This window comes from Rattus norvegicus, chromosome X, assembly GCF_021556685.1.
Source record: "Rattus norvegicus strain SHRSP/BbbUtx chromosome X, alternate assembly SHRSP_T2T, whole genome shotgun sequence".
In the NCBI taxonomy this organism is placed as follows: domain Eukaryota; kingdom Metazoa; phylum Chordata; class Mammalia; order Rodentia; family Muridae; genus Rattus; species Rattus norvegicus.
The window spans coordinates 75,884,803-76,027,936 of NC_141554.1; the positions used below are offsets into that span (position 1 = coordinate 75,884,803).

The window sequence follows — 143,134 nt, forward strand, 5'->3', positions numbered from 1 at the left end:
CCTGCGGGATACAGGGATCAAACCAGTATCCTCCTACTTGTTGATCAAGCGCTTTAGCTAGGGAGCCCATCTCCAGCCAAGCTGGGACTCACTCAATTTGAGGAGACATCTCCAAGTGAGTGCATGTATTCTCAAGGGGAAAATGTATTTCAGGTGTACTTGACTTACGATTGCTTCCAAACCTGGGAAAACAGGAAAGGTTGTTCCAGACACAAATACCTGTACTTGTTAGAAACCTTCCTGGTTGGGGACTTGTCAAGGGTCCAGTAGTGTTGTAGGCAAAGCATCCTGTGGGTGTGGTTTTAAGTAAACATGTTTTGTTTTGGTTCCAACTTAGATGGCACGGATCTTATTAAAAGGGGATTTTTGACATGTTAGAAGGAGTTGGGGAGCTCTCACATCTTCCTCTACACCAGAGAGTTGATTTGAAGAAATTGAAACAAGCCACTACTGAAACACTTCCTAATTTGCCTGACTGGCACTGACGAATTGTGAGAGTAGCTGGAGTGAGCATCTAAGAATAAGTCATTATTTGATACCCAGGCTTTGATTTTTCTCAGCAGTAAAGTGAGACCTAATGGTAATAATGTCTCGGTCCAGAATTTAACTAATATAGTATCTTGCCTCTGCAGGATGTCAGGCACAAGGAGAGAGCATCAGGAGGCTCATCCCCCCAAAGGTAACTTGTCTCTAGACTCTGGGGTCTGTGAGGACGTCTGATCAATTTTGCTGTACCCACTTGCCTTAGCCTGCTGCCATACCACATAGAGGAACATAAAGTGATTGATGAAGAAAGCTACAGTTCCTGTGATTAGCTGAGGTTGTGAACTTGGTCTTTTAGGGTCAGATAAAGTTAGCATGGTAGAAAGAAATGTCATGTCAGGGGAACCCGTGAGGGAACGATATAAAAGAGCTGGGTGGGTGTCCAGTAGAACAAAGGTCCCGGTACTTAGAAATGATCTGCCACAACTAAGAAGAAATAGAGTCAAGAAATATTCCTGGCCAGGAGAACAAACCTCAATTCAGATTAGAATTCTGGAATAAAGGGGGAGTTGAGGAGGAGCTCTGTGTTGGTAACACTGCACTTGTTTCGATCTAGCACATAAATAGCATTGTATGCTTAATTTTAGAATACGCCTAAGTGCATGTTGTCCCCTGATGGCACACCCTTCAAGACAAAGTAAAAGTAAGCTTTGCTAGCCATGTTTGGAAGGGTCTCTAAATGCCAGGCCCTGTGTTCACAAAGGAGTGAATAGACCCATAAATATTTTTATGCAGGCACAGAGTATTTGTGATGTTTTTGAAATAGGTGTTTGAAATCTACAGAAGGGTTGTTGGTTAAACTTTTAATAAAATGGGCAAGGAAGGAATGAAGAAGAACAGAATAAAAGAAGGAGAGCTGGAAGCAAGAAAGAGAAGGAGACAGAGAGGAAAGGGAAAGAAGTAGGGAGACTGGGAGGATGAGGTGTGGAAGGAAAGACAAAGGGAGCCCAGAAAGGGAAAGCCAGAAAAGAGGATTTCATCTGAAAACGTTGGGGACACTTACCTAAAATCAGCAACAACTCAAAACAAGCCCCTCGACCCCTGTCCTTATTAGACTGCCTTCTAGGGAAGCAAGGTGACAGTGGAAAACCCAGCAAGGCAGAACTGGTTTTTTTTTTTCTTTTTTTCAGAGCTGGGGAACCGAACCCAGGGCCTTGCGCTACCTAGGCAAGCGCTCTACCACTGAGCTAAATCCCCAACCCCGGCAGAACTGTTTTTAATGAGCTCAGATTCAGAGAAAAGCCTCGAGACTTATGTGTGTACCTCCCGGTACAATGAGATTTACTATGGTGGCGGAGTTTAGGAACAGTGTAGCAGTTAAAGAGGCAAGTGCGTTTCTGTAAGTCAGATGAAAGTGAATCATCCACCCACCAGCTCACCACCCCCAAGCCGATATCAGACACAAGAGCAGCAAGACTCTAGGGTGCTCTGGGATAAAGACGACATAAGGTGCACCAGGTAGGAATGCACAAAAGGTACAACCAGAAGAAGCGTGGAAGAAACAAAACTATGGCAGCTCCACATAAAGGGAGAGCCATGCCAAGCTGAAGACTAGGAAGGCCGGGTGATAGCGGGGTCCATGTAAATCGATGCCCCCGAATCAAGGAGAATGCAGTGCAAACGCGTTGCAACCGTGTTTACTGGGAAACTGGCATGCAGATTCTCACATATACACGGAAGGACAAAAGACTAGGAACAGGGAACTTGCATGTGGTTGTGAGAAACAAGAATCAGGGGCATTTCCTAGCAGACACCACGTCATGCTTTAGAGTGACTAAAAGAGACACACAAAAAAATTGAAAAGTAATAAATAAATGAGTAATAAATAAATAAGGGCAGAAAGATAAAGAATTAAAATAAAGTAAAGGTGTGTAGAACTATCAGAGAAAGTGAGGGACTTATCCCTGGAATAGAAAAGAAAAGAAAGGTCAGAGACAGACTCCAACAAGATGGCACACAGTGTTCCCAGACATAGGCGAGTGTTCTCTGGGGTTTAAGATGGCTGCCGAATGAGAAAACACAATGTGAGGATGGAAGGTGGTCCATGCCAAACCCAGACGCTTGATTTTGTGAGGACACGTTAGAGCCTAGCCAAGTAGGCCTAGGTGAAAGTGTATGCACCCCCAGCCCACATTATTTGGCCTCCAAATGGAAGAGGTTTCCGGGAACCACCCCTGGAGGGTAGAAAGCTCAGTTTGTCCCTCCAGCGCAGGTAGGATTAGTTAAGTTAGCACCAGTAACCAGGAAAGGCTCCCAGGCGCCACATCAGAGAACAGGCGGAAGTGGGTGTCAGAGCCGCCACCAGGGGGCGCCCTTCTGAGGGACCGGTGAAGGAAGCTCATAGGCCTCTGAGGCAAAACAGGAAGTGGAGCCTGAGGCAAAGGCGCGAGCAGGAGCGAGGAGCGAAGAGCGAGGAACAGAACGGCCGCTTCTTTCGAGGCTCAGCCCCGCTGATTCTGAAGGGCTGGAGTCTCGGGTAACTAACCACGGGGGGCATGAGGAATATGATCTTCATATTCTTCTGTGCCTTTCTTCTTCCCTCCCTCTCTCCTGCTCAGGTGCCCATTTCCTTCATATTTTTAGGCCTCTTCAAGGCAAAGCCTGCTGGAGATGGGAAACGGCACAGAGGAGGCCCCCTCGACCCCACCCGGGCCTTCGGCCTCCTCCACAGGCTCTGTCCAGCCTCCGTGGGCCCTGCCCCAACCCCTTCAGAGAGCAACTATCTCCAGGTTGCCTGCCGGTCTGGGACTTGCCAGAGAGCAGATGAGGCAGGTAGAGGGTGAGAGGGAAGGGAGGGAGCCATTCTCCGCCCAGCCCCAACTGTCAAAAGGTTGAGAGGACTCTGGACGATTGTTGGATGACTGGGGAGCGAATGTGTGCGTTTGACTAAAGAAGAGGGTGTGCATTGAGGCCACGGACAGCGGAGTCTACCAGATAGTTTGTCTTTGGGCTAGGTCAGGGGCTGGGACTCCACATGGGCGTCAACAAAAACCTGTCAGGCATAGCGAACTGGGGACGAAGGAAATGGGAATTAATGATGACGATGGATATTATTTGTTTGTTTGTTTGTTTGTTTGTTTGTTTGTTTGAAAATGAGAAAAAAACATTGGGAAAATCTGGATGGATTTTGTGAGAAAACTGTTTGAAGGCCAGCATGACACTTATTAGCCCCGGTTGGCCTCAGTCATGATCCCGCCTACCGCAGGTATCTGGGTGAGAGGTTTTTAGGTACAGAGCCAGTGTCCACTGCCTTCAGAAGAACAATATGATTTCATGGGCGGGGAGGGGAGGCTCGCGGGGAGGGGGACAAAACGGTTATCGGTGGAAAGGGGGAGCAAAGGAGTAATGAAGACTGTGGTGTGAGGAAAACTTGAATGGAGGGTGAAAGGAAAAACTGAGTACTTGGTGCGGGTATCCGCGAGACCGCTGAGTACTTGGTGCATATTTTTACCATGTGGGGAGTGAACAAATGGGAGGCACCAGGAAGACGATTGCCTTCCAGTGTCCAGGATTTCTCGTGATTGCCGAGGCAGACCTGGGGCTGCTGGTGTAACCCTGGAAATGGGATGTGTGGAGTGAGTCTGAGCAGACCGACTGGGTAATGGAGCCAGTGCCAAGAGGTTGTTGGCGGGAGGTGCTGGTGAGGGAGACAACATGAGGAAGACTGAGACTGTGTGAGTATAAATGGGAGATGGAGGCCGAAGAAAACTGGCAGAGAATAAAGTGATGCTGGAGGTGACCGTGCTGGAGAAGGTGCTCGCCCCCAGAGCCAGTGTACTTCGCTTGTTTGGTTGCTTGTGTTGCCTTGTTTTTTGGTTTTGTGTCTGGGGAGTGGTTGTTTTTGCTTTTTTGTTTGTTTGTTTGTTTGTTTTGGTTGTTTGGTTTTTTCGTTTGTTCGTTCTTTGTTTTTGTTTTTTGTTTTTTGGTTGTTTGGTTTTTTGTTTGTTCGTTGTTTTTGTTTTTTGTTTTTTTGGTTGTTTGGGGTTTTTTTGTTTGCTCGTTCTTTGTTTTGTTTTTGTTTTGTTTTTTGTTCGTTCTTTGTTTTTGTTTTTTGTTTTTTGGTTGTTTGGTGTTTGTTTGTTTGTTTGCTTGTTTGTTCGTTCTTTGTTTTTGTTTTTGTTTTGTTTTTTGTTTTTTTGGTTCTTTGGTTTTTTTGTTTGTTCGTGCTTTGTTTTTGGTTTTTTGTTTTGTTTTGTTTTTGGTTCTGCTCAGGAAAGAACAGTTACTTTAGGGCCATGGGGATACAGTGGCCTTTCTGCTCTCAGCCTAAGAACCATGGAACCCAAAGACAAACCAGCTGTTCCCTGCCGGCCCTCCACTTCGGAATATAACATGGGGAACAGGACTGCAGCAGCACTGCCTGTAATGGAACCTAGGCTCAGAGGACATACAAGTCACGCTGGCAGAGGCCACAGCTGTGGCTCCAGGATCCAAGTCAGGTGGGAAACCCATTCTTCCCAGTCTCGGGTCTGCTGGTGTCCCAGTTGGGCTGCATCCTTTCCAGTATGTTGTTCGAGATGGTGAGGGGGTCAGGTTCCCTTTGCACGTGACTAGCAGGAGTCCTTCAAACCCCTATTGTAGGGAACAAGGAGAGGCCCTGCTGGCTGTGGGTTCTGAGAAGAAGGGGCATAGTGCACCAATAAAGAGACGCCAGATTCGACTACCAAGAACGACTGTGCCCCGCAAACCCCTCAAACAGGCCAAGAAGACTTCTACCAAAGGAAGAGGTCGCAGTGAGTGTCATTGCCTGTGGAGGGAGCCTGAGTTTGGTTGGAGAGAAGCAGGGCATGAGTAACCCTGTGACCAGCCCTGCCACAGAATTGCAGTGGGGAGTTGGGGTAGGGTACCCTGAATCTCAGTGGGCCCAAGTAGGAAAAAGACACCCAGATGTCATATGAATGGAGGGTAGCACTTGTTTGCAGGAAGCAGAGATCTGGGGCATGGGGTGGAGGTGCGGTGGGTTGTGTTCAAAAAGTTTTATGGTGGGAAGTCCTCAGAATGGTGTTGAATGTCTTCGGATGAGGCTGGTGGGCAGCCGGTGGGGAAGAATTCTTGGTCTTTTACAGCTGCAAAGGAGAACCCTGTGTCCCAGCCTGAAGACTTGCTCCCCAAAAGTCCCCAGGAGGTAAGGAGACCCTGTCGCTAGAGTGGGAGGCTCCAACCAGTTACTGCCAAGAGCCCTTTCGACTTTGCCTTTAAAGTCAGGGTTCTGGCCTCTAACCTGTTGGCCAGCATGTTGCCTTGTGCTGACATGGAGAAATGTCACTTCTTCAGGGGCCTCAGTGTTCTCAGAGGCAGTTGAGCATAAGACTGGAGGGGAGGGGTTCTGCAGAGGTCTTCAGAGTCCTGACATTCTAGATTCCTGCCATTGGCCTAACAGTTGCCACTCCCTCCTCCTCTCTGGAAGCAATCCCTACCTTTGATCTCTGTCTCTACAGGAGAGCGCCCACGGATCTCAAGTACATTGCTGGCCCTCAGCACTTCCACCTCTCTCGGAACAGCAGTTGATGGGTCCTCCTCCTTCTGTGGACCTTCATGGGGCTTTCACCTTGTCCAACCCGTGAGTAGAAAGGGACCGTGCAGCTGGCTGTGTCTTGTGTCTGTGTGTGTCCAGTCCTGGGCTTGGTGCCACAGCAGCAGCAGGAGGGGGAGGAAGATGTTGGGAGAGAGGAGGACGAGGGGAGGTGGGGGGAGAAGGCTGCAGATCAGACCGAAGGGTAAGGACAGGGCTCCTCTCCAGCTTTGGGAGTCCCTCCTCCGGAGACTTGGTACAAGTGACTTAATTTTTTTCAAGCATCCATTTCCTAGAGGTCATTTTGGCGAGAGTATTCTGTATCTGTCACATAGAAAAAAGCACCACCAGCCCAAAGCCTGCTGCCACCCAGTGGGCCTTTAACACATGGGCACTGTTTCTCTACACACAGCAGATGAGTGAGATGGGAGGGTCCTGAAGAAACCTAGGGACATGGTGGAGAGGGCCATGGAGGCCCAGGGCAAAGTCCAGAGGCCAACAGAGAAATCCCCCTGGCTGTGCTCCGGGCTTGTCCCTCATGATCTGTGGTGGTCTGGCAAAGTGCTGGCAAGGAACAGTCCCTGACAATGGAAGGTCTCCATATCTCTTTAGGGACTTTGCAGTATATTAAAAGGCAGACACTTGCGGTTCCCTGATGTCTTCTTCACTGCATATCTGGGAGAGATTTAAAAAAAAAACTTGTACGGATTAATTTCTTAGGAAAAAATGTGTTAGGGGGTTGTGGAAGGGAAAACAGACTGTGCAGGACAAAGGGCATATCCATGCCACAAGGCCTAAGGTCTCCACAGACCTTTGAATTCCCACCCTCTGGTATTGCAATACCCTGCCAGTCTCTCTCTACAGGTGCTGCCTACCCAGCTAGGTGTTTAATTCCCTTACCTCTTGTTTCCAGATACTCAAATATGATCCCCGTGCCATGTACTTCCACTGATCACCACTGTCCACTGGAGCCACAGGTACCTGCAGGGAAGCAGGAGAGTTCTGGAAACCTGGGTGGGAGGAGCTAAGTTGCTGTGCAGGCCAGACCTTCTGAGCTCTGGGAGTGGGCACTGGAGGCAGCTGGCCACGGAGAAGTCTTTTGTGCTTCTGAGAAGAGGTGTTGGATGCACAGCTCCTGTTCTCTTCACACCTGTTTCTCTGCAGGGCTCCGGTGCCTCTGACCAGGCCACCATAGAGTGTCAGGAAACACTGGAGGCTGCCGAGGCCCTCATGACTCTGAAGAACTCTTCATGGAACTGGCACCAGAGCCACAGATAAACAGGTAGCTGGCTTCTTGGAAAGGAGCATGGGGTGGAGATAGTTGGGAGATGGGAGCTCTGTGGTAAGGTGGTCATGGCTGGGTACATGGGGTTAGTTTGTGGTTGGAATGACTTTGGGCTGGGTACCCCAGTCTTATGAGGCTGACTTCAGAGAGGGCACTTGGAGGATAATTCAGAGAACGCTCAAATATGAATCTCAAGTTTTGTGCCTAGCAGTAATTGGCTGGTGCCCTGCTGTCGAAAGAGAAGGAGTCTGAGGCCCTCGGGGAGTTGCAGGGACTTGCCCTAGAGCAGGCAGCATATCCACTGCAAGAAATAGAACCAGGCTCCCAGATTCCCCACCCAGCCCCAAGTCCCCAGTCTATTGTTCACTGTTGTGGTGGAAATTTTTATTCCAAACCCCGAGTTTCTACCCTGCCTTTGACCATTTAGGTCCTACACACAAACTTTATATTTACAATAAGCCTTAAACAGCACTAGAGCTGGGCAGGCATCCACCCTCTACGCTATTAGAATCCACGTTCCTGTAGATAAGCCCCAGTTATTACTGTTTCATCTGGGCTGCTCTTAACTCTAATTGGCCAGCCCCGATTTCGTGACTCTCCCATCCCATGATGGCTTCTCCCTCCTCCTTTGCCTTCTTCTCCCGTCATGGTTCTCCTCAAACCCACATGCCCGGGAATCTTCCTAAAAGCCCGCCTATGTCCCTTCTGCCCGGCTACTGGCTGTCGGCATCTTCGTTTGTCAATCAGAAATAACTTGGAGGGCTGGTGGAGGAGGCGAGCAGTGTCATACGGTGTCACTTGGTTCTACATGCAGAGTCTCTCCTCTCTGGGACAGCCAGGTCTTGGGGGCCCAATACTAGCATTACACTACAGGCAGCATCAGGCCAACCCACGACACACTGTGATGGTCTGACGGAGACATAGAGATGGAACGAGATTTAGACCCCATTCTCAGGGGGATTTCAGTTCAGATGTGCAGCCTGGATTCTTTCTTGCGATATATTTTGCAAGCAGATCTCAAATGACCCATCCAGAGGGCAAGTGCTTTATGAGCTGAGAAGGGAACTAAACTTCTAGTGTGTCTGGGCAGCAAGGCTGGACCTTATTGTGCACAGAGACAGATAGGGTCTAGGGAATCTAGGAGGAAGTCACCCTGGACAGAACTGCTGGAACACACGGGGCAGAATGAAGCTGGGGAGGTGGCTGATCACAGGGGTCTGGCAAGGGAGGGAGACGAGACCTAGGCCAGGGCTTCTTAAAGTTTCCTGTCTCACAACCCCTATCCACCTGAGAGACGTTTACAGGACCCCAGTATATAGGCACATAGGCAATAGGCAGGCATAAGAGCAAAACATGTAAACATAATAAACTATGAAGAAATTTGCTTTAATACAAGTCCTTGGTATACATGTAATTTTGCCATTTATTAAAGATTTAAAAGGTGCATGCCAAGGAGATGGGTGTGCTCGTTTGTTTTTACTCAAAGAGTTATATCTTGACTAAAAGTTTGACACTGAGGAGCATAAAGCATCTTCCTTGTTTCTCAGAGTTGATCAGTACCTTTAGTTTACACTTGTCAGTGCCGAGGATGCTGTTCCAGGTAAATACGTAGTACAGAATTGTACAAGTGTGTTTAGGGTCGTTTCAGAAATTGTTAGAAACACTGTCCTAATCCCAAGCCAAAACCCATCTGACAATTTTACACAAGCCTCGACTCAGCAGCTCAAACAACAGTTTTTAAAGTCAAACATTTTAAAACATGGGTAGGAACGACAGACAGAAAATATTAAAAGGTTTTGTTTTCCACCGTTAAACCATCATGTTTCTGTTAGAGCCCTCAAACAGGGCTCAAAACAACCCTCAAACAGGAAAGGAAACACTGATGCCTGAGATTGTCCTATGACCATCACATACCTGCACACGCTCACAAACATGAGAATGTGTACACACACACACACACACACACACACACACACACACACACACACACACACCCCACAGCATGGGAGTAGGCCAGGAGGAGTGGGTAGTGGAAAGTCAAGGAACTTTCCTGACATCAGGAAAGTTATATTTAGAGACCATGAGCTTCACCACAGTAGGTTTGTGGCCATGGTGGAAGAATGAGGGAAGGTGAGGCTGGAGGTGAGGAATTCAGGCAGGAATAGGTCTGCCCTGTGTTCTCAGTGACAAATGTTCACTTGTGGGAGATGAAGAAATGCGGGAGGGTCGGGAAAGGGATTGCTGATCATTAGGTGGTCCTCATACCATCCTTTCTGCCTTCAGGTCTTGCTTGAAGTCGGAGCAGTGAAGCCTCCCAGCCCATCCGTGTTATTCAGACCCACCGGCTGGCTCCACTTCACCTCCTGTTGAGCATCTGGAGTGCACCTCCCTCTTGAACTTAAGGGACCTGGGAAGGGGTGCAGGCTCCTTCAAGCACCAAGTAGTTGATATTCTGTGTGGCTCATGTCTGAAATGCTTAAACGTGCTTTGTAAGCCTTCGGGCATTTAATAAGCATCCAGACTCTTCATAATGTAGATCAGTTCCTTAGCTTGCATAGTATGTTCTTGGACCCCTATCCCTTGTCCCTTTGTGAGCTGGTGCTTTTTAATGTACCTTCTGTAGATAGCATTGTGCAATTTAATATGACCAGTCTGTTGGTGGGGTTCTGAGTGGGTTAGTATACCATTTTCTGCATTTGTCTTGTGATTGCATATGTACCTGAGCACTCCCGTATTTGTATGTGGACACATGAGAAGTTTCAACTTGTGTATTTGAACAAATAATAAAGCATTGGTAGGAGGCATTGTCCAGGTCTTCAATGTAACGGGCTACACCTTCCCCAGTGGTCTCTCTTCTGGGACTCTGACGCCGCCACAAGTTCCAAGCCTTAGCAGTGCTACCCAACTCCTTCATGCCTTCAAAACATGTACTACAATTGAGACTCTCACACCTTACCAAGATGGGCTGTCAGCATGGAATTTAGCCTTGGCATCCTCTGAACCACAGCTTAGGTTTCTGGCCCTGAGGAAAAAATGCCAGAAGATTTTTGCCCCCCCATGATCACTAGTCCCCTCGGTCCCAGATGCTCTTTCAGCCCTATCTGACCAGCATCAATTATCCTTGTAAAGCAAAATTTTCACTTTAGTGGTGCTCTTATCTTGTTAAGTACGATTCATTCTTCAGCTCCAAAGGACTATATTAAGCACATCTTCTCAACTCAACATATCACACATGCAGCCCCAATGAAGGATTTTGAAGAATCATGTTTGTTTAAGAGGACCTTGTTTTCTTGGTGTCCTCGGTACCTCTGGCTCTCATGTTCTTTCTGCCTCCTTTGTCCACAGGGTTTCCTGAGCTCTAAAGGGAGGTAATAGATAACGACAGACCATTTAGGTCTGAGTGTCCCAGGCTCTCTTATTCTCTGGATTATGTCTGGATGTGGGTGTCTGTATTTGTTCCCTTCTGCTGTAGGAGGAAGCTTTTCTGATGATGGCCGAGGAAGGCACTGACCTATGAGTATAGCCAAATGACACTAGGAGTCATTTTATTGCTACACGAAACAAAACAAAACAAAACAAAACAAAACAAAACAAAAACAATGGTATTTGCTTTTCCCCTTGGTCACTAGGTGATCTAATCTCAGGTTATTGTTATCCAAGCAGTGTCCAGTATGGATTCCATCTCAAGGAGTCAATCTTAAGTCAAATCAGATATTGGTTGGTTACTTCCACAAGATTTGTGCCTGCAAATTGCACTAGTGTTATCTTGGAGGCAAGACAACCTTATGAATGAAAGGTTCTGTGGCTGGCTTGGTGTTTACATTTCTCCTTTGGTATCGTGCAAAGTACCTTCTTGTACCAGAGACACTAGAACGTATGGGTGAAGGCCCTATGTGTGCTGTTTCTCTGATTTCATTCTCAATCCACTTGTCACTTGTATATAGGAGGGTTACTAATTTTGTGAGTTGATTTTTTATCCAGCTACTTTGCTGAAAGTGTTTATCAGCCATGGGAGTTTTCTGGTGGAATTTAGGGTCACTTGCACACACTATCATATCATCTGCAAATAAAGATACTTTGACTTCACCCTTTCCCAGTTTTATACTCTTGATCTCCTATGCCTGTCTAATTGCTCTAGCTAACACTTCAAGTACTGTATTGAATAGGGATGGAGACAAATGGACAACCTGTTCTTATTCCTGATTTTAGTGGAATTGCTTGGGGCTTCTCTCCATTGATGTTGGCTATGGGTTTGATGTAGGCTGCCTTTATTATGTTTAAGGATGCTCCTTATATTCCTTATCCCTTCAAGACTTTTATCATAAACGGGTGTTTGATTTTGTCAAATGCTTTTTCAGAATCCAATGAGATAATACGTGTCTTTTTTTTTCCTTTCAGTTTCTTTATATGGTGTATTACATTGACATATTTTTGTATGTTGAACTACATACAAAAATCAAGTAGGAGGAAAGCTACTTGACATTGATGGATGGTAGTTTTGATTAGTTCTTGAATTAAGGTTGTGAGAAATTTATTGAGTACTTTTGTGTCAATATTCATCACTGAAATTGGTCTGAAGTTCTCTTTCTTTGTTGGGTCGTTGTGTGGTTTAGGTATAAGCATGATTGTGGCTTCATAGACCGAATTGGGTAGTGCTCCTTCTGATTCTATGTTGTGGAATAGGTTGGACAATATTGGTATGAGGTCTTCTGTGAAAGTCTGATAGTCCCATAGCTCCCTACTCCCAAACCCCGGGGGAGAGAGAGCTCATCGCCCAGACAGGTGGGCACTCCTGAGACTGCAGGGCAGGAGAGACCACCAATGCTGCCCACCCCTGCCCACATCCCTGGCCCAAGAGGAAACTGTATAGGGCCTGTGGAAACAGGAAGATAGGGGTACGCAAGCTGCAGGTGCCCTGTGGTCCAGATGGCGCCGGACCTGAAGGGGCCCAGTCAAACAGATCTCTGCACCCAAATCTCATGGGAGGGAGAGCTAGACCTTCAGAGGGGCAGATACACTTGAGAAGGCAGAGGAGACTACTCTCTGCCCACATTTCTGACTCTAGAGGAAAACGCCTAGCGCCATCTGGGCCCCTGTGCACAGGGACCCGAGAGAAGGCGGGGCAGGCCCTTCTGGTTGCTGCCCTCAGGGAGAGCTGAGCTTTACCATTTAGGGCTGGATTTGTAGAAAGATATTGTGTACGTTTGGTTTTGTCATGGAATATCTTGGTTTCTCCATCTATGTTAATTGAGGGTTTTGCTGGATACATTAACCTAGGCTGGCATTTGTGTTCTCTTAGGGTCTATATGACATCTGTCCAGGATCTTCTGGCTTTCATAGTCTCTGGTGAGAAGTCTGGTGTAATTCTTATAGGTCTGCCTTTATATGTTACTTGACCTTTTCCCCTTACTGCTTTTAATATTCTTTCTTTGTTTTGTGCATTTGGTGTTTTGACTATTATGTGACAGGAGGACTTTCTTTTCTGGTCCAATCTATTTGGAGTTCTGTAGGCTTCTGTATGTTTATGGGCATCTCTTTCTTTAGGTTAGAGAAGTTTTCTTCTATGATTTTGTTGGAGATGTTTACTAGTCCTTTGAGCTGGGAGTCTTCACTCTCTTCTATACCTATTATCCTTATGTTTGATCTTCTCATTGAGTCCCGGATTTCCTGTATGTTTTGGACCAATAGCTTTTTCCATTTTACATTATCTTTGACCGTTGTATCGATGATTTCTATGGAATCTTCTGCTCCTGAGATTCTCTCTTCTATCTCTTGTATTCTGTTGGTGATGCTTGTATCTACGGCTCCTATCTTTTCCTTTGATTTTCTATATCCAGGGTTGTCTCCCTTTGTGCTTTATTTATTGCTTCTATTTCCATTTTTAATTCCTTCACCTGTTTGATTGTGTTTTCCGGTAATTCTTTCAGGGATTTTTGTGTTTCCTCTCTATAGAGTTCTACTTGTTTATTTGTGTTTTCCTGGATTTCTCTAAGGGAGTTCTTTATGTCTTTCTTGAAGTCCTCCATCATCATGATCAAATGTGATTTTGAATCTAGATCTCGCTTTTCTGGTGTATTTGAATATTCAGTGTTTGCTTTGGTCGGAGAACTGGGCTCCAATGATGCCATGTAGCTTTGGTTTCTGTTGCTTGAGTTCCTGCGCTTGCCTCTCGCCATCAGGTTGTCTCTGGTGTTACTTTGTTCTGCTATTTCTGACAGTGGCTAGACTGTCCTATAGGCCTGTGTGTCAGGAGTGCTGTAGACCTGTTTTCCTGTTTTCTTTCAACCAGTTATGGGAACACAGTGTTCTGCCTTCAGGTGTGTAGTCTTTCCTGTCTACTGGTCTTCAGCTGTTCCTGTGGGCCTGTGTCCTGGGTCCACAAGGCAGGCCACTTGGAGCAGGAAAGTTGGTCTTACCTCTGGTCTCGGGCCTGAAGTCGCTCCTCGGGGCTGGATTTCAGCTCTCCATGGAAGCAGCAACCAGAGGGCCAGCCCTGCCTTCTCTTGGGTCTCTGTGCACAGGGGTCCAGATGGTGTTAGATGTTTTCTTGTAGAGTCAGAAATGTGGGCAGAGAGTAGTCTCCTCTGTCTTCTCAAGTGTGTCTGCCCCTCTGAAGGTCTCGCTCTCCCTCCCACGGGATTTTGGTGCAGAGAGCTGTTTGACCGGGTCCCTTCAGATCTGGGCGCAGTATGAACCGCAGGGCTTCTGCAGGTTGAGTGCCCCTATCTTCCTGTTCCCAGAGGCCCCATACAATTTCCTCTTGGGCCAGGGATGTGAGCAAGGGTGTGCAGTACTGGAAGTCTCTCCTGCCCTGCTGCCTCAGGAGCGCGTACCTATCTGGGTGATGGTCTTTCTCTCCCATGGGGTTGGGGAGCAGGGAGCTGTGGGCCAGGATTAGTGAGGTTCAGGCACCAGCTAGCAACCGGAAGTGACTGGTCCCGGAGGAACTTAGCCTTTATGTGTCCTGAGTCCAACAGGCAGTCACTTGGAGCAGAAAAATTGGTCTTACCTCTGGTCTCAGGCATGAAGTCGCTCCTCGGGGCTGGATTTCAGCTCTCCATGAGGGCAGCAACCAGAAGGGCCTGCCCCGCCTTCTCTCGGGTCCCTGTGCACAGGGGCCCAGATGGCGCTAGGCGTTTTCCTCTAGAGTCAGAAATGTGGGCAGAGAGTAGTCTCCTCTGCCTTCTCAAGTGTATCTGCCCCTCTGAAGGTCTAGCTCTCCCTCCCACGAGATTTGGGTGCAGAGATCTGTTTGACTGGGCCCCTTCAGGTCCGGCGCCATCTGGACCACAGGGCACCTGCAGCTTGCGTACCCCTATCTTCCTGTTTCCACAGGCCCTATACAGTTTCCTCTTGGGCCAGGGATGTGGGCAGGGGTGGGCAGCATTGGTGGTCTCTCCTGCCCTGCAGTCTCAGGAGTGCCCACCTGTCTGGGCGATGAGCTCTCTCTCCCCCGGGGTTTGGGAGTAGGGAGCTATGGGACTATCAGACTTTCACAGAAGACCTCATACCAATATTGTCCAACCTATTCCACAACATAGAATCAGAAGGAGCACTACCCAATTCGGTCTATGAAGCCACAATCATGCTTATACCTAAACCACACAACGACCCAACAAAGAAAGAGAACTTCAGACCAATTTCAGTGATGAATATTGACACAAAAGTACTCAATAAATTTCTCACAACCTTAATTCAAGAACTAATCAAAACTACCATCCATCAATGTCAAGTAGCTTTCCTCCTACTTGATTTTTGTATGTAGTTCAACATACAAAAATATGTCAATGTAATACACCATATAAAGAAACTGAAAGGAAAAAAAAAAGACACGTATTATCTCATTGGATTCTGAAAAAGCATTTGACAAAATCAAACACCCGTTTATGATAAAAGTCTTGAAGGGATAAGGAATATAAGGAGCATCCTTAAACATAATAAAGGCAGCCTACATCAAACCCATAGCCAACATCAATGGAGAGAAGCCCCAAGCAATTCCACTAAAATCAGGAATAAGAACAGGTTGTCCATTTGTCTCCATCCCTATTCAATACAGTACTTGAAGTGTTAGCTAGAGCAATTAGACAGGCATAGGAGATCAAGAGTATAAAACTGGGAAAGGGTGAAGTCAAAGTATCTTTATTTGCAGATGATATGATAGTGTGTGCAAGTGACCCTAAATTCCACCAGAAAACTCCCATGGCTGATAAACACTTTCAGCAAAGTAGCTGGATAAAAAATCAACTCACAAAATTAGTAACCCTCCTATATACAAGTGACAAGTGGATTGAGAATGAAATCAGAGAAACAGCACACATAGGGCCTTCACCCATACGTTCTAGTGTCTCTGGTACAAGAAGGTACTTTGCACGATACCAAAGGAGAAATGTAAACACCAAGCCAGCCACAGAACCTTTCATTCATAAGGTTGTCTTGCCTCCAAGATAACACTAGTGCAATTTGCAGGCACAAATCTTGTGGAAGTAACCAACCAATATCTGATTTGACTTAAGATTGACTCCTTGAGATGGAATCCATACTGGACACTGCTTGGATAACAATAACCTGAGATTAGATCACCTAGTGACCAAGGGGAAAAGCAAATACCATTGTTTTTGTTTTGTTTTGTTTTGTTTTGTTTTGTTTCGTGTAGCAATAAAATGACTCCTATTGTCATTTGGCTATACTCATAGGTCAGTGCCTTCCTCGGCCATCATCAGAAAAGCTTCCTCCTACAGCAGAAGGGAACAAATACAGACACCCACATCCAGACATAATCCAGAGAATAAGAGAGCCTGGGACACTCAGACCTAAATGGTCTGTCGTTATCTATTACCTCCCTTTAGAGCTCAGGAAACCCTGTGGACAAAGGAGGCAGAAAGAACATGAGAGCCAGAGGTACCGAGGACACCAAGAAAACAAGGTCCTCTTAAACAAACATGATTCTTCAAAATCCTTCATTGGGGCTGCATGTGTGATATGTTGAGTTGAGAAGATGTGCTTAATATAGTCCTTTGGAGCTGAAGAATGAATCGTACTTAACAAGATAAGAGCACCACTAAAGTGAAAATTTTGCTTTACAAGGATAATTGATGCTGGTCAGATAGGGCTGAAAGAGCATCTGGGACCGAGGGGACTAGTGATCATGGGGGGGCAAAAATCTTCTGGCATTTTTTCCTCAGGGCCAGAAACCTAAGCTGTGGTTCAGAGGATGCCAAGGCTAAATTCCATGCTGACAGCCCATCTTGGTAAGGTGTGAGAGTCTCAATTGTAGTACATGTTTTGAAGGCATGAAGGAGTTGGGTAGCACTGCTAAGGCTTGGAACTTGTGGCGGCGTCAGAGTCCCAGAAGAGAGACCACTGGGGAAGGTGTAGCCCGTTACATTGAAGACCTGGACAATGCCTCCTACCAATGCTTTATTATTTGTTCAAATACACAAGTTGAAACTTCTCATGTGTCCACATACAAATACGGGAGTGCTCAGGTACATATGCAATCACAAGACAAATGCAGAAAATGGTATACTAACCCACTCAGAACCCCACCAACAGACTGGTCATATTAAATTGCACAATGCTATCTACAGAAGGTACATTAAAAAGCACCAGCTCACAAAGGGACAAGGGATAGGGGTCCAAGAACATACTATGCAAGCTAAGGAACTGATCTACATTATGAAGAGTCTGGATGCTTATTAAATGCCCGAAGGCTTACAAAGCACGTTTAAGCATTTCAGACATGAGCCACACAGAATATCAACTACTTGGTGCTTGAAGGAGCCTGCACCCCTTCCCAGGTCCCTTAAGTTCAAGAGGGAGGTGCACTCCAGATGCTCAACAGGAGGTGAAGTGGAGCCAGCCGGTGGGTCTGAATAACACGGATGGGCTGGGAGGCTTCACTGCTCCGACTTCAAGCAAGACCTGAAGGCAGAAAGGATGGTATGAGGACCACCTAATGATCAGCAATCCCTTTCCCGACCCTCCCGCATTTCTTCATCTCCCACAAGTGAACATTTGTCACTGAGAACACAGGGCAGACCTATTCCTGCCTGAATTCCTCACCTCCAGCCTCACCTTCCCTCATTCTTCCACCATGGCCACAAACCTACTGTGGTGAAGCTCATGGTCTCTAAATATAACTTTCCTGATGTCAGGAAAGTTCCTTGACTTTCCACTACCCACTCCTCCTGGCCTACTCCCATGCTGTGGGGTGTGTGTGTGTGTGTGTGTGTGTGTGTGTGTACACATTCTCATGTTTGTGAGCGTGTGCAGGTATGTGATGGTCATAGGACAATCTCAGGCATCAGTGTTTCCTTTCCTGTTTGAGGGTTGTTTTGAGCCCTGTTTGAGGGCTCTAACAGAAACATGATGGTTTAACGGTGGAAAACAAAACCTTTTAATATTTTCTGTCTGTCGTTCCTACCCATGTTTTAAAATGTTTGACTTTAAAAACTGTTGTTTGAGCTGCTTGTGTAAAATTGTCAGATGGGTTTTGGCTTGGGATTAGGACAGTGTTTCTAACAATTTCTGAAACGACCCTAAACACACTTGTACAATTCTGTACTACGTATTTACCTGGAACAGCATCCTCGGCACTGACAAGTGTAAACTAAAGGTACTGATCAACTCTGAGAAACAAGGAAGATGCTTTATGCTCCTCAGTGTCAAACTTTTAGTCAAGATATAACTCTTTGAGTAAAAACAAACGAGCACACCCATCTCCTTGGCATGCACCTTTTAAATCTTTAATAAATGGCAAAATTACATGTATACCAAGGACTTGTATTAAAGCAAATTTCTTCATAGTTTATTATGTTTACATGTTTTGCTCTTATGCCTGCCTATTGCCTATGTGCCTATATACTGGGGTCCTGTAAACGTCTCTCAGGTGGATAGGGGTTGTGAGACAGGAAACTTTAAGAAGCCCTGGCCTAGGTCTCGTCTCCCTCCCTTGCCAGACCCCTGTGATCAGCCACCTCCCCAGCTTCATTCTGCCCCGTGTGTTCCAGCAGTTCTGTCCAGGGTGACTTCCTCCTAGATTCCCTAGACCCTATCTGTCTCTGTGCACAATAAGGTCCAGCCTTGCTGCCCAGACACACTAGAAGTTTAGTTCCCTTCTCAGCTCATAAAGCACTTGCCCTCTGGATGGGTCATTTGAGATCTGCTTGCAAAATATATCGCAAGAAAGAATCCAGGCTGCACATCTGAACTGAAATCCCCCTGAGAATGGGGTCTAAATCTCGTTCCATCTCTATGTCTCCGTCAGACCATCACAGTGTGTCGTGGGTTGGCCTGATGCTGCCTGTAGTGTAATGCTAGTATTGGGCCCCCAAGACCTGGCTGTCCCAGAGAGGAGAGACTCTGCATGTAGAACCAAGTGACACCGTATGACACTGCTCGCCTCCTCCACCAGCCCTCCAAGTTATTTCTGATTGACAAACGAAGATGCCGACAGCCAGTAGCCGGGCAGAAGGGACATAGGCGGGCTTTTAGGAAGATTCCCGGGCATGTGGGTTTGAGGAGAACCATGACGGGAGAAGAAGGCAAAGGAGGAGGGAGAAGCCATCATGGGATGGGAGAGTCACGAAATCGGGGCTGGCCAATTAGAGTTAAGAGCAGCCCAGATGAAACAGTAATAACTGGGGCTTATCTACAGGAACGTGGATTCTAATAGCGTAGAGGGTGGATGCCTGCCCAGCTCTAGTGCTGTTTAAGGCTTATTGTAAATATAAAGTTTGTGTGTAGGACCTAAATGGTCAAAGGCAGGGTAGAAACTCGGGGTTTGGAATAAAAATTTCCACCACAACAGTGAACAATAGACTGGGGACTTGGGGCTGGGTGGGGAATCTGGGAGCCTGGTTCTATTTCTTGCAGTGGATATGCTGCCTGCTCTAGGGCAAGTCCCTGCAACTCCCCGAGGGCCTCAGACTCCTTCTCTTTCGACAGCAGGGCACCAGCCAATTACTGCTAGGCACAAAACTTGAGATTCATATTTGAGCGTTCTCTGAATTATCCTCCAAGTGCCCTCTCTGAAGTCAGCCTCATAAGACTGGGGTACCCAGCCCAAAGTCATTCCAACCACAAACTAACCCCATGTACCCAGCCATGACCACCTTACCACAGAGCTCCCATCTCCCAACTATCTCCACCCCATGCTCCTTTCCAAGAAGCCAGCTACCTGTTTATCTGTGGCTCTGGTGCCAGTTCCATGAAGAGTTCTTCAGAGTCATGAGGGCCTCGGCAGCCTCCAGTGTTTCCTGACACTCTATGGTGGCCTGGTCAGAGGCACCGGAGCCCTGCAGAGAAACAGGTGTGAAGAGAACAGGAGCTGTGCATCCAACACCTCTTCTCAGAAGCACAAAAGACTTCTCCGTGGCCAGCTGCCTCCAGTGCCCACTCCCAGAGCTCAGAAGGTCTGGCCTGCACAGCAACTTAGCTCCTCCCACCCAGGTTTCCAGAACTCTCCTGCTTCCCTGCAGGTACCTGTGGCTCCAGTGGACAGTGGTGATCAGTGGAAGTACATGGCACGGGGATCATATTTGAGTATCTGGAAACAAGAGGTAAGGGAATTAAACACCTAGCTGGGTAGGCAGCACCTGTAGAGAGAGACTGGCAGGGTATTGCAATACCAGAGGGTGGGAATTCAAAGGTCTGTGGAGACCTTAGGCCTTGTGGCATGGATATGCCCTTTGTCCTGCACAGTCTGTTTTCCCTTCCACAACCCCCTAACACATTTTTTCCTAAGAAATTAATCCGTACAAGTTTTTTTTTTAAATCTCTCCCAGATATGCAGTGAAGAAGACATCAGGGAACCGCAAGTGTCTGCCTTTTAATATACTGCAAAGTCCCTAAAGAGATATGGAGACCTTCCATTGTCAGGGACTGTTCCTTGCCAGCACTTTGCCAGACCACCACAGATCATGAGGGACAAGCCCGGAGCACAGCCAGGGGGATTTCTCTGTTGGCCTCTGGACTTTGCCCTGGGCCTCCATGGCCCTCTCCACCATGTCCCTAGGTTTCTTCAGGACCCTCCCATCTCACTCATCTGCTGTGTGTAGAGAAACAGTGCCCATGTGTTAAAGGCCCACTGGGTGGCAGCAGGCTTTGGGCTGGTGGTGCTTTTTTCTATGTGACAGATACAGAATACTCTCGCCAAAATGACCTCTAGGAAATGGATGCTTGAAAAAAATTAAGTCACTTGTACCAAGTCTCCGGAGGAGGGACTCCCAAAGCTGGAGAGGAGCCCTGTCCTTACCCTTCGGTCTGATCTGCAGCCTTCTCCCCCCACCTCCCCTCGTCCTCCTCTCTCCCAACATCTTCCTCCCCCTCCTGCTGCTGCTGTGGCACCAAGCCCAGGACTGGACACACACAGACACAAGACACAGCCAGCTGCACGGTCCCTTTCTACTCACGGGTTGGACAAGGTGAAAGCCCCATGAAGGTCCACAGAAGGAGGAGGACCCATCAACTGCTGTTCCGAGAGAGGTGGAAGTGCTGAGGGCCAGCAATGTACTTGAGATCCGTGGGCGCTCTCCTGTAGAGACAGAGATCAAAGGTAGGGATTGCTTCCAGAGAGGAGGAGGGAGTGGCAACTGTTAGGCCAATGGCAGGAATCTAGAATGTCAGGACTCTGAAGACCTCTGCAGAACCCCTCCCCTCCAGTCTTATGCTCAACTGCCTCTGAGAACACTGAGGCCCCTGAAGAAGTGACATTTCTCCATGTCAGCACAAGGCAACATGCTGGCCAACAGGTTAGAGGCCAGAACCCTGACTTTAAAGGCAAAGTCGAAAGGGCTCTTGGCAGTAACTGGTTGGAGCCTCCCACTCTAGCGACAGGGTCTCCTTACCTCCTGGGGACTTTTGGGGAGCAAGTCTTCAGGCTGGGACACAGGGTTCTCCTTTGCAGCTGTAAAAGACCAAGAATTCTTCCCCACCGGCTGCCCACCAGCCTCATCCGAAGACATTCAACACCATTCTGAGGACTTCCCACCATAAAACTTTTTGAACACAACCCACCGCACCTCCACCCCATGCCCCAGATCTCTGCTTCCTGCAAACAAGTGCTACCCTCCATTCATATGACATCTGGGTGTCTTTTTCCTACTTGGGCCCACTGAGATTCAGGGTACCCTACCCCAACTCCCCACTGCAATTCTGTGGCAGGGCTGGTCACAGGGTTACTCATGCCCTGCTTCTCTCCAACCAAACTCAGGCTCCCTCCACAGGCAATGACACTCACTGCGACCTCTTCCTTTGGTAGAAGTCTTCTTGGCCTGTTTGAGGGGTTTGCGGGGCACAGTCGTTCTTGGTAGTCGAATCTGGCGTCTCTTTATTGGTGCACTATGCCCCTTCTTCTCAGAACCCACAGCCAGCAGGGCCTCTCCTTGTTCCCTACAATAGGGGTTTGAAGGACTCCTGCTAGTCACGTGCAAAGGGAACCTGACCCCCTCACCATCTCGAACAACATACTGGAAAGGATGCAGCCCAACTGGGACACCAGCAGACCCGAGACTGGGAAGAATGGGTTTCCCACCTGACTTGGATCCTGGAGCCACAGCTGTGGCCTCTGCCAGCGTGACTTGTATGTCCTCTGAGCCTAGGTTCCATTACAGGCAGTGCTGCTGCAGTCCTGTTCCCCATGTTATATTCCGAAGTGGAGGGCCGGCAGGGAACAGCTGGTTTGTCTTTGGGTTCCATGGTTCTTAGGCTGAGAGCAGAAAGGCCACTGTATCCCCATGGCCCTAAAGTAACTGTTCTTTCCTGAGCAGAACCAAAAACAAAACAAAACAAAAAACCAAAAACAAAGCACGAACAAACAAAAAAACCAAAGAACCAAAAAAACAAAAAACAAAACAAAAACAAAAACAAAGAACGAACAAACAAGCAAACAAACAAACAAACACCAAACAACCAAAAAACAAAAAACAAAAACAAAGAACGAACAAAAAACAAAACAAAAACAAAACAAAGAACGAGCAAACAAAAAAACCCCAAACAACCAAAAAAACAAAAAACAAAAACAACGAACAAACAAAAAACCAAACAACCAAAAAACAAAAAACAAAAACAAAGAACGAACAAACGAAAAAACCAAACAACCAAAACAAACAAACAAACAAACAAAAAAGCAAAAACAACCACTCCCCAGACACAAAACCAAAAAACAAGGCAACACAAGCAACCAAACAAGCGAAGTACACTGGCTCTGGGGGCGAGCACCTTCTCCAGCACGGTCACCTCCAGCATCACTTTATTCTCTGCCAGTTTTCTTCGGCCTCCATCTCCCATTTATACTCACACAGTCTCAGTCTTCCTCATGTTGTCTCCCTCACCAGCACCTCCCGCCAACAACCTCTTGGCACTGGCTCCATTACCCAGTCGGTCTGCTCAGACTCACTCCACACATCCCATTTCCAGGGTTACACCAGCAGCCCCAGGTCTGCCTCGGCAATCACGAGAAATCCTGGACACTGGAAGGCAATCGTCTTCCTGGTGCCTCCCATTTGTTCACTCCCCACATGGTAAAAATATGCACCAAGTACTCAGCGGTCTCGCGGATACCCGCACCAAGTACTCAGTTTTTCCTTTCACCCTCCATTCAAGTTTTCCTCACACCACAGTCTTCATTACTCCTTTGCTCCCCCTTTCCACCGATAACCGTTTTGTCCCCCTCCCCGCGAGCCTCCCCTCCCCGCCCATGAAATCATATTGTTCTTCTGAAGGCAGTGGACACTGGCTCTGTACCTAAAAACCTCTCACCCAGATACCTGCGGTAGGCGGGATCATGACTGAGGCCAACCGGGGCTAATAAGTGTCATGCTGGCCTTCAAACAGTTTTCTCACAAAATCCATCCAGATTTTCCCAATGTTTTTTTCTCATTTTCAAACAAACAAACAAACAAACAAACAAACAAACAAATAATATCCATCGTCATCATTAATTCCCATTTCCTTCGTCCCCAGTTCGCTATGCCTGACAGGTTTTTGTTGACGCCCATGTGGAGTCCCAGCCCCTGACCTAGCCCAAAGACAAACTATCTGGTAGACTCCGCTGTCCGTGGCCTCAATGCACACCCTCTTCTTTAGTCAAACGCACACATTCGCTCCCCAGTCATCCAACAATCGTCCAGAGTCCTCTCAACCTTTTGACAGTTGGGGCTGGGCGGAGAATGGCTCCCTCCCTTCCCTCTCACCCTCTACCTGCCTCATCTGCTCTCTGGCAAGTCCCAGACCGGCAGGCAACCTGGAGATAGTTGCTCTCTGAAGGGGTTGGGGCAGGGCCCACGGAGGCTGGACAGAGCCTGTGGAGGAGGCCGAAGGCCCGGGTGGGGTCGAGGGGGCCTCCTCTGTGCCGTTTCCCATCTCCAGCAGGCTTTGCCTTGAAGAGGCCTAAAAATATGAAGGAAATGGGCACCTGAGCAGGAGAGAGGGAGGGAAGAAGAAAGGCACAGAAGAATATGAAGATCATATTCCTCATGCCCCCCGTGGTTAGTTACCCGAGACTCCAGCCCTTCAGAATCAGCGGGGCTGAGCCTCGAAAGAAGCGGCCGTTCTGTTCCTCGCTCTTCGCTCCTCGCTCCTGCTCGCGCCTTTGCCTCAGGCTCCACTTCCTGTTTTGCCTCAGAGGCCTATGAGCTTCCTTCACCGGTCCCTCAGAAGGGCGCCCCCTGGTGGCGGCTCTGACACCCACTTCCGCCTGTTCTCTGATGTGGCGCCTGGGAGCCTTTCCTGGTTACTGGTGCTAACTTAACTAATCCTACCTGCGCTGGAGGGACAAACTGAGCTTTCTACCCTCCAGGGGTGGTTCCCGGAAACCTCTTCCATTTGGAGGCCAAATAATGTGGGCTGGGGGTGCATACACTTTCACCTAGGCCTACTTGGCTAGGCTCTAACGTGTCCTCACAAAATCAAGCGTCTGGGTTTGGCATGGACCACCTTCCATCCTCACATTGTGTTTTCTCATTCGGCAGCCATCTTAAACCCCAGAGAACACTCGCCTATGTCTGGGAACACTGTGTGCCATCTTGTTGGAGTCTGTCTCTGACCTTTCTTTTCTTTTCTATTCCAGGGATAAGTCCCTCACTTTCTCTGATAGTTCTACACACCTTTACTTTATTTTAATTCTTTATCTTTCTGCCCTTATTTATTTATTACTCATTTATTTATTACTTTTCAATTTTTTTGTGTGTCTCTTTTAGTCACTCTAAAGCATGACGTGGTGTCTGCTAGGAAATGCCCCTGATTCTTGTTTCTCACAACCACATGCAAGTTCCCTGTTCCTAGTCTTTTGTCCTTCCGTGTATATGTGAGAATCTGCATGCCAGTTTCCCAGTAAACACGGTTGCAACGCGTTTGCACTGCATTCTCCTTGATTCGGGGGCATCGATTTACATGGACCCCGCTATCACCCGGCCTTCCTAGTCTTCAGCTTGGCATGGCTCTCCCTTTATGTGGAGCTGCCATAGTTTTGTTTCTTCCACGCTTCTTCTGGTTGTACCTTTTGTGCATTCCTACCTGGTGCACCTTATGTCGTCTTTATCCCAGAGCACCCTAGAGTCTTGCTGCTCTTGTGTCTGATATCGGCTTGGGGGTGGTGAGCTGGTGGGTGGATGATTCACTTTCATCTGACTTACAGAAACGCACTTGCCTCTTTAACTGCTACACTGTTCCTAAACTCCGCCACCATAGTAAATCTCATTGTACCGGGAGGTACACACATAAGTCTCGAGGCTTTTCTCTGAATCTGAGCTCATTAAAAACAGTTCTGCCGGGGTTGGGGATTTAGCTCAGTGGTAGAGCGCTTGCCTAGGTAGCGCAAGGCCCTGGGTTCGGTTCCCCAGCTCTGAAAAAAAGAAAAAAAAAAAACCAGTTCTGCCTTGCTGGGTTTTCCACTGTCACCTTGCTTCCCTAGAAGGCAGTCTAATAAGGACAGGGGTCGAGGGGCTTGTTTTGAGTTGTTGCTGATTTTAGGTAAGTGTCCCCAACGTTTTCAGATGAAATCCTCTTTTCTGGCTTTCCCTTTCTGGGCTCCCTTTGTCTTTCCTTCCACACCTCATCCTCCCAGTCTCCCTACTTCTTTCCCTTTCCTCTCTGTCTCCTTCTCTTTCTTGCTTCCAGCTCTCCTTCTTTTATTCTGTTCTTCTTCATTCCTTCCTTGCCCATTTTATTAAAAGTTTAACCAACAACCCTTCTGTAGATTTCAAACACCTATTTCAAAAACATCACAAATACTCTGTGCCTGCATAAAAATATTTATGGGTCTATTCACTCCTTTGTGAACACAGGGCCTGGCATTTAGAGACCCTTCCAAACATGGCTAGCAAAGCTTACTTTTACTTTGTCTTGAAGGGTGTGCCATCAGGGGACAACATGCACTTAGGCGTATTCTAAAATTAAGCATACAATGCTATTTATGTGCTAGATCGAAACAAGTGCAGTGTTACCAACACAGAGCTCCTCCTCAACTCCCCCTTTATTCCAGAATTCTAATCTGAATTGAGGTTTGTTCTCCTGGCCAGGAATATTTCTTGACTCTATTTCTTCTTAGTTGTGGCAGATCATTTCTAAGTACCGGGACCTTTGTTCTACTGGACACCCACCCAGCTCTTTTATATCGTTCCCTCACGGGTTCCCCTGACATGACATTTCTTTCTACCATGCTAACTTTATCTGACCCTAAAAGACCAAGTTCACAACCTCAGCTAATCACAGGAACTGTAGCTTTCTTCATCAATCACTTTATGTTCCTCTATGTGGTATGGCAGCAGGCTAAGGCAAGTGGGTACAGCAAAATTGATCAGACGTCCTCACAGACCCCAGAGTCTAGAGACAAGTTACCTTTGGGGGGATGAGCCTCCTGATGCTCTCTCCTTGTGCCTGACATCCTGCAGAGGCAAGATACTATATTAGTTAAATTCTGGACCGAGACATTATTACCATTAGGTCTCACTTTACTGCTGAGAAAAATCAAAGCCTGGGTATCAAATAATGACTTATTCTTAGATGCTCACTCCAGCTACTCTCACAATTCGTCAGTGCCAGTCAGGCAAATTAGGAAGTGTTTCAGTAGTGGCTTGTTTCAATTTCTTCAAATCAACTCTCTGGTGTAGAGGAAGATGTGAGAGCTCCCCAACTCCTTCTAACATGTCAAAAATCCCCTTTTAATAAGATCCGTGCCATCTAAGTTGGAACCAAAACAAAACATGTTTACTTAAAACCACACCCACAGGATGCTTTGCCTACAACACTACTGGACCCTTGACAAGTCCCCAACCAGGAAGGTTTCTAACAAGTACAGGTATTTGTGTCTGGAACAACCTTTCCTGTTTTCCCAGGTTTGGAAGCAATCGTAAGTCAAGTACACCTGAAATACATTTTCCCCTTGAGAATACATGCACTCACTTGGAGATGTCTCCTCAAATTGAGTGAGTCCCAGCTTGGCTGGAGATGGGCTCCCTAGCTAAAGCGCTTGATCAACAAGTAGGAGGATACTGGTTTGATCCCTGTATCCCGCAGGACAAACAGTGCCTGGTGGCACAAGCTTCTAACGGTGGAACAGCTAATCTGTATCCTCCTTTGCCTGATTTTGGTTCAGGGGGCTTGACGTTTGGGTTGTTAACTTATTTTCAGTGAACATTTCTAGAGGCTAGACAGTGAAGGTCCAGCTCCTTCCTGTGTGGGAAAATACAAACAGTCCCTCCAAATGTGCAGTGCTACATCTGGAACTTCAAATATGCACACATGCATGGTAGTAAGTACAAAATCCCATCAGCACAGGACACGTACAGACTCTCAGGGACCTATGTGCTTCACAGTTTCCTAACTCCTTTTCTGAAAGACCTTTCGTATTCTAAATTTTTTTTCTTAATCTTTAAAAGAACAGCACTCGGCATTCCCAGGCAGTCTCCCAAACAAGTAATAAGCAGGTCTTTCTCTAATCAGAGGAGATTGGGTACATCGTGCCTAGGACTGTAAGCACAGTTCTGCACATTGGTCATTTGTTTGTTTTCAAAACATGTATTCAGGGATTCTGTCTAATTTGGTTCTTCCTTTCTTTCTTTCCTTGTGCACATAAAGGGTTAATTTAGAATGTTTAAGGAAGGATAGAGTTACTTCATATTTATAAATGTTACTTAAAGAATTAACAGCATTGTACTGTGTATACTTCTAAATGCAGAGAACAGGGAACCGTCTACACGTGGTATGAAATAAAATTAAAATTAAAAATGAATTGAAGTTCAAAAAAATGAGGTCGTTTATCTAGCTTTAAATGTGAACACAAAGACCTCTGAACTCTACTCCTATGTTTGAACTGCACCAATGGTGGAGAAGACAGAGAGCACAGCATTCACAAGAATGCAGACATTTCGACCATGATTATTTTGAGTAAGTTTCCTGTGTTAACATTGGAGGACTTTCATCTCTCAGACAATCAGTGTTAACTGTTTTCAGGCACTACAGTTTGTGTTGATCAGAATAGCCTTCTTTCTAATGGATCTACAATGTTCAGAGATTCAGGACCAATGAACTTTGGGGTTTGGCACACGAAACAAGAATAGAAATGAAATCTGGCTTAGGAGCAACTGTAATTTTTAGAGTGTGCACAGTCCCTTCCAATGCTGCATGACATATACGACTGGAAGCACCTTCTGCCTGCGCTATGAATGCTTGACCAGTGAGTCTTTATGCTACAACCACTAGAACAGCGCAGTAAGCAATTATACAGAAAACCAAAATCAAATTGGAAGCAAGCAAGCAAGCGAGCGAGCTAACAAGCAAGCAAGCAAGCAACCAAGCAAGCAAGCAAGCAAGCAAGCAAGCAAGCAAGCAAGAAAGGACCTAGGACTCTTGCACATGTAGTTTGAGCTGGTTTACATCGAACATTCTACTCAGAAGAGAGCATGCCAAAATGGATGGTCTGCTTTAAGGCTCTTCTCTGAAGTTTACATGCAGCCTGACATCACATACGCACTGACACATGGTATGCTACTAGAGCAGGTAAGTGAGGAAGGCCAGTAAATTTTATACACAGATTCTCTGCTTTTGTTTGCACAAGTCCCGCGAAGTTTTTGGAAATTCATGTTCAACTCCTAAGTGAGGAGTCAACATTCAGATACCAGGACAATGCAAGCATTGCTTACAGATCTGAACTATGGCCCTAAGGGAAGCCCAATGTGGCAGGCTCAGGAGGAGTCCGTCACCATTAAGGGTGGTGGAAGCCACCAAAAGAAAAGAGTGGGAGGAAGGGTGAAACAATTAAAATACAAACAAACAAATACCAACCTCCCCTTCCCTCTGCCTTATGTAAAGGCAGCAATTAGAATAGTGAGCAAATTCATCCCCATCTTCATGCTGCAACCCCAGGCCAGAAGGTCACAGGCAACCAAAGCCAGCCTAGGCTGCTTGCAGAAAACCACAGTGCGAGGCATCGGATAATGGCAGACAGGTTGGAACTGATCCAGTCCACGGGACATTTCAAAAGGAGCTTTACTTGCCAGTCACCGTGCCACGTTCTGCACTGTTAGTACATGCAGGACGCACTCACCCACTTGCGCCATAGATTACCAGTATGGGCTGTAAGAGACAGACTCAGGTTGCAGATATACATGCAGGATGGCACCTGGTCACATATACTAGAGGCACGAAGAGTAGGGTATATCACGCGATATTGAGACGCTTGTCCCTGGTACCTACGAGAAACACTGAACACGTGGTGATTGCAGACAGAGAGAGAACTGAGGTACTACTGTGTTCACAGGGTGAGCAGTTGTGACCATCCTGCACTATAGGGCGGTCAGCCTCTGTGAAGACTAAATGGATATCAAATAGCCATGCGCCGTGAACCGTGACTGACTTCTTGCATCAGGAAGAACCCCAACTAGTTAAGCATACCTACACTTGGCCACGCCTCTGGTGTTGTCTTGACAGGATCCAAGACTGTGCAGCCACAGCTAGGATTTCCAACCTCCACGGGACTGGTTTTACTCACCATCTTTCTCCAGCTGTCAAGCTACCAGGCTTTTACAAAACAAATTGAGAGCAAGTGGAGGTTTGGCTAGTCAACTAAGCACATTTCAGTTCGATGTCGGGTTCAAACAACCTCACGGGAACAAAGCATGAATGTATTTGTTGGCGAAGAGCTGCGATCCACCCAAAACCAGCAAGGATGACCTTCCAGTAACACATCATAGACATGCAAAGCCCGGAGCCCACAGAGGGAATGAACCTGCATGAATAGCACACTTGGAGCAAGAACAGACACTGCCACAACAGGGGTCAGGGCAAGAAGTCATATTGGTCTAGCAGTCTCTGTGAGGGAAAGCCAGGAGGAGTGGCGGGGAGTAAGGAAGGGGAGAAGAGGCCTCCTGACCATAATTATATAGCAACAATAGTAGTAATAAAAATTAAAAAGTCCCAGAGAACTTGAGAGAAGCCAACAATGCCATACTTAAAACTGACATCTCTAATACAAATGCACTGTTCTTGCAGGGATTTACCACATATACAAACCGCTGACATAGTGTTGCCTTTTAAGTCCATGTAGTAAAATCCCGATGACAGGTGTGGACAAGTGGACTAATGTGCCGTCTAGAAGCACATCTATATTATTCCATGTGAACCAAGGACCCAGGCTCTATTGTCAAAGTAGTTGTGATTAAAGAGTAAACAACAACAATAACAGAAGCAAACAATAACAACAAAAGCACAAAAAACTACAGCTTAGAGTTGAAGGCAGCCTTTTACCCAGATTTCTCTACAGTTTACTAAAATTCTACTGTGGGGCATGGACTGTTTATGTCAATTTTATTCCTGGACTCAGCTAAAAGCCTCCAAATTGAAATGGCACTCAGAAATTCTGACTTTTGAAACAACCCAAATGTCTCTGTGTGTTTCCTGTGCCCAAATTTAATTTCAAACAAGGAACACCATATTATAAATATGACTGACTTGGGTCGAGCACTCCTGTTGAACTGGAGAAAACATATCCCCTCCGCCCCAGTACGGAAGGAAATGCGTGTCAGTGCTGAGTGCCTCTGTGTGCGTATAATATATACATAGGCACACAGACGCAGACCTACAAAGGTAGCTATATAGATGCATAATATCTCAAAAAGGCAGTAACAAAACTAAAAATCTAGGTTTGCATTGTGGCAGCAGAATAATACAGTGTCAGAGTGAAGGGAAAATGGGTACAACTTATCCAGGTATAAATGATTATGATGCTAGCTTAACTTTACCACCTTGCTTGTAACGTCCCACAGACAGCCTTCTTGTAAGAGGGACGACCCCTCACACAGACGCTCTGAAGAGGGAGGACTCCCGTCACAGACGTCTTCTGTTCAAATCAGTCTGCACTCTTCAGCACAACACCGGCTCTGCTGGTGGAGATTGTGGGTTCGCAGCGACTTCTAAGCTTTCCTTAAACTGGAAAGGAATCGAGTCTTTATGTCGACAAATCATACATTTAATAGTTCCACAAACTTGGCAGAGTTTGTGATGACATCTAGGCTGTTTTCACCAAATCACAGACATAAATATGGAAGTCGTCAGCAAACTTGCTGAAATAGACAGAGGGCTTGGCCTCTACTTGATGGATGACCATGAGAGTCTTTTCAAGCCTTCTTCTTTGGCATATTTCACTTGCTTGCCTACCAGGCTGTCCACAACTTCTCCTGACTCCCTTTCAGCTGGAGGCAAATCACTGGAATCGGGTATGATGCGGAGGTCGCCTTCTTTGTGATCATCTAGGAGCTGGTACAAGTACAAGACAGCGTCCTTCTCATAGGTGATGCAAAACCATGTGTTCATGACAGGTGCCCGTGCCCAGACCATCCCCCTCCACTCATCTTTAGAGCCATGCTCTGTTGCAAATATGTGCTCCGCTGCTTTCCAATCATTGTGTCCGCTAAGTGTGCATCGCTCATCGGACATGTTGCAACTCTACCAGGAAGGACTTCAAGTGCAGGAACTTGTTCATCTTTATTAAGTCCTAGTCCATCGATACAGAAAATTCCATCATCCTTTTTATAAGATACAGGGAAGGATTCATAGGCACTTGGTAAAGGACAGTCCCCTTCCAATGCATGACAGGGCCATTGCCCTCTCTCCACCCGTGCTGGATCCTTCCTCCTACAATGTTCCGCGGGGCAGGGGACACAGATTTCCCACACTGGTCCGATATGCTTTGTGAGATGTCCTCTTCTTCATCCTGTTTGCAGATACTCCAGTATGGCCTGTATCACCTCTGGACAGCGGGCCAGGTGTCTTCCCAAATGGGTCTTCATTCATCTGTATCCATGTGAGCAGCAGAGCCGCTGGACTCGGGTGAACATCCAATGTTCTCAGCTACGAGGCTGCCCACAGATGAGTCTTCTGGTTAATCCACCATCCAGGTGTCTGCTTTACAAGTCCAGCAAAAACAGGGCATCCCAAGCACTCTGTCGGCCACTGAGGCTGCCCTCGAGGCTGCCATGGCTCGCTCATGCTCCCAGCGGGCCCAGCCCGAGCCAGATGGTGCCTCCCCACCCTACCTCCTCACCGCAGCCTCTGCCCACCACTCCCCTACCCCCTAGTCTATTTTCAAATTAGGTGGTTTGTTGTCGTTTGTTGTGGTGTTTGTTGATGCTGCTGCTGTTGTTATGGTGTGACTCAGTTATATGCACATATTTTCTATTATCTCTCCCAGGATACAAGGTCTGGAAATAATACCCCTCCAGGGTAGACCTTGCCATGGCTCCCGGTCGATTATTCCTTTACTCACAATGGTACAGGGCTTCCAGCTTGAAAGTCAAAACTCTGCAGGCCTCTAACCATTGCTGGCATCCACACCCACCACTGTGTTTTCAAACACTGTTCCCGCTACAATGTCACCTGTCCATTTCTACCTTTGTCTGTTTTTTGATACCTGATACTGGGTAATCTGTGAATTAAAAGACATTGTTAGACACTGCTTGTCTGGTGACCCCTAGTTGGAGGCTGGTGCTGGTTTCCTCACAGTTTGAAGGATGCAAGCACAAATGGGCAGAGAAGGCACAAAGGCTCACTTCATAGCAACCCACTCTTGAGAAATTTCCCTATTTCTTTCTCGGATGGACATGCAGGCCTCCCTCCGTCCCAGACACTTAGGCCCCGTGCTTATCCACCCAAGCCTTCTCAGTCTGCTGCAGGCTGCCGCACTACTACGGGCTGGGAGTAATTTAACCAGTCCTAGTCCTTCCACTTCATGTGCAGTCAATCCTCCCACAAGACCTTGCCAAATTGAGAGCCTCGCAGTTTCCTGACTTCAGGGTCCTGGCCCTCTGCTGTTAAGCAACACATTTGAGAACTGAAGATTGGCTGAGCAGTCCCTGGTTGCCACTACTCAATCACAATGAACAACAGATGGAGACGCTGGCCTCCAAGTGCATGAAGCCACCAACTCCAGTCACTGCTCTGATCTCAGCATAACCAGGATATCCAGCCCAAATATCCGGCTTCCCCACCCTCTCCAGCCCAGGTTCCTCATTCAAGAAGCCAGGAACCTGGAGTGCTGCAAGTCTCTCGCAATGCCCGAGGGGAGTTATGCAGAATCAGGAGAGCCTCGGCAGCATACCTGACCTTCTGCCTGTCTTCCACAGCAGAACAGATGCCCTGGTTGCAGACGACTGGGTCCTGAATGTAGACTTCAGGGATCTGGTTGGACGTCCTGTTGCTCTGGTCACAGATGACAGAAGCCTCGGTAGCAGTACCAGGAGTCTGGGAAGAGATGTTGGAGACCCGCAAAGGCATAGAGCAAGAGAATGCATTCTGCCAAGGCAATCCCATCCCCCCAAGATAACAGACCCTTCGGCCTCCACTCCTTCCGAGCAAACCCCCGTCTCTAAGAGGTTCTTCTCTGTCCTTCCCTTCCCTTCTAGAGACCTTGTTACTACTCATTTACCAGCCAGGACTGGTGCTGGCTGAACAAGAGGAGCAGTCAGGGCGCTGGGTCACATCAGAGACCCTGAGAATGAGGAGAGGAGAAGCCAGGAGCTTAGACAATCCCCATGAACACAACTGCAAGTACTCACGTGGAGATGGGTTCCCTGCGAGACCGGGCTGCGGGGATGTGAATATCTGCAGACAGTGGGATATATGACAATGGTCTTTGGGGTCTGACTGGACCCTCTCCTTAATTCACCCCCTTTTCCTTCCAACCTCCTTCCACTCAAGACAATACTCTCAAGTGTGACCTCTTTTCCCTGGGTAAAACGAAGATCGCCGATTGCTGCTTGAGCGCGCAAAGCACCAGGAAAACGTGAGTATGGCCTTCTTAGAACATTGGCTCTTGCCTCTACTTTGCCCACTGCCCACGAGTCACAAAGGATATGCCGAGCACGGCTGGCAGCCACATTCTCTGCTGTCCTGGAACAGTTCCCTGGGTCTCTGTGGCACTCCCGAATGTGCCTCCAGGTTTCAACAGAACCTTCTCTCGTGCCCATTCACCTCTGCCTGAATCAACAGTCTCAACGCATTTGACAGGCAACCATGTGGTTTCAGCATTGTGCTTGTCCACTTTAGTGCTCCTGGACAGACTATTTTACAAATATGCCCACCGTGAGTGCACACCTTAGAGAGATTCTTCGCCAAGTGTGTCAATCAGGAAATAGCAAAACTCTGAGGATCTGGTCCTCAGTTAGCCTTGTTCGTTCTGCTTGCAAGTTAGGCTGCAATGCTACTCTGTTGTTCCCCTTTCGTTTTCATTTCCTTCAAAGCACCCCTCCTTCACCTCATCATTCCTTCCCCCATCCCTCACCCTGCTCTTTCCATGTGTCCCTCTCTACCTACTGTCCCTTCTTCTTTCTTTGGCTCCTAGTTCTATGGCACTAAGCATGAGGCTTGATGCACAGGGCAATAAGCCGCAGCAGGCTCCACGGTCTTATTTTGTACTCACAGGCAGGGTATAATCATAGGCTAGCTGAGATCCCTTGGGAAAGATCGGGTCATTTGTGGGTTCAAAGTCACCGGAGTACGGGTCATATTGATAAATATGGGCCACAACAGCATCAGAGGCACATGGAACATTTCCTGCAAGGGCAGACAACCCTGTTAAAGATAAGCTGTTGACCACCAAGACAGAAAGGATGGCAATGTTTTAAGATGGTGAAAGCTGTGGAGAAAGGCATAGCTCTCCAAACCTTGGGGACCACACAGCCTCATATTTTTGGCTTCTTTTTCCTTCCTGTAATTGGGACTATCGAGTCCCAAAGAGAACTGAAGCCTTTCCCCAGCCTGGATGCAGGTATTAGAGAGGATTGATGGTAGACTCAGAGTTCAGGGCACAGTTGAATCTGTCTGGACAGTGACTGCTGGCTTGGCGCCTCTCCAGGCAGCCACTTGGTTTCCTTACCTGTCGGGGACCTGTGGGAAGCAGGACTTCAGGCTGTTAAAGGAGATACAACTGCACATCTGGAAGACACCATGCAGAGCTTGTCAGAACCTCCTTTCCCACCATACTCTGCTGAAAGCACCCCTCCCTTCTGAGGACTGGTGTTCGTGTCAATCTTCTCAATACTTCACCCTCAAAGTTTCTGTTTTCTGTAAACAGGAGATCCTTCTCCTGATGGGGCACCCATGCCTTGGACAGGTTAAGGCCCGAGGAAGCTTTGCCTAAGGTCAGGTGGTGATTCTCTTCTCTTCATTGTGACAAGGAAGCCCTTGGGATTACTGTACCCAATTTGAGACCCCTTCCCACACCGTGCCTCTTGGCCAGAGACACTCACCCATGGCATCTGATCTGGTTGAACACTGCTCGGCACTCATAGGAGAGTTGGGGGCACCAGCCAGTATTCTCGGGCCTCAGGTCAGGAGACTCTTTCTCCATGTCCCCTGTTCTTCTTCCCAGAAATCAAAGTGGGCAAGGCTCTACCAGGTTACCTAATTTAGGAGTTGGAAGGACTCATGTTAGTCACACATACAGGAGGCCTGTCCCTTCCCCTACAGATAGTACACTCACGAGAAGGTGTGGAAGATACTCGCAGGCATGGAAGAGGCAGGAATGTGCTTCACCCCAATTACTTCTGACTCTCTCATGGGTGTGACACGTTCAGAGCAAACTACAGGTTCTCTGACACCTAGTTTGTCCTCCCACCCCTACTTTTGCTCAGCTGGTCCCATACCCTCTACCAGGTGGAGTCAGAATTCCAGGAGAAAATAGATCCTATCTGCCTTCAAGTTTCTTATTCCATGGTTGGAGTGTTGGAGGAGGCAACCAGAGTGGCCACAGGAATTTCTACCCCCAGTGTACTTACTCTACCGCCAGACAACTCTATCTCCAGAGACTAAAATCCTGCTCTCCTCCTTCCCGCTCACCGCGGGAAGCATTCCCTGCAACATCACCTTCTCCTAACCACTGCTCTCCCAAGCCCCATAACAGTGCACCCTGATCCTGGGGTCCCTGCTCACCGTCACCAGCTCACTCCCTCACTCACAGCAACCCCACTGTGAGGCACAGACAGGTGTCCCTGAATCTCCTTCATCAGCCACAACTCTCTGCTCTGTTGCACCATCCCCTGCCCTGGCAAAGCCAAACACTGTCCTGGTTCATGGGTGAACACTTGCCCACCTCCCTTAAGTCCTGTATTGATTCACTACCCACATGGAAGTGAATGAACTTAGTCACTAGCTCAGAGGAACCCATATATTCCCCATTCTCCGTCCATTAGGATTTACCCTCAAGCCCTGCTTTAATCTCAAGAATTCCGTTGATCCCCTTCAAAACCAATGACCACTTGCTCCTCATCAAACCACGATACCATCACCTCCCCAAGACAGCTTGACTGCTTCATGCCACAAATACCAGCCCATCAAGGCTGAGGCAGGAGAGCGTGAAGTGGCTAACCGGGCATATCTTGTCTCCAATAATAACTACACCAAAGACATAAATAATCATAAAAGACTCTACACTTCTCTAGAGTCGTGGACCACTTACATTTATGAATCTTCCTGCATCCTCCATTTTCCTCATCTCACCATTTTCCTCTCCAACTGAAAATGTACTTTTGACCCCGGGTGAACCCCTGTAAGAGCCATTGGTACATAGCTTGGAGCCAGCGCCTCCTCGGAGGGCTGTTTTTCTCAGGACAAATGCTATGTATGCCCTCCCTGTCCTACCAGCAGATAGGTAGGAGAAAGCTTGGCCTCAGCAAGCTGTTTTTCTCAGACAAAAGACCCTCTGGGAGCTGTAGAGGTGGCTCAACTGCTAAGAGCACTGGCTGATCTTCTAGAACACCGGGGTTCAGTTCCCAGCAACCATATGTTGGCTCACAACTGTCTACAACTGCAGTTCCTGGGTTTCTGATGCCCTCACACAAATACATGTAGGCAAAACACCAGTGAACGTAAAATGAAAATAAAACTTTAAGAAGTAGTGTCTTTTCTGTCAGGAAAACAGGTCCCATTACCTCTGGCCAACCTTCCAGATGCTTCTCCATGTTTCACCAATAGCACCTGAGCACAGCTTCTTTCCTTCCTTGGTAGTCACCTCCTTGTGTCTGTCATCCTGTGACAGTTCAAAGAGCACAGGTTCTCCTCAGTAAACCCAGTCATCCCTTTCTGCCCCACCTCAGTCAAAAGTATTAGTAGCCTCCCTCAAGTTCCCGCCACCTGCAACCCTTGGAGCCCGCGCTCCTCCGTGATGTGGCAGGGTAGGCTAGGCGCTTTCAGGTTAAGCAGCGCATCTGGCCTCACCCTCACCGCTATAGACTTACTTGAGGAGGCTAAAAGGTGAAGGAATTGGGCGCCAAGAGATTCGGTGTCGGGTGGGGGTAAGGCGGGAATCTGCAGATCTTATTCTTGATGCCAGCCTCTAGTTACCTCATTGTCCAGCGGGTCAGAATCAAGATGTTGAGTTCTGAGGGAAGATGACCTTCCTCCCCTCTGCCACCTCAGTTTCCTGACAATGAGTTGCCAGGGCTTCTTTTTCTCTCCAGAGCACCTGTTCCTAGACCAAGGAGCTTCCAGGCTTACTCCCTTCATACAGACTTCTTCGCCAACTTGTGGCTGCTCTGAGACCCATCCTGACTCCCCAGTGACCCCTGTTCTCCCCTGTAAGCACCCAGTGACTCCCTGGAGAAAAGATTGCGCTCTCTAGTGGTGTTTACCTGAGTTGCCTCCGGTTTCGTGGTGCCAGCATTTTCAGGTTAGCTGCTGACCAAGCCCCTGTTGACCGTTCCAGAGTACACCAGGTCAGGGCTAAGGCCAGCACCTTGGCATCATGTGCCTCTCATCCCAGCACTGGGGAGGCAGAGGCAGTTGGAGCCCCGAGGTTGGAATCAGCATGGTCCACAGAACGAGTTCCAGGATAGCCAGGGCTGCACAGAGAAACGCATGGGGACACACATACACACACAAAAAGGGCAGCAATAACTCGGTCTGTACATAATAACACTGAGGACCAGAGTCTGAACCCCAGAACACATGCAGAACTGCTGGTTGTGTAGGAAGGATCTCATTTTCTCAACACTGGGAAGGCAGGGACATGAGGACCCCTGGGGCTCGCCTGCCCATTTAACCAAATCAGAGACATCCAGGTTCAGTGAGATACTGTGCCTCAAGAAAGACGGTGCAGAGCGATTGAGCTAGACACTCGGACTCCACCTCTGGTTCCAACACGAATACGTGCACAGGGCAGTGTGCATCCACACCCACACAAACACCCCACCGTTCCCTGTGCTTGGGTTACTTTCACGCAAAGATGGAGATTTTGCTAACAGGTCCTATACAGAACCTGAACCTTCATTTCTTTAGAGCAGTGATCCTGGAACACTGACTAACTTCAGAGTGACCGATGCTTGTGGGTTCCTAGGTTTCTAATTTGTCCTTTTCTTTTGTTCTTGTTTTCAAATTTATTTAAAGATTTGCCGATTTATTTAATGTTTCTGGGTGGTTTGCATGCATGTGTGTCTGCGTACCACGTGTGTGCAGTGCCTTCAGTAGCTCAAAGAGCTTTTGGGACCCTCTGGAATTCACTTTGTTGTAGATGGTTAGTAGTTGCCATGTGGGTGCTGGGAATCAAGCCCACATCCTCCAGAACAGCAGCCTGGCTCTTAGCTTCCTAGCCGTCTCTCTAGCCACAAACATTGTGTTGAAAAACGGTCTTACTTTGTAACCCTGTGTGCTCTTCAATGCACAGTGTAGATCGGGCTGTCGTTTTACCCTCACTTGTCTTCATGCCTCAGCCTTCTGAGTGATCATAGGCATGAAGGAGCCCCATGGCAAGCTCACAGTGTCCTTTAATACACAGTGTTGAGCTCCATATTTGTCCGCTCAGGTTAGAAGGCCTGCGTGAGAAGCAGGATCTGGCATTGCACGACTCTGTTCTCTCTGCTGACGGTGGGGGTGTCTGCGGCTGTAGGCAACCTTAGTGATCCAGTGGAGGAGAAAGGACAGCAATTACCCACCTTCCACTGTCTTAATCCCTCAGTGCAAATCTCCTTTCATTTGTGCCTCTGTTCATCTTATCTCCCAGATAATTTTCAGGCACGTTTCATTAAGCAAGGTCATGTCCAGCTATACAATAAGAGGAACAATCGCTCCCTTTCATCTTCTTTAGCCTGAGAGGACACAGATGATGACAAATACAGTGACCACTCCTTTACCTGAACCATCCATAGAAGTGCATCGCTTCAACTCCCTTGGTTCTTGTAGGGGTTGAAGTTTCACCTTGCCTTTTCAGAGTTTCCAACACTTTCCCTTGCCTTCCCTTACTTTGCCACACAACTTCTATGGACCGTACCCTATTGTTAGGCAAACGCAGTCATTCATCTCACCAGAAAATCTGTTAAGGGCAAGTAGCATCCAGATCGCCAGACAGTTCTCTCACCTTCCAGACTACAGTTTAAACAGTCCGTTTTACCCTGCTCTCTCTGTGTTGGTTTTAAAGGTGATCTTTATATAATGTTGCAAAGGATTTTGCTTCTTTTGGAAGCGAACAGCAGGTCTTTGGTTATTTCCTAATCCTGTAGTTCTTTCATATAGTTATGAAAATCATCGATTCATTAAGCATCGATTTACTTCCAGAGAAGTCAGCTAAGATTTTCTGCATGACCTCGAGTCAAGTACGTCTAGTGGAAAGGGAGTTCAGACCATGAAGGTAAAGTGAGTCAAGGAGAAAAGTGAGCCAGGCCCACATATGGACCATGTTTCCTTGGGATGCATTAAAATTTAGCCTCTTAAAAGTATGGCAGGATATGACACAAGTACACTTTTTGTCTGGTACACTAAAATATTGAATGAGAGTAGATAATTTCTTATAACAACAACAACTACTACTACTACTACCACTACAAAAATATCACTTTGAAAACAGCTAGCAGGAGTATGCATAAGCTGGCCTAATGGTAAAAGTGTATAAGCTCATTTGCGCATAAGATGGCAAATTCAAGGTCTATTTGGGTTACATAGTGAGTTCGCTTACAAGGTCCTTTGAGAAACATTCTCTGTCACAATGAAATGAAAGAAGTGTGGGATTTGTTCTATGTAACAGTGCGCATCTTGCAGGAGGTACGTCTAATTCCAGCAAGGAGTACTGAAACAGTTAAATATGGTACACAGAAAAACATCCCTAAATACAGTTTGAACACCATTTCTGGATGACACAGACTACAACTCCGAAGGAAAGAGCACTGGACCATGGGTAGTGGGTAGTAGTAGTGGGTCTTAACTGGAAGGTACTCCTCCAATAGTCATGACAGAGAACCATGATAAAAATAAAACTGGGAGTATCTGTGGCAGGGAAGCAAATTTGAGACTGTCAATTTATTTTCTACAAAATCATGACAGACTATGGTCTCTGAAGCACGTACCTCCTAAGTACAAACACTTTTATTCTGTAAGGAGGTAGGTTTTATTCTGTTAAGGAGGTAGGTTTTATTCTGTTAAGGAAGTAGGTCTGGTTCAAATCCTGCCAAATCCACACATGTCTGCCTTATATTCACTTTGGCATATTCGTGCTTCTGCATATGGTTTCAGCTTAGGTTTTGGGTTAGGAGAAAGCTGTTTTATCAGCATAGAGGTATAGCCTGACAGCAACGTTAGTAGAAACGGGCCCAGTATTAGCAAGTGGTAAGCATAGGAACCCGTGATCTAAGTAAGGTTTATGGATCAATCCATGCCTTTGCAGCCTCTAGAAAGACGATGTAACTGATATGCCGGGTATGTCAGAGCAGCAGATGAAAGGGATCCAACCTGCAGATTGCAGAAAACCTCCAATTCTCTGTTTATCATCACTACAAGTACCTGAACATAGTTTTCTAGCCAGGTGATGAACTGTGAGGCAGGTCTGGCATTGAAATACACAATCTCTCATGTCCTTTAAAATTTGTTCATTCAAGGAACAGGTGACAGCAACTGCTGGTGTGTATACAGTCAACAGTACATTTTCCTGTAATGGTTTCTAGTATTTTATAAGTGGAAATCAATTATTTATTGCAGTCTCATTAGTCACATTTTCCCCAAGGGCCATTTGTGTTTTTCATGTAATTATGCACTTGAACGGCTCGACTCTCTCACACCTCTGTTTTCAGTCGTGAAAGTCCTTGAGGTCCAAGTGCCTATCATTCCTGCAGTTTTGCCCCCGATGTTCCTAGATTCAGCATGAGTAGCTTGGCTTTCTATTTTCTGTACAAAGCAGTGTGTAGTAAAGCACAAGGTGTGGCAGCTGTGCATGACGTGATACCAGAGTTAATTTGTACCATCCACTTGATTACGTTAAGAAGCACTTAAGATATCAACCATCACACACATCACCCACGAATGGGTCTCTGAGGCTGTTTCCAGAGACGTGTCACTGAGGTTGGACTATCCATCCAGAACGAGGGTGGTCCCACCTCATGGTCTGGGGTGACAGACTTAAAACAACAGGAATAGGGAGAAAGTCAGCTGGAAGGTATTCACTTTTCTCTACACCCTGGTCAGTGCCACAGACCAAGGTCAGGGCCAGTCCTGGTGCCAGGAATGCTGGAGTGTGTTTCTCTGAATTCTGACCCTAAATAAATGGTTACTCACTTAAGCTGTTTTTGTCAGGTATTTCAAAACAATTAACAATAAGATCTGCAACAGGTAAATCTCCCTCTTCCCATAAGAATGTGGGCTCTCCACATTTGAGGCAGAACACTGAGAGACCATGACTACCCAGCTCCCTTGCAGAGACTCTCGGATGCCTTGGTCTTTTCTCCTCAGAACTTCTGAAATCCAGCTCTAGCTGGATTTAAAACCCACCCTGAGGGAGGGACTAGCTAGCGATCCAGGAAAGACACACAAACACTCCTGTGAACTTGTGCCTTCAGTTGGGCGACATGTGCCAGGATCAATAGGAGGGCAGGAGCTGGTGTGGGTGGATTCTGTCACCAGACATTGGTTTTCTTCTATCCAGGTTCTAGCATCCTCTCACCTCCACAGCTGATTCTGCATCTTCCTCCCAGTTCTTGGAGGTTATCTCTTCTGGGACCTAACACCGAACCATGTACAGGTGCCGACATGTACACGTCATCCAGAACAATGCAGCACACAGTTCTGCCCAGAGGAACTTCTCAAAGACACCATCCTTTACAAGACTGGACTTTGATGTGCCACACACCTCCTCGAGCACTCCCAAGGTCTCATAATATATGTGAAAGATTATTTTAGGGGTCAGCAAAGTAATCAACATGCGTTTATAACATTATTTAAAAGTGATGTTGGGTTAAAGGTGATGCGTGATAAAAGAAAATTGGGGAAAGGTGTCCTTCGAAGAACTTCCCTACAAGAATACCAAAATGACTCTCAACAGGCAGTAGAATGGATAGAGAGACACCTTGGCAGTTAAGAGCACTAACTACTCTTCTAGAGGACCCAGGTTCGATTCCCAGCACACACACATGGTAGCTAGCGAATATCGCCAACTCTAGTTCAAGGAGACCTGGCAGCTTCTTTTCCCTTCTGTGGAAATACATGAAGGAAAAACAAGCCTACACATGAAACAAAACTGACAATAGTACTTCAAATCTCCATGAAACAATTAATTGGAGTACCACTGAAAGGAATCATTGCCATTAACAAAGGCTAAGGGAATACAGGACAATGATGAGTTTGACGTTGTGTGTGTGTGTGTGTGTGTATGTGTGTGTGTGTTTGTGTCTGTGTGTGTGTGTGTGTGTGTGTGTGTGTGTGTGAGAGAGAGAGAGAGAGAGAGAGAGAGAGAGAGAGAGAGAGAGGCAGGCAGGGGGAGGGGAGAGCCTAATATTCTGCCTGGAAAACCAGATATTTTCAATGTTCAGTCAGGAGGATCACAATTTTCAGACCCTTTTAGGACATATCACAATTTGTTGAGATCATTTCTTTAGAAAAAAAAATACCGTCACAGCAGAAAAAAACTTGAAAGAACAGTAATCTATTTCAACCAGAAACTGACTACTGATAGACTGTTCTAATCTGATGTAAGGAACAGGTTTCCTGCTGTCCCCTTCATGCCTATTTTGTGCTCTTGGATTCTTTCCACACACCTGTTCCTCCTCCTCAGCTCCTTGTCCCTGGCCCCACTTGTACACAGCTGGGCCTCAGAGTCCCCTTTCCACTTTCCTTTCACAGGTTTGCGACTACCTTCCTTATCTGCTTCCTTGAAGCTTCTTTCTTCCCCCTCTCACGGTCTCTGCCTAGTTTCCTGATTTCTGCCAAAACACGCGCACACGTGTGTGTGTGTGTGTGTGTGTGAGTGTGTGTGTGTGAGTGTGTGTGTGAGTGTGTGTGTGAGTGTGTGTGTGCGCGCGTGTGTGTGTGGGCGCGCGTGTGTGAGTGTGTAAGTGTGTGTGTGCGCGCGCGTGTGTGTGTGTGCGCGCGTGTGTGAGTGTGTGTGTGAGTGTGTGTGTGTGCGCGCGTGTGTGTGCGTGTGTGTGTGCGCGCGCGTGTGTGAGTGTGTATGTGTGTGTGTGTGCGCGCGTGTGTGTGAGTGTGTGTGTGAGTGTGTGTGTGTGCGCGCGTGTGTGTGAGTGTGTGTGTGTGAGTGTGTGTGTGTGTGCGCGCGCGCGCGTGTGTGTGTGAGTGTGTGTGTGTGCGCGCGTGTGTGAATGTGTGAGTGTGTGTGTGTGCACGCGTGTGTGAGTGTGTGTGTGTGTGAGTGTGTGTGTGTGAGTGAAAAGGATCCACATATGAGATTAACATAAAATACTGTATTTCTGAATTGGCTTTCCTCAACGTACTAAGTTTTCCAATACCTCCCATTGTCCTGTAAATTTCACTTTTCGTTATGGCTGATTAAAATCTAAATTTTGTGTATGTCCTATATTTGCACTATCAATTCATCAGTTGATGCCATCTACACTGATTTCATTTGCTCATTATTGTGGAACAGAGCAAGAGTGAGCATGCAAATACCACAGTGATAGGACTTAGAGGCTGCATACCTAGAAGTGATACCGCTTCTGGTTTTACAGTTTTAGCCTTCTGGGAACTTGCACGCTGATCCCCGCAGCGGCTGCATCAGCTTATACTTGCACTGACAGTCATGGTTTCCCTCTCCCCATGACCTCACCTCAACGCATCGTCATTTGTTTTCTCGTGATACCATTCTCACTGAGATGAAATGGAAGTTCAGTGTACTTTTGCTTTGCCTTTCTCTGATGGCTATGGATGTTGAACACTTTGAAGATACTTATCAGCCATATGCTTGTTTCCAGACTGTCTGTTCAGTTGTCTGGCCCATCATATTGATGGTCAGTGTTGAAAACAAGGTATGTTGAAATACAGGAATGATATATTTGTACACCACATGCACTAACCTAAGGCTGACATGTGGCTCAGAACATGTAGACCTTACTGCCGCAGTAGGAAGACCTGAGTTCAGAAACCCAGCACACAGAATAAACAGAAACCCCAGGGCTAGTAGTGGACACAGGTGAATATTGGGGTCTTCAGGTGGAGAGTGATAGAAGAAAACACTTAATTTTGTTCCCAGGCCTACACACACACACACACACACACACACACACACACACACACACACAGAGAGAGAGAGAGAGAGAGAGAGAGAGAGAGAGAGAGACACTCAAACTAAAGCAATATCTTCTTGGTGTAGAGTTGGAAGGACTGTGAAGGCTTACATCACTGAAAGAAATGGTTTGGAGACAGAAGTGTTTCAGGGTTTGGAGGAATTTCATGTTAAGGCATTAATCTGAATGAGACATTAAGCATCTTGGATGCATTCTCCTCATCAGAGTGATGTTCCCCACAATCACCTGCAGGATGACTGGAATAGGGAGTGAAGAATAGAATGACAGAGCAGGCCCAACAACGTCATCCTCACCAGAGACAAAAGCTCACACTTACTGTGTGTGCATACGAGACTCTCTGAGTATCAACCATGGGATTCCAGGTCTCCGATGCAGTGGGATTTGCTGACAAACAGAGTTTGAGACAACAGGGGAGACCAGGGAGACAAGAGATATGTCAGGATAAAAGACCACGACCGCACAGCTACAGAGCCTAGAGATGACCGTAAGGGAGGGAAGAAGGAAGCTATGTAAATTCAACTTCCCATCTCTACCCTGGAGTAGTTAGGTAATTCACTTAGACAGGAGTGTGAATTTTCAGTGATAGGAAATGAACTACCAGCCAGAGCTGAAGACATGATGGGTTTGCTTTTCACCCATTTGGAAGATACTCAGAACTGTATGCGTCACCTATTCATCATGAGCTCTTTAAACGTTTGGCCTAAAGGTATATCTTTATACATTTGAAAAATATAGCTGTTATTAAGCCTGGCTTTTCTCAACACAACATTACAGTATCAAGATTGCTTCAGACCTGGGCAAGTTCAAAGGTTTACAAATTGCATTTTGAATTTGCATTGGCAGTTTATGCTGTAGTTTTTGAAAGTGTTAACTGTAGAAGTTCTCAAATGAGGAGGAGCAGCAGAAAATACAGCTCGCTGTAAATGCTGTTAAAGTTGGGCTAACCCTTTTAACTCCTCCCAGAGGACCTGTTCAGCTGCTGCTTCTTGCAGACTTCAGGAACCAGGTCCCCACAATCGCCTTAATGTGACATCAGAACGTAAGTTTTTCAGATCCACTGACATTACTTGTACTGCTCCAGGATCAAATCAAATCCCTATTACGAGACTGACATCTGACTCTCTGTGCCTCTGCAAGAGGCAGCCGGGGTGTGATCACCATGTGCGTGCAATTCTGGAAATGTCAGTGTCTTCATATGTGGATGACGTCACAAGGAAAGATGACATGAATTACCTAATCTGCCGATTCTGGAGGAAGGAGACCAATTCAGAAGTCTTCTGTTGCCTGTTCTCTTGGGTCTTAGGGCTGGAGAATTGCATTGAAGCCAATCCTTGATTTGATCCAGTGTGTTCTGTATCTCTGCAAAGGGCTCTCCCTCTTGTTTCTCATCCATCCCCTTTCGGTCATGTTATCATCTCCTCACAATTGCACAAGTGTCTTGGGGATTTCCTGTCGGTGGTGCTACCCGTGCTCTTCTGAACCCTGTACTGCTGTGTGCAATCTAATTTTAACCCACATGTTTTGCTGCTGCATATCTCATTCTGTTTTATGCTCCTGACTTTCACTAGGTAAACACTTTCAGAACTTCTATTTATGGGATATTGATTTTGTCAAGTGGAGAACAGGCAGGGATTACTAGCAGATCTACTGAAAGTGCAAAATATATCAGTATCACTTCCAAACTGTGACACAAAATTGCAGTGTCTTGCCTCACAAGAATACGTACGGGGGTGGGGTGGGGGTCGGTGAGTTTCTGGGCTATGTATCCTTCTGTTCTGATGCAGTTCCAAACCAATCTAAAATGAAGATGTTCATCTCTAGTGTAGCTAATCACATAGCAATATGTGGCTAAGTACACAAATGTGCATTGAAACATCAAATACTTTAACTGTACACTCTGCTCAATATTTCCCAAAAATCTTTTTGTTATTAAAATACTATTTTCCCAGAGGCTATAATCTGTTCTTTGCCTTTTTGGCAGCAGAATGTTAATTGGATCTCCTTTGAGTTCACCTTGTGGGGAAAAGTGGGATAGGCTCTTCCTGGACCACAACAGTCAATTGATAACCTTTAAGTCGCTCGAGTGTCATTCCGACACGCAGGCAATCACTATAATCTAAATTATATAAGATCACCGCCGTGTCCGCTATACCGTAAATTAAGAAACGTGTAGTCAAAATTCATCAATCCCTATTTATTTTCAACCTCTCACTATTATTCATGTTTATATAGTAGTTACTCTGGCAGTCTGAATTTAAAAACATCTCTCAGCTTGGGAGTTCATTGGCTGGAACTGTAAATTCAGCAAGTGAGGGGCATAGAGAATTTACCGCCTTGAACTCCCTTTCCCCTAGAAAGCTTGTGTTCGGCCTGTATGACAGCAGAGATGGTTTTACCTCAACACTTACTGTTCAAATCAAAACACTCTAATGATGCTCTGAAATGATGGATATGGTCAGACCTAACCATGGACGCCATGTAACGTATGAGAGTCAAAAACGTATGAGGGTCAAAACAGAACAGACGTGAGGTTTTAAACCTGTGAACTCTGACCGGACACGACAAGGGGAGACATACCCAAAAGTTTAACACTGAAAATTTACACAGGGATGCAAAGAGAACTAAAATATTCCAGATAGAGACTCATTATGAAACCCTTGGACGGGAGATTGTCAGATCTGAAGACCTCTGATACAAGGACACCAGGCCTCGAAAAAATCAAAGGGTCCAGGGACATCAGTCTCTTACTTTCCCCAAATGTCTATTGTGTTACTCCTTCTGTCTTCCCTCCTCTTCTTATGCTATGTTCTTCTACCAAAATACATTTCCCCTTTCACTTAACTGTGGAAACAAGGCGTGGCTTTGACGTCATACCACTGCAGGCGCATGGGGACACATTCGTCTGTCACTGGAGGATCACAAACTTTGGAATGAAAGGAAGAAAGAAGGTATGTGATGGACGTCAGCCCAGCTTAATTCTCCAAATCCTCGGTTATTTCACAGGCTGGCTTCTCGGCCAGCAGACAGGGAATGTAAGAAGCCTGACTTCTCAGAGCCTCAGAAAATAAAGGAATTGTGGTGTTGGATAGCGTCACCTTCAAACACGTGTCATCACAAATACAAGCAGCAAGCCAGACAGGGTAAATCATGTCTGCAATCTTAGCCATGAGAGGCTGAGTCAGAAAGATCATGGTAAGATCCTTGGAGGTGAGCCTGAGGTACAGAGTGATCTCATGGTCAGCTGGAACTCCACAGTGAGATCCTGATTTTTTTAACGAGGCAGTGAAGAAAGGACAGAAGTAAAAGGACACTAAAATGTCTACATCGAGCTGTGGCCAGTTCGTTGGCTGTCTGCCTGGTGGGGCCCGCAGTTCACCTGCTTGGAACATTAACAGAAGACCTGGAATAGTCTGGCTTTAAAACGTTCCTGTCAATCTTTCTGTGCGTTACCCTGGGAAACAAATAAAGGGCGCTTTTGCGAAAGCCTTCTACCCGATGCCTGCTGCATGGACGTTGGAAGTTTCATTCAATAGTTAATTAAATAATAAATGACTTGTCTACTTGCATACTTGGTGGAGGTCACAACCCTCCTTGATATTTGTCTTATGGTGTTTTAAAAAACGACTCACATTGTTCAGAGCCTACAGCACATGTTTATTATTTGCCCCTCTACACATGCCTGGACACATTGGAAAGTCTTCGTGATTCCACATGAATGATTACATGGTGTGCCAGCGAGTGAACAATCACAGGACAAATGAAAATGCTGGCATCCGAGCCCACTCGGAATCCCAGTGATTGGTCACATTAGAGCACACAATACTGTTTTTTTTTCTCTACGAGCCACAGAATGCAATTATTCCAAAGGAATAACAGAGAGAGAGAGAGAGAGAGAGAGAGAGAGAGAGAGAGAGAGAGAGAGAGAGAGAGAGAGAGAGATGTGCAACCTCAAACCTTACTCAAGTAAATGCCCTATACCATAAAAGGGTCTGGAAGCTTACAAAACTCCTGAAAACTTAATGATAATTTTTAGAAAGCCAGGCATGGTAAAACATGCCTATAATCTGAGCACTTGGGAGGTGGAGAAAAAAATCAGGAGTTCAAAATCATCGTCAGCTGTGTACTGAATCCAAGTCCAGGCTCGCTGTGTGAGATCTCATTGCAAAAAATAAAAATATTTAAAAACACTTGTTCCTTTAGATGAAACAAGATACTAAATAGGCAGTGCTGTAGTGAGACCTCCCCCTCTGGTCTCTTAGGTGAAGAAGGACATGCACTCCAGACTTCCAGTAAGAGAGACGGAGTTGGCAGCCCTTGAGCGTGGTAGGTGGCGGCTACGAGGCTGCAGCCCCTTCTCTCCATCAGAACCTGAAAACACAAAAGGAGAGGCCAGAGCCAAATCACATATGTGTCGTCACCCGGCAGACCCTCCCACTTTGGTGACGCACCCAACCTAAGGTTTGTCCCTGCATCTGGGAACAGACACGTCCCCTTATCTCTGATCTGGGCTCCACCATTTTTCCGTCACAGTCACCAAAATACCACTTTGTCAAATCTGGGGTCTGTAGATAGGATCCTCACTGGGTAAGGGACGTTCTGCCCCTCCTCACACTCCTCCCCTAGATTTTCTGGCCTAGTGTCCATCACCATTTCTCCCAGACCTCTGTGAGAAGCAGAGAGTCAATTTTCCCTCATTGCTCTTCATTTTAGTGTTTCGACCACCCACAGTGGTCCCCACTAACGCCCTTCATCAGGTTGTTCTTCCTTGTTGTTTGGTTTGTTCTGCTTTGGTCTGGTTTGATCTGGTTTGCTTTGGTTTGGTTTGGTTTTGTCATCAGGGCTCGGCCTTCCTTCCCAGCCTCCACAGCTATGGAATTCTCTCTCCTCTGAGCTCATGACTGGAAGGCACGCAGCCTCCATATCTATACATCAAAATGCTCTGAGGTCATCCATCCCCACGCCCTCGTTCCCTTTCAGATCATTCCTTCCTGTGCATGACCTCCCAGGCCTCTTCAGTCTTTAGTGAACAGGGAATGCTGACCTGGGCTGGGAGTCACATGCCTAAGTCTATTCCCTCTATTTAATATGCTCTTGAACTCAGATAAGACCTGGCCACTTTGGGAGCCTTAGTCTACCTGGCTTCTTAGTTGTTGTTGTGATGGTGATGGTGGTAGGGTGTCAGTTTTGTTGTTTTTGGTTTTTTGTTTTGTTTTTTGTGTGTTTTTTGTTGAATTTAGGCACTGGCCATTTGCTGTTGAGCAACAGTTGCTAACTTAAGGTCCACTGAGCAGCCCCTGGAATACCATCTCCTAAGACAGACTGAGGAACTAAAGTGTCAGAGAGAAGACAGTTCAAACTCAAAGGTCCCAGGTCCAACTACATTACCACAACCCCTCCAACTTCCCAACTCTCTCCACCTTGTGGTCCATGTTCAGGAAGATAGCTATTTGGCATGTTGCCAAGCGGTTGTAGAGAGGCAAAGTTAGGAGGAGGCAGAGGAGTGTCCCTCAGAGCCAACAGAGCCTCAGCAGCCTCCAGCTTCCTCTGCCACTCTAAGGCAGCAGCAACAGAATCCTGCTTGTTGACATTAGGGACCTGCAAAGGAAATGACATTAGAGGATGACAGCTGGGCAACCACACCTCCTCCCACCAGCACAAGCGCCCCCTCTAAGTGCCCAGCTCCTCCCAGCGACACCCCCCATGGCTTCTACTCTTCCCATCCACTAAGCTCATTCCCTCCAGGGGACCTGGACCCCACTACTTTGCCAGGACCTGTGGCTGCAGTAGAAGAGGCCCAGAGATGGCACGGTTTTGCACGATCACACTTGAGTATCTGGAAACAAGGAGACGAGAGGCCAGGGGATTAAACCCTCTCTCTGGTGGACAGCTCCTACCAGAACACTTGGAGGACCAGGGGTTTGGAAATCTGGCTGGACACATCTGAATGGCTTTGAAAATGTTGGTGTTTTTCACCTTGGGACCCTCTTAGCCTGTTTCCTTTTAAAACTTTTCTATTTTTCTCGAGACACTAATTCATACCTCATCTTTCCTCCCAGAGCTACCTTGAAGAAGATGAAGGCTTCAAAGTGACTATGCTCTAATCTTCAAAGCATCTGGAAAGGTGTGAGTACCCTCCTTGTTCAGGGACTGACTCTTGCTTCCATTTTACCCAGTCTTCACTGGTCATGAAGGACAAGCCAGGAGTTTCTCTAGGAAGTTCTCTCTGCTGGCTTTCAGCCTTCCTCTGGGCCTCTATGGCCCATGTCCATCATGACCTCACCTCCCAATAGAATTGTCTCCCATATCCATCTATTGTACTACGGAGTAAGAGTCCAAGCCTAGTGGAGGTTTACTGTGTGGTAGGCCTTCTTCTAACCCTGTTGTCAGTGTCATAAATGTATACTGGTTGCCCAGAATGACTACTAGAGACCATATTCTTCAGTAAATGACATCAGTGACCCAAACTCTCAAGATTAGAACTTGTCAAGGCTGAGAGTGTCCCTCCCTTCACTTCTCCTTCCGAGGTGCTGCCTCCTTCACCCACTGCTTTTCTTCTTCCTTGTCCTCTTTCTTCTTTCGCCTTCCATGGCATCAACTGCAGTGTTGAGCATGGAATACTATGAGACCTTTCTGGCTCTTCATCCTCATTCAACTCACCTTTTGGGCCTGACAAAGGAATGGTGCTGCTCAGCAGGAAAAGAAATCACAGATTGCTGCTGCCAAGTCACTGGAGTATAGGACAGAATGGCATGTTCGCGTGGCTTGTTGCTCATCAGAGTGCCATGAGAACTTCCCTGCAGAAGTAGAGACAGCAGTAGAAATTTGGGTATCAGACCAAGCATGACCAGAGGAGAGATGGGCGTGTTGAAGGATGAGTACAGCAACCCAGGATGTCAGAACTTGAAGACCTTGAAGATCGGGGAGGCTTACCTTTCATACTGAAATGCAGGAAGATGTTACACCTAAGGTCGCATGGGAGGTCATGGTAGATTTAGTGATGGAATGCATGTTATTAGGACATAATGCAGGGGGACTGGCGAGTAGCTTCTGGAAGCACGCCCCGTAAGCAACAGAGTCTCCTTACCTCCCGTGGGGTTTTGTGGGGCCTGGCCTCATGCTTGCGCACACTGCTCTCCTTCCCATCTGCAAAACACCAGGTATAGCTTAGATGAACTTCATTGTCCCCACCATTCCAAATGTGAAGCATGAGTGTATCATAATGACGAACATCACTGTCCTCATCATTCCAACTATTCCAGTCACATCCTGGAGGCTTTGTCACATTATGTATCTTTCCCAGCTCTGAGATAACTTTCTTTTTCTAGTGAATGGCCACTAGGGAGTCTATGCAGAAGGATCACTTGTATGAGAACACTTTGGGTTAACTAGCAACATAGTGTCCCCAAAACAACAAACTTACTGACTCAGCAACAAAAATCTACCTCCGTGAAAACATAAGGAGTTAAACAGACATTTCTTCAAAGTGTCTAATTCCTAATATTAATAAGAGGCATGACTACCAACTGTCACACTACAATTTCAAAACAGGGTTGCTGACAGAATTACGCGTGCTGCCTCCTCCTAAACTTGTGTTCCTTCCCCAGTCAAAGACACTCACTGCGTTTTTCTGCTTCAACAGCCAACCTCTTGGCATGCTTGTGAAATTTAGGTGGAACGGCCATATTCTGTATCACTCCTTGATCCAGGGACCTCTTCAGTCGTGTACCCTGCTCCTTCTTTGGGGCACTCCCAGCAGGCAAGAGCCCATGCTGTTCCCTGAAGTGAAGGATTTAAGACTCAAGATGAGTCATGTGCCAGACATGATACTCACAAGAAGGTGCACCACTGACATTTGTGGGCCTGAAAGAGGCAGAGATGTTTTTGATCCCAGATTTGGATAGTGATGCAGTGGCTGTAGAAATAGTCAGAGTGACCTATATGTCTTCTCGAGCCAAATTCAAGCTCCCCCGGGAAGCTCTGACCTCATGCCTATGGTTGTACGTGGAGTCAGAATGGCAGCTGGGTACATCAGGTACGTCTGTGTTCCATGGCTTTGGGGTCTGGAGTGGAGGTCAAATAGCACCTGGACCCCCTATCCTCCAGATACTTACTCTGCCCATCGAAAACTACATTTTCAATGACTAGAATTGTTCTCTCCACTCTGCTCACTGTTGAAATAAGTTTTCACTCCCTTCTTTTTCTATTGCTTCCTCAACTTTGATCTAGATTTTCTTAATTACATAGTCTGCTTTCCAGAATTTCCAAGTGTGGAAAACTCTTCACAGACCCACCGAAGCCCAACATGATAATGAGTTTTCCTGCTTACCTTCATTCCTCACAATTCACTTTCATGCATAAATAGTCCTGAATCTTCAACAGTAACTATACTCCATTCTGTCACATTATTAATTGTCTTCCTTTGGGCCTGTATTCATTTACTTCCACCATGGGATATTATGACCCATGCTCTCAGTCTGTAGTTTCATAAATTCCATGTTTCTTTTAACTTTCCATTAAGGTTGCTCTCAGTCTTAATCTTAATCTTGATTGTTTCCTTGATTCCCCCTTTATACTGACTACTCTCTTCCTTCTCATAACAAAAACTCATATCATTCTTCTGAATCAGAGGTGATAACCGAAGCCATTGATCCCAGTACTCAAGAACTCAAGAAGCTGAGGCAAGAGGATTCAGAGTTTAAGATCACTTTGGATTCAGTATCTCAATATATGTAATATATATTGTATATTGTATATTATATACAATATATTGTGAATTATATAATTTAACAGTACAAAAACCTACATAAAATGTAAGCAAAGACAGAAATAGACATTTCTCCCAAGCATATAAATGACAAAGTGAAAAGATGCACAATCATCATCAGTGGTGAAATCAAAGCCATAATGAGGTTCTACTTCATTCCACTAAGGTAGCTCCTCTCTAAAAAGTTCTCAATAAGTCTTGAGCAACACAAGGAAAAACTGGAGCATTTGTACACTGTTGTGGGGACTATAAACTAATGAAATATGAAACTCTGTTTCAAAAACAATGTATTCTTCTCCCACATTTCCAGACATTGCTCAGTTATTACTGTCCCCACAACCCTTCTTTCATTTCAAGCCTTCTTCAGGCTAACAGATTTTGTTGTTGTTGAAACTCTATGAAATACTGGGCCTTGTTAGAAACAATAAACACTTCCTCAGTGGACTAATTTTTCTCTCCTTTGCCAGGAAGTAGCAGATATCACTTCCTCCAGTAGTGCACTACTTTTTTTCAGGAAATAAAACTTCTCAATTCATTTTATGGAATTAACATATTATGGAAAGGGAGGCCAGCAAGATAGCTCAATGGATAAAAGTGGTTGTTGAGTAAACCTGAATCCCAAGTTTAATAAAGAACTCACTCCTGAAAGTTGTCCATTGGCCTCCACATGCATGCTCTGGTGTATGTGCACCCTTGTATGTACACAACACACACACACACACACACACACACACACACACACACGCACACTACTTGCTGATGATACTACTAGTAGTAGTCAAAGAAATTTTAATATAGATTTAATTCTTTACATTTGGGCCCTGGAGATTGCTCATCAGATACAAATGCTTGCTGTACAAACCTGAGAACCTGAGTTTGATATCCACCTAAAGTCATGATGAGGATATAGAAAGCCCACAACACTCGTAGTGAGATAGGAAGCTGCCCTGGAAGCTTACTCTCTGCTAGTACTGAAAGGTACTAAGCAAGTTTCTGAAAGGAACATGTTGTCAACATTCTTACCCAGCTGTGTACCCTGTGAACTGCAATGATCACCATGGAAAGAGATGTCCCTGAGTACAATAGTGAAAAAATGGTATGGAAATAATTGCTTTCCAGTTGGATTTAAGGACTGAAAATGTCCAAGAACCTATGATTAGGGAGCTCAAAGGTCCCAGAGGTGAATCTACTATGATTATTTTACTAAATGGACATGGTACCACTTGCCCTTTAAATTTGCCCATGTCTGCTCTTTGTTTTTTGTCTTAGTCTCTGGGAGCTACTGGGGGTCCAGGTTAGCTGACACTGTTGGTCTTCCTATGGGGATGACATCTCCTTCACTTCCTTCAATCCTTTGCCTAACTCTTCCATAGAGATCCCTGACCTTTGTCCAATGCTTGAGGGTGTGACTACTCATAGGTTCACCATGATCCAGTAAATGGCCCTATACCCAGAAGTATATGGAGACCACAAATTGGAATCAACAGTATTTTTTTAAATAATACTAGAGATAAAAATCAGCAGTTAACAGCATGTGCTGCTTTTGCAGAGGACCCAAGTTCAAATCCCAGCATTCACAATAGGAAGTTCATAACCTGTAACTACAGTGCAGGAGATCCAACATACTTTTCTGGCCTTCATGGGCATCAGCACACACATGCATAAAGCTCCACATCCATGTACATAAATAGTAAATCTAACAACAACAAAAAAGACAAGAAGTTGGAAAGGTAGGAATGTTGGGAGATGGGGAGCTAGGGGTGGGTCTGAAGGAGTTAAGGATAAAAGTTGGGGGTAAATATGATCAACATATATTGGATGAAATTTTCAAATAATCAATAAAACATCAGGTATTTAAAAAGCACAAGAAATGTTATAAACCACCATTACTCATGAACATAACACAAACCTCCCTCATGAAATTTTAGCGGTTTGAATCAGTATGTGAAAAATATTCGTAACATAGTTTAGTCTAGGAGTGCAAGGCCATTTTACCTTTATATTTTTCTTAGATTTGTTTGTTTGTTTGTTTGTATATATGAGTGTATGCATGTGCAATAAGAATGTATGTATGTGTACCCCATGCCTGGAGCCTGCAGAGGTCAGAGGAAGGCATCATATTCCCTGGAACTGCAGTTGCAGGGAGTTAAGAGCCACCATGGGAGTTCTAGTTAATGAACTCTGATCCCCTGTAAGAGTTCATTACTTCTGAGCCATCACTCTAGCCCCTATTTTAACATTTGAATACCACAAATGAAGCTGGCCTGGTGGTACATTCCTGTAATATTAGCACTCAGGGAGCTGCAGCAAGAGGATCTGCATAGGTTGGAGGCCAGGCCAGACTGGGCTGTACTGTGAGCTCCAGGATAGCACACAGTAAGAACCTAGAGAGAGAGAGGGGGAGTGGGGGTACAGAGAGAGACAGAGAGACAGAGAGAGAGGAAAAAGAAGGAGGAAGATGGGCAGGGGAGGGGAGGGGAGAGGAAGGGAAAGGAAGGAAAGGAACAGGAGGGGAGGGGAGAGGAGGGGAAGGGGAGGGGAAAGGAAGGGGAGGGAGAGGGGAGGGGAAAGGAAGAGGAAGGGGAGGGGAAGGGACAGGAGAAGGAGAGGGGAGGGGAAGGAGAGGAGAGGGGGGAGGGGAGGGAGAGAAGGGAGGGAGGGGAGGGAGAGAGGGGAGGGAGGGGGGAGGAGAGGGAGGGGAGGGGAGAAGAAGCCCATGAATGAATTTTACTGTCCTAATGGGATAAAAGAAGAAGAGTAGTTAGTAAGATGTGAGACAGAAGGCAATTTAATAACATAAAAATTCCACAGACTATAAAAATCAAATACAAAAAAGTGTGATAATTTGGGAATATAAGGGAATATTCTCAATTCAATAATGTATACCTGCCAAAAAAGAAAGTCTGCTGCAAATGCTTGATACTGACAAGCTAATTCTTTTCAATTACTATGATTTCACTGCCAATTTATTTCTAGTTAACATATAAAATGATGAGTATTATGCCATTTTCACAAAGAAATACTATTTTACATTGCTCCTACTCATCCCTATTATGCTGTTGATCCCTCTCCATCCAGTCCTCTTTCTTCGAATAAAATGGTCCCCTTTGTACTTTCATGTCATATACACGCTTAAACACATTTACACTTGAAAGTTGATTCCACATGAACAAAACATATGAAATTTGTTGCTATTTTTCTGTTACCCTTCTTTTAAACAGTTTACATTCCCTTCTTCTCTGAAATACTCTCACTTTTTTTGATATATGATGTAGGTTGTATGTGTGACAGAAAACACATGATAATAGAAAGACAGGATGTTCCTGTCAATACCTTAGAAATGTGGCTAAATATATCTCCAGATTCTCGCCATATGTATACAGCACTATATTTTATACTGTAGCTGGATCAACAACACAAAATGTAAATAAAGGCATAGAGATTGAAAATGACAAATTAAAATACTATATTCGAGAAGGGGAATCTGGGGGGAATTGGAGTGGGAAATAATGTGATAAAATATATGCATGAAATTTGGAAAGATTAATTTTTAATAATGTTTTACATACTTTAGAAGAGTCATGTCCTGGTGGTCACAAATGATTTTAGCAAAGCTGGAAAATATGATAGTAGGACAAAACCAACTCTAGGTCAATAAAGTAGAAATGAACAAATGAAAACAGAATTTTTAACCACATGTTCCATAACAGTAAAATAGACGACGTATCTGATGGGAATGTTGGCCTAATCACTGAAAGACTCAATGAGAGAAAACTGTTAAAATCTGGCTGAGAAAAATTAAAATAAGAGAAAGTATGAAGCTCATCAAAAGGTCAGGACTGTCCCTCTCTGAAATCATTAACAAAATAAAAGTTATCGCTCAAAGTTCTATGGCAATGTGTAGGACCCAAAATGGCTGACGACATTTGGAGGAGGAACAAAGATGGAGGAGTGAACTCCAGAAATAAACAATTAGTATACAATATGGTGGTAAGCGCCACAGCATGGAGTCACCATGGGACTGAACATACACATCAGTGAATTCAAAGGAATACCACAAACAACACTGCAAAACCTCTGAGATAAGGAGATGCCCCCAAAGAAAATTTTTTTAAAAAGCAAATAGACCTCAATCGTTCCCATGGCTCAAAAGGAGGTAACTCAAATGGAGTCATAGATTTACGTTTAAACTGCTAACTTTAAAAACCTTTGTCTGGATCATGACGACTGCCCTGCCCATTGTAGAAACCTCTCAGGCCCCAAAATATATCCACCACCCCCACCTTCCACCAGAAGGAGTCACATGGGAGCAATTATGTACGCAACCTATAGGTTGCAATCCCCTCAGGGAGGAAGGCTAGAGACTAGTCCCTCAGGCCTCAGGGCGCCATGCCCAGCACAAACTCCAGGCTTTTAGAAAGCATTTGGACAAAGAACATCCTGAGAGCCATGAGAAACATCATAGTCCTAATTAGAGGAGGAGACCATAAACAGGCCTCAAGAGCACCCCACAGAAGGACCACTCACCGTGAACCCGAAGGCCTCTGCATTTTCAGTTCAGCCAGTGGAACGTGTGTTCAGGCTGCTGAGCTGACCAGAGTGAAGAAGGAAAGGCAGACAAGTAACAAGAAAGTTCGGAGGGGAGGGATTTAGGACACAGGCCACACACCAGAAATGTATCCACTGGTTGAGCACAGTGTTCTAGGCTGAAAGAGGGAGGAACCAGGCAATGAGAGGAGCTGAGAGCTATGAAGAAGGCGGGGTTTGGGCTATGAAGAGGGCGGGTTTGAGCTACACAGGGGGCAGGCCAGACATTCCACACCCAGCGTAGAGGGTAGCTCAGCAGATCCCTGAGGAGAAATCCTGCAGTGAGGTGTCCCTGGAGCCATCAGACAGGCTGTTGAAAGCATGATCTTCGGCCCCTTCTTTCCACCTCCTGAGTCGGTACATCTCATAGTATGTGGGCTGGAAGACCCTCAATGGGGGCTGGGGTCTGAACAGGACAGGTAGCCCCACTTCCCCTTCCTCCACATCTCCAACAGCTGTGCGGAAGCACAACACAGTACCCATATGTGGTTGTGGACAGCAGCCATGTTGGGACTGAGTGCCACCTTAACTCTAACTTTCAGATTGGGAGAAACCCAATACACTTCTCCCAGGATGGTGTGGTCTATGCTCACACCATGGAGAACTCATCCAACAGCCCAAGAGGGACCAGGGAGCCTGCTCCTCCGCGAAGGACCTGGAGGGGCCACTTCCAGAGAGCCCTGGCACGTGTGTCCAAGTTCTTCAGGTGAGGACCCCAGTCAGCCCTTGCCTCTCTCTCCACTCGCAGCTTGCCAGGCTGTCTCCCATGCTCTCCCCTACACAGATTCTGAGTCCTCTTCTCAGTTCCAGCAGGCCTAATAAGCGTCTACCTCTGTTTTCTCCTCAGGAGAGTACACCGATCAAGCCGAGGCTGAGACCACGGGAGTCCTAGACAGGGACCCATGCACAGTGATTAAGACCTTCGGCACCTCAGGTCCCTAGTCTCCGAAGAATCCTGTCCCGTGATGTTGAAATAAATGCTGGCAATGTTCTTTGGCTTTGTGAAACTTCTTTCACATTCCGTACTCACATCAACTTAAGAAGTGTTGGGGATGATGTTTCGGTGATGCGGGTGGGAATATCTGAGAGGGGAGAGATAGAATCATTCTACCTACCCCCAAAGCGATCGTGTTCCCTCCTTGAATCAATGATGCTTGCTCTGGGCAGGGGCATTTGTTACAATGCAGTCTTCACTCGAGTGTGTTTCCTCACAGATGGCAGCTCTTCCCAGAGCCTGCCATACAGCAAGGACCCTTGTCCTCTAAGAAAGCTTCATAGCTGAATATCTTGAGCAGTGGTTGTGAAGGGTGTGGGGCACACACACACATAAAGAATCTACAGAGACACTTAAGGGGCTTTAAAAATCATGCTCACAAACAGTATCCCCCCCAATCACAGCTCCTCAAGACCAGAGACCCCCACAAGAGGTAACCTTGCCTCCAACTAAGCAAGGCTGCTCTCCACATAATGACGGTTTCTTCACTTCCTGGTGACCTTGGAAGTTACAGCAACAGAGTTTCCTCAGGGCAAAGCTGGAAGGGAGGAGAGAGCACAGCTGCTCTTTTTACCCTGAGGTAAAAGCAGGCAGTTTTACTGAACTATGGAGTGTATTTTCCCTGTAAGAGAACATAAACGGCCTATAGAAACACCGAAAAAGGTTTCCCCCTTTAAAGAACATAGTCTCCGGTACACTTGAAACTAGTGAATTAAAATATGCTTGGCTGAGGCCAGCTGACCCTCCTCCTTTCTTCCTGGGAGAGGGAGGACCCTCTCAGAGGTGGTGTATGAGCAGAGAGCAGGTTTTCAAATCCCAAACCCTTGTTTTCAATTCCTGTAGAACAGCCAGGGCGAAATGCAGAGGGAGGGGACTAGCCAACTAGTCCCAAAGCCCATTTGCTCACAAACGTCATTGCTTTCAAAAATAACTCACAAAGTCTGTATCTCGGCTCACTGAGTGAAAGGTACACACCTGGGGCAGGAGAGATGGCTCAGGGGTTAAGAGCACTAACTGCTATTAGAGGTCCTAATTTCAATCCCACCAACCATCTGGTGCTCACAACCATCTGTAAAAAGGGCTCAGAGCCCTCTTCTAGTTTGTCTGAGGACATCTGCAGCATTTCATATACTTGAAATAAATAATTATTTTAAGAAGGTACAATTCATCCTGGAGGAGAGTGTGTAAGCAGAATTCACTGTGGCAGGAGCAGGAAACTTTCCCAGTTTTCACAACTGGGAAAAATGAACCTCATTGAGCAGGGGACACTGGGATTTCTATTTCCCCTTTTATTGAACCCTGAAACACAGTCCATGTAAGGACATGGTCCACACTCATAAACCGTCCACCTCTCCTCAGGACAGTGGTTCCAGAAATATCTTCACAGACATATGCGGAGTTATGTCTCCCAGTTGATTCACAATACAGTCAGATCCACAGTGAAGGCTGGTCATTACCACTTTGTTCATCCCAGTGACTTAGATACATTCTGTCTATGGCACATTTGATGCTCTGAGCATCATCTGTCCCCAACAGTCATCAGTCTACTCACTCGGGCCCTATGATAGCTGGTTTCCTATTGTTGTGAATAACACCATGGACCTAAAGCTATCTGGGTAGGAAAGGGCCTGTTTCATCCCACAATTTAGGGTCCTACTCTTAAGTGACCGAGGAAGACAGGAACTCAAGGCAGGAACTGAAGCAGAGTTTATAGAGCAAGGCTGATTACTGCCTAGTTTTCCTGGCTTGTTCAGCCTATTTTCTTACATAACATAAGGCCACTGGCCTAGGGACAGCCCTGCCCCAGTAGACTGGGCTTTCCACCATCACTGGTTAATCAAGAACATTTGCATGCCAGTCTGACACAAAGATTTCCCCAACTGAGCTTTCCTCCTGCCAGATGACCCTAGCTTATGTCACGTTGCCAAAAGGTAACTAAATCAGTCCAACCTCAGTTGGGAGGTTGAGCACTATACCATAACGTATCAAGTCATAGTTGAACCTGAGGTCCACCATCCCAAAAGAAGCATAGAATTTTCAATTCCCAGCACACAGTTAGTCTGCCCAGTGTTTATGCGATCTTACTTTATAAACCTATGCGTGTTCATGTGAGTGACTGTCTTCCTCTGTGTGTGTGTGTGTGTGTGTGTGTGTGTGAGAGAGAGAGAGAGAGAGAGAGAGAGAGAGAGAGAGAGAGAGAGAGAGAGATTAAACACTGGATGTCTATTGAAATATTTTGTGAAATGTGGTTGGACTCAGTAGAGACACTAGGACTCAGGTAGGACAAACGCAGCTGGATTGAACTATGAGGAGCCCTCGCAAATGCTCCTCCTCCCATTCCATACCCCTCTGCCCAGCACTCACTAGACTCAAGTTTACGATGGCCACAGAAGTACAATCTCCCCACTGACCACAAGACACTCACTGGTGTCATTCAGCAATATCAGGACATTTTCGTCTCCCAAATGATGTACCTCTGCCACTGATCTCACCCTTGCTCCAATCACCTATCCAAGTCCTTCTAGGACAATGGTTCTCAGCCATTGGTTCTCAACCCCCATGGGGGTTGCATATTGATATCCTGAACATCAGATATTTTTACTACGACTCACAACAGTAGAAACTTAAGTTCTGAAGTGACAATGAAATAATATTTTGTTGGGGTATCACTGCATTTGGAAGGTTGAGAACGACTGCTCTAGGTGCTGACAAGCCTGTCTCTTGCCTCCTGCTCTGTACACAGCTACAGAGTCGCAACTTCACAGGAGAAGATACTTTCGTCAGTCACCCTGGGCTCTCACAAGTGATTCTTGTACACTCACCAATTAAACGTTTGTTCTAAGCCAGGACCCAGGACACGGTCCAGTGTAAGTGTTGGCTCTTCTCAGGCCCAGAGCATGTGGAGTTTTAACCCTGGGATCTCATAGCTGTATGCATGTGTTCACCCCAGCGTTCTCAAAACAAAGCTCAAAATAAAAATTGTATGCAATTAGGATTTAAAAGTATATGAAACATTGTGAAATGACTACCATCAAGCTAAAAAGCACATCAGTCGTCGCCCAGAGTAACCATTATTCCTTTGTGGTGAAAACACTCAGGATTTCTACCTTGCTGGTTTCAAGGGCACAGGGAAGTCTTAAATATATGCTGAATGTAAGTGTTTGATACAGATTTAAACTTGCAATGTTGTATCATAATGGAACCAAATAGTAGACAATTTCGATGTGTTTTAAAAGTTACAAACAGCTAACACAGCCTATTTATTACGTACTTCATAGAGCATATACAGCACCTATACAATCTTCAGCTATGAATACTCTTAACCATGAGCACCGAAGTCTACATTATATTCTTATACAAAAAATAAGTGTGTGTCTGTCAACGGGCCTCTTCCCATTGGCCACCTGTACCTCCCAGACGATGGCAACCACTGGCCTCTCACTTTACCTCTGAGAAAGCAGGAAACACATCCTTCTTTTTTTGTTTTTGTTTTTGTTTTTGTTTTTTTGGGGGGGTTCTTTTTTTTTTTTTTTTGGAGCTGGGGACTGAACCCAGGGCCTTGCGCTTCCTAGGTAAGCGCTCTACCACTGAGCTAAATCCCCAGCCCCCATCCTTCTTTTTTAAGTCTCGGTGCACCTTAGTCCTACTTCACCCATGTTAGTGAACAACAGCCAACTGAAAGCCCTGCCGGTATTTCTCTCTATTGCTAGCTAAATGGTGTTTTGTGTGTGTGTGCACATATGACTCTGTGTCTGAGAAAGGGTATTTTTTAAAGACGCTGTGGTTTGTACATTAGACTTTTCACATGGTAAGTAAGCATTGTCCTGCTTGGCTATATCCTAGCCCATCTTTACAGTAGGAAGAAATTTGATGTTATCTACTACGTTTCAGCACGTTGTACTTACACTCACTCTCTAGCACATGCAAGCCTTCCTCCCTCTGAATCAGCCTCCAAGGTGCCTGAAATTGGAGGATTTGCCTCCCCACACTCAGATCCAACTATACTGGTGATCTATTTGTCCTCTAACAGACATTGAGCTTATATCGCTAAAACAGGTGTTGGTGGTGATTCTTCCCCCGGCATGGGAATGCAGAAAGTCTTGCAATGATTAATGGTATTTCCTTTGGACACACCACCAATCTGGGTGCAGCTAGAATGCAAAGTGGTTCACATTTTAATGTTTTGAGATATGTGCATGGTGTTTTCTTCAATAGTTGCTGTGCTGAATGGGGGAATTTGCTCCTCGTTGACCCTAATTCCCAAATCTGCCAATATGGTAATACAAAGGTGAGTCGACATCTCACTTTGAATTTCACTCATGTTTCCCTAATGATTATTGCTGAACACTTTTGTCTATATCTGTTGGCCTTTTGTATCTCCTTTCACCAATGTCTAATCAGGTCCTTTGTACATGTGTGATCCTCCTGCCTCAGCTTCCTGCAGCAAATGCTACTGGCATGTGCAACTACAACCGGCTCCTTTGTCCATTTGTAAGCATGGATGTCTGTGGGTTTATTTTGCTACTGAGTTCAGTCTCTTCCTTATATTTTTGATATTTATCATACCTTGATGCCCACATGAAGTCCTACCAACATTCACAGTATCTAGAGGACAGAGACCTAGCATTTGGAGGATTGTGTGCTGCCTAAATGGTTGTCTGAGGGACGGCACAAATTTTTCACCTCAGCTGAGACGACATGGCTCTCCACCCATTCAACACTTGTGGCTACAGTGAAGACCTGAGTTAGAGGAATGGACCTGGAGAGGCAGGTACTAAATAATGGTCAAGGCCAATGTGAATCTCTTGATACCCCTACCCCATACATCTTGAGGCTCACACAGGGTCCTGTCCAGCACACCCCATCCTCAGGGCAATTCTGGGATGTTTTGTCTCTTGGGGTGTGGTGGAAGTCAGACACTTATAAAGTTATAAGGACAGTTGATTGGAGTTTTTACAACAGTGGGCTGTGAAAGCTGGCAGTGAAAGTTTCCAGAGCTTAGCTTGGTCATTGCCTTGTGAGTGGGGAGTGTTTTTCCTTTTTACCTAAATTCTCACTATATCCAGCAGGTATGGCCTTGTTTTAATATGTGTGTCACTGGGAGTGGCTTTGAGGTTTCCAAAGCCCACAGCATTGCAGGCGACTGGCTCACACCCTCTCTGCATGCTTACTTTCTCAAAGACTTAGCTCACAGCTACTACTCCAGCAACGTGGCTGTCTCCTGCCTGCTAAGCACTATGTCTATCTGCCTACTGCTCTGCTTCCGGCCATGACTTTCATGACAATTTCTTAGTCTGTAAACAACCCCCAGCCAAACACCACTTTCTTTAGCTAGTTGCTTTGCTCATGGTGTCTCTTCAGAACAATACAGAAGTAGCTAAGACACTGACATGAAACTCATGATGGATATCACGCTATCCTAAAACTTACACTGCTCCAGCCTCAGTCTCCTCTAAGGAGATGGCAGGCATGTGCCAAAATGCCAGGCTTAGGTTATATTGCATGTGTTGTCCATCCACAGCTGAGAGGAAATAGTTGAGGAGCAGAGCTAACAATGGCAAGAGTCGGCATGGGCCCAGGCACTTGCATAGCACTTGGATCTCTCTCTCTCTCTCTCTCTCTCTCTCTCTCTCTCTCTCTCTCTCTCTCTCACACACACACACACACACACACACACACACACACAAACACACACACACTCAAACACAGAGTAAAGCTGGTTAGCTGGCCCTATACACTTGTGTAGATCATCTTCGGAGCAATGTTCATCAAGGATTCCTCTCCTTCAAAGTTGGTTACATATCGTGCAGCTGAAAAATCTTTCTCCTTCTACTGCAGATCAGAACCATGCATTGGCCGTCTTGCGCCATGCTTGTATCCTCAGTGATACAGATGCTGAGGTAGAACATTATGAGTTCAAGAGCTACACTATCCACAACACTTTCCACAAGAGCTACAACAAAGCAAGCATCTGCTTCTGACACCAATGTTATGGGTCTCGGGTGTTAAGACCTCAGGAACAAGCACGATGTTCTAGCAAGCTTTTAACCCACATTGCTGCAGGCGATGCCAGGGCATGCTCAAACGCCAGTACCATGGAGAGTTCCCCTGGATTGGGGCCTTTTTCAAGACTCAACACTAGATGTGGATCTTCTGACAGATGCAGTTAGTGAACATTTTCTCCCATTCTGCACGCTGTCTTGTCAGTGGATTAGCTGCTCTTTGCTGTTGATCTCATTGGTAAAGAAGGCCAGGGCTTTACAGGAACTCCTCATCTGTGGTGATATCTGCATCTAGCAATTTCAGAGGTTCAGGTCTGACACTAAGACAGTCATTCGTTTGCCATGAATTTCTCCACAGCCAGGTGGGTAAGTAACACTGCTCTTCTGCAATTGCCATGTACATTTTTAAGTGAATTCAATCTGGCCAACAAATCTTGCATGTATTTTCCTTCTGAGGATCACGGGTTTTATATAGTTACATAAAATCATAGATACGTAGATGATACTATCAAAGTAGAATAGAAGCAGTGTAGAAAGAACTTGGGGCTTGCCATCCGTGAGGAGGGAACAACGTGAGAGGAAGTGGTTGTGGTGGGTTATTCATATACTTGCATGATATTGTCTGCATGAAACTCAGTTCTGTGTAAAATGAATAGACACCATTTATGAAACAAAATGCCTACTGGTGTGTTGAGCACATCAAGGAGAAGAAGACTTTCAGGTCCAGGATTCACAGGGTCTCTTTGAGACAGTTTCTGCCTGTGGGTTTCCATGTGGTACCTCTTGGCTTCCACCAACCCATGGAAGAGAAACCTGGAGTTTGGTTACAGATCCATGGTGGACCTGGGGTGTTAGACATGGAGAACTTATGGATGTTCAGGAGACCAAGAAGAGCCTCTCTGTATATTCACGGAATTCGCCAACATGAGGATAGAACTGGAAACTGGAAATATTCAACTGACACATGAATGTGTTATGTTTTAGTAACTGCAATTCGCACAGTGCAAATTCTTTGTTCCCCAAGTTTTAAGCTAGAGGATTTATACACACCATTTTCAATAACCCTGTTTATTATGGGTCTTGGTGTACTGTGCGGGTACAAACTATTGATTAGAACGGACTTGGAGGAGTAAGGAGGAGAGGAGTGGAAACAGATATGCAAGTCAGGGAGGAATCCCAAGGCTCAAAGGAGTCCAGAGAATGTATCAAGTTCTTGGCCAGCAAGGACTTGTCTGCAGAATGGACTGTGAAAAACAGGGCCAGGGACAAAGGGATAAAAACATCAGAGGGAACAGAACATCAACCTTCAAAACACAATGAGATGAATGGCTTTTCGTACCCCTGAAACTAACTCCTTTTGCATGCCACATGCACGTGACACTTCTGGAAGATCTGAATGAGCCTGCATACTGTTGTGTCTGAGACAGGACGTACCTGTATGAAGACAGAGAAATGCTCTCCCTGGAGGCTGCTCTCCACCCGCATGCAACAGAAAGTTTGGGTCCTAACATTGAAGGATATGTAGATAGATCTCACTTCCTTCGCCATGATAAGCAAACTCAAGAACGTGTGGTGTCAGCTTCCATTCAGTGTGACTGATTGTTTAGCACAAAGGGACAGGAACACAGATCTTTAAGATTCACTGCCGTGTGGAATGGATGTAGGTCTTGGCTGGCTGTGGTGGATCCTACTGTTAGGATATGTTAAAGTCAGAGTCAGACAGATCACGAAACTGAACCCACTGTATCTACAGAAAGCTCCCAACTAACACTTGGTGAAGGCCAGCAGTATCATGACTAGGCCTAAGAATTATCAGGGCAAGGACTGGCTATGCTTAACACATTGTGCTTCCTAATTTTTTATTATTAATTGATTATTTTCTTGATATACTTCCAAAATTGTGCCTACCTCTTGGTCAGCCCTCACAGAATTCTTCCCGAATCCTGAATTCCCTTTCTCTCTGAGAGGTGGAGTTGTGGGCAACGCCCCTCCTGAGGTATCACCTCTCTACAGAATTAGGCAATCCTCTCCCACTGAGGCCAGACAAGGCAGTGTTCTGCGACAAACGTGCCAGGGGCCTCAAAGCAGCCTGGTGTTTGCTTTTTGATTGGAGTCTTAATCTCTGGGGCGTCCAGGGGTTGTGGAGAGTGACACTACTGGCCTCCCTAAGGAGTTGGCGTCCCCTTCAGTTCCTTATTCATCAGGGAAATGTAAATCCAAGTGACCCATGGATTCCCTCTTACACGAATCAGAATGTAAGAGATCAAAACCACAAGCAACAACACATACTGCCAAGGCGGTGGACAAAAACAAGACAAACACTCCTCCATTGTTGGTGGGATTGCAAGCTGGTACGACCACTTTGGAATTCAATCTGACAGTTCCTCGGAAAACTGGAAATAGTTCTACCTGAGGACAAGCTATACCACTCCTGGGCACATACTCAAAAGATGCTTTACTTTACCACAAAGACACTTGCTCCACTGTGTTCATAGCAGCCTTATTCACAATGGCCAGAAAGTAGAAGCAATCCAGATGTCCTTCAACTGAAGTATGGACACAGAAAATATGTTTCAGCTACACAATGGAATGCAACTCAGCTATTAAAAACACAGACATCTTGAATATTGCTGGCAAGTGGATAGAAAGAGAAAATGACATCCTGAGTGAGGTAACCAAATCCCAAATGACCTGAAGGTTATACATACACTGGTAAATGGATATTAGACAGAAAGTACAGAATACCCATGATAAAACCCACAGACCCTGAGAAGTCAAACAAGAATGAAGGCCCAATTGAGGATGCTTGATCCCACTTAGAAGAGGGATCAAAATAATCATGCGAGGCAGAGGGAGGAAGGGAGCTGGGTGAGAGACAGGCAGGGAGAGGCAAATAGGTGGCAGAAAGCCGGGTGCGAAGGGACAGGAGGAAGGAGTTCCAGAGAGCCAGGAGAATGAAAATATGCAGTTGACGGGGGTTAGAGAGGTTGGGGAGCCTTATGAAAGTCCCAGAGACTTGGGATGGGGAGGATCCCAGAACTCAATGTGGGTGACCTTGGCTGAAATGCTCAATAGTGTGGACATGGAACCTGAAGAGACCACCTCCAGTAGATAGACAGGATTCCCAGTGGAAGGATGGGGAAACAAACCCATCTTCAAATTTTTAGACTCCAAAATATTCCTGTCTAAAAAATGAAGGAATATAAATGGAACAGAGATTGAAGGAATAACCAACCAGTGACCTGCTCAATTTGGGATCTATCCTCCGGGAGGGCACCAATCCCTGATGATATTACTGATGCTATGCTGTGCTTATAGACAGAAGCCTAGCATGGTTGTCTTCTGAGAGGCTCTAGTAGCAGCTGATTGAGACAGATACTCACAGCCCAGCATTGGACTGAGGTCTGGACCCCTATGTGGAAGAGTTAGGGAAAGGATTGAAACATTGTACTTTCTATCCACCGGTCTCCCTCCCTCTGCCTTATTTCTTTCTTCCTGTCTTTATCTTCGTTTCAAGGCAAGGTTTCCCACACAGGATGGCATAGTCATCACGATTATGTACTTGAGCTTCTGGCTTCCTGCCTCTACCTTCTGAGTCCTGCAATTGTAGATATTTGTGACCACACCTGGCTTTTGGCTTGCATGGATAATTTCTGGGGCTCACAGTATCCCCAGACCCAATATGCCCTTTTATCAACACCAGAATACATTTTCATAAGTCCTATTGGTCAAGGACGCTCAGTCTTTCCCCAGAGTCTTGAGGCACCCCTATAGACACTAGATAGATGATATGGGTGGTGGGGTGTCCCATGCGAGCACCCCAGCCAGTGTCTGCCTCTCTCAAAGCACCAACTCTAGCATGTGCCACAAATTCTCTACTTGCTCGAGGATCACTTACTCCTCTGGTCTCCTTCCCAAAGAAGACGAGTCAGGAACTCAGATAGCAACAGAGTCACAGACATGGAGTAACAGGTGGTGAAGTTCTGTCTGCTGCCCTGAGGTCCTTACTCTCAATGTTTCTCAACTTCTAAGCACATTTCAGTCGTGTGGTTTTATAAAATCTGTTCTCCCTGCCACAGGAATGTATATCCTCTGTATATAACATTTGTGTGTTTCTGAATTGTGGCTGTATAATATTGTTGGCCAAGCCCACAGGACTGTATACATACGGTCTGTGTATGTGGTTTACATGTTTTGCAGTAGGTGCCAGTAAGTCACTAACACATGAAGGTCACCATAGTACTGCTTTCTGGTACTTCATTTCAAGTGGTTGTCACCATCAGGCACTGAGGGACAGCTGTAGTGCTCAGTGAGATGACCGAGGGTGGAAGGTTATGGAGCTGGGTCAGAAGGAGCCAAATTTTCCCAGAAATCACCCTAGGGCACAGAGGAAGAAGTAACTTACAATGCCACCCCGACCCGAGAGAGTTTCATTACCACAAGGTGTCGTTCATCACCTCTGGTTATTTATAGCACAATGTGTCACCCTGTGTGTTTCTGCCTTTTGGGAGAATTCGGATAAATAACAGCAGGCATGATCCCCACCTGTCTCGGGTGCTAAGAAAATCCACAGAGGCACAAAAATGGTTTGACTGTGGCTGAGGCTTTGAGTAGGAATTTTGGCTTCCTGGGTACTGGGATCCTGCCAAATGGATCTGTTGAGCTCGTGGCACTGCCTCCCGTACAAGGTTCCACTCACTATGAAGCATCTGGCTCTGGAACGATGTGTACAGAAGCTATGGGGGATCCCCTTTGTTGTATGTTTTCCACATTTAGAATGTGTTCCAGTGCAGCACCCCAGGGAATAATGCGCCAAAAAATCAGAGTATAACAGGGCCCACCCTACTGCTTGCCAAACTTGTGTGTGGCTGTAAGTGCTGCTCCCTGCCTGTAAGCGTCCCCTGAGTACTGGGAAGCTGCTGAGTACTCTTCCATCTATACTCAATGCTATCTTTCCTTCAGATTGTCTCCCACCACCTGTCCTGCCTATATGTTTCAAGTTTGTGGAGAAACATGTGAGGTAAGCAAGCACTCTTCTAGAAGAGCCCCAAAGGACAACGTCATGTGGGCACTTGTGCCCCCGCCCCAAAATGGGCCCAACAGAAGGCCATGCTTCTAGCCCAGAGGATTTGGAAAATGTGAACTATGGCCTTCCTGTTCAAGGGCAGGTTATCTCAAGACTTAGCTTTCCCTTCCATCCTTAGGAAAACTTCCCTTTGCAGCAGGGACTGCACACAATCCTGGTGGAGATGGGCATCTGGCAGGGAGCCCATGGCAGTATATGTCTAATTGCCAGAAAGTAGCTGAGGCCACCATCCATCTGCCCATTAGGAACTGGAGCCTGCCAATAGTTGGTTCGCTTTCAGTCAAGCCTATGGAATAGACCCCATGGTCCCTGGGCGTCTGAAGCCTCAAATGCAACGGGGTTTCTGAAAGGGTGAGAAGTGGGTGCAGATTCCCTGATTCCCCAAACTCTCAGAGGAATAGTGTACATTCTCTTAAGCTGTTCTGCTTGGACTGATTTGCTAAGGATCAGTTACTAATGGGGAAGACAACAGGAATACCCACAGCTTGTGAACAAGTGGGAGAAGGCCTGAGACAGCCTGGGAGGGTTTCCTGTGACCTGGGAGGCACAGAATGCGCTCACTTCTCAGTAAGACCCTGGGTGGGGTCCCAGGTTTGCAGTGAGTCATCTGTGTGGCTTGAAAAATTTCATGATGCCCTTTAACCTGAGTTAGTGCTTCTGTGAAGTCAATGGACACTGACCTTCAAGACTTGTTAAATATACAGCAATTTAAATAGCCACTGTGGCAACAACTGGAATCCTCTAGGCACTTAGGAAGCAGTAGGCTTTACTATTAAGGTAGGTGACCTTGTTCCTACCCAAAATTCACCTCTCAGGAGTTTCCCCACTGACTCAGGAGTCTTCTGGTCCTAAAAACATTATCTGGAGGCAAAATATCTCTCCAGTAGGGAACACAAAATCCTCTGTTCTGGACGGGAGGCACATCAGACAGCATACATTTCTATAAACAATGGTACTGTGAGGAAGAGAACGCTGGCCTTATCAGTGCACAGAATGAGGCCATGTGGTATGGACAGAAGGCCAAATACACTCCTTCCACGGCCTCCATGACCCTCGTCTCTCCTGAATCCTCCCATCAGTTCCGTCCGGCGAAATCTGCCTGTTGTCCTTGACTTACTTTTTAGGTCCTGGCCCCCTAAATCTGCCACTTGTCAAGCATTTCCAATGTGCTGGGACCCTTTCATTTCTTTCACAGCCAGGCTGGAACAACAATTAAGTCCCATCCATGACCTAGTGAAATGGCATATCCCAGCTCCACCGGGCCACAGAGGAGAGGCTCTGGGCACTGCCCCTTGTGCAGTCACACACATGTACATTACTTTGGCCTTTCCATCAGGACCTCAAGAGGGTCCATTAAGCAAGCCCCACAACATACATACTGCACAAGTCCCAGGGAACATTCCTAAACAGTCTTGTGGAGCCTTCCTTCTCTATCAGCCATTTCCAAATGAAAAGATTTTGTAAGAGAATTTGCCTCACTTCCACACACCTTCCGTCTCACCCCCAGCCTCAGGAATCTCCACAGTACTGTGAACTCTGCCTTCACTCAACAAAGAGAACCTCCAATTCTCCTCTCCCTTGGGGCCTTTGCACTTCCGGCTCCTCTCTGGACCCACCGTTCTCTTACAAGGCGTTCACTTGCAATCTGGGTCTGTGAGACTGTAAATTAATTGCAGGCAATAGTTCTCCCCAGCACACACCACAAAAGCAACTCTTCTCCTGAAAGAGGGGCAGATCAGTGTGGATACTTTTGAAAAACTTCATGTGTAGAGGAAGAGCCTTATGAAACCAGGATGGGTCTGTGATGCTGATGCAGATGGCAGAAATTTTCTCTATCCCCATGTGATCCTCAAGTCTTCCTCACTTCCCCTTGCTGCTTCTCCTCCCATTCAATTCTAATCCACTTTCCAACCCATTCTTTCTTGCTACATCACTGCAGGCTGGTGGACATTTTCTGTTTCTGCTCTAATGAGTGCACACAACCCTACACACACCCACTCACACAAACACAGTGTTCTCTTCTCCCCATACCTGCTGCACACTGACCTGTGGCCTCAGGAAGAGCCATTGTCAAAATTGCCCATATTCAGACACTGCTCTAGGGAACAGCTTTGCCTTCATGACCTGTCCCACTCTTGAGGCATCTGGGAAAAGGCTACACACTCCCCTTTTGCTGGCCCCAACAGGAACCCAGACATTCGCAGAGCAGAAGGCAGACCCAGTTGAAGGGGGAGAGCAATCTGACTGAAGGCTTTTGGGAAATCCAGAAATGTCTGTAGGATGTTCAAATGAACACTGGGTAGTACTAGAGAGAGTTTGAGGATAGGGGAGGAGGGGGAGAGAAAGAGCGACAGAGAGACAGAGGAGGGGGGAGATGAGGTTCTGATGCCTGTTCTTCCTTTCCACTCTTCAGGACACTGCTGGAAGTAGAAACTTTAGTGAGAGGATGTCACTCTCCAACTCAGAAGAAGGCGAAGGAAGTGGTGAGACTCATCACAGCTCAAAACCAACAGGCCATGAAGGGATTTAAAGGAGTGGAGGCCTCAATATAAGGTGCCCTAACCTCTCTCTCCCTGCACAGCACACAGAGAAAGCCAAACAGAGGACTCCCATTCCCCATTCAGCAGAACTTGATGTCCCAGCTATACCACCTCACTCCTAATTGATTTGGCAGAAGGCCACTGCTTTTAGTGTCAGACTGGCACAACCCTCCTCAATTGTCCTTTTCGTGGTGGACGCTTCATTATGCCTTAGGTCCTGTCCCCCGTCCATGGGTTCAAGGCAGGACCCACAGGTCACCCCTAATTAGAATCATAGTGTTCTCAGATTGCTCGCTTGTCAGTGGTACCTTCTATCTCTGTGACAATAAACAAGGTGAAACTGTTTCCATGGCTACCATTCCCTATCATCTCTGTACAGCGAAATCTTTCATTGAGCGACCTATGAATTTCTGTATACCTGAACATACTTTGATTCCAAATCCCAGGGTACTGGGACAGGGCAGCCTGGTGGCAAGGTTCCTAAGGCCATCGGTGTCAGAAGGGGCTGCCTCCAATGAATTGTCCTCCATGTACCCATCTGCAATGACACTGTCACCCTGACATGGTCCTCTCATCATATCCAACATGGTCAATTTTCAAAGCCCAGTGCAACAATGTGGGTGGACTGAATAGCTTCAGTCAGACAGGTCTGTAGGACATCATCAACCCTGAAGTCACAGGACAGACCTCCCAAATGCAGACCAGTCAGATCCTTCCCTGTAAATTTCTCAAGAGCCAAACCCTTCTGAGCAACCTGCCCCAGAACACAGTGTACCCACTTTACAGGAAGCTGAACTCTGTTGTCTCCTGGTAGCCATGCTTAAATTTTGCAAACACAAGGTAGAGACAGCAGCAGCTGCTCCTTTGTGGTTTCAAAGGTCACTGCAGCTGCCTGGTAGTGATCCTCTTGAGTCCTCCCTCTCACAGCCCCCTCCACCATAGAATGCCTCTCCTCACTCATACCAGAGAACTAATCCTCTGCAAAACTTCCCTGATTCCATGGCAACCGCCAAGGCTGGAGAGTTTCCAGACTGAGCTGACAATCTCATGGTACCATAGCTTCTTCGATCCTCTCTGCTCTCCATGTGGCTTTACTGACCTCACCCCAGCCCAGGTAAGGAGGCCACCTCTGAGTACTGCCTACCCAGATTAAACCCTGCCCCAGGATCTCAGCTTGAGTCAAAGGGACATTTTCTCAACATTTCTCATATGTCAGCCATCAAAGTGGCAAAACTGAAGGGACAGCAACAGCAAAATCAAGACTGAAGGACAATAAACAACAACTGAACCTCACACGTGCACATATTTTCCCTGGAGATTCTTCCATCCATGGTCAATTGATGCTTAAATTTAACATTATAGGGGGCTCCAAATTGTATTTCCAGGTTTTTTCTAGAGAACAGGCTCTGTGACTTCAGAAGCGTGTTAAAAGTTGAAAGCTAAAAGGCTAGGAAAAGGTCCCTCCGTGTGGACATAAGGAAAGTTGGCACTTGGATTAGGTTACAAATACTGTGCGTGTGTCTTGAAACTTATCAGCTCATCGCTTTCTGAGATGACTGGTAAGTTGTCTCGATCGTCAGGTAAAATTAAAATAAAAAAATTAAAAAAATTTCTTTCTACTCTGTGCAATTATGAGTCTATTTTTGTATCTAGGAAAATCAGAACCATGTGTACCCTTGGAACCACACAGAGGCATGTAAATGCATGTTTGCAAAACCCTGAGTAACGGGGCTGGTGATGGTGGAAATCACATGGAGGGGCTTCTCTTAAATCTGTCACCTTTCCTGTATTCTTTGGTAAGAAGGTACAGTAGGACGATATGTGAGCATTACAAGATTTAAACAGGACCCATTGCCATGTGTCCTGCAAATAGATCTGTAAGCATTGTAATAAGCAACAGGCCTCCCACCTTTTAAAAGCTTCTGAGACGCCGTAGGCCAGTCACAAGACTTTCCTGGGACCCACCTATGCACATAGTCCTTCCCACAAACAATTACCTGTAATGTATCCAGTTGTTTCTCTGGGCTGACAGGATCTGGACTCTCCTCTCTGGAACACGCACTACAACAGAAGGCTTGAATGCACTCATTCTTCCCTTAACCCTTTTCTCCCACAGCATCCAGTAAAGCCTAGGCTGCCCCCAAATGGCTTTCTTTTTTCCATATGTAATATTTTGATAATTCGATGAAATTTCAGACATTACAGGAAACATTCAAACTCACAGTGGGAGAATCTATCATGCCACACCCTCTCCCACATCCTGAAGATCTCGGGGACCCATCATAATAGGTGAGTGTAGGTAACTTTTGTTCTTCACAAAATTCCAAAGGGGCAAACACCCATGCTTCACACCCAGTTTCAGTGTCCCAATGAGCAAGCTACCTGTGACTTATCCATAGGAACCCCGGGTTCATTCTTCAGAGAATCGCAAGGATGGGCACACTGGTCCACTCTGTGGACTTCCATAAAATTAATACCGAAGACAAGATGATTAGAACAACAGATTTATTTCCTGATGGTTCTGCAGACTGGCAAGTACAAGATCAAAGTGTGTCCAGGCTTGGCTTCTGCCTAGCATCCCAGCTTAGCCTGCTTCTCACTGAGCCCTCACACAGCATCTCCTTCTAGCATTTGTGCATACACAGAGCAAGTTGTCTGCTGTTTCTTCACATGATGACATTAATCCCTGTACGTCAGCCTCCCACTTATGGCTAAGATCCATCTTAATTCCACACTTAAGGTTCCAAACCCAATAATCTCTGGGTTTAGGTGTCAAAAACAGCAACATAAATTGTGAGGAGACATGATTCAGTCCAAGGCAGACTGAGAAGATCCTGTTGCTGACACTGACCTTCTGCTGTTTCTGATTCCCTGCTGTCAGATGACTGACATGGTTACATTACCTTGAGACAGTGACACATACCACTTCCCTCATCCTGTTTAAGCAGCCAACTTCCACACTGCCATGCTGGTAAGGGAATGGACCAGTAGGCCTACCCACGGGAGCCAGTCCTCCATCGTCACTGCAGATGTCAGGGCCTCTCAAGCAGGGCCTGTCTTCAAACAACTTACAGGACAAAATCTTGGCAAGGGCAGTTAGCTTATGACTGATTTGGGCTCCTGGGAAACCTGGTCCAGAAGCTGCATCATAGAGAGCTCAGGGGTTCTGTCTCCGACAGCTCTCCCATCTTGTTCTGCCCCCTGGTGGTAGCTCAGCATGGCAACAAGTGCTGGCCAGGGAACCAGGAGTTCTATTATGGTTGCTGGACCAAAAGGTGGACCTTTCTCCTGGTTAGCATAGGGACCTTGTGGGAGTTGGGTACATGGACTGGAAAGGGACACAGCGAGGACAAGGAAACATATTCACCTCAGAAGGGAGGCCAGGACAGTTCTGAGCATTGGGCAAAATGTACCTGGCGATTTCGGATCAGCACCTCAGGGACTACAGATAGCCTGTCTGGAATGAAAGAGTTTGTCTGGCAAACTTCCTCTTCAGTGACAGCCCCACAACAAGCATCACTCCAACTCTTCCCCCAATCTCCCTCCCACTCCAGGTCCACCTACAACTCTGTAGTGATGCCCATGGGGACCATCGAAGACAAGCGATGGCGGATAGCCACAAATAGCTTCACACAGCACATGTAGTCAAAGGCCAAAGATGCCACCCTCCATTTTCCTCCGCATTGTGAAGCTACAGAGGCACTTCAAAATGGCACAGCTTCATCCAAATGATCCCTCATGACTTCACCTACAGGATTTCACAGCTCAGTGTGTGAAACCCAGCGCAGAGATCTATGTCGGGAGCTCTATGATGGCACTGACTGCTTGAAACACAGTATAAAATGTCCCTGCTTAAGTGACACTAGACCGGAACTTTTGAAAGAACCAAAGACAAGAAACCTGACAGGTAGGTGCACACTGGGATCAGGAGAGTCTGCTGAGGGCACAGGATCAAATACTGTCCCCCCAAATGAGGTATGGCTAAAATTTAAGCAAGCTTTCTTCTCACAGTGGGACCACTGAGTGTCTCTCTGCTCAGGAAGAGAACTAGTCTTGAGGCTTCCGGGGTCCAGTGGAGATGACGGGCAGAGATCGAGACAGAGGGTGTGAAAATCAAAGTGAAGTTGGAAGAGGAGGGAGGGAGGGACACGGAGGAGATAAAGATACAATGGAAGGGAGGGGAGGAAGTAACCTTGAAGTGAGAGACACAGGAAAATAGAAGAGGTCACTTATCAAAATTGTATCCACTGGTGGGGCTGAATGTACCAGACTGAAGCCGGGAGGAATCATGGGCAAGGGAAGAGTGGGCAGTCACAGGAAGGAGCACTGTGGGCAGGCAAGGGGAGGAGCAAAGTGGGCAGGCCCTGTGAAGGGGCACGGTGGGTAGGAAGAGACGGGGCAGAATGAGCAGGCCTAGACACAGGCCGAGTGGGCATGCGCAGACTGGGCAGACTGGGCAGACTGGGCAGACTGGGCAGGCACTGTGAAGGGGCGTGCATAGCATTTATACTCAATCAGAGAAATTGAGAACAGAAATCAGCTCCACTGATCACTGCAAGGGAGTCCTAGGAGTTCCTCCAGACAGAACAGACACTCTGGGAAGGATGATTTTTGTCCCCTTCTTTCCGCATCCTGGGTCGGTAATCTCATAGTATGTGGGCTGGAAGACCTTCCTGGGAGGCTGAGGTATGAACAGGACAGGTAGCCCCTCTTCTCCTTCCTCCACATCTCCAACAGCTGTATGAATGCACAGCACTGTAGGCGAATGTGGTTGTGCACAGCAGCCATGATGGGAATGAGTGCGGCTTCAACTCTCTCTTTCAGATTAGGAGAAACCCAACGCACTTCTCCCAGGATGGTGTGGTCTATGCTCACACCATGGAGAACTCATCCAACAGCCCAAGAGAGACCAGGGAGCCTGCTCCTCTGCGAAGGACCTGGAGGGGCTGCTTTCAGAGAGCCTTGCCACGCGTGTCCAAGTTCTTCAGGTGAGGACCCCAGCCAGCCCTTGCCTCTCTCTCCACTTGCAGCTTGCCAGGCTGTCTCCCATGCTCTCCCCTACACAGAACCTGAGTCCTCTTCTCAGTTCCAGCAGGCCTAATAAGGGTCCACCTGTCTTGTCTGTTTCCGCCGCAGGAGAGGACGCGGATCAACCGGAGGCTGGGACAATGGGAGTCCTAGACAGGGACCCATGCACAGTGATCAAGACCTTCGGCACCTCAGGTCCCTGCTCTCCAAAGAATCCTGTCCCGTGATGTCGAAATAAATGCTGGCATAAATGTTCTTTGGCTTTGTGAAATTTCTTCACTTTTCACACTGATACTCGCCTCGGATGCAATGACTGAGCTGTCAGATTTGTGACGCTAAGGGCATCAGGAGTGTAAATGGCAGGAACTAGTGTCTTTATTTGTTCTGAAAGGCCACTCACTCACACTCTTTTTTTTTTTTTTTTTTGGTTCTTTTTTTCGGAGCTGGGTTCCGAACTCAGGGCCTTGCTCTTCCTACGTAAGCGCTCTACCACTGAGCTAAATCCCCAGCCCCTCACTCACACTCTTGAACCACTGCTGCTTTCACAGTAATGGTAGCATCACTGTTCAAGGCACAGAGACCAGTCAACAGGAAATTTCCCACAGATCCACCTGTGATCCCCAAGGGGCACCTGCATGTTCCCAAAAAACCAAGGATGGAATCGCTTGTGTCTTTGCCCCCTTTCATTGCAAAAATACCCTCATATGGAGTAATCCTGGGCCTTATTCATCAATTGGTCATGGAGGGGTAGAGGCAGGAGTATTACAAGGAGAAGGGTTCATGAACAGGGGGTCGGTGGCCCTTTTAGAAAGACTCTCTGGTTCCTGTTCTAGCCTTCTCTCTTCACAAACATTTCCCAGTCCACACATTACACCTCAAGAGAGACAGCCTGCCAGAGAAAACCTTTGTGCCAACTACACATGGTTTTTCTGCCTGTGTGAGCATTTCTTTCTTCTCCTTGGTGACCTTGAATTTCAGTGTAACACAGTTTCCTCAGCACAAGGCTCCAAGGGAGGATAGAACACAACTGAACCCTTAATTTCATGTGGAGGAGAACATGTTACAAATCGCAACCGCTTGAGGTGGACAGATGGCTCAGTGGTAGAGAGGACCTGGCTCACACTATGACTCACAATGGAGCATGGTTCCAGTACCCAGACACCTGTCTCACCACCCTTTTGACCTCTGTGGGCACTGGACACACACCCAGTCACAGATGTGTGCTATACAGCCATAGAGAGAAAATAAAAATCATAATGGAAAATAGAGAAACTGCAACACCAGGTAGCAGAGAGCGGGACATTAACACACTGGACTTTAGAACTACGGGGAATTGGAATTCTTGGGACTCTCAAAATACATTGCTCTCTTTTCTGTGTAAATGGGGGCTTGTATCACACAGTGCTACCCAGAGTGTTGTCTCATCCTTCTAGAAATGGTGGAAATATTGTCTCCTCTTCTTAGGGACAACAACAAAAAGAGGAGCCATCTGCTTTCTATTGCTTTTATCCCATCTAGGTGGAAATATGTTTTCCTACATCTGGTATGTTCTGTAACAGTAGTGTTCCTGCACAATCATCACCCCGCCCCCCAAACAAAACCAGACAGGTGGGATGGACTTGGCATTTCGAGACAGAGATCATTCGATGGTGCAGGTAAGTAACAGGTGGACAGATAACATCCTTAGTGCTTTCAATGGGGCAGAAGAGCTCGCTAAGGTACCTATTAGTACTTTAGGATTGTGTGCTGTAGACAGTCTATCTCCATGGGTATTCTGGAGGAAAAAGAACTACCATATATGGCATTTATTATTCAGTGTTCACTATTGGCAAGGGGTTACCTGCTGATAGACACCTGGGGATGTCTGGCACACCAAGGAAAGGGCTTAGACTGATGTCCACATATTCATCCCCAAGAGCCCAACTCCAGAGAAAGTCAGAGATCATTCCCACAATCCCCACTACAGTCCGCCTCAGATTCTAGTGTTATGGTCACTCTCACCCCACCAGCAGACACTTCTCCTTGATGTCTACACAGTATTGAACGAATTGAGCAATTTAGATACAATGCTCTCTGGACTATATATATATATATCTGAGGGGAGGCCCCAAGAGTGCGGTGACCAGATCTGTTCACGGTTCTGTCTAGAGGCGGGGAGCTTTCCAAGGCACAGAAGCACACAAGTTAAATGTGCCCAGCAGTCTGTAAGAGTGAAAGGTCAGCTGAAAGGCCAGCTACTCTGCTCCTGATACCCACTGGAAGCTGGTCTAACTTATCACCGGATATTGGCTCCTTCAAATCCATGTCATGCAGGCCTATATTTCCATCAGGACCCTATCCACGCACACAACTTGTGTAGCTATGTTACACTGGACTGGTCCTCAGCTGGGCCATCAAGGCACTCACTGGCTCTGATCCAGGCTAAGACACACTTGTCTCTCACTTCTGTCCACAGTGAGACAACACTCCACACACCATCAGAATCCTTTACTGCTGTTCACACAGCTTTGTCTTTCTTTTTTCATTCATGAAACTTCCCTGGAATCTTACCAATACCCTCATAAAGCACTGAGCTCTGTCTCTCCCAAGCCTTGGGAGACAACCTCTGTTTTGTGCCCATGATTCAGGGGACAATCGCTGTACAGTGAATAGACAGTTACTACCATCCTGCTACTCCTTAGAAATGATGGATGAAAGGATGCAGAGTGTGTAATGCACTAGCTGCACGGGTGCCAGAATCCAGAGCAGACACCACAGCTGCTGGAGGTGGGCCTTCCCTCAGACTCACCTCAGAGCCAAGAGTGTCTACTCCCGGGTACTTCTCACGCCCTCTCTCCTCTCACAGCACAACTAAAGTGTGTGTCTTCTGCACACAAGTTCTCACTCTCACAGCCTAAGTCCAGTATCTTGCCAGGTCCACGGAAGCAAGATGTCTTCCAGGTATCCACAATATCCTACAGGGGTCTTTGGCAGTTTAACCGTCTCTAGTGCTGTAGGTCTCAGGTGCTGTTCCCTGACTTCAATAAAGCCTGCTGCTCCCTGCTGCTCCCCTCCCAGGTTGCCATGCCTCTCCTCTGGGCTCCCTGACCACCTGGTTCACACCATCACCCCATCACATCTGAATGCCACATCTACCTAACTTATTTACATGGAGAGCCTCAACCAGACTCTCAGGGGTGTGGCAGAGGCTGAATCTGGTGTATCCTCAGACTTCCAGTGCCCTGAACAGTGCCTCACGTATGGTAACCAGTCACTAGATGTATGTTAAATAAATGAGTCCATGAGCAAGGTGTCTAAGTCAAGTTTATTTCCCCTACATTCCAAAGCTCTGGGTTCATGCAAGTAAATGTCACCTGGTTTTGTTGTGTGTCAGATTTTGGCCACATTTGTGTTTTGCCTCTTAATATCTCGAGCAGGGGATCAGTGTGTTGGAAATTCCTTCAAAACCTCCAAAAAAAAAAAAAAAAAAAAAACAAAAAACTAACCACTGACGCTTATGTCGTGTATTTGAGATATAAAGTGACAGTGTGTCACATGTGTTTTGTGTAAATGAATAAACCTCTCCTAAATAAGGAACAAGGAAACACTGGATGCATGCCAAGCATGAACGTAGATGCTCCTACTTAATCACACGCCTTAGAAAAGAGAGGGTTTGGGAAAGATTTTAGTATGCCTTGACTTCCACGCTGATCTGACACAGTTCAAAGGGAGTCCCCTTTGATTGGTTTTGCTTTATGGTTCCTGGGATGGAGCCCATAGCCTTCCCCACGTGAGGAAAGACTTGCACCACTCAACCACCTCCTCAGCCTCCATCGCTTGATTCCCTCACAACCGTTCATCAACCGGAAAGGGGGTAGCTACAAAGCAAGCACGACCTTGCCGTGGGGATTGAGCGCCAAGTCACCGCGAAGCACAGAGAACTGGATGGAGCACAATACTGTGAATGCTTCCTGCCTCCACTCTGCCCCTGCACTCTTTCCACATCAGGGCCTCAGGGCCCGCTGCTCCTGCACCCCTTGGACTATCAAAACCAAAGCAAGGAAGCCTCAGCATCAGCCATCCCTGGTGGCAGCAGAAGCCCTGACTCTGGCCTGAGATTGTGACTGGCACCGGCACTGTCCCCGGTACTGACCATCGTTACTCCTACATGGCTCTAGCCCTGGCCCTGGCACTTGCATTGGCACTGGCGCTGACACTTGCTTCAGCCGTGGTACAGGCCCTGGGACCGGAACTCGCACTAACACTTGCACTGGTCACATCATCACCAGCAGCTGCTTCTGGGCCACCGCTCAGCACCGGGCACTTTCTCCTCTTCTTGCAATGCCTCATTTACTGCCACAGCAAGGCTCTGGGCCGGATGTCATTCACTTGGGCCACAAACTCCAGGACTTCCATCTGTCTTGTTTCCTTTGAAATCCCCACAAGAATACCGAGAGCAAGGGAGCGCTGTTGGACACCTACCCTCTGTGCACCAGATGCTTGTGCTGCACACAAGCTCTGGTGGTGCGTTTTGTGACGGCTCCCCAAGGACGGGATGCTTTGGGGCGAGCATACCTCCACACCCTCCACACCTCCCAGGACACCTCCTCTGGGACACAGCTGGCCTGCACGAAGATCAAGTCCGGGATACTCATCTGAAGGCCAGTCTTTGGCGTGCCCCTGTCGCCTGTCATGCCCCAGAGGCAGGGCAGGATGGATTTTTGGTTTTCCTGTGCGGGACATAGGAGTGCTCTGGAGGGCCAAGTTCCTTCACCTAGACCCAAAGACTAACTCGGGGAGGTCAGAGGCTCTCTTGACAATCTCGGGGAAGAAGCTCCTGCACCTTTAGGATGACACACTTCAGCATGTCTGCCCTTTTGATCCACACCGTCTTCGCGTTCTTAACCAGCAGGTACTGCGCCAGCAGCAGCTCAGCTACTTTCTAGCTCCCGGGGCCTCTGGGCATGCGCGCCAGGGGTGGTGGGGCCCGCGGGGTGCTCGGCGGGGGAACCCCTAGGGGCTTGTGGGGTCCACAAAGGAGCTCGCAGAAGCGCCTGGGCGGGGGCTACGTGCCTCAGAAGAAGTGCTCTCGGGGCTCGGGGAGCACTTAGCGTCCCCGCTGCAGGCGCCCCCGCGGGGTTTCCTGGGCAAGGAGGAGAGCAGAAGGAGGCCAGGGGGCCTCTGAGACCCGCAGGCCCTGGGTGCCACCTCTACCGCGGACGTTCTCACCTGCGGCTTTGGCTGGCCCAGGAAGCAGGAACTCGGGGAGGAGATGCGCGTCCACGGGCATTCGGCGGCCGGCCCGAGCGAGCGCTGGCTGCGAGGCCGCGAGGACCGTGACGTCGCCGCGGACGCTGCGGCGGCCGCCGAGAACACCCGCAGCCCCCGGCTCTGGAGTCCCAGGCCGCGGCCCTCAGACCCCAAGGACCAGGAAGCGGGCAGGGGAGGGGGCGCAGCCTCCGCCGCCTGGCTCTGCGGCCAGATTGCTGTGGGAACGCGCTGGCGCCGCCCCGCAGTGCCTCTGCCGGCCGGGGCCGGTACTGCAGCCCGGGGCCTGAAGGATGCGGGGGCGCTGCTCCCAGAGGAGGGGGTCCTGGTGCCAGCCTTAGAAGCGACCAGAAGCCTGGGGACCACACTTGGAGCAATACTCCCCCCCCCTCGGTTGCCTCTCACTGGGAAGACTCCTGTCTTTGGATCAGCTGTGTCTCCCACTCCCTGCCACTGGAGGAGGAGGCTCCCTGGGAGACAGATGCCTCTGCCCCTGAGTGGAGGCCTTACTCCAGCAGCAGGCCCTTGTGCTGGCACTTCAAGTGCTCCACTTAGAGCCTCTTTGCTCATCAGTGTCTGGCCCACAGAGAGCACTCGGTGACTGCTCCTTTCTCTTGGTCTGTCTCTTCACTAACTTCATACAGTACACACACATTGCTTGGCTTAAATCACAAAATATGGCCTGGAGGAAAAACACAGCCCTCCCTGGAGATGTGCTGGTCTGTTTCCTTTCCTAACTTTTGGCCAGTACACCGGGGGGGGGGGGCAGGGGTGATACCATACCCCTCTGGTGTGTTACTTCTCCAGGAGATAGTCCAGAGGAGTGCTGGTTATAATCTAACTTTCCAAATTTAATGGTGTCTTGGTTCCCTTGGTTCTCTGCTTCCCACCTCACCGGGCGTCTCGCCCCTTTAATAAAGCTCGGGATCAATATCAACTCCTGGAGAGCCCCCAAGGAACAAGAGGTGGTCTCCACCCAGCAAGTGCTGCCTTTTTGGCAACATGTCCAACAGACTAGAATCGCATTTTTCATCCTACTGTTTCTAGACCATAACCATCCATCGTCTTTTCCTTAACATTGGTACCTGGCTCTACATCCCAGTACAATGGTTCCTATATTTCCACTTGATTTCTGATGCTTCTCTTGCCAGATTTCTCCCACTGCTGGCCTGCTGTGGAGAGTTGAACATCACTTTTCTTATCTGAGTAAAATAGCACCCCCATCATTTTTTCCTTTTAAATCTTTGTAAAAGGTGTGTGTTGTATAAGAACATCATAGTCAAAATCTGCCCACATCAATGGACACTTGGCTTGCACTAGAATTGCTTGCTCTGTAGATACCACTTCAAGGAAGGTTATCATCTGTAAAATGTGGAGGCTTGTCAACCAGACACAGACACACACACACACACCACACACAGACAGAGACACACAGACACACACAGACACACAGACACACAGACACACACAGATGACACAGACACACACACAGACACACGTAGACACACACAGACACACAGACACACATAGACACACAGACCCACACACACTCAGACACACAGACACACACATAGACACAGACACAGACACACAGACACGCACAGAGAGACACACAGACACACACATAGACACAGACACAGACACACAGACACACACAGAGAGACACACAAACACACACACAACACAGACACAAACACACAGACACACAGAGACACACACACAGACACACACAGACACACACACACAGAGACAGACAGACACACACAGACACACATATTGACACACAGAGACATACACACACAGACACACACAGACACACAGACACACACAGAGACAAACACACACACAGAAAGACACACACAGACACACACAAACAGACACACACACAGACACACACAGACACACACACAGACACACACACAGACACATAGACACACACAAACATACACACACAGAGACACACACACAGAGACAGACACACACAGATACACACACACACACACACACAGTATGTCTTCCATTGATCCCAGCTTCTATTCAGAGTACTATTCAGAGTTATCTTTATACCTGGCCTTCCGTGCCTAGTGCACATTTCTGATGCTTGTCACTGCCCTTTGTAGTTCTACTGCTGCTCTGGGTGGATATTCTCACGTTGTATATTCTAATTGATTTTTGACATGTCCCGAGTCGACCTCTGTCATACATTTGATAAGGCCACCTTAACAACTGTCCTCAGTTGGAGTTTGCTTTCAGTGGGTACTCTTTGCATGCTGGCATTGTTGTGCTCAGTCTCTTGTTTCTTACCACCCTGGCTAGGATGATGATACCACATTAGTTAATGTTACTACTGTGAGATTTTCTGCCTGTGGTTGTGGTTAACGTGAGGGACTATGGTGCTTTTGAACCCAGTACAGCGTGCTGTAGATTTCTGGTGTCCTTTGAGCTAGCTGTCTAATTATTGTTGTTTTATCCGGGTCCAATTCAAATTGATTGAGCCCTAATGCCTGTGGCCCTTTCTACTGTACCAGGAAGTGAGTGCTAGGTGCTATAGGCTCCAGGCACTGGAGTGGCCCAGCAGGGCCTAGCAGGAAATTGCATTCCTTCCATTCCAGTATTTAGGTTATTATGGTGCTCAGGGAAGGAGGTCAGAGGCCACCAAGACAAGCTCCAGCTGCCTGTGAGGCCCTGCTCTCACTTCTGCAGCTGCTTCTGAGCTGTCCGAGCTTCTCATGGGCCACCACACTCCCAACTCTGTAATGTAGGTCTCTTCTATAGAGCCACACAGACCCTTCTTCTCTGGCAAGTGTTTTCATCTTTCCACATCCCTGCCATTTCTAAGAGGTCTGATGGCAGCCAGGGAGGGAAACTGCTTTCTCTTACTCCCACACCCCAGGTCCTTTCTCACCCTACAGGTAGGAACAGGTCATTTGCACCCAAGACTTTTGAACTCTTAAAAGGACCCAATCACCCTGTGGACTGCTCAGGCAATCTTGATACACAGAGCGCTTAGTCTAAATGACAGCATCATTTCTGCCTCCAGATTGAACCCTCACCCTCAAGGGAGTTATCCACAGAGTTAGTTGTTTTTATGAGACCAACTGCTGTAGAACGCTATTTGCACATGCACTTTAAGTTCCCCTCCAAGGTGTTTCATTATTAATGATTCTCTCCTCAGATGGCGTTTCAACTTTAAAAATGAGGAAGGAAGGAAGGAAGGAAGGAAGGAAGGAAGGAAGGAAGGGAGGGAGGGAGGGAGGGAGGGAGGGAGGGAGGGACAGAGGAAGGAAGGAAGGAAGGAAGGAAGGAAGGAAGGAAGGAAGGAAGGAAGGAAGGAAGGAAGGAAGGAAGGAAGAGGAAAGAATGCTGAGGGAGCATGCCAGAACTTCTGGCTGCACATTCTGCAGAGTTCTGTCTCAGTACACAGTCTCCTCTCATTCCCCTCTAAAGGCTGCCTTTGGATACTTGATGGATTCTACCAGTGGTTTGGAGACTTGTTTCTTGGAGCATACTGCCTCCACTGTGAACCTTGCGCCAGCTCTTTTCTGTTCCTCTCTGCAAAGCCAGCACCACCCCAGAAAGATGTCTACTACTTACGTCTGTCCAAAAGCACACCATACTGGGCTCTGAAGTCCACAAAAGAGGCCAGAGGCCAAGGCCAGAATGCTTCCCACTACCCAAGAGGTGCCAGCACACAAGGACCCAGGCTTACAGTACCCTGATGCTATGCGTGTTTATGGTGTGTGGATGGAGTCACATTTCTGTCTTGCTCTGACTCTCTCTCTCTCTCTGTGCTATGGCTGAGACTTGGGCACTCTAAACTTGACCATTGCCACGGACTGCTGATGTTGGCCTGCTCTGGGAAAATAAAGAGATTGGAAAGGGCAAAGAAACATTGCCATCCTCTCCTGAGTCAGGAATTCACAGGGTGATAATTCTTCTCTCAAGTGGTCAAACCAGTGGGAAATGCTGTACAGAGACAGGTTTGAACCGACATATCAGCCAAGACAATTTGATGGGCATCAAAGGTGGTAAAAGACTAGAAATGGGCTTATAGTATTTAGTGACATTTTTAGTGCATAAGCACTTGCTAAAAGAGTTTACCTGTAGATAGGGATCTGGGCTCTGGTTGCCAGGTAAAAGGCAGGATGCCCAGGCAGACTTGACTTCAGGGGTACAGCGAAGATCTTTTTGGTGTATACTTTTCCTATGGGGAGAGGCAGACTTTTAGGAGCACAACTTCAAAAGCCTGAATAGTTATTATTTAGATGAAAATAAAATTTATCTAGATGCCCTGTTACTGTGTTTGCAGAGTCTGGAAAAATCCTCAAGCAATAGTCAGACATACTGAAAATGTGAAGAATTACTATTGCCATGTTATCTCTAAGAACCAGCGAAATGAGAATGCTAAAGATGTTTATGAGAAGAATCTTTGAACATCTACACTGTGACTAAATGCCCCATGCAAATTAAAAGATTGGTGTGTGTGTGTGTGTGTGTGTGTGTGTGTGTGTTGACATGAATAAAAATGTGTTCTTTGGTTACAAATATGAAATCTGATCATGATATCAGGCAACTGCCATTCCAACAAATGTTAGGACTTGGCATGAGTTCTGGACCTCAAAACCAGAAGCTTCTACAAAGTGATTTCTAGGCAGGCCTACCCTGCTGGGGACTGTCTCAAACTAAATGTCCTGGAGCAATATTTTGAATTTTATATCACTGAGAAAATTAAAGCAGAGAGCAAATAGTGCACAGTTGTGAGGGAAAGTCCATCAGTGTAAGTGCATAAAAGTAGGTCTAAAGGGATACACAGTGAGCTGCTTCAGTCAACTTTTTGAGTGACACCTTTGATTTAGGCATTTGAAACTAACTTAAACTTTAAACTTACCTAAACTTTCCAAATTATATCTCCACAATTTCAGAAACCTGTTGATATATCTCGCCTTGATACCACTCAGTCAGACCTAATCTAGGTGTTCTGTCATTGGAAATGGGTCTGGGTTTGGCACTGTGTGGACCAGGCTGATCTCTACTTCTGGTGATCATCTAGCCACTGCCTCACCAACTCTGGGGCTGCAGGCATGTGCACACAGCCTTGGCCTCTATGGGTGCATCTTTAAATCACTTATACTAATGCATGTTTCCCCTCCTAGTCTTTCACTTCCACAGTGACATAACAACTGGAAATGTGCACTGCTCTCCGTTCTACAGGAAAATCTTCAATCCATGAGTTCTCCACCTTCTCTAGAGGGAAACTCCAAATATCTAGGACTGTTAGCCAAAGTGTCGTCCAGAGGTGATGGGATAGTATGGCACGACTGTGCCCTCACTGAAAATCATCAAGGTAAACACAGTGTTAAGTCTGCTAAATTCAGAAACGCTCTTTCTGATTGGCTTTTAGGAACATATAGTTCCCAAGTGCAAAGTCTCAGGTTCAACTAAGACCATTAAAATACAAATAAATAAGTACCCATAGGGAAGAAAAGGATCAGAAACAGAGAGAGATTGAGAAGCTGAGTGGAAATACAAATTAAAAATAAAGCTGGAGTATAGATTCCTGTTGAGGGTGATTTTGTACTGAGTTGATTTAAGTGTCAATTTCATTCTCTAAAATGCACAAATCCAGGTGGTAAGTCAAGAGATAGCTGATTATTGCAAAATGCACTGGACCTTGTAGGAGAGCACAGATCAGAATGCGGATAATGTCAGTCAGTCCCAGAAAGAGCCCTGTGTTCCTCTCTACTCAGTACCCACTGCCCTCCCCAGGTACACCTACCTTCCTTTCTTCTTTGTGTCAGCTTAGATGAGTTTTGCCCATTCTGTCCCTCTTTACTTACTGAACCATCAGATGTTCTTTTGCCTGACTTCTTTTTCTTTTTAAATTGGGCAGTGTTTTATGTTTTAGTTTCCTCTACAATTTAATAAACGCTTCTTGATGACTGCACATGGGTAAGGCTGCTTGGTAGTTCAGAAAGATCACAGCGATGGCGTTTTGCTGACAGTGAGTAGTCTCAGGTAGTGAGTGGAATGCCTTGATGACATCACTGTCAAACCAGCAAGACTGCATTTATGCACCCATCATTTTCAGGATTGTTGGTAACTTGAGCATACTTTCCCCAAATCACCCTGCCTCCTTGTGTCACAAGGTCCACTCCCTCACATGCATTTCAATGTCCGGTAGTACCTTTGGTGCTCACACCCAGGGTTGTATATAAAGGGGTGGATGGATTCTTTTTCACCCCGAGTATGGGCAGGCAAATGGTAGCTTTCAGCTCAGGGTGTATGACATAGGCTTTTTTGAAATGTAGACCCATCAGCCTAATGGGCCTTTCATACTTAGGTGGTTTTCTTGTAAAACCGTCACCAGCAAAGCAGACTTTTGTAAGCATTCTATTCCATGACTTCTTTTTTCTTTCTCCTGTTCGAACAACTTTTAATACTTCTGATTCTCCTTGGGCATGAACTTTGGATAGAGGACCTCCCATTTTCCCGCCTTTACTTTCCGTTTCTGCTTAATTTTGTTGGAAAGTACTTTTGCTCTCCAGTACCACTCTCTGTGTAGCAGGTAGGCAGGGACTGCTCCCTGTGGAGTCTTTCTCTTTTCATGCATCGTTTTCATTTGGGTTTTCTCAGCCTGGCAGTGTTTATGGGAGAGCTTTACCTACAGGTCAATTTTTTTTTTTGCCTTTTTTGAACATTCACAGTCCTTCCAGCCTTTCTTTCTCTTTGTCTCATGGTAGTCAAAACCATATCCATATCATTTGCGGTGCAATTCAATATATTCATTTTGTGGCATGATGACAGCCACAGAGCAGCCATCCTCGACCTCCTGGGTTTCAAACACCTCTTAATTTCTGGGTGTCACTGGCCCATTATGAGCCTGCTTTGCTCAGGCCTAAACAGGAAAGGCTGACTTCTTTTTCTTAGTATGACGGCAATGATCCACATTGCCTTCCCTATTTCTGACTGGTATCCCACTTGTCGATGAATATACACCCCCTCCCTGAAGATGGGTATTCTGACCACCTGCCAGGTCTGTGCCTCCCTGTCCTCAGGAGATGTGTTTCAAAGTCAAGATGTAACACATGCTAGACCTAACACTAGGCCAAACAAGACCAATATTTACTGCTTACCTAGGCATTTTATTCAATGCGAGGTTAGTCCCTGAAGGAGAAAAGACTCCGCAGAGTGCTTGGCAACATGTGAGGCAGGACAACCTACTGAGATTTGTGAATAGTACTGAAGGAAGGATCAATTTCTTGCAGACCACTGAAGTCAGGAAAAATGGGGGAGGAAACGCCATGTTAGCAGATTGCGGGAGAGGTTGCTAAGAGAGAGATTAGCGAGGTGGGATATCAGGCAAGACTTTTCCAGGGTCGAGGTTGGGGGATAGGAGCCCATTCCTGCTCAAATATTCTATTGCGAGGACTCCTTTCATATGTGGGGGAGAGAGATTATCCAGTCACAGCCTGCAAGCAGGGGAAACTAAACAACCATGTATATTTGAGTCGCTCCTGACCCATACTCCTGGCAAAGGAGAGGGCGATGTGATCCTGAGAACAGGTGGGAGCTCTGACATTAGGGGATGCAGCTTCCATGATGAATACACTTTCATAAGCACAGTTAGGCCTAGGCAGCAGCTTCTCCATGAGAGGTCCAAGGGGCAAGTTGTAGTCCCAATGGGGGTTGATGTGGTTGAATTCCTAATGTGGGAATGCGCGTGCCACTTAAGGTGTGGTCGGCTGCTTGTGATGTGCACAACAGGATCAACGAAGGCTGTGACCCAAGAGCCTAGAATATGGGTGTTGTCTGAGCCATAACCATCCATTGGGATAGGAGGGTTGTTTGGCTCTGAACATGGGCTTTGAAGACCAGTACAATTCTTGGGCCAGATCCAGGGCGCGGTCAAGTCCAGAAAGTCTATCATCAACACTCATATGAAGATAAGTCAGAAAATGACTACAAACGGGGCTAAATTATTTCCTGTTCAGCCTGATGTTCAGTCTGGTAGTACTAAAATGTGCCTTGCCTGTGGTAGTGTAGAGGAATAGTTGCACCATAACAACAGGGATCCTGTTGGAAATTCTAGGTAGGCTATTAATTGGAAAACCAGGCCCTCAATACAAGACGTAAATCAGGGAGCAACACCAGGCCAGCTCTAGATGAAAAAAATATGCAGGAATATTTACAAGATTTTAGAGATTGCTTTGAATCTTGGGTGTCTACGTAGAACAATGGTGGCCTTCTATGTTTAGCTCAGGGGTCTCTGAGAGGCAGCCCAGATTTAGGACTGTGAGTGGTGAACAAGTAGCATCAGGCATGGTATTTTAAAATGTTGACATCATGGCCGTCTTGGAGTCTGTTTTATCCCTCTGCAAGCCTGGCATACTGTTACACACTGGTCTCTGTACAAAGATCAGTATTGCCTGGGAGCAAGGATTTGACATCATTTAACTTTTAAACCCATCGTAGCTGATGAAAGTTTTAGAATACTAGCACCTACTTTCTAGAGAAATACCGCCAAGTGTTTCCTGTCCCATCTATGGTCAGGTTGCCTCGGTGTCCTGCGTGCACTGGTGCAAGTGTCATTCCTTTGTGGATTAGGTTAGGATTGGGACAAAATACAAGCTCCAGTAGCAGCATTCTAGTATAGGGGTGCATCAGAGAGACCTCAGGGCCTGGAGCTCCAAAATTTGTCTATTGGAGGATCAAATTTTGCAAATGTAAAAAATCCCCCTCGGGTTCATTTAGCTTGTCCAACATTTAGCAGGGATTTTTACATACTGAAGCTTACTTCAGCATCAAATGTTACCAACAGCTACTTTCCTGGCCTTATGGTCATTGTGAAACCTGCCAGAATATTGATGCTGATGGAGTACATTTAGTGATCAATCATCTTTGCACTGCCGTTAACAAGTTCCGTACAGATGCATCTTAGCAGAGGAGGGAAGCCTCAGAGTTTCAGACTGGAAAGGCAAAGGAAAACCTCACAGGTTCTTTCCAGCTTCTGGCTATTATAAATAAAGCTGCTATAGACATAGTGGAGCATGTGTCTTTGTTATATGTTGGAGCAACATTTGGGTATATTCCCAGGAGTGGTATAGCTGAGTCCTCAGGTAGTATTATGTCCAATTTTCTGAGAAACCTTCAGACTTGATTTCCAGAGTGATTGTACCAACTCACAATCCTACCAAAAATGGAGGAAAGTTCCCCTTTCTCCACATCTGAATAAGCATGTTTTGTCACCTTAGTTTTTTATCTTAGCCAATTTGGTATCAGGTGGAATCTTAGGGATGTTTTCATTTGCATTTCGTGATGACTAAGGATATTGAACATTTCTTTAGGTGCTTCTAAGCCATTTGGTATTCCTCAGCTGAGAATTTCTGTTTCGCACTGTACCCTACTTTTTTTTTTTGGATTTTTTAATTTACATTTCAAATGTTATTCCCTTTCCCGGTATCACTGACATAAGCCCCCTATCATATCCTGCCCCTCCTTCTATGAGGGTGTTCACCTCATTATCCACGCACCCTTCCTGCACTCCCTGACCTTCCCCTACACTGGGGTGTCCAGCCTTGATAAGACCAAGGGCTTCTCCATCCATTGGTGCCCATCGAGGCCATCCTCTGCTGTATATGCAGCTGGATCCATGTATACCCCACTTTTTTTCCATCTTTATTAACTTGGGTATTTCTTATTTACATTTCGATTGTTATTCCCCTTCCCAGTTTCCGGGCCAACATACCCCTAACTCCTCCCTCTCCCCTTCTCTATGGGTGTTCCCCTACCCATCCTCCCCCCATTACCGTCCTCCCCCAACAATCACGTTCAGTGGGGGTTCAGTCTTGGCAGGACCAAGGCCTTCCCCTTCCACTGGTGCTCTTACTAGGCTATTCATTGCTACCTATGCAGTTGGAGCCATGGATCAGTCCATGTATAGTCTTTGGGTAGTGGCTTAGTCCCTGGAAGCTCTGGTTGCTTGTCATTGTTGTTCATATGGGGTCCCCTTCAAGCTCTTTCAGTCCTTTCTCTGATTCCTTCAACGGGGGTCATGTTCTCAGTTCAGTGGTTTGCTGCTGGCATTCGCCTCTGTATTTGCTGTATTCTGACTGTGCCTCTCAGGAGAGATCTACATCCAGTTCCTGTCAGCCTGAACTTCTTTGCTTCATCCATCTTGTCTAATTGGGTGGCTGTATATGTATGGGCCACATGTGGGGCAGGCTCTGAATGGGTGTTACTTCTGTCTCTGTTCTAAACTTTGCCTCCCTATTCTTGTTCCCCTTTTAAAGAAGGAGTAAAGCATTCACTTTTTGGCCATTCTTCTTGAGTTTCATGTGTTCTGTGCATCTAGGTATACCCTACTTTTTAATAGGGTTATTTGACTGCCTGGAGTCTAACTTCTTGAGTTTTTTGTATATATTGTATATTAGACCTCTATTGGATGTAGGATTGGTAAAGATCTTTTCCTGATCTGTGTGTTGCCATTTCGTCCTATTGGCAGTGACCTTTGTCTTACAGAAACTTTGCAATTTTATGAAGTCCCTTTTGTCGATTGTTGATCTTTGAGCACAAGCCATTGGTGTTCTAGGGGTTAATTTCTGTTGCAGATCATCAAGTAGTTGAGTCCAGGATGGCCTCATGGCTGACCAACAAATAAAATCCAGGTGCTTCCTCCTTTATAGTTGTACCAATGCCATGAACTTCGAGGACTGGTCCCAAGAAATTGTTCGTTCTCGCTGCAGCTTAGCAGGCTTGCCCAAGACTAAATTAACATTTATTCCACACCGAGAAAGTGTCTCAAAGTATCCCAAATATTCCAAAGTGGCAAACTTCTCAGAACTGCTAGACTTTTGCACGATTGCAGTGTTCCTTCAAACCCAGCTCAGGTACCATGGATCCAAAATGAAATGACAGAGTGATCTGCTTACAAGTCTGGAAAACATAAATGTAGGAGGGAAAATTGGGTACCTGTCTGGGGAATACAGTGTTCTAGAAGGACCATTGCAAGAGGTCAGAAGAGGCAGTCTCCAGGTCATTAACCAGGAGATCACAGGAAATACAATCTGATTCTTTTTTGGAATGGAAAACTGTCCTTTAAAATTAGTGCAGACAAGGAATAATAGCCTATCATCTCCCTTACAATTCTCTGACTGAATGAAGTACTTCAACAGTACAAAGTGAATTGAGATTATTATAGATTTTATCTTTTTATTTTTAACAAATAAACTTTTGTTATGAAAATACAAATTAAAAAATACCACACACCTAAATTTTCCCAGTCCCAAGGTCTACTCAACTTAATGAACGTACATACAGTCAGAACCAGTATCGAAAAGAGAAGCTGTAAAGCATCACATTAAATCTTATTCTTTAGGTGTCAAATACATTTCATCCACTTATCCACAAACATTAGTTTTATGTCAATTTTATACAACCTAGAGTGATTTTTGAAGAGGGAAACTTAATTGAGAAAACGCACCATTGTTTGGCCTGTGATATATTTCCTTGAATGATGGTTGATGTTAGAGTTCCCACCCCAACATGCATGAGGCCATCCCTAGGCTGATGGCCCTGAGTTCTACAAGAAAATAGGCTGAGCAAGCCATGAGGAATAATCCACTAGACAGCACTCCTCATTGGCCTCCGCATCAGCTTCTGTCTCCAGATTCTTGCCCTGCTTGAATTCTTGTCCTATTTGCCTTTGATGGTGGCCTGAGATATAGAAGTGGAAAAGAAATAATCCATTTCCTCCCTGAGTTGTTTCTGGTCACAATGTTTTATCACAGCAAGAGAAATGCTAGCTAAGTCAGTACGATAGAGTTGATACAAGAAAAAGAATTATCTTTCTATGCTCCTTCATATCTCATGCCTGCGCTCCTCCTCAACCTGTAACACGAAGCCCCTTTTCTTCTTCATGTTCTACTGCACTGAGCATGTCTACATTACAACCAGCTATATTTTCCCTCCCTGATCTTACACCCTTTGAAATGAATGTGTAACTGTCTATTTTTAAGGTATACAATGTAGGAACCTGCCATATTTATATTTTTATGATCATGAATACCAAGGGCAATGCAGAGGGAAGGACAAATGGCTTTAGAACTCAGGGACGCAGCTCACTGTTTAGCACAATCAGGATAGGTAAGCCTCAGTTGAGGCTTGGCCCCAAAGTCTAAAGGTCCTGACGACTTCATGTTATTATGGAGTTCTGCTTGTTTGCTCTCCTCACATCACCCTTGATCTAAGAATTGCATAAAAACTCTCAGGACTCTTTAGCCCCTCACTGGGCAGAATCTCTGGCATTCACAATAATAGTGTTTAATCACTTTCAGGCATTGCTACTAGAGCAGATTAGTGATTCGATCACTACTCTAGGAAAGAACTTTTACATGTAAATTGTCAGCAGGGACCACCACTCTTAGAAAGCATTTGGAAAAATAGTATTGTTAGTCAAGCTAGGCTAGGATGTTTTTGCTACCAGCTCTGGTGTAGAAAATCATAGGAAACAATTTGAAGTTCAGAAAGGCAAACTTTTCCCTCCACACCACCCCACTCACACCCAGAGATGGCATGAGCCCCAGGAGTTATGAAAACACCAGGCTCACAGGTGAGTTCCTCACTGCCCCAATTCCTGACCTACCTGGGACATCCCCCAGGACCCAAGTACACAGGACTTCCACCTTGCCAAAGACACACCTTCCTTCTGATTCTCAACTGCCTCCAGGAACAGATCCTGTGCTACAGCATCCACGACTCTGCCAACACCCAGAGTTAGTTTGACTCCCAGGAGACCTGCCACATCCAGGATCACAGATCAGATGCTCCAGAGCCCCTCCCACACCCAGAGACAGCTTGACCCAAGGATGCTCAACACAAACAGGATCACAGGAGGGAACAGGCTCCAGTCAGAGACAGCAAGGCCAGTTAACACCAGTGATAACCAGATGGCAAAAGGCAATCACAAGAACTTAAGCAACAGAAACCAGTGTCGCTTGGCAATGACAGAACCCTGTTCTCCCACCACAGAAAGCCCTGTATACCCTAACACACCTGAAAAGCAAGATTCTGATCTAAAATCCTGTCTCATGTAGATGATAAGAACTTAAAGTGGACATCAATAACTCCCTTAATGAATATGGGAGAACACAGGTAAACAGGTAGAAGTTCTTAAAGAGGATACACATAAATCCCTGAAAGAAATACATGAAAGCACAATCAAACAAGTGAAGGAAATGTAAAAAAAAAATCCTTAGTCATCAGGGAAATGCAAATCAAAACAACCCTGAGATACCACCTCACACCATTCAGAATGGCTAAGATCAAAAACTCAGGTGCAGGATTTGATGGTGAGTATGTAGAGAACGAGGAACACTCCTCCATTGTTGGTGGGATTGTGAGCTGGTACAACTACTCTGGAAATCAGTCTGGTGTTTCCTCAGAAAATTGCACACACACTAATAAGTGGTTACTAGCCAAAAAGTACAGTATACCCAAGATACAGTCCACAGAACTTGAAAAGTTCAACAAGCTGAAGGGTCAAATGAGAATGCCTCAGTTCCACCTGGGAGGGAGAGGAAAGCAATCACAAGGGGGGAGGGAAAGGGAATTGGGGTAGGGGGAGAGGGGAACATGATCTGGTTTTGGGTGGGAGGAAAGGACTGAAGCCCTGAGGGCCAGCAGAAAGAATGGAAACAGTGACCTTGGCAGAAAGTAGGTTGGGAGGACCCTCTAGAATGTACCAGAGACCTGGGAAGTGAGAGACCCTCTGGACTGAAAGGGGGGACCCTAGATGAAAGGCCCTACAGTGGGGAGAGGGAACTTATTGAATCTACCTTCAGGAGAAAGAGAAGGCATCAAGTGAAGGATGGGGTTGTCATCCTACAGTCAAAACTCTGACCCATAATTCTTCCTGTCTGAAAAAAAATACAGGGATGGAAAAAGAAAAGAGTCCGAGGAAAGGGTCCAGTGACAGGCCCAAAGTGGGATCCACCTCAAGGGGACGTCCCTAAGGCCTGACACCATTACTGAGTTGTTGGGCCATTCACAAAAAGGGATCTATCATGACTGGTCTCTAATAGACCCAACAAGCAGTATAAAAAGTCAGATGCAAATAATGTGCACCCAACCAATGAACAGAAGTTGCTGACCACTCTGGTTGAATTAGGGGAAAGCTGGAGGAAGCTGTGTAGGAAGGCAACCCTGTAAGAGGACCAGTAGTCTCAATTAACCTGGACCACTGAGATCTCTCAGACATTGGATCACCAACCAGGCAGCATACACCAGGTGAGATGAGGCCTCCAGCACATATACAGCAGAAAACTCCTGGATCTGGGTTCATTCAGAGAAGATGCAACTGACCCTCAAGAGACTGGGGGCCCCAGGAAGTTTAGAGGTCTGATGATGTGGATGGGGTGGGGATGTCCTTGTGAAGACGGGGGTGGGGGAGTGAGTGCTGATACATGGGTGGATGTATGGGATGTGGAACTCTCGGGTGGGTGAACTGGGAGGGTAATACAATCTAGAGTGTAAGAATAAATTAATTTTTTAATTGGACATAATTCTAACTGAGGGCTCCACTATACCACTCCTGGGCATATACCCAAAAGATGCTCTAATATATAACAAGGACACATGCTCCACTATGTTCATAGCAGCCCTATTTATAACAGACAGAAGCTGGAAAGAACCCAGACGACCTTCAACAGAGGAAGGCGTACAGAAAATGTGGTACATTTACATAATGGAGTGTAGCGCCCACCTTGTCCAGCAAGGAAGACGCAACACCGTCAGATCCTTCTTAACAGCCTTTATTGCAGGACCACCTTCATTTTGCTGATACGGGGACCTCACGCAGCAAGAGTTCTTGCCTTATATAGACAGCAGGCTGAGGCTATGCTTATTTTCCTTCAGGGATTGGGGGAGCACGAATCACCTCATTAGCATGGTACTGCTTCCTCATTAGCATATTACCAGCCAACTGATGCCAGGTGCAAAGCCTGTGCATGTGCAGTCCCATTGTTCACCACAGGAGGGCGCCCTACATCTCCCCCTTTTTTGTTTAATAAAATGACTGGTCTAGATCTGGGTGTCATGTCAATCTTGTCATTGCTCCTGTCTTAGGTCGTTCTCATCCAAACTCGGCCTTATCCGTCATAGAGTTACCCTATCGTCACTGGGCCCCATGTCTTAGGTTGGTCCGAGCTCGAGGAAAGTTGCCCGGCTCTGGATACAATGACTCCACATGACAGTAACAAAAATGATCTAGGGCGAACTCGTAATCTTTCAAAGAGGCCAGCCATATGTTGGGAGAAGCACCCTTTTTAATGGTGGTCATAGCCTGGTAAACAACCACTTTGTGTCTGGCATGTTCTCTTTTTAAACAGCCAATAAGCCAGAGACCTACTCTGCATCCCAGGAGGACAATAGCTCCCCAGGCAAACATGCCCGTTCACTCCTTAAAAAGGGAGAAAGCGTTGGTGATCCATGAGGTCAAATCTTCAACTGTGATGGGGTCCAACCTAGTGCTGTTGAGGACAGCAATCTGCATCAGCAATTGTCTTGATAGTTGCTCTGTTTTCATGGACCAGTTTCCTTTCAGATAATTCGAGATTTCTTTGCTCTGTTGAGAATGCTGAGAAAAATTAGCTCGCAAAGGAATAATGCATAAACTCTAAAGGAGGAAACGAATGACAGCTGCGTCATATGACACAGTGCTTCAATTTGTTCTTGAACTAAATCAATCCTTTGATTAGCTAATAGAAAGCCAGATGCCAAATGGGTACATTGCTCACATTAGAGCTTATATTATATTGAAACAATTTGTTCTTGAACTAAATCTATCCTTTGATTAGCTAATAGAAAGCCAGATGCCAAATGGGTACATTGCTCACATTAGAGCTTATATTATATTAAATATTGAAATGTGGCTCTACCCGACCAAACGCAGGGCAGGGAAGAGTTCTTAACAGTAAAACATAAGGTATGCAACAGAGAAAAGTTAATGGCGGCATACCGTTGGGGCATTTCTCCATTTGGCACTATACAGGGAACATCACACAAACAGGAGGTAGAGAAAAAGGTTGGCAAAACAGTAGAATTGCTATGAACTGGCATGGGTACTGGCCAGGATCTGGCAATAGCCCACAAGATGAGTGAATCAACCTGGATTACCATTCCCAGTAGTAATAGTAGGGTTCGTTGTCTCATCTTCAGGAAGAGCAGAAGGCAATCTTCCAGTCAAGCGCTCAGGTACCCAAATTGGATTTTCTTGATTCTGCAGAAAAACACAAACAGCTCCCCTAGATCTCGAAATCACGGGATTTGGGCCACGCCATTCATCAGTTAAGACATCCTTCCACTTTACTTCTGCATTAGTCATAGGTGTAGTAGTAGTATGGCGATCTGCGGCAGAGCGGCCATGTGCATCCAAAATTAAGAAATTTAGAGTAAAAAGAGCCAAAGAAAGTTGTTCTTTTGGTGTTCGGCGGCTGGCAATTCCCTCTTTTTGTTTTTGTATAAGCTCTTTTAAGGTATGATGCACTCTTTCCACAATCCCTTGACCTTGAGGATTGTATGGTAATCCTGTAGTATGACTGACCTGCATTGTCTGGCAAAATGCCCAAAAGGACTTTGCAGTGTAGGCAGGCCCGTTGATGTCTTGATACTATCAGGCTTTCCCCAGGCTGCCCATGCCTCTAAGCAACGACTAATGGCATTACAAGCCTTTTCACCAGTCATCAGAGTAGCGTATACAATACCGGAACAGGTATCAACAGAAACATGAGCATATTTTAAATTTCCAAATTGAGATATGTGTGTGACATCCATCTGCCAAAGTTTTAGCGGGATCAGACCACGAGGGTTAATCCTCACATGACGAGGGTGGTGAAATTGAACACAACTCTGGCAACGTAACACCACATCACGAGCTGTAGCCCTAGAGATGTTAAATTTTTGTTGAAGAGTAAAAGCAGGAACATGAAACTTTTGATGAAATTCTCTAGCGAGATCAACTGGAGCAGTATGAAAAATAAACTCTCTACGAGTACTAGCATCCACCAGGGCGTTATTACTGGTCATGGGACCAGGCAAATTAGTATGGGCTCGAATATGTTGTATAAAAAATTTGTTTTTTCTGGCCCAAATACATAAGCGGAGTCAGAAATTAAACTAAAAGAATCATGAAATCTTTTAAAAACTTCCAATACAATTTTATATTCCGTAATTTGGGGGGTGCCTGAACTGTATTGAATTAATACTGGTTCTTGAGAATCAACCCTATAGGCACCTACACCTGTTTTGGAGCCATCTGTATAAATATCTAATGCTCCCGACAAAGGCTCTGAGGCAGTGACCTTTGGAAAAATCACTGGATGTTCAGTAAAAAATTGTAGCAAAGGATCCTTAGGATAGTGATTGTCAAACTCTCCATCAAAACTACAGTGCAATATGGCCCAATCATCTATCAAGGCACACAATGTTTCTATCTGAGCTGTTGTATATGGTATAATAATTTTCTTGGGTAAAATACCAAAATGCTGAATACAAGATTTTACGCCTAACACAGCAAGCTGTGCAGAAGGGTAATATTCAAGGGTCTTATTAATCCCATCTCTTTCCACACCTCTGGGCAAAAGGAAGTAGCTTGTGTAGGCTTCACCATGCTTTTATGTTGAGGGTTATACGGAGGTGCTGTTGGTATAACTGCTTTCTTGTCTAATTGTCTGCCTCGTTGCCACGTGCACTAGCGTGTGGCCAGTCTGGATCATATCTCTCCCTCTCACATTGAGCAGCCTCTTCCTCGAGATCAACCTCATCATCCTCACTAAACTCTGAATCATCTGACATTCCTAAGGTCAAGGTTTTTAAAGAAGAATAGATCTTATTTGTTTCCTGGTCCTGATTATCCTCTTTTTTTATCTCTGCCTTCTCTCTGTTCCTTTTATCTCCTTTTCTTTTCTTTTTTTTTCTTTCGAGACCTTTTCTCCCTCCGATATACTTTCTTGTTGCTCTGCAAGGACCCTCTGACCTGTCTTAACGGCTTCCTCACATCGTTTATCCTCCAAGCAGGCAGGGACCATTCGCCAAAGAAGTTTTGGTCCGGGCCTAAGCTTGCCCTCTGTGGCTTCTCTATCCCACACAAAGAAAAAAAGAAACAAAATTACAAGCCCTACCCACAAAGGATCAATTGGAAACAACATTGCCGTAGTTCACAAACCTTTTGGCCTCTATACCAAGGCTTTCAACTTCACAAACCTTTCCGCCTCTATACCAAGGCTTTCAACTTCACTAACCTTTTGGCCTCTATACCAAGGCTTTCAACTTCACTAACCTTTCCGCCTCTATACCAAGGCTTTCAACTTCACAAACCTCTAGGCCTCTATACCAAGGCTTTCAACTTCACTAACCTCTAGGCCCCTATACCAAGGCTTTCAACTTCACTAACCTTTCGGCCTCTATACCAAGGCTTTCAACTTCACTAACCTCTAGGCCTCTATACCAAGGCTTTCAACTTCACTAACCTCTCGGCCTCTATACCAAGGCTTTCAACTTCTCTGCTTACCTTCAGAGAACTTTATTCATCGTCTCTGCTTACCTCCAGAGAACCTTATCTTCCCTTATCCGGGAATTTACCGACGTCGCTGTCCTGAATCTGAAGACTTCTGGATCCATGAGAATATTCTCGGGTCCCCGTACAAGGCCACCAGTTGTAGCGCCCACCTCGTCCAACAAGGAAGACGCAACACCGTCAGATCCTTCTTAACAGCCTTTATTGCAGGACCACCTTCATTTTGCTGATACGGGGACCTCAGGCAGCAAGAGTGCTCGCCTTATAGACAGCAGGCTGGGGCTATGCTAATTGTCCTTCAGGGATTGGCGGAGCACGAATCACCTCATTAGCATGTTACTGCTCCCTCATTAGCATATTACCAGCCAACTGATGCCAGGTGCAAAGCCTGCGCATGCGCAGTACCGTTGTTCACCACAGGAGGGCGCTCTACAATGGAGTACTACTCAGCTATTTAAAAACTGATTTCATGAAATTCTTAGGCAAATTGATGAAACTAGAAAATATCATCCTGAATGAGGTAACCCAATCACAAAAGAAGACACATGGTATTCACTCACTGATAAGTGGATATTAGCCCAAAAGCTTGGACTACCTAAGAAAAGTTCACCAATCGTATGAAGCTCAAGAAGATCCAGGAAGACCAAAATGTGGATGCTTCATTCCTTCTTAGAAGGGAGAACAAAATACTTACAGGGGGAAATAAAAGGACAAAGAGTGGAGCAGGGACTGAACAAAAGGCCATCCAGAGACTGCTTCACCTGGGCATCCATCCCATAAGCAACCATCAACCCCAGTCACTATTGCTGATGCCAAGAAGTGCTTGCTGAGAGGAGGCAGATATGGGTGTCCCCTGAGAGGCTCTGCCAGAACCCTACTGATACAGATGAATGTGCGTGCAGCTAACCACTGGACCGAACAAAGCTACCTCAGTGGAGGAGTTAGAGAAAAGACTGAAGGAGGTGATGGGGATTGCAACACCATAGGAAGAACAACAACATCAACCAACCAGACCCCACCGGTACTTCCAAGGTCTAACCCATGAAACAATAAGTGAACATGGAGGGACCCATGATACCAGCCACATGTGTAGCAGAGGATGGCGTTGTCCAGTATCAATAGGAAGAAAAGCCCTTTGTCCTTTGAGGGCTCATTTCCCCAATTTGTGTGAAAGACAAGGCATTGAGGTTGGAGTAGGTGGGTGGGAGTGGGAGCATCCTTAAAAAAGCAGGAGGAGGGAGTATGGGACAGGGCGGAAAGGGGATTACATTTGAAATCTAAATACATAAAATATCCAAGAAAATAAAATTTAAAAATAGAAACAATAAATAAATAACAAAAAGAGTCAACCCTGTAGATGGAAAACTTAGGAAAGAGATCAGGAGTCACAGATGCAAGCATTACCAACAATATACAAGAAAGCTGTGCTAAGAGGAAAACTCATAGAGCTGAGTGCCTGCAGAAAGAAACAGGAGAGAGCATATGTCAGCAGCTTGACAGCACACCTATAAGCTCTAGAACAAAAAGAAGCAAATACACCCAGGAGGAGTAGAAGGCAGGAAATAATCAAACTCAGAGCTGAAATCAACCAAGTAGAACCAAAAAGGACCATACAAAGAATCAAAAGAACCAAAAGTTTGTTCACTGAGAAAATCAATAAGATAGATAAACCCTTAGCCAGACTAATGAGAGGACACAGAGAGTGTGTCCAAATTAACAAAATCAGAAATGAAAAGGGAGACATAACTACAGAATCACAGGAAATTCAAAGAATCATCAGATCCTACTACAAAAGCCTATATTAAAAAAATTGAAAATCTGCAGGAATAGGACAATTTCCTAGACAGATACCAAAGTCAAGTCAGGAACAGATAAACCATTTAAACAACCCAATAACTCTTAAAGAAATAGAAGCAGTCATTAAAAGTCTCCCAACCAAAAAGAGCCCAGGACCAGATGGGTTCAGTGCAGAATTCTATCAGACCTTCATTGAAGACCTCATACCAATACTATCCAAATTATTCCACAAAATTGAGACAGATGGGGCACTACCGAATTCCTTCTATTAAGCCACAATTACTCTTATACCTAAACCACACAAAGACCCAACAAAGAAAGAGAACTTCAGACCAATTTCCCTTATGAATATCGACGCAAAAATACTCAATAAAATTCTGGCAAACCGAATCCAAGAGCACATCAATACAATCATCCACCATGATCAAGTGGGCTTCATCCCAGGCATGCAGGGATGGTTTAATATACGGAAAACCATCAACGTGATCCATTATATAAACAAACTAAAAGAACAAAACCACATGATCATTCCATTAGATGCTGAGAAAGCATTTGACAAAATTCAACACCCCTTCATGATAAAAGTCCTGGAAAGAACAGGAATTCAAGTCCCATACCTGAACATAGTAAAAGCCATATACAGCAAACCAGTAGCTAACATTACACTAAATGGAGAGAAACTTGAAGCAATCCCACTAAAATCAGGGAGTAGAAAATGCTGCCCACTCTCACTACTTATTCAATATAGTTCTCAAAGTCCTAGCCAGAGAAATCAGACAACACAAGGAGATCAAAGGGATACAGATTGGAAAAGAAAAAGTCAAAATATCACTATTTGCAGATGATATGACAGGATATTTAAGTGATCCAAAAAGGTCCACAAGAGAACTACTAAACCTGAGAAACACCTTCAGCAAAGTGGCTGGGTATAAAATTAACTCAAATAAATCAGTAGCCTTCCTCTACACTAAAGAGAAAGAAGCTGAGAAAGAAATTAGGGAAACGACACCCTTCATAATAGTCCCAAATAATATAAATACTTTGGTGTTACTTTATCCAAACAAGTGAAAGATCTGTATGGAAAGATCTCCCATGCTCATGGAGTGGCAGGATTAATATAGTAAAAATGACAATTTTACGAAAAGCAATCGACAGATTCAATGCAATTCCCATCGAAAACCAATCCAATTCTTCAGAGAGTTAGACATAACAATTTCCAAATTCATCTGGAATAACAAAAATCCAAGGATAGGTAAAACTATCCTCAACAATGAAAGGAATCTGGGGAAATCACTATCCCTGAACTCAAGCAGTATTACAGAGCAATAGTGATAAAAACTGCAGGGTATTGGCACAGGGACAGACAGATAGACCAGTGGAATAGAATTGAAGACCCACAAAAGAACCCACATGCCTATGGTCACTTGATTTTTGACAAAGGAGCCAAAACCATCCAATGGAAAAAAGATAGCATTTTCAGCAAATGGTGCTGGTTCAACTGGAGGTCAACATGTAGAAGAATGCAGATCGATCCATGCTTATCATCCTGTACAAAGCTTAAGTCCAAGTGGATCAAGGACCTCCACATCAAACCAGATACACTCAAACTGATAGAAGAAAAACTAGGGAAGCATCTGGAACACATGGGCACTGGAAAAAATTTCCTGAACAAAACACCAATGGCTTATGCTCTAAGATCAAGAATCGATAAATGGGGGGTTAGGGATTTAGCTCGGTGGTAGAGCACTTGCCTAGCAAACGCAAGGCCCTGGGTTCAATCCCCAGCTCCGAAAGAAAAGAAAAAAAAAGAATCGATAAATGGGATCTCATAAAACTGCAAAGCTTCTGTAAGGCAAAGGACACTGTGGTTAGGACAAAACGGCAACCAACAGATTGGGAAAAGATCTTTACCAATCCTACAACAGATAGAGGGCTTATATCCAAAATATACAAAGAACTCAAGAAGTTAGACCCTATTAAAACTGGGGCTTGAGACCCCATATGAACAACAATGACAAGCAACCAGAGCTTCCAGGGACTAAGCCACTATCCAAAGACTACACGTGGACTGACCCTGGCTCCAACCTCACAGGTAGCAAGGAGTAGCCTAGTAAGAGCACCAGTGGAAGGGGAAGCCCTTGGTCCTGCCAAGACTGAACCCCCAGTGAACATGATTGTTGGGGGGAGGGTGGTAATAGGGGGAGGGTGGGGAGGGGAACACCCATACAGAAGGGGAGAGGGAGGGGTTAGGGGGGTGTTGGTCGTGAAACCGGGAAGGGGAATAACAATCGAAATGTAAATAAGAAATAGTCAAGTTAATAAAGATGAAAAAAAAAAAGAATTGACTAGAAATTTTGATGGGGATTGCATTGAATCCATAGATTGCTGTTGGCAAAATGGCCATTTTTACTATATTAATCCTGCCAATCCATGAGCATGAAAGATCTTCCAATCTTCTGAGATCTTCCTCAATATCTTTCTTCAGAGACTTGAAGTTCTTAATACAGATCTTTCACTTGCTTGGTTAAAGTCACACCAAGATATTTTATATTATTTGGGACTATTGTGAAGGGAGTCATTTCCCTAGTTTCTTTCTCAGCCTCTTTATCCTTTAAGTAGAGGAAGGCTACTGGTTTGTTTGAGTTAATTTTATACCCTGACAGATTGCTGAAGTTGTTTATCAGGTTAAGTAGTTCTCTGGTGGAACTTTTGTGGTCACTTAAATATACTATCATATCATCTGCAAATAGTGCTGTTTTTATTGCTTCCCTTCCAATTTGTATCCCTTTGACCTCCTTTTGTTGTCTGATTGCTCTGGCTAGGACTTCAAGTACTATATTGAATAAGTAGGGAGAGAGTGGGCAGCCTTGTCTAGTCCTTGATTTTAGTGGGATTGCTTCAAGTTTCTCTCCATTTAATTTGATATTAGCTACTGGTTTACTGCATATGGCTTTTACTATGTTTAGGTATGGGCCTTGAATTTCTGATCTTTCTAGGCCTTTTATAAGGAAGTGGTGTTGAATTTTGTCAAATGCTTTCTCAGCATCTAATGAAACGATCATGTGGTTCCTATCTTTGAGTTTGTTTATATAGTGGATTACATTCTTGTATTTTTGTATATTAAACTGTCCCTTCAGTCCTGCGATAAAGCCTACTTGATCATGATGGCTGGTAGTTTTGATGTGTACTTGGATTCGGTTTGCCAGAATTTTATTGAGTATTTTTGTGTCAATATTCATAAGGGAAATTGGTCTGAAGTTCTCTTTCTTTGTTGGGTCTTTCTGTGGTTTCGCTATACGAGTAATTGTGGCTTCATAGAAGGAATTCGGTAGTACTCCATCTGTTTCTATTTTGTGGAATAGTTTGGAAAGTATTGGTATGAGATCTTTTGTGAAGGTCTCATAGAATTCTGCACTAAACTCTTCTGATCCTGGGCTCTTTTTGTTTGAGAGACTTATTATTAACTGCTTCTATTTCTTTAGGAGTTATGGGGTTGTTTAGATGGTTTATTTGTTCCTGATTTTTTGGTACCTGGTATCTGTCTAGAAAATTGTCTATTTCCTCCAGATTTTCACGTTTTGTTGATTATAGGCGTGTTCAGTACCTTCCAAAGATTTTTTTAATTTCATCTGATTCTGTTGTTATGTCTTCCTTTTCATTTCTGCTTTTGCTAATTTGGATACACTCTCTGTGAGCTTTGGTTAGTCTGGCTAAGGGTTTTTCTATCTTGTTGATTTTCTCAAAGAACCAGCTCCTGGTTTTGTCGATTCTTTGTATAGACTGTTTCCTTTCTACTTGGTTGTATTCAGCCCTGAGTTTGATTATTTCCTGCCTTCTACTCCTCTTGTGTTTATTTATTTCATTTTGTTTTAGAGATTTTAGGTGTGTTGTCAAGCTGCTGACATATGCTCTCTCCTGTTTCTTTCTGCAGGCACTCAGAGCTATCAGTTTTCCTCTTAGCACAGCTTTCATTGTGTCCCATAAATTTGGGTATGTTGTACCTTCGTTTTCATTAAACTCTAAGAAGTCTTTAATTTCTTTCTTTATGCCTTCCTTGATCAAGTTGTCATTGAGTAGAGCACTGTTCAACTTCCATGTATATGTGTGCTTTCTGTCATTATTGTTGTTATTGAAGACCAGTCTTAATAAGTGGTGATCTGATAGGATGCATGAGATTCTATCTTCCTGTGTGTGTTGAGGCCTGTTTTGTGATCGATTATATGGCCAATTTTGGAGAAGGTTCCATGAGGTCCTGAGAAGAAGGCATATCCTTTTGATTTAGGATGGAATGTTCTATAAATATCTGTTAAATCTATTTGCTTCATAACTTCTGTTAGTTTCTCTATGTCTCTGTTTAATTTCTGTTTCCAGGATCTGTCCATTGATGAGAGTGGGGTGTGGAAATCTCCTTATCGTGTGAGGTGCAGTGTGTGTTTTGAGCTTTAGTGAGGTTTCTTCTATGAATGTAGGTGCCCTTGCATTTGGACCATAGATATTTAGGATTGAGAGTTCATCTTGGTGGATTTTTCCTTTGATGAATATGCAGTGTCCTTCCTTACCTTTTTCAATAATTTTTGGTTGAAAGTAAATTTTATATGATATTAGAATGGCAACTCCAGCTTGTTTCTTTGGGCTATTTGCTTGGAAAGTTGTTTTCCAGACATTTATTCTGAGGTAGTGTCTGTCTTTGTAGTGTCTGCATGAAGCAAAATGCTGGGTCCTCTTTCCATATCCAGTCTTTTAGTCTATGTCTGTTTGGGGGGAATTGACTCTGTTGATGTTGAGTGATATTAAAGAAATATGATTGTTGCCTCCTGTTATTTTCGTTGTTAGAGGTGGAATTATGTTTGTGTCTCTTTTGGTTTCATTGCAAGGAAATTATATTATTGCTTTCTGTATGGTGTACTTTCTCTTCTTGTGTTGGAGTTTTCCATCTATTATCCTGGAGTTGTAGAAAGATAATGTGTAAATTTGGTTTTTGTCATGGACTACCTTGGTTTCTCCATCTATGTTAATTGAGAGTTTTGCTGCATACAGTTGCTTGGGCTGGCATTTTTGTTCTCTTAGATACATGACATCTGTCCAGGATCTTCTGACTTTCATAGTATCTGGTGAGTGTCTGGTGTAATTCTTTTTTTTTTTATTATTAACTTGAGTATTTCTTATATACATTTCGAGTGTTATTCCCTTTCCCAGTTTCCGGGCAAACATCCCCCTCCCCCCTCCCCTTTCTTATCGGTGTTCCCCTCCCCACCCTCCCCCCATTGTCCCCCTCCCCCCAACAGTCTAGTTCACTGGGGGTTCAGTCTTAGCAGGACCCAGGGCTTCCCCTTCCACTGGTGCTCTTACTAGGATATTCATTGCTACCTATGAGGTCAGAGTCCAGGGTCAGTCCATGTATAGTCTTTAGGTAGTGGCTTAGTCCCTGGAAGCTCTGGTTGCTTGGCATTGTTGTACATATGGGGTCTCGAGCCCCTTCAAGCTCTTCCAGTTCTTTCTCTGATTCCTTCAACGGGGGTCCTATTCTCAGCTCAGTGGTTTGCTGCTGGCATTCGCCTCTGTATTTGCTGTATTCTGGCTGTGTTTCTCAGGAGCGATCTACATCCGGCTCCTGTCGGTCTGCACTTCTTTGCTTCATCCATCTTGTCTAATTGGATGGCTGTATATGCATGGGCCACATGTGGGGCAGACTCTGAATGGGTGTTCCTTCAGTCTCTGTTTTAATCTTTGCCTCTCTCTTCCCTGCCAAGGGTATTCTTGTTCCCCTTTTAAAGAAGGAGTGAACCATTCACATTTTGATCATCTGTCTTGAGTTTCATTTGTTCTAGGCATTTAGGGTAATTCAAGCATTTGGGCTAATAGCCACTTATCAATGAGTGCATACCAAGTATGTCTTTCTGTGTTTGGGTTAGCTCACTCAGGATGATATTTTCCAGTTCCAGCCATTTGCCTACGAATTTCATAAAGTCGTTGTTTTTGATAGCTGAGTAATATTCCATTGTGTAGATGTACCACATTTTCTGTATCCATTCCTCTGTTGAAGGGCATCTGGGTTCTTTCCAGCTTCTGGCTATTATAAATAAGTCTGCAATGAACATAGTGGAGCACGTGTCTTTTTTATATGTTGGGGCATCTTTTGGGTATATGCCCAAGAGAGGTATAGCTGGATCCTCAGGCAGTTCAATGTCCAATTTTCTGAGGATCCTCCAGACTGATTTCCAGAATGGTTGTACCAGTTTGCAATCTCACCAACAATGGAGGAGTGTTCCTCTTTCTCCACATCCTCGCCAGCATCTGTTGTCCCCTGAGTTTTGGATCTTAGCCATTCTCACTGGTGTGAGGTGAAATCTCAGGGTTGTTTTGATTTGCATTTCCCTTATGACTAAAGATGTTGAACATTTCTTTAGGTGTTTCTCCGCCATTCGGCATTCCTCAGCTGTGAATTCTTTGTTTAGCTCTGAGCCCCATTTTTTAATAGGGTTATTTGTTTCCCTGCGGTCTAACTTCTTGAGTTCTTTGTATATTTTGGATATAAGGCCTCTATCTGTTGTAGGATTGGTAAAGATCTTTTCCCAATCTGTTGGTTGCCGTTTTGTCCTAACCACAGTGTCCTTTGCCTTACAGAAGCTTTGCAGTTTTATGAGATCCCATTTGTCAATTCTTGATCTTAGAGCGTAAGCCATTGGTGTTTTGTTCAGGAAATTTTTTCCAGTGCCCATGTGTTCCAGATGCTTCCCTAGTTTTTCTTCTATTAGTTTGAGTGTGTCTGCTTTGATGTGGAGGTCCTTGATCCACTTGGACTTAAGCTTTGTACAGGGTGATAAGCATGGATCAATCTGCATTCTTCTACATGTTGACCTCCAGTTGAACCAGCACCATTTGCTGAAAATGCTATCTTTTTTCCATTGGATGGTTTTGGCTCCTTTGTCAAAAATCAAGTGACCATAGGTGTGTGGGTTCATTTCTGGGTCTTCAATTCTATTCCATTGGTCTATCTGTCTGTCTCTGTACCAATACCATGCAGTTTTTATCACTATTGCTCTGTAATACTGCTTGAGTTCAGGGATAGTGATTCCCCCTGAAGTCCTTTCATTGTTGAGGATAGCTTTAGCTATCCTGGGTTTTTTGTTATTCCAGATGAATTTGCAAATTGTTCTGTCTAACTCTTTGAAGAATTGGATTGGTATTTTGATGGGGATTGCATTGAATCTGTAGATTGCTTTTGGTAAAATGGCGTCTGGTGTAATTCTTATATGTCTGCATTTATATGTCACCTGACTTTTTCCCTTACTGCTTTTAATATTCTTTCTTTGTTTTGTGCATTTGGTGTTTTAACTATTATGTGATGGGAGGAATTTCTCTTCTTGTCCAAACTATTTGGAGTTCTGTAGGATTCTTGTATGATTATGGGCATTTCTTTCTTTAGGTTAGGGAAGTTTTCTTCTATGATTTTGTTGAAGATATTTACTGGTCCTTTGAGCTGGGAGTCTTCACTATCTTCTATACCTGTTATCCTTATGCTTGATCTTCCCATTGAGTCCTGAATTTCCTGTATGTTCTGGACCAGTAGCTTTTTCCATTTTCCATTATCTTTGACTGTTGTGTCAATGATTTCTATGGAATCTTCTGCTCCTGAGATTCTCTCTTCTATCTCTTGAATTCTGTTGGTGATGCTTATATTTGCGGCTCCTTGTCTCTTCTTTGGTTGTCTATATCCAGGGTTGTTTCCTTTTCTGCTTTCTTTATTGCTTCTACTTCCATTTTTAATTCCTTGACCTGTTTGTGTTTTCCTGGAATTCTTTCAAGGACTTTTGTGTTTCCTCCGTAAGGGCTTCTACTTGTTTACTTGTGTTTTCCTGCATTTCTTTAAGGGAGTTCTTTATGTCTTTCTTAAAGTCCTCCATCATTATCAAAAATGTGATTTTAAATCTAAATATTGCTTTTCTGGTGTGTTTGGATATCCAGTATTTTCTTTGATGGGGGAACTGGACTCTGATGATGCCAAGTAGTCTTGGTTTCTGTTGATTGGGTTCCTTTGCTTGCCTTTAACCATTAGGTTGTCTCTGGTGTTTGCTTGTCTTGTCTCTGAGAGTGACTTGACCCTCCTGTAGGCCTCTGTGTCAGCACTCCTGTAGAACTGTTTTCCTCTTTTCTTTCAGCCTTACCTGAGAACAGGTGCTCTGATTTTAGGTGTGTCAGCGCTCTTGGAGATGACACGTCTTTCAGCTCTAGGCATGGGCAGGAGTCAAAGGGTCCTGCCCCTTTTTGCTCATATAGGTCCTTGCACCCAGCAGGCACAGTTGGCACTATGTGATTCTCTCGTGGGTCTGGACTGTGGGCAGAGGGTATTCTCTTCTGACTTCTCAGGTGTATACACACTTCTGAGGGTCCAGCTCTCTCCCCCATGGGATTTCAGTTCAGAGAGCTGTTTGGCCCGTTCAGTTCAGTCCTGGGCTCAAAACAAAAGTACAGGTACCAGGGGCTGTCTGTTCCTATATTCCTGTGTCCATAGGCAATCTGTAGTTTCCCCTTGGATCAGGGATGTGGGCAGAGGTGTGCAGAGGTGGCAGTCTGTCCTGCGGTCTCGGGATGTCTGCACTCCTGGGTGGTCAGTTCTCTTCCCCACAGGATTTGGGTACAAGGAACTGTGGGATGGTATCAGCTTACTTCCGGGCAGAGCCAGAAACAGGAAGTTCCCTGACCCAGAGGACTTCTTCCTCTGTGTATTCTGAATCCAACAGGCAGGTCACTTGGTAGCAGAAAAGTGGGTCTTACCTCTGCTCTCAGCTGTGGCAATGCTTCTGGAAACTGTCTTTGAGCTCTCAGCATGGGCAGGAATCAAACTGTCCTGCCTCTAATTGTTCGTATGTCCTTGCACCCAGCGGGCACAGTTGGCACTATGCAATTCCCCATTGGGTATGAACTGTTGGCAGAGGGTAGTCTCCTCTGACTTCTCAGGAGTACCCACATGCCTGAGGGTCCAGCTCTCTCACCCATGGGATTTGTGTGCAGGGAGCTCTTTGGCTGGTTCAGTTCAGTCCTGGGCACAGACCAGAATCGCAGGTACTGGCGGCTGTCTCTTCCTAATATCCCTGTGTCCAGAGGCACTGTGTAGTTTCTCCTTGGACCAGGGACATGGGCAGAGGTGACAGTCTGTCCTGCAGTCTCAGGATGTCTGCACTCCGGGATGGTCAGCTCTCTTCCCCCTGGATTTGGGTTGAGATGTGATTTTTAAATAAGAATCTTGCTTTTCTGGCATGTTGGGGTATTTAGGAATTGCTGTAGTGAGAGAACTGGGTTCTGATGATGCCAAGTAGCCTTGGTTTCTGTTTCTTAGGTTCATGCATGTGCCTCTTTACAGCTTCTTATTTCTGGTGTTACTTGGTCTTCTTGTTTCTGACTGGAGCCTATCCCTCCTGTGAACCCATGAACCTGTGATCTTAGGCGTGACAGCACTCCTTGGAGACCACCTCTCTCAGGGCAGCAAGATTTGGGTCTGGGAAGCTGTGCCACAGGTTTAACTCTGGGGCGCAGATGAAGACTGTAAGGTTTCAGTCCCCAGTTCTCCGAGATTCCTGAGTCCTGTGATCTCCTGGCAGGCTCCTCTTTGTTTCAAAAATGTTCATCTCACCTGTCAATACAATCTCTTAAACCCAGGATTCCTTCCCTCAACTTTTAACTCTCAACTCCATCCAAAGCTTTTAGGGAAACCTTAATTGACTATGCATATGGCTCTCCCTCCCCAACAGTACCCTACAGCCTCTCTTTGATTCTCTAAAAGGGGATAAATAAGCCTCCTCCCTCTGCAAGAGCTCTCTCCTCTGAGACAATTGGGACTTTAGGTACCATTAATGTGCCCTAAAGATATGATACTCACAAGTTGTGATCCAACAATGCCTTGAAAGCTTCTTATTTTTAACTCCTCCTCTACCCTTGTGGGAGCACTGTGTCAGCCCCAGGGAGTGCTGAAATGGCTCCACACCCTGGTGGTTAGTGCACCTAGAATTCTGAGGTTAATACACTTGCTATTATTCTTAGAAATGGCAGAGATAGAGTCCTACCTACAAACCTTAGACTAGGAGGAACCTGATATTCTTGTCACCTCATTCATTCTCTCTCTCTCTCTCTCTCTCTCTCTCTCTCTCTCTCTCTCTCTCTCTCTCATATCCAATCACTACTCAGAAATCATGCCTTCTTTGCTATTAGCCTAATAAGATTCCAGGGACAATTTGGTAATCATTACTCTAACAAAAGAGGGGTTTCTGCCCAACCTCTGTTGGGATGGCTACACCACCTCCAGTTCTTGGCAAAGAGGCTCATCACTGAGGCTCCCTCAGTGTTTTTTATGGAGGAAACAGGGGAGCCATGGCAAAAATATGTTACTCCCCTAGGAATGAATCCCCCACTATTCAATTCAGAGAGTTACCCATTTCTCACCCTAATACAAGGAAGTATATGCTATTTATTTAACCCTCAAGGAAGCCAATGGGCCCTTTAGCCCTCTCTGAAAACAGTTTATATGCTGTTGCTTTGCTTTTTTGGTTTTCAAGATCTTTGTGAATTTAGACACCAACCCACTCTCCCCTCTGTTCATCTGTGTCTCCACCTTCTTACAGGGAAGGGTCATTCCCCTCTACATCCATCATGTCAGATCTCACAGTCTTCTGCCTGGTCCAATACTCTTGCTGATCAGACTGCTTCTACATGAATATTCACAGCCTCTGTTAAGTAATCAGATCATTTTCATGTACACACACACACACACACACACACACACACACACACAAATGTAAAAGGGCTTGATACCAGTTTCCCCCATGTCCCTCTTGATCAATTTCATAGGATAATAAAAATATGCTCCTTTTGTGCATTCCTTGTTACTTCCTCAACTTTACAAACTAAGGCCACTAACACCTGAGGTCTCAAATTCAATGCCCGTTGCCTAATTAATGTCACCCACATCCCCAAACTCAGCCTCCAAAAAATGTCTTTATCACTGTTGACACATACTCCCATTTCACATGGACAGCAGCTCAAATGGGAGAAAGCTCAAAAAGATTAACACACTCTCCACCTTCACTGCCATGGGCATTGCTCAACAGATAGAAACTCATAATGGTCTTGCTCGTACTAGTTCCCAATCCAAGACCTCTGTTCACAATAGGAGATTGGCCGTCAGGCGGGGATTCTTACAGTCCCCAGAGCCAACTCTAAATGCTTAACTTACAAAACAAAGAACAATCACCTATCTGCTAGCATACAATTAGCAATGGACCTAGCAACTCTACATATATTTAATATTTACAAAGACTCTACACTTCTTATTTATCCCCACTGGCACCAGGAGTAACCCCTCCCATCCTGGAATGATGGCCTGATCCCTTAGACAGAGTATGAGAGGGACCCAACCCTCCCTCTCATCATGACAGGAGGGGATTTTGCTTGTGTCTTTCCACAGGACATGCTGAGGCCTATATGGGTCCCAGACAGGAAGGTCTGATATCAATCAAGAAGATAGACACTCTATCAACAAGTCAAGGACTTATGAGGTGACAAAGACCCCACCCACAGCAGGACAATGAGATCTTCTAGAAAGGACATCTATGACCTGGTGGCCTAAGCCCAGGCCATGTGTGTCCCACAGGCCTCTGTCCTCCATTCTTATGGCTGTTTTTGTTATTCCCCATTACTAACTCCGGTACTACTGCCCAGCCACTCCCTAATCCTCCCAATACACAACACTGGAGATTTATTGTTAGAAAAACATATTACAGGTACAACAACGTTATAAAAACAGAGGATAGCTCTCCAAAAGGGTGCCAGAAGCCTTTAAGAATCCCAATATATCCAGACTCACTTGGTCTTTATCACCCCTTTGCCTGGTTCCATTATTCGCAATGAAAAAGGGGAAAATCCTGTCTTCAAGATGTTAACACCTATGGGAGCTGTAGCTATTGGAATTGCAAAGTAGAAATATATTCAAACCAACAACCAAACCCCAAGAAGCTGTATATCCCAGTTCTCTAGAACTAACATTGGAGTGCAGGAGTATTTGGCAAATTTTATTCCCACCCATTTACCCTGTGGCTGATTTACACATTTCTCAACAAGTGTCCCAGCTCCACAACCAGTCCTCGTCTACCAATGCATTGTAGACCAAAAAGTCAAAGTCATCAAGGCGCTCCACGCCAACCTTTCCTGGTTACAATACATCCTCCAGTACATGGATGATTTCCTACACCTAATGACTCACCCCAATTCCTCCCAGTGCTTTTTCAGTGACTCTGTTTCCCAGTTATTGTTGCTAGCTGTTCCCATTAACTTCTCACTTCATGATCCCCATAGATCTTCACAGACACAAAAGTTACAAAGCATTTCAGAACCTTTTAATCTAGCCTTCTCTTTTTGCCTCATAGGGCCCTTCCAGGTCCCATTCTTCATGTTCCCATAATATCACTGACACCAAGCCTGTACGTGTTAGCCCCACCCCTAATCTTCTTACTGCAATAACACCATAAGTCCCTGTGCTAACTCCTCACTCCAAGGTATTTGCACCCCAGCAATGATTACCCCACAGGTCTACCTCTACAAGTTTGAAGAGATTGCCTGGCAGTGAGGACGGGACTGGAGAAAGAGATAGTCATTCCCATGCTTGTCCTGGCCATCTTGGCAGGTACAACAGGGGCTGCCGGGGTAGCCCTGGCACAGACACAATACCTGGCTGATGACTTCCAGGACAAGCTTGACCACACCATGACCTTACAAACAGGAGAGTTCTTAACCTGCTGACAGCTAAACAGGAAGGGACTTAGGTTGTAGTGGGGGAGGAATGTTGTTTTTATGTGAATGAATCTGGCCTAGTAGAGCAAAACATGCTCACAGGAGGAAATACAGAGACAAAGTGTGGAGAAGAGACTGAAAGGCTACCCAGAGACTGCCCTCACCTGGGGATCCATCCCATATGCAGTCACTAAACCAAGTCACAATTGCAGATGCCAAGAAGTGCATGCTGACGTGAACCTTACATAGATGTCTGCTAAGAAGCTCTGTCAGAGTCTGACAAATATAGAGGCTGATGCTCACAGCCAACCATCAAACTGAGAGCAGGGTCCTCAATGGAGGAGTTAGAGAAAGGACTGAAGTAGCTGAAGGGATTTGCAACCCCATAAGAAGAACACAATATCAACAAACCAGATCCCCCCAGAGCTCCAGGGACTAAACTATCAAAGAGTACACAGGGATGGACCTATGGCTCCAGCTGCATATGTAGGAGAGGATGGCCTTTTCGGGCATCAGTGGGAGGAGAGGCCCTTGGTCCTGCCAAGGCTTGATGCAGCACTGTAGGGGAATATCAAAGCGGGGAGGCAGGAGGGGGTGGGTGGGTGGGTGGGTGAGGGAGCACTGTCATAGAAGCAGGAGGGTGGGGTATCCAGTTTCTGAAGGGGAAACCAGGAAATGGGATAACATTTAAGATGTAAATTAAAAATGCATTTAAAAAGCTAAAAAGAATCATTTTCACTATCCTGGGTTTTTTGTTTTTCCATTTGAAATTGAGAATGGCTTTCAATGTGTTTGCAGAATTGAGTTGGGGTTTTGATGGGGATTGCATTGAATTTGTAGATTGCTTTTAGTAGGATGGTCATTTTTTACTATGTTAATCCTACCAACCCATGAGCATGAGAGATCTCTCCATTTTTCTGAGGTCTTCTTTGATTTCGTTCATAAGAAACTTGCAGTTCTTGTCATACAGATCTTTCACTTGCTTGTTTAGAATCATCCCAAGATGTTTTATATTATTTGTGACTATTGTGAAGAGTGTTGTTTCCCTATTTTCTTTCTCAACCTTATTTATTTGAGTTAATTTTATATCTAGCTACTTTGCTGAATTTATTTATCAGCTTTAGGAGTTCTCTGGTAGAATTTTTGGGGGTGACTTATGCATACTATCATATCTTCTACAGATATTGATATCTTGATTTCTTCCTTTCCAATTTGCATCAGCTTGATCTCCTTTTGCTGTCTTATTGTTCTAGATAGAACTTTGAGTACTATAATGAATAGATAAGGGGAGAGTGACCACAAATACAGGAGAGGACTGCCTGGTCTGATCTGAGAGAAGATGAAGCTAACCCTAAAGAGACTTGAGACTCCAGGGAGTGGGAAGGCATGGTAGGGTAAGGGGGATGGGGACATCCTTTTGGAGATGGTGGAGGAGGAATGGGATAAGCAACTGTCTAAGGGTGGACCTGGGGGTAATAATGAATGATAAAAAAGATAAAGCAGAAAAAAGAAAAAAAATGGTCCCCATAGACTCACAGGGGGCTGACATTATTAGTAGGTGTGGCCTTGTTGGAGTAGGTGTGGCTTTGTTGAAGGAAGTGTGTCATTGGGGGTGGGCTTTAAGTTCTCAGATCCTTAAGCCAGGTCAGCAGTTCATGTCCTCTTTCTGCAGCCTGCAGAGCCAGTTGTAGAACACTCAGCTCCTTCTCCACCACCACGTCTGCCTGCATGACACCATGCTTCCTGTCATGATGATGGACTAAATCTCTGAACTGTAAGCCAGCCCCAATTAAATATTTTCCTTTATAAGAGTTGCCTTGGTCATGGTGTCTCTTCACAGGATAGATACCCTAACTAAGACAGGCACACCCCTGGTACCAGTGCTGAGTGAGTATCTGATGGAGGATTAACTGTACGGAAGGAAGGAAGGAAGGAAGGAAGGGAGGAAGGAAGGAAGGAAGGGAGGAAGGGAGGGAGGGAGTGATGAAGGAAGGGAGGAAGGAAGGAAGGAAGGGAGGGAGGGAGGGATGAAGGAAGGGAGGAAGGAAGGGAGGGAGGAAGGAAGGAAGGAAGGGAGGGAGGGAGGGAGGGAGGGAGGGATGAAGGAAGGGAGGAAGGAAGGAAGGGAGGGAGGGAGGGAGGTAAAGAACAAAAGAAAAGTATAAATGAGAAAGGGGATAAGGAAGAATAAGAAAAGGAGAAGATGAGGAGAAGGGGGAGGAAGCAGCAATAACTCAGGTGTTCCTTCTCTGTTCCTTGGGTCAAGTAATTGTTGACACTGTTGTACATTACATCATTTCCCAAGGGTTCCACCATGGGTATAGGATTTTTTGCCAAAATATACAAGGTATTCTTTTACTCTCAACTTTTTTTCTTTTTCTTTTTTCTTTGATTGGATATTTTTGTATTTACATTTCAAATGTTATTATCTTTCCCGATTTCCCGGACATAAGCCCCCTAACCCATACCCCTCTCCTTCTGTAAGGGTGTTCCCATCCCCATCCTCCCCCTTCCAGCCCCTCCCCACATTCTCCTACACTGGAGGGGGGTCCAACCTTGGCAGGACCAAGGACTTCTCCTTCCATTGGGACCAACAAAGCCACCTCTGCTACATATGCATTTGGGGCCATGAGGCAGTCCATATATAATCTTTGGATAGTGGTTTAGTCTGGTTCGTTGGCATTGTTGTTCTTATGTGATTGCAAACCCCTTCATTCAGCTCTTTCAATCCTTTCTCTAATTCCTTCAATGGGAGTCCCGTTCTCAGTTCAGTGGTTTACTGCTAGCATTCACCTCTGTATTTGACATGGTCTGGCTGTGTCTCTCAGAAGAGATCTGTATCCGGTTCCTGTAAACATGTCCTTCTTAGTAGCTTCATCCATCTTGTCTAATTGGATGACTGTATATGTATGGGCCACATGTGGGGCAGGCTCTGAATGGGTGTTCCTTCAGCCTCTGCTCCAAACTTTGCCTCCCTATTCCCTTCTATGAATCCTTAGATTCTGTTGTTATGTCTTCCTTCTCATTTCTGATTTTGTTAATTTGGATGCTGTCTCTGTGACCTCTGGTTAGTCTGGCTAAGGGTTTATCTATCTTGCTGATTTTCTCAAAGAACCAACTTTTGGTTCTGTTGATTCTTTCTATGGTCCTTTTTGTTTCTACTTGGTTGTTTTCAGCTCTGAGTTTGAGTGTTTCCTGCCTTCTACTCCTCCTGGGTGTATTTGCTTCTTTTTGTTCTAGAGCTTTTAGGTGTGCTGTCAAGCTGCTGACATATGCTCTTTCCTGTTTCTTTCTGCAGGCACTCTGCGCTATGAGTTTTCCTCTTAGCACAGCTTTCATTGTGTCCCATAAGTTTGGGTATGTTGTACCTTCATTTTCATTAAATTCTAAAAAGTTTTTAATTTCTTTCTTTATTTCTTCCTTGACCAGGTTATCATTGAGTAGAGCATTGTTCAATTTCCACGTATATGTGGGCATTCTTCCCTTATTGTTATTGAAGACCAGTTTTAGGCCGTGGTGGTCCGATAGCAGGCATGGGATTATTTCTATCTTTCTGTACCTGTTGAGGCCCCTTTTTTTGACCAATTATATGGTCAATTTTGGAGAAAGTACCATGAGGAGCTGAGAAGAAGGTATATCCTTTTGCTTTAGGATAGAATGTTCTATAAATATCCGTTAAGTCCATTTGGCTCATGACTTCTCTTAGTCTGTCGACATCACTGTTTAATTTCTGTTTCCATGATCTGTCCATTGATGAGAGTGGTGTGTTGAAATCTCCCACTATTATTGTGTGAGGTGCAATGTGTGTTTTGAGCTTTAGTAAGGTTTCTTTTACATATGTAGGTGCCCTTGTATTTGGGGCATAGATATTTAGGATTGAGAGTTCATCTTGGTGGGTTTTTCCTTTGATGAGTATGAAGTTTCCTTCATTATCTTTTTTGATGACTTTTGGTTGAAAGTTGATTTTATTTGATATTATAATGGCTACTCCAGCTTGTTTCTTCGGACCACTTGCATGGAAAAATTTTTCCAGCCTCTTACTCTGAGGTAGTGTCTGTCTTTGTCTCTGAGGTGTGTTTCCTGTATGCAGCAAAATGCTGGGTCCTCTTTACGTGTCCAGTCTGTTAGTCTATTTCTTTTTATTGGGGAATTTAGTCCATTAATGTTGAGAGATATTAAAGAATTGTGATAGTTGCTTCCTGTTCTTTTCATTGTTAGAAGTAAAATTATGTTTGTGTGTCTTTCTTTGGTTTTGTTTCAAGGAGATCACTTTATTGCTTTTCCCAGGGTGTAGTTTCCCTCCTTATGTTGGAGTTTTCCATTGCCAACTGTATGCTACTTAAGGTGACATTTTTTTAAGGAAGTCTTTATCCAATATTCTATCCTCACACTTTTTCTCTTTCTTCCTCCTCCCTTGTTGGTTATCCTGGAATTCATGGCTTTTTTGGATCAAGGACACCACCTTTTGGCCAGATACACTTACCCTGCTAGAATAGAAAGTGGGAAGTAATCTTGAACTCATTGGCAAAAGAAAAGACTCTCTAAACAGAACACCACTGACATAGGTACTACGACTAACAATAAATAAATGGTACCTTAGGAAACTGAAAGGTTTCTATAAGCAAAGGACATCATCATTTAGACAATGTGCACGCCTTCACAATGGGAAAAGATTTTACCAACTACACATCTGATAGAGCACTAATATGTAAAATATATAAAGAATAAAAACTAAACAAAAAACACAAACAGAACACTGGACATCAAGAAAACAACCCAATTTTCTTTCTGTGTTTCCCTAGATGGCTTCCAAGTCTCTCCCTGGAAAGAGTCTCTTCCCCAGGCACAGTCATTTATGCCTCTTTAAACCACATGGTGGTGCTCAAGCAGAGAGAAATGAGGACGTGGTTTTTTGTACCTCAGAAGGTCTGGCCACATTCTGACTTCTGTCATTTGCTCTCACTGCACAGCTCCTTGGTTGTATTCCAATGAGACTCGTGGTACCTGTTGTCATGAGTTGTGTTCTCAGAGGAGCAGCGGGTGGAGGGAGGATCGGCAGAAAGCAACCACAACCATAGTAGTAGCATGATTGTGGAGGGCTCCTAGCTGAGAGCAACAAAAGAATATATGTTTCTAGATTATTAATAAAAATAAATATGCTAGAAATGCTATGTAAATGTTTGGCATATTGTAATGTTTGAGGAATATATGAGTAAAATTTTGTACATTTTTAAATACAAACATTTTTTCAAATATTTCTAGTTCGTGGTTGGTTGGATCTGAAGTTTCAGAAACAGAGAATATATAATTTTGAAATGAGTGTGTACTTTTGGGGTTGGCCATGTGCCACAAATTTTGAAACATATTTTTTTACAACCTGAATGGTTTTTTAGTTGTGAATGTCATCTGATGACTTTTTTGTATAATCTACTTTTATACACTGATTATTCCTTTTGGTTTTGGTATATAATCCTTTTAATATATTGCTGGATATTGTTTTCTAATGGATTTTTGTTGTTGCTGTTGTTTTGAATTTTATCTTGACCCATTAATTTAAGCAGAGCCATCCATGTGTCCATGGTATTTTGAAATATCCTTTGGAACAAAAGCAACTCATAGGTGGTTTTTGTCTGGTTTTATGATACTTGCTTCATAGAATGAGTTTGAAAATATTTTCTTTTTTCATTGTTTTCAGCATTTGAGAATGATTCGTGTTAATTATGTCTAAATGCTTGGAGCTAACCAGCAGTTCTGTCTCCTTCTCTTTATAGGAGGGTTTGAATTGCTAATGTATTCTCCATAGTAATTATGAGCATGGTCTACTATGTTCTTTCTTCATGGTTCATGCTTAGTAAAGAGTGTGGTTCTAGGTGTCTTTAGGTATCAAAGAGTTTGTATAAAATTATTCATAGTCTTATATTATCTATTATTATTATCATCTGCTTTGAAGAACTAACTCTTGATTTTTTTGAGAAACTCTAATTTTAAAATTTTATTTTCATGTTCCCTATACATTTGCAGCAAATGTGCAGCTTGGTCTTCATGTGGCAGACCTAACAAGTGGAGCAGGGGCTATCTTGGTCTCTGTTCTCTGCCATTTGATCCCCTTACCCTACTTGCACTGCCTGGTTGGGCCTCAGTGGGAGAGGATGTGCCTAGTCCTGCTGGGACTAGATGTCCCAGGGTGCAGTGATACCCAAGGAGGGGTCTTTCTTCTCTGAGGAAATGGGAGGGGGAATGGGGGCGGGACTTGTAAGAGTAGGACTGGAAGAAGAGGAGGGATGGGGCTGTTATCAGGATGCAGAGTAAATATAAAATATTGGAGAAAAGAAAGAATGGAAAGAAAAAATTATTTTTACATGTATGAGTCAGTGTGTATATAATGGAATGGCCAAGATACTCTTTAAGGAGCTCTCAAATTTTTCTTTAGACTTCTGAAGTCAGGCCTCCATTGCCTGTATGATGCTCAGCATTATGTTCTAAATTCAGTTCCTACAACGGTTAAGCTTTGATTGCTCAATGACTTCTCCCGGCCAAAGTTTCAAAGTCCTTCCATGATTTCCCCAAACACATGGTCAGGTGTGTCACAGCAATGCCTCAATCCTGTTACCAATTTCTACTTTTGTCAGCTTTTATTACTGTGATAAGACACCATGACCAAAGGCAACTTGGAAAAGAAAGAGGTTATTTAATCTTACATCTTGCAGTCCCTCATCCAGGAAGATGGGACTTCAAGGAGGCAATTTGGAAGCAGGAATTGATCCAAAGGTGATGGAGAAGGGATTCTGCTTATTAGCTTGCTTCCCATAGTTTTCTCAACCTGCTTTCTTATATACCCCTTCATAGGAATGGCACTACCAGCAATGGGCTAGGCCATCCCACGTAAATCACTAAGTAGAGAAAATGCCCCCACAGCCTTTTCTATGGTTCACTGGATGTTCAGTTTCCACACATGTTATCCAGTGTCCAATGTTCTCAGACAGAAGTGGGGAGAGCTGCCTGCACTAGTATTTAAATTTGAAGGTGGATGCTTTCATTTCACTAGAATCCTGACTGTTTCTCTGCCAATAATTCAAGTCTTGCCTGCTGGTATTCACAAGTCCATGTCAGGTTTGCCTACTCCACTTCTCAGACTTGGAAGTTGCCAGTGTTTTTACTTGCCTAGTTGGTAAAGTCAGTGGGGTGGGGGTGGGGGCTTAGGTTTGGAGATACAATCCTGTTAAATTTTCTGCTCTTTTTGGCAGGACGATTTAGTGAGGAAATCTTTCTTAGGAACAGTTCCTTCCTTTACCCCAGCCTATGACCATGGGGACAGTTCACAGGTCATGTCCAAGCATCTGGTTTACAGGTCCCACACAGATCTCCCATACAAAGTTCTGTTCTTATAGAGCACTCTTGTTGTCACTGTTCTATGTTGTGGTAAAAATCAAAAATGGATGGGTGGCTACTGGTACCTGCGTGTTCCCACTCCATGCATGGGAGCTGCATGCTCTGGCTGTCTCTCTGCCAGCCACTTTCTCACACTGACCCCTTGGCTGGTTGTTACCATGCCCCCCCCCACCACACACACACACATTGTGTTCCGCAGGCCATTCTAGAGCTAAGCCCCAGGCATTCTATAGCCACCCTCTCCAGGCTGTCTCTCTGCCTGCCAGGAACTTCTCTCACATCTCCTGTAGCCCAGTAAAATCAAAGTTCTAGAAACTTGTAATTTATCAGTCAGAATTATATGTTAAATTCTCAATCTACAATACATCCACAGAATAAACTCGCTGCCAATTAATAAAGATAGAAACCGCCCGCCTAGACAAGGTAAAATTGACCTAGTCTACCTGGATGGGGATCATCCTACTCTGCCCACTTCATCTTGATTCTCCCAGCTTCTCCTCCTCCTCTCGCCTTCCTAGACCCCCCCTCCCCCGCCAATCCTTCCTTCTCATCCAATGATAGGCTTCGACTTATCCTGGACCTGCCTTGCTGCATAATGACATCATCCTACAGTTTTCCTCTCTTCTATTTGTAGCACCAAATGGGTTCTTCCTTCTACTCCATTCAGTGTTCTAAGTTGGACTTTGTTTCTTTTTGTAAAGCTAATATTTAATATTTTGGTTCTTTGTCTGTTTTCTTCCTGTCTACTGTTTACTTTTACCTTCTCTTCCTTTTCTAGTCTCTCACCTTTATCTGCAGTCAAGTACCAGGGATTTTAGTAGAAATTTGTGAGGATGTAAGAAAGTCCTGTTGGTCTCTATTCTTCGATCTTGGGATCTTCCACACATTTTTAAAAACAGTACTAGAGATTGAATTTACAGAATTTTATGTATCAGGCAAATGCTCTATCAACTAAGTCATGTCTCCAACACTCATTTCTTCCTTTTTACTTTCCATGGAGATATTCTTTGTGCTTTCCATTAGTAATTTAACAAAATGCCTTGAAATTGAAACAATTACTTTAAAATTTGTAACAATTCAATCTCATACTAACCCTAATCCTTCACATTTCCTCACCCTGTATATTATTCTGACTCAAATTATCCACTGCATATTATACACTTTGTAGTATAGATTAATCATTTAAGCTTTTTATCTTAAATATAAAAGAACTTAAACTGGATGCACAAACTGAAGTCAAACAATATAGATTTATATTTGTCTATGCATTTACTTTCCTTGGGAGAATTTATATTTTTAAATATCTTAGAACTCTTCAACATTTTGCAGAGCATATAGTATGGCAATGGCCTCTCGGTATTGATTTTAATGTGACTGTCCTAATGACTCTCTAATTAGCCAAAGATGAACTTGGTCTTCTAAACCTCCTTACTCCACCATCCAAGTGCTAGGACACTTTTAATGCACAGATGGTGATCACACCTAGGGCTTTCTGCATACCAGGCAAGTACTCTACCAGTTGAAAGACATTCTAATCCCCTATGAGAATTGCGATTCATAGAGAATTTAGAGAACAATTTTTAAGTGACTCCAAGGTAGTAACTACAGTATATCTGTGCTGTGTTGTGATCAGGAGAACAAATCAATTACATTGTATTATTATATACCCAAGGTAAGAGTCAAAAAACAGTAATAGAAAGCAGGTATCAGATTGATCACAGGGAGGCCGGAAAACATGCAGAGAATTGGAATCTGTCTCACTCCTCATATTGAGAAAGTCCGATTCATGTTCAAAATAAATGCTAATGCTATATAAAATTATGAGATCTTATTAGTTCTTGTTTATAATGATTTGGGAAATGTTTTTACCTTTACTTGTTGGAAAGAGCTTGGATATACTGCTCTGTATTGTTACTTGATAGGTTTTCTAGTAATGCCATATATTGGAGTTTTTCCCTCTATTTGAAAATTTTCTCTGTGGGAAAACTTTTTCATTACCAATTTTTCTTTCATTACTATTATAATCTCTATCTTGAGCCCTTTTCATTTCTACATAAATTTTAGATTCATTAAGAGAAATTTTTTATCTTTTTTATTTTTTTTTTTCGGAGCTGAGGACCAAACCCAGGGCCTTGCGCTTGCTAGGCAAGCGCTCTACCACTGAGCTAAATCCCCAACCCCTTTTTTATCTTTATATGCGTACTTTTTTATCTTTATTAACTTATGTATTTCTTATTTACATTTCGATTGTTATTTCCCTTCCCGGTTTCTGGGCCAACAGGCCCCTAATCCCTCTCCCTCCCCTTCTATATGGGCTTCCCCTCACCATCCTCCCCCCATTACCACCCTCCCCCCAACAATCACATTCATTGGGGGTTCACTCTTGGCAGGACCAAGGGCTTTCCCTTCCACTGGTGCTCTTACTAGGCTATTCATTGCTACCTATGAGGTTGGAGCCCAGGGTCAGTCCATGTATAGTCTTTGGGTAGTGGCTTAGTCCCTGGAAGCTCTGGTTGCTTGGCATTGTTGTTCATATGGGATCTCCAGCCCCTTCAAGTTCTTTCAGTCCTTTCTCTGATTCCTTCAACGGGGGTCCTATTCTCAGTTCAGTGGTTTGCTGCTGGCATTCGCCTCTGTGTTTGCTGTATTCTGGCTGTCTCTCTCAGGAGCGATCTACATCCGGCTCCTATCGGTCTGCACTTCTTTGCTTCATCCATCTTGTCTAATTGGGTGGCTGTATATGTATGGGCCACATGTGGGGCAGGCTCTGACTGGGTGTTCCTTCTGTCTCTGTTTTAATCTTTGCCTCTCTATTACCTGCCAAGGGTATTCTTGTTCCCCTTTTAAAGAAGGAGTGAAGCTTTCACATTTTGATCATCCGTCTTGAGATTCATGTGTTCTGTGCATCTAGGATAATTCAAGCATTTGGGCTAATAGCCACTTATCAATGAGTGCATACCATGTGTGTTTTTCTGTGATTGGGTTACCTCACTCAGGATGATATTTTCCAGTTCCAACCATTTGCCTATGAATTTCACAAAGTCATTGTTTTTGATAGCTGAGTAATATTCCATTGTGTAGATGTACCACATTTTCTGTATCCATTCCTCTGTTGAAGGGCATCCGGGTTCTTTCCAGCTTCTGGCTATTATAAATAAGCCTCCTATGAACATAGTGGAGCACGTGTCTTTGTTATATGTCGGGGCATCTTTTGGGTATATGCCCAAGAGAGGTATAGCTGGATCCTCAGGCAGTTCAATGTCCAATTTTCTGAGGAACCTCCAGACTGATTTCCAGAATGGTTTTAACAGTCTGCAATCCCACCAACAATGGAGGAATGTTCCTTCATTAAGAGAAATTTAACCACCCTTAAATCCCTAAGTCCCAGTTGATTGTGGTATACATTTCTTTTTGTATGCTGCTGTGTTTTAATTGTTAATGCTTTAATTTTACATATAAATTCATGGGCGATGTTGGTATGTAGTTTTGTTTTTCTGTGATGTCTTTGACTTTGCCATTACAATAATACTGCCTTCAAAGACTGAGATAGAAAATAATCCCTCTATTTCTATGAGAGAATTGATTGAATTGTTTCACTAATATTTTGACATTGTTCAACAGTGAACTCAGTTTGTCTTGGTTGCTTTTGCTTTGAAGATTGTCAATTATTTATTTCATTTCTTTAATAGGTGAAACATTATGTGGGTTGTTTCTTCTTCTATGAGCTATATGAGTTTTTGCTAATTGTATCTTTCTTAGAATTGGCCAACTAGATCTAGGTATGAATTCATAAGCCTAGAGTTAGTAAGGGCATCTCATTTTTATCTTCTTAATCTTGAATGGATCTGTATTAATGTTCTTTTTCATTTCTAATATTAGTAATTTGTGATTTCTTTTTCCTTTTTTTTTTTTTTTGGTTCTTTTTTTCGGAGCTGGGGACCGAACCCAGGGCCTTGCGCTTCCTAAGCAATCGCTCTACCACTGAGCTAAATCCCCAACCCCGATTTCTTTTTTCTTAATTAGTCTAGCTAGAAACAGTTTTTTAAATTAATTTTCCTCATGAAGCAAATTCTTGCTGTGTTGATTTCTTCTGCTGACTGTATGCGTTCAACTGTATTGTTCCATTTCTAATTCTTTTAAATTAACTTTATTCTTGATTTATATAAAAATAAAAAATATAAATCTATGGGAAACTGGTTGTTCAATACAGATATGCACTGTATATTGTTTAATTCAAGTTAAACATATCTATTACTTTTTTTTACTATGAATGACACTTTATTCAGTCATTTTCTTTAAAACTGAAACTCTGGGAATTCAAAATTAACATCCTTTCTTGTGAGCCTCTTGTACGCACCAGAAAAAGTTTCGACCTTGTGCTCTGCATAGTTCTGCTGTGCTTTGTCTAAATGACCTTTTATGAGCCAGCTCCCATCCAATTTCACACGGATCCTCTTATCCACAATTTCACTTGGGAAGACCAAGTCCTCAAGAATAGCATCCTATACTGCTGTCAGGGTGCACTTGTGGGGCACTTTTACTTATTTTTTGTTTGTCTTTTCCAGGTTGGCTTGGGCAGAATCCTCCTCTGAGAAATGAGGTCTACATGCTTCCCACTGAACTTTTTCTCCAATTCAGGAACTAGCTGGACTTGAATTTTCTGGAAACATTTCAGCTGAGGAACTGGTACAAAAATTATGATAGCTTTCCAACAAACACCGACTTCGATTTCCTTTGCCGTGGTGATGTTGAGTTTCCACAGCTGCGCCTTCAGATCTGAGTTCATCTCCAGTTCGGGCAGTGCCTGAGAGAAGTCAGACAAAAACTTGTCTGGCCTCTCGCCATTGGGCTTCATAATCATGGCACTCGAGCTGAACATGGCTTCATCTTTACGGAATGCTGGCTGAGGAACCAGCTATACCACTCCTGAGCATATACCCAAAACATGCTTCAACATATAACAAGGACACATGCTCTACTATGTTCATAGTAGTCTTATTTATAATCTCCAGAAGCTGGAAAGAGCCCATATCTCCCTTAACAGAGGAATGGATTCAGAAAATGTGGTGCATTTATACAATGGAATACTACTCAGCTATCAAAAACAATGACTTCATGAAATTCATAGGCAAATGGATGGAACTAGAAAATATCATTCTGAGTGAGGTAACGCAATCACAGAAAACCACACGTGGTATGCACTCACTGATAAGTGGATATTAGCCCAAAAGCTCAGATAACCCAAAGTACAATACACAGACCACATGAAACTCAAGAAGAAAGAAAACCAAAATGTGGATGCATCAATCCTTCTTAGAAGAGTGAACAAAAATATTCACAGAAGGAAATACAGAGACAAAGTATGGAACAGAGACCAAAGGAAAGGCCATTCGGAGACTACCCCACCTGGGGATCCAGCCCATATATATATCTCCACTAAACCTAGACATATATTGATGAAGCCAAGAAGTGCATGCTGACAGGAGCCTGATATTGCTGTCTCCTGAGAGACTCTGCTAGACCATGACAAATACAGAGGCGAATGCTAGCAGCAAACCATTGAACTGAGAACAGGGTTCCCATTGGAGGAGTTAAAGAAAGGGTTTGTAACCCCATAAGAACAACAGTGCCAACCAACCAGAGCTCCTAAGGACTAAACCACTACCCAAAGACTACACATGGACAGATCCATGGCTCCAGCTGCATATGAAACAGAGGATGGTCTAGTTGGGCACCAATGGAAGGAGAAGCCCTTGGTCCTGCCAAGGTTGGACCCCCCCAGTGTAGGGGAATACAGGGCAGGGAGGTGGGAAGGGATGGGTGGTTGGGTGGGGGAAAGGGGATAACATTTGAAATGCAAATTTAAAAATGTCCAGTAAAAAAAGAAAAAAAGAAAGAGCTATTTATTACTTTCTTACCATAAAAAGATGTGACATATTTTTGTTGGCATTCCTTCTAGGCTCTGCCCACAAATTACCTGGCAACAGCCAGGTAGGCCTAGCTTACTATAAAAGTGGTTGTTTGGCCCCTCTTTGCTCTCTCTGCCCCTTCTCTCTCTATGTCTCCCTTTACTCACCCTAACCTCTTTCTCCTTCTCTCCCCTCCCTGCTCTCCAGGTATTCCTAGCCAGCTTCTCTGTCTCTCTGTCTGTCTCTGTCTCCCTCCCTGTCTTCCTGTCTCCCTCCCTCCCTCCTTCCCTCCCTCCCCCCTCTCTCTTTCTTTCTTTGCCTCTCCCATCTCAACTCCACTTCCCATAAATAAACTCTTCTATTCTAAATCTGTCATATGGCTGGTACCTGGGGGGGGGGGGGGGCTTAGCATAGGCCGGCTGAGGTGCTCCCTCCCACCGCATCATACCATGATCATGATCTATAAAACATATCCTGGTCTTTTAAAAAACACAACATTTTACTTTCCCCCCCCATCCACCCCTCTTTTGCCCCCGACATTCCCCTGCACTGGGGATCCAACCTTGGCAGGACAAAGGTCGTCCCCTTCCACTGGTGCCCCAACAAGGCTATTCGCTGCTACATATGCAGTTGGAGCCCTGGGTCAGTCCATGTATAGTCTTTCTGTAGTTGTTTGGTCCCTGGGAGTTCTGGTTGGTTGGCATTGTTGTTCTAATGGGGTTGGAAGCCCCTTCAGCTCTTTCAATCCTTTCTCTAATTCCTCCAACAGAGGTCCCATTCTCAGTTCAGTGGTTTGCTCCTAGCGTTCGCTTCTGTATTTGACATGCTCTGGTTGTCTCTCAGGAGAGATCTATATCCGGTTCCTGTCAGCACGCATTTTTTAGCTTCATCAATCTTATCTAGTTTTGGTGGCTGTATATATATATATATGAGCCACATGTGGGGAAGGCTCTGAATGGCTGTTTCTTCAGTCTCTGCTCTAAACTTTGCATCCACATTCCGTCCTATGGATATTTTTGTTCCCCCTTTTAAGAAGGAGTGGGAGCATCCACATTTTGGTCATCATTCTTGAGCTTCATGTGGTCTGTGGATTGCATCTTGAGTAACTAGAGCTTTTGGACTAATATCCACTTATCAAAGAGTGCATACCATGTGTGTTTTCCTGTGATTGGGTTACCTCACTCAGGAGCATATTTTTTAGTTCATTCCATTTGCCTATGAATTTCATAAAGTCATTGTTTTTGATAGCTGAGTAGTACTCCATTGTGTAGATGTACCACATTATCTGTATCCATTCCTCTGTTGAAGGGCATCTGGGTTCTTTCCAGCTTCTGGCTGTTATAAATAAGGCTGCTATGAACATAGTGGAGCACGTGTCTCTTTTATATGTTGGGGCATCTTTTGGGTATATGCCCAGGAGAGGTATAGCTGGGTCCTCAGGTAGTTCAATGTCCAATTTTCTGAGGAACCTCCAGACTGATTTCCAGAATGGTTGTACCAGTCTGCAATCCCACCAACAATGGAGGAATGTTCCTCTTTCTCCACATCCTCACCAGCATCTGCTGTCACCTGAGGTTTTTTTTTTTTAATCTTATCCATTCTGACTGGTGTGAGGTGGAATCTCAGGGTTGTTTTGATTTGCATTTCCCCGATGACTAAGGATGTTGAACATTTCTTTAGGTGCTTCTCAGCCATTTGATATTTCTCAGCTGAGAATTCTGTGTTTAGTTCTGTACCTCATTTTAATAAGGTTATTTGGCTCTCTAGAGTCTAACTTCTTGAGTTCTTTGTATATATTGGATATTAGCCCTCTATCAGATGTAGAGGTAAAGATCTTTTCCCAATCTGTTGGTTGCCCTTTTGTCCTAATGACATTGTCCTTTGCTTTACAGAAGCTTTGCAGTTTTAAGAGGTCGATTTGTCGATTCTTGATCTTAAAGCATAAGCCATTGGTATTTTGTTCAGAAAATTTTTCCCAGTGCCCATGTGTTCGAGACTCTTCCTTACTTTTTCTTCTATTAGTTTGAGTGTATTGAAGCTACTGTTAAATATAGTTCCTCGGCCTGGTAATATCATAGCGGAACTTCTGAGACTAATTTAATACCCACTGATCAATCTTTCCTATTCCCACAATTATCTGCTGTTCCCTTCAAACTCTGTTAAACATCATTCTATTTTCAATTTCTATGAAACAAACATTTTAAAATTTGTGTTTATCTGTATATACATTGTGTGTGTGTGGGGGGGAACTTTAAGGAGTTTATTTTCTCTCTTTTTGAGTCTGAAGAATCAAATCCTAGTCACCAGGCTTGTGCAACAGGCATCTTTATCACTGAACTATCTTATTGGCTAGACTATTCTATTAATAGTCTATTGCAAATTGAATATGACAGTGCAAGTGACTGACAATGTAATTTCATTTCTTTGCATACATACCTAGTAGATTAATTGCTTGCTCACATGTTAATTCTATTTCCAAATTTTTTAAGGAATTTTTGTTTCATCCAATAGCATATATATCCTCACCAACTGTGCAGATGTTCATTTTTCTCCATATCTTCTATAGCACTTGTTACTCTAGTTTGCTTTTTATTATATCTATTCACAGTGGAATGAAATGCCATTGTGATTTTGATTTGCAAATCTTAGATAATGATATTATGCATTTACAAATCCTTGTGTTAGTCATTGTTTTTTAAAAATTTTATTTGTCTTCTATGATTAAGGTTTTTTAATTTTTAATTTTTTGACCTAATAATAAAATTAGATCACCACCCCCCTCCTTTACTTCCTCCAAACCCTCTCATATAATTCTCTTGCAAATTCATGGCCTCATTTTTCATTAATTGTTTCTCAATTGTATAATGTTACCTTGTATGTGTAGGAGCCTGACAACTTGGTATTAGATAACCATTTGGTGTGCTCTCCCCTAAGAAAGACTGTTTCTTCCACTCTTAGCATTTCTTAATTGTTTGAAGTTCTAAGACCATTCACTTTATCATACTTATTGTTGCCCTTGCCTAGATCCTGTTAAGGGAGTCATGTTGATGAGACTTTATGGGCATATAGTCCTCACTCTTCATCAAAGAAAGAGCTCTTTGCAACAGACAGGGACTACTGGAGAAAACCACAACCAATCAGAATGCAGAGTTGTGGAGCCTAGTCCCAGTTGATACATCTACATCTTAAACTCCCTCACCTAAGGCTCAAGGGTCATTGGAGAAGAGGGGCAGAAATATTGTAAGAGCTAGTAGATAGTGGAGTTTTCTGTGAGATTTTTGTCTTCTAGAATTCCACAAGCTACAGCCACAATGTCTCACCAATATGACTGTCTAAAGTGTATTTTATTAACCCTTTATCAGATCTACAGCATGTATATCAGTTTTCTATCACTGTGCCAAAATGCATGATATACTCACTATAATAATAAAATATTTTGACTCACAGTTCCATATTCTCTTTTATTTTCTTTCTTACTTTATATATTTAAGTTGTACCACATAATGTCTTGGTATATAATCATGCATGTATAGCTACATATATTCAAATGGTTACTACAACCAAGACAATTAATATAGTCATCATTTTACATAGTTGAAAAATTTAACATTCTTGTAGTAAGAGCATAGCCTTTGATTTCAAAGGAAAATTAAATGCATTGAAATATGCATTTAATTCTGAAGAAGTTACAAGGGTTATTGGGGAAAGATGAGCACATTATAAATCAAATGTTACAAAACTGCTTTATGTGAGATGTGATGGTTTGTATATTCTCAGCACAGGGAGTTGGTACTATTAGAAGGTGTGGCCTTGTTGGAGTAGGTGTGTCACTGTGGGTGTGGGCTTTAAGACCCTCATCCTAGCTACCTGGAATCCAGTATTCTGCTAGCAGCCTTCAGATAAGATGTAGAACTCTCAGCTCCTCCTGCACTATTCCTGACTGGATGCTGCCATGTTCCCACCATGGTAATAATGGACTGAACCCTGAACCTGAAAGCCAGTCCCAACTAAATGTTGTCCATTATAAGAGTTGCCTTGGTCATGGTGTCTCTTGACAGCAGTAAAGCCATAACAAAGAAAAAAGTTTGGTAGAGAGGCAAAGATTAAAACAGACACAGAAGGAACACCCATTCAGAGCCTGCCCCACATGTGGCCCATACATATACAGCCATCCAATTAGACAAGATGGATGAAGCAAAGAAGTGCAGGCCGACAGGAGCCGGATGTAGATCTCTCCTGAGAGACACAGCCAGAATACAGCAAATACAGAGGCGAATGCCAGCAGCAAACCACTGAACTGAGAATAGGTCCCCCGTTGAAGGAATCAGAGAAAGAACTGGAAGAGCTTGAAGGGGCTCGAGACCCCATATGTACAACAATGCCAAGCAACCAGAGCTTCCAGGGACTAAGCCACTACCTAAAGACTATACATGGACTGACCCTGGACTCTGACCTCATAGGCAGCAATGAATATTCTAGTAAGATCACCAGTGGAAGGGGAAGCCCTGGGTCCTGCTAAGACTGAGCCCCCAGTGAACTAGATTGTTGGGGGGAGGGCGGCAATGGGGGGAGGATGGGGAGGGGAACAACCATAAAGGAGGGGAGGGGGAGGGATTAGGGAGATGTTTGCCTGGAAACTGGGAAAGGGAATAACACTCAAAATGTAAATAAGAAATACTCAAGTTAATAAAAAAAAATTTAAAAAGTCAACCCTTAAAAAAAAAAGAAAAAAGTTTGGGATGCTAATGTACAGCATAAGGAATGTAGGGAATAATGTGTTTGCGGGGTTCTCTGCTCTCAAAATAATTGTCAAACCAAAACTATAACCAGTTACACACTATCTTCCTGGTCTCAGAATGATTGAATACTCAGGTATAATCCAAATAAACCATGTACATGGAAGTTCATAAAAGCCAGGTTTATAATAAACATAGTGTAGACATATCCAAATGGCCATCACAAGTTGGGCATATAGACAAGCTGCTGTGTAACTATGCAGAAAAACACTGGACAGCAGTGAATGCAGACAGAACATTGAGTGAGGAAAAACATGAGAGACTCTCAAAATAATTACTATTAGAATTGAAAGAAACCAGAGCCTTCAAAAGGTCCATACCACCATGTGTGTGTGTGTGTGTGTGTGTGTGTGTGTGTGTGTGTGTGTGTGTGTGTGTTTGACAATCTCCATTGGTGCACAATTCCAGGAAATACAAAGAAGCCCTCATTTCCAGAAAGCATATCTGTGTTTGCCTAGAGACAGAGAGGCGAGTGTCAGGGCAAGGGAGAGGGAAGCGTTGCTAAGGGCTAGAGAACATGTTTTCAGCTGTGGTGCTATAGGCCATGTGTCAACCTACCGATTGCATACTTGAGATGTGAGCAATTTCTCCTGTGTCAGAAATATCTTAATGCAGCCTCAAAAAGTTGAGGGAAGGAAAGCCATGAAGAAACTCATTAAACTACAGAAAAACAAGAATTCACCAGATTTCTTTGCCTTTGTGGACTCTGAATAAAAAGAGGGAGGGACTGAGGGCTGCAACACCATCAGAAGAAACAATGTTAGAAAGGTCGCAAACCTGAGGCAAAATGAGAAATCACCCTCTGGGAAGTAAATGAATTCCAAGCTAACTTACAGAAGGGCTCAGAAGGAGAACATGGCTTCCCGATGAAAAATAGAGATTACTAAAAGCAGGGGACTCAATTACTTTTATTATCATTCTTTTTATTTATTTCCTTCTTTGTATTCTTTGTTTTTTCTTCATCTTTATTTTTATTTTCTTAGTAAGGAGACCATTTATTTTTAAAGGATTTTGCAATAAACAAAGTGGACAGGCTGTCTATTTTTTTCCCTCATCCCATCCTCATAGGAGTCCATGCCTGCTTCCTCATAATTCTACTCTAGGACAGCCCATATCCTCTCCAGCCTCAGAGAGTTCCCCCTCCTCCATGCCCAATATACCAGTGTACAAAAACCTTTTTGTCATACATCAAGTCAAGCTTGTGGTCCTGGAGGGCCCAGGCTTCAGCAATGGAACCGTAATATTCAGCATGCACACTGGACACTGCATCTGGTATTTGACACCAAACTTGAAGGCTGTGGGAAACTGCATGCTACATTCTATCAAATTTGGGCACCACATCTCCATGGCACAGCAGGCAGCCGGCTATGCTAAGGGTCATAGTTTACCGTCTGGTTGGCAGGCTCAAAGCAGGCAATGGTGAACTTGCCACTCGCAGCTGTTCATGGTAGACCTTCTATGCCAAGATGATGGAGCATAGATGGCCAAGAGGAAGTGGATGTGAGGGCAGGGAATCAGTTTGCGCTGAAACACTGTCATGTCCACATTGAAGGCCCCATCAGAGCAGAAGGAAGCTGAGATGAGGCATTGATTTGGCTGAGAAGGTAGTTGCGATCTATATAGGTTGGGCACACGATATCCCAGTTGTGATGGCAAAAGTCAAAGTTGTCCTCATTGTCTACTATGAAGACACAATCTGAGCATTCCATGGTGTTACTGTGCTCAGGATAGAGTTGTAGTGCACACAGCCTTGGACACTTGTGCTGGGTGGAGGGAGAACACTTGCTAGCTAGGACTTCTTGCTATGGTTAACAGAAAGGTACTCCCATCAACTGAGGGATGAAACTGAGCTGGTGGCCCCTCCAAAGCTGTGGAACAATAGGAAGCCCTGAATTCCTGTACACTGAATAGATAGATTATGGGTCTGGTAATGCCCTGGGTAATGATACCCTTGCCAATAATGGAGTGGCCAAGTGCATGGTCAAGAACTGCATCTTCTCTCTAAGTGATAAGCTGCTCTGGGTGGAAGATGTAGATTTCGGGTGATTTCAGGTCTCATGCACTACAGTAGGCTCCAGATCTAGAAAGACCACTTGAAGCACATGTTTTTCAGCTGCATTTCACAGAAGAAGGTGGTGAAGGAGTCATCCACTCAACCAGTGGTCTTATGATTCTGCATCTGCCCATGAGGCTGAATCACATGCTCCAGAAAATAGAGCTCCCAGGAAGCATTGCCCATCTGGACACCAGCGTGTCCCACATGGACTGAAATTCACTCACACATGATAAGTCCTGTCTGGACATCTCACCTGGAGTTGGGGGTCACAGTTCTCAAGGGAGACGTCACAACTACTTTCCTTTTGATTTGTTGAAAGACCAGAGTCAAGGAAAATTAGGGAAGAGTTTCCTAGGGCTTGCTTGCAGTTTCAGAGGATTAGAGCATGACTCTCTTGGTGGGGAGCTGGGCAGCTGGTGGGCAGGCAGTCATGAAGCAATAGTTGAGAGCCTAGATCTTGATCCTTAAGCTTAAGGCATGGGGAGGGCCAACTGCAAGCTTGCGTGGGCTTGGAAAATCACATAAACCACAGAATCCCGAGTTCTCTGCAATGTAGAGTATCTGTGGGGATAGTCAATCATGAACAAGCTTTGCAGCTGTGGCACCTGCGGTGACAGTATGCGTTTTGTCAGCACAAAACACAAAGAACAAACAAACAAAAAAACCCTGCCAAAACAAAACAACAACAACAACAACAAAAGACAAAAAACAAAAACAAAGAAACCCATCGTGGTTCCTATGTCCAACAGTGGAAGAAGACTGTCTTGTTTTAAATCCTATCCCAGATTGAGCACTCAGACCAGTGGTTCAATTACACTGTATGAAAGCTTCCAAAATTAGCAAAGTTTACCAAAGTAAATTGGAGATGCTGTCAAATCCAATTCCATAGACATTTACAAGCTAACTAGTTTAATGGTCCTTTGTCTGCCTCCCTTTAAGGATTTGTATGTGTGGGTGACAGACATAGGGACTGTATTTGGAGATTCAGACATTGGTTCCAAACTGAACTCACATGCATCAAACTTTCAGATGATCATGGAGAAGAAAAGTATGAGTACAAACTTCTCAGTGGGTTCATCTCCTTTATGCCTTCTGGCCAAACCAGGTATGGAGGTGATGGAAAGGTTACCCATCTTCACTTCATCAGACTTTATCACTCTGTGGTGAGAGTAAAGGTTCTGTCTGTTAGGCAGACTGGAACTGGAATTACACAAGGACTGTAGTATGCACACTTTAGTTAGCCAGGAATTGTCACTTCATAACATTACACTTTGGTAATATAGTCCCAGCACTGACATGGCAGCATCAAAAGTCACCCAGTACACATGCACAGAGGCAAGGCATAGCATTTTTATATTTTTGGTTGTGAGCCTAGCCTTTAACGGCTGAGCCATCTCTCCAGCCCAAGGCATAGCATTTTTGGAGTGTGTCTAGGTGTGTCCCAGGAAGATTCTAAAAGTAGAGACATAAAATACTCCTGACTCTTGGACAATTTTGTTGAGCAGTAGCTTCACACCTCTTGAGAGGGTAGAAGTGCCAGGCTGTCATAGGCTAATTCTCAAAAACCTTGAGCCCGCACAAAAAAGTGAATGAATCCAAAAGTTGCTCTGATTGGGACAAAGTCTACAGAGGGAGTAAGCTAAGTGGGGAAGGGCCAGAGAATCAGGAAGTAGCCTGTAGTGAAAAGTGGCCTTTGCCCAGGACTGAAGCCAGAAGGTCATACACTATACTGACACTTTGATCCTAGTCCAGGCAGCCTAGGGTACCAGAGAGAAAACCCTCTGGCTTCAAAAAGCAGATGAACAAGCCAGCCTCAGGTCAGAGGGAGACGAGATTAATAAGGAGTCTATTGTATAGGCGTGGAATGCTTGCCAGGCACTGGTGGAAAACATTGGCCATCCTTGCCACTTTTGACGTTCATGAATATCTCTTTGTACAGCCCAGGACTCCAAAGGTAAGGAAGAGCAAAGAACATAGAGTAATCTGTCCAAGGTAAGCACCGCTCCTGAGCTGTGTCCTTTGCTGCATTGTTGGGACACTGTCATGCGATCACTCCTGGAAACGGCCTGTGACGATGACACACAAGGGCACGGAATCCTTGAAGGATGTGATGGAGTGTGAATTGGCTGAGGGAAAAGGAATATGAGGAAAGTGTGATGTAACCTCTCATGGTGATCACTCTTTGCTGTTGCTTTCAAAGAAGGATAGGGCAAAGGGAGCATCCTAAAGGGAACTGCCAGGATCCTTCTGGATAGTTTCAAACATTCCAATCTCCAGCAGGGACTGGAGCAGAGAATGGTTACCTGTTAGTCTCTAAAATCCTGCCTCCAAGCCAGATTTATTCAAAGGCCAGTCTTTCTAAGTAGCCTGAGGTAGCAGCTGGCCAGCAGTGCTTGAGAGCTGTAAGAACAATATGATTCTTCTTATTTTCTCCCCAGCCTAAGGCCAAGTGCCATCTCTTTTGTGAACTGAGGCTGCTCCAGCATCACCAAGGGCAATGACTGAAAGGGACTGCCAATGTCGGAGAGACGTCGGAGTGAGGAACAGAGAGACAAAGTCAGAGAGGATGGGCAGAGGAAGGGACACAATTAGGATGGACCAAGGTCTTAATTCTTCCTGCCTTTAGACACACCCAGAAGGGACCTAGGGCTCTCTATGAAAAGTAGTACAGGAGAGTGAATGTCACAGTTCCAAAGGGCGTATCAATTTGTTCATGTGCCTCTTGAAAGAGGCAGTCCTGCTGGCAATTTAAGGATGGTCCATGGATGTAATGATTCACCTTTCAGATGAGTCTGGCCACTGAGAAGAGTTGGGCGTGTGGCTGAAAGAGTGAGCAGTGAGCAGACCCATGGGAATGCAGGGAGCACGGTGGCAGTAGAGTTGAAGAGCTTCTGCTAGCATTTGATAGTCGATGGTCACAGAGACCGCCTACAGGCAGAATGGTGTCTCCAGGTACATGTAGAGAGGGAGGACACAGGGATGTCCCTCTGACAGCATTTGACTATCATCCTTGGATAGATACTACTTACCCATTCATTTGGAGAGGACTGCAAGAGGAGGCACAAAGGCAAGGAATAATGTGTATGGCATTCAGAAGATTGGTCAATGATTCCCTTAAGGAACTAGTGAATGCTGTTTCCCTTTTTCTAGATTATTTTGAGAATCGATGAATTAGACTACAGACACACACCAGTGTGGAAAGACACTGTAGTCACACGTGAACGGCTATCAGGTGTCTGGGGCCTAACACCTTGTCTTTCTGCTTATCTCTGTAGCCTTCTCACATCAGCAATCCTTGCCACACCCAGAAGCAACCAGAGAGACGAATGAGTCAATGTAGACCTGGACCTTCCTCAGACTTAGGGCTCTTCCTGATTCCCTGCAGCAATCTGAAGGAGTCCACACTGTTATCTAGACAGCTGCCCTCCCTAAACCCTCCCCGCTAGTTCCTTCCTTCTTCCCTCTGTCACAGTAAGCTCCGGGCTCCAGTGATGGCGGGCACCCACTAGGTCCAATAACACCTAGGACTTCTGCCCTAGTGACTAGGTACTCTGAAGCTCTGTCTTCTGGGCAGGTTTTCCAGACAAGTTTGTCAGTTCATTGTCATCTGCAGCAAGGCTTTCCCTAGGCTCCATGGTCCTCCTTTGCTACTTCCTGGATTCTAGAGAAGCCTGAAACCAATCATCTTCTTTATGTCCCAGAAAGTTTTGACTCAACCTCAACCTGCTTACAGGTTTTAAGACAAGTCTGATTTCAGGTTGTCAGGGGAAAATAAACTCTCTTAGTCCAGGGACACACTGGCTATGTGAAGACATGGTATACAGTATGGACCTGGAGGAATGGGTTTGCACCATTAAATGAGGGACATCAGATGCACTTCCTCCCACTCTGGAGGTCCCTCCTCCCTCCAGAGTTGCTGGACAGTCCTTACCTCTGTCAGAGAGCTTAGTATTTTGGATCCTTTTGCTTACAGTTGGGATAAACTCACCACGAACTAACTGTAAAATGGATATAGGAACTTCATGGAGGCCACAGAGAATGGAGTTGGGCAGTCTACAGCTGGGATCCAAGTCACTAGTCTCATTACTGTGGCTGGGGATCTTAAGGACAGTCTCCAGGTCAGATATGCAGACATTGGTCGTGTTCCCCTGCACCTATGTCTCCAGTCATGCCGTTGATGTTCATGGACTCAGTGGGCATATCTACTCAGGCAGAGAAGATACTTGTTGAGTCCTGCCCTGGAGTCATCCTCCAGTTGGATTTGCCTATCATTTGTCCGCTGTTTCTCTCATACAAGCTACTCTATTGTGGTTACATGACATGTATCATCCAGCCCCACAAGATATCATGGCTTCCTCCTTGCCCTCCACTTTGGATAGATACCTGAAATGATGAGGACCAGCTCACCTGTCCCCTCTGTCTACAAGCATCCCATCCTAAACCACTATAGGGTGACATTTTGATCCCAAGCCCTACAAGTTCCTCGCCCCTTGCCACTGCTGCTACAAGCTCTTCCTAAGAGCAGAGACCTGGACTTTTTCAGAGGGTGAGGTTCCTATCTGTGCACCAGCTATGCAGAGAGAGGGAAATTCCTTCCTCCTCATGGCCCACAGGGTCACTATCTCGAGTTTGTGTTTCCCTGGCCTGTGTGTCTTCTGCCATTAGAGAAAGCACTGTTACTTATATAAACAGGGTGGATTTCGGTGACGTTACCCAAACATGTGCTGGCTTGTGAAATTCCATAGACTCTAAAGTCTGATCACAGAGATACTGTGCTCAAATGGACAATAAATACTTGAAACAGTGCTCACCCTCCTCGGCCAGCAGGAAATCACATAGAAAACTGTGGCATTCAGTAACCCAAGTCCGAATCACCACTGTGAAGGAAGCAGAGCACATCAAATCTCGAGGAGGTCACAGGGAAAGTGGCTTTAGTGTGAACTGGCAAGACCACAATGGGAATGAGTATAGCGATTCCTCACTGGCTAGAAAAAGAGCTACCCTATGGCCCAGCTTTGCCACTGTTGGTCATAACAACTATAAGCCCACAGAGGACAGAGCTACTTGTGCACTCAGGGGTCGGCTGTGCTATGACCCATAGCCAAGAAGTGGGAAGAGCCTAGGGGTGCCTCTGGAGATGAACCTCTGGAGAAAACATAGTGCAAACTCATGATGGGATTTTAAGAGTGTAGGGAATAAATGGAGAATGCATGAAGCAGATGCATTGCATAGAACTGGGCATGGCAGATGGCAGGGGGCATGATGAAAGAAAAAACTGTACTGACACTTGTATGAAGAAGTCAAGAGGAAAACCCCTATTCTTACCCCCATCCATTACATTTCACGGGAAATCCATTAAATAAAAGTCAGTAGTCTGGGGGCTGAGCAATTCTGTTCTGTAAAGAGGCAGCTTGGGCTACTGTAGTGGAGTCAAGAAGTACTGAGGTAAGACACCACAGTTTGGGCATTTTTATTTGGTTGCTTAGTATTTCCTGTGCCAGTGGTCCATGGTAAACGTGAGACCCTATTCCTGAACTGGCAGTGCAGACAGAGTTGGGCAAGTTATGTCTGTCTCCTTTGTAGCTAGTTCAGTCTGACAGTTTTCTTTATGTTCTGCCACAGATTTGTGTGTGGGCTGCCACACTTGTACGCACACTGATGTTCAAATCACTTTCTACTGTTTTGATCACATGGCTCCTTTCCTCACAGATGCTGAAGTGTGATAAAGCTATTGCTAGAGAGCCCTAGCTCTCTTCCAACCTATGTTTCTGGGGACTTTGTCCACACCACTGGGTTCTTGGGCATTTTCTATTCAGCACAGCTGCCCCTGATTCCTAGCAGAATGCTCAACATCTGGTCCTCCTTTCTGAAGGACTGGGGACCCCAGTCTCTGTTGATCTATAATCTGAGGGATGTCGGCTTGCCTGTCCCCTTGGACATTACTTCAGTGTGCCCTCTCTCATCGCTCTCTCCACTCCAGCAGTGAGTAGGTATCGACTGATTGCTGTCCACACTGTTTTTTTTTTTTTTTACACAGCCCCCAGTGCCAGAAGCATTCACTAGCTGGTGACTGGGGTCTCTGCATTTCATCCTAAGGTGAGATTTCAGGTCCTGTTCTCACTCATCATCTGTGTAGGGGTGTGCACTTCTTGGTTGCGGTCAGAAAAGTCAGAATCTCTAAGGCATACATCCAAGAGTCAACAAGTGCCTGGCTCTGGACCTGGCCTTTCTCAGCCCATGCCCAACCTGCCCAGCCCAGGTTTGGCTTTCTTTACCTTACCATGGGGGGCTGCTGCCCTAGAGCCCAGGTGCACTTGATTTCACTTCCCATGTGTCAGTGGGGGTTGAGACTGTGTAGAACCCTAGGTTTACAGCAGTCCCTTTGGCAGGGCAGAGCCAAGGAGAGACAGAGGGTGGAGTGGGGTGCAGTGTGCAGTCCAGGATCAGCTCAAAGGCAGCCCACCTTCCCCTGTCTTCCAGACCTGTGTTTGCCCAGGGCCTGGAAGAGGCTTCGAGTATGTGTGGCAGGATGTTATGAATGAGCAAGCATTCTTTATTCTCTCCCTTGGAAATGTTACTGAGTTGGGGTGAGGGCAGGAAGGGTAGCAGGCTCAGAAAATGGCTCAGCAGGCTGTGTGGGGAGATGGGAAGACTCATGCTTTCCTGGGTGGCAGTGGTGGTGGTGACATGTGAGTGTGTGTGAGTGTGTGTGTGTGTGTGTGTGTGTGTGTGTGTGTGTGTGTGTGAGAGAGAGAGAGAGAGAGAGAGAGAGAGAGAGAGATCCAGAGACAGAGCCACACAGAATTAAATTGACAGCAGTGCTTTAGTGCCTCTGTGCCAGTCAGCAATTGACAAACAGACACCTACAGAATTATATATAGAGAGAATGCTCTTGCTCCACTGTGTGTGTGTGTGTGTGTGTGTGTGTGTGTGTGTGTGTGCGTCTTTCGAGGGGAAGCCCCCCCCTCCATGTTGGAACATTGCTTCTAGGCTCCTTCAGTCAGGGCCTGCCTATCTTCAAGGCCACCCCACCCTTTCTCCCAAGGTTCTCACATGAATCATGGCAACCTTCCCTTATGGGGGAAGGGGCACCCCCAGCGCCCCACCCCCTGACAGCCCTCCATCCGGCCAAAGACAGGGAACCCGAATCCTCAGGTCCAGCATGCAGCCCGGTCCCTGTCATCCTCTTGCCCAGAGCGTGGGCGCCCCAGAGGCTGCGCACTGGTACCCCAGCCCAGGCTCAGCCCGCC

The 143,134-nt window shown here is 45.2% G+C and overlaps 3 protein-coding genes, 2 long non-coding RNA genes and 3 pseudogenes across 9 annotated transcripts; 3 read left to right on the forward strand and 5 right to left on the reverse strand.

Annotated features, from left to right (window-relative positions):
- The first annotated feature begins 2,903 nt into the window (after window positions 1-2,903).
- Window positions 2,904-10,144, forward strand: LOC120099304 (doublesex- and mab-3-related transcription factor C1-like). The gene is made up of 9 exons (XM_087600986.1): window positions 2,904-3,019; window positions 3,127-3,311; window positions 4,809-4,982; window positions 5,125-5,276; window positions 5,610-5,668; window positions 5,982-6,103; window positions 6,969-7,032; window positions 7,220-7,337; window positions 9,624-10,144. The coding sequence occupies exons 2-8, from the start codon at window positions 3,154-3,156 to the stop codon at window positions 7,331-7,333; spliced, it is 843 nt and encodes a 280-aa protein (XP_087457112.1). The 5' UTR covers window positions 2,904-3,019; window positions 3,127-3,153; the 3' UTR covers window positions 7,334-7,337; window positions 9,624-10,144.
- A 6,596-nt stretch (window positions 10,145-16,740) lies between these two features.
- On the reverse strand, window positions 16,741-23,950 carry Dmrtc1c1 (DMRT-like family C1c1). The gene is made up of 9 exons (NM_001014222.2): window positions 23,837-23,950; window positions 23,545-23,729; window positions 21,874-22,047; window positions 21,580-21,731; window positions 21,188-21,246; window positions 20,753-20,874; window positions 19,824-19,887; window positions 19,519-19,636; window positions 16,741-17,261 (listed from the first exon to the last, which is right to left on the reverse strand). The coding sequence occupies exons 2-8, from the start codon at window positions 23,700-23,702 to the stop codon at window positions 19,523-19,525; spliced, it is 843 nt and encodes a 280-aa protein (NP_001014244.2). The 5' UTR covers window positions 23,703-23,729; window positions 23,837-23,950; the 3' UTR covers window positions 16,741-17,261; window positions 19,519-19,522.
- A 6,893-nt stretch (window positions 23,951-30,843) lies between these two features.
- Spin1-ps4 (spindlin 1, pseudogene 4) lies at window positions 30,844-31,610 on the reverse strand (annotated as a pseudogene).
- A 16,364-nt stretch (window positions 31,611-47,974) lies between these two features.
- Dmrtc1b (DMRT-like family C1b) lies at window positions 47,975-82,809 on the reverse strand. Of its 5 annotated transcripts, XM_087601166.1 has the most exons (8): window positions 82,551-82,809; window positions 74,312-74,375; window positions 51,960-52,117; window positions 51,426-51,484; window positions 50,999-51,135; window positions 50,114-50,174; window positions 49,759-49,936; window positions 47,975-48,709 (listed from the first exon to the last, which is right to left on the reverse strand). In XM_087601166.1, exons 1-8 carry the CDS (start codon window positions 82,609-82,611, stop codon window positions 48,597-48,599), a joined length of 831 nt encoding a protein of 276 aa, XP_087457292.1. In that variant the 5' UTR covers window positions 82,612-82,809; the 3' UTR covers window positions 47,975-48,596. The 5 variants fall into 5 exon arrangements, 3 of the variants coding, with proteins under 3 accessions (XP_087457292.1, XP_087457291.1, XP_087457293.1); XR_015646997.1 differs by lacking the exon at window positions 50,114-50,174; XM_087601165.1 differs by lacking the exon at window positions 74,312-74,375 and having other exon boundaries at window positions 81,804-82,809.
- Fam236d (family with sequence similarity 236 member D) lies at window positions 57,948-58,683 on the forward strand. The gene is made up of 3 exons (XR_015646999.1): window positions 57,948-58,049; window positions 58,235-58,398; window positions 58,540-58,683. It is a non-coding gene; the product is annotated as a family with sequence similarity 236 member D (long non-coding RNA).
- On the forward strand, window positions 76,721-77,597 carry LOC147998265 (uncharacterized). Its single transcript, XR_015647000.1, has 3 exons — window positions 76,721-77,000; window positions 77,139-77,302; window positions 77,451-77,597. It is a non-coding gene; the product is annotated as an uncharacterized LOC147998265 (long non-coding RNA).
- Window positions 82,810-88,636: 5,827 nt separating the features above from the next.
- LOC134484185 (ribosome biogenesis protein NSA2 homolog) lies at window positions 88,637-89,385 on the reverse strand (annotated as a pseudogene).
- Window positions 89,386-127,418: 38,033 nt separating this feature from the next.
- Rps7-ps21 (ribosomal protein S7, pseudogene 21) lies at window positions 127,419-128,072 on the reverse strand (annotated as a pseudogene).
- Window positions 128,073-143,134: the final 15,062 nt, after the last annotated feature.

Coding starts and splice junctions, on each gene's coding strand:
- Dmrtc1b (XM_087601165.1), bottom strand. CDS start 82,015: ATGACAGGCGACAGGGGCACGCCAAAGACTGGCCTTCAGATGAGTATC. Junction 50,175..50,998: donor TCCTTTGTCAGGCCCAAAAG/GTGAGTTGAATG, acceptor CCTTGTTTCCAG/ATACTCAAGTGTGATCGTGC. Junction 48,710..49,758: donor TCCTGAACATGGACCACAAG/GTGGAGAGAGTT, acceptor TTGTGTTTTCAG/GTTCTGATGGAGAGAAGGGG.
- Dmrtc1c1 (NM_001014222.2), bottom strand. CDS start 23,702: ATGGGAAACGGCACAGAGGAGGCCCCCTCGACCCCACCCGGGCCTTCG. Junction 22,048..23,544: donor CTTGCCAGAGAGCAGATGAG/GCAGGTAGAGGG, acceptor TTCTGCTCTCAG/CCTAAGAACCATGGAACCCA. Junction 21,247..21,579: donor TACCAAAGGAAGAGGTCGCA/GTGAGTGTCATT, acceptor GGTCTTTTACAG/CTGCAAAGGAGAACCCTGTG.
- LOC120099304 (XM_087600986.1), top strand. CDS start 3,154: ATGGGAAACGGCACAGAGGAGGCCCCCTCGACCCCACCCGGGCCTTCG. Junction 3,312..4,808: donor CTTGCCAGAGAGCAGATGAG/GCAGGTAGAGGG, acceptor TTCTGCTCTCAG/CCTAAGAACCATGGAACCCA. Junction 5,277..5,609: donor TACCAAAGGAAGAGGTCGCA/GTGAGTGTCATT, acceptor GGTCTTTTACAG/CTGCAAAGGAGAACCCTGTG.